Genomic DNA, 144179 nt, shown 5'->3' with positions numbered 1-144179 from the left:
GGATGGTCTTACAAAGCATCTAACCTTACCTTTTAATGAATATGGTTCCACTCTATCACTCTTATTCTCTCTCGGGGTCCAGCCCACTCATCCTTGTATCCCTGGCGGTAAACAAGGTCCCTCAGAAGAGTAGAGACTCAGTGTAGACCTGAAAAGGAGGTGGTATTACTGATAATCAGTGAACTCCAGGTGACACACATGTTTTATTTTTTTAGGGAAATTAAGTACTGTGCAGTACAAAATTCACCCTGTTTTTTCTTAGTATGACTGGACTGAACTCATCATCAATTACATTTTCATGGCAATTTCAATCCCAATGCTCAATTATCATATACTGTCACTGTCATCCTGTTGCTCACCAATTTGTTCGAGTGGGCACCAGTAGCGTCTCTCTTTGTGAGGCTTACTGTTACTGTATTTGGCATATCCAATACGCCACGGGTAGCTTGCCAGGCTCTGCCGTGTGGGAGTGATACTCTCAGTAGCTTGCCAGGCTCTCCGAGAGGGGTAGAGCAATCGAACACGGGTTGGCCGCGTGAAAGGCCAACACCCTACAGCTGTGCTCCAAAATGACAGGAATATTTTTATTTCTTTGACAAAATAGTAAAATGTTTTCTTTTGAACTTGAGAAGCTCAACTACTTGGGAGTTCATTGTCATTCACAAACTCATGTAAAACATTTTTTCTAGTACAAATAGCATTTTACCTATTCCTATAGAAAACAAACGTGATTCTTAAATCATCACAGAGAATGGATACCTCAAAATGTGTTCCAATGTGTTTCACCTGACCGGGCCTAAACCACCTGGAAACCCAACTGCCCTCTCTGGATCACTGGTTCAGGCCACCTCCTTCTTTTATGATTTGTGATGTTTCAAGCAGGGTGAGGAAAATCTTGCACTCACGGTTATAGAGAATAAGCAAAACTTCAAGAACTTCTCCTTGTTGGTTTCAGTGAGGGCCCTGGAGCCCCAAAGGAGGTCATAGACAGTAGGGTCACTTCCAGACACCCACCAAAACTCCAGATTATGCTGTATGCACACGATGGTGAGGAGTTACGTGGCCTCCCCATAGATAAAAAGCTTTTTCATAGTCTATACTCCCACAAAACTCAATGCTCCCCATATGTCATCTTGGAGGCACAGTCATCCTCCAGCAGGATGATTACCAAGACCATTGCCAGCAGGCCACTGTTGGGCATGGCTTTCTCTGGGCCTAGCATCCCATCATAAGTGAGGCACAGGGTGGTGACTAAGGTAAAGCTCTGTACCTGGAAGTATATTTCCTTCACATCAGCACCAAAGATCAGCTGCAAGCACTCACAGACCTGGCTGAAGATGAGATGGAAGTGCTCCTCATCATTATTTAGGACAGTTCTCAGTATCTCTTCCTTAGTGGTCAGCTCATTACTGCAGAACTTGAAGAGCAGGAACTCCAGGAGATTAGGCATCTGCTCATACAATGCCTCTTGGCAAGAGACCCAGGATTCTTCTGAATCCTTCTGATGGTCTGGCCATTCATTTGCTTGGCTGGTGACTGTCCTTGGACCGGTATCCTGCACAGTCAGTCTGGTACCCTGGGCAAGACAGAGACTTCAAAAGAACACTCACAATGACCATTGTGTGCACTAGTTAATCCAGGAGTTGCCATGTACTCTGGGCTGTCCTGAAACGGGACAGAGTGGGAGGGGAGGGAGGGGAATTCTCCTTCTCAGCCTGGAACAGATTCCCGTGCTTCTGACTCTGGGTCTCTTGTGAGTACTGACCTTCTTCCCCAACCTTACAGACCACACACTTAAGACCATGAGGCACATCATCATATGTGACACAGGCAGTAGGCATGTTCACAAGTGGTACTTGATAGGCTGCAGGCAGAGGGAGAGAGGGAGTGTGATAGGCCATGGTGGCACATGCACTTTTAGGGCCCTCACAACAGTGACTTATCTGAAGTAGAAAGAAAACTATCATATGTGGGCTACAGAGGAGAAAATATTAGCAAGAAACGAAACCAACTATAAACTTACAACAGTGGATGGAGACCACAGAACCTAGTTCCCATAGAAGGACTAGGCAGGGGGATCACAAGAGAGGGGATCTCAGTGCACCATGGTGAAGTACATCTGGTGCTGGACTTGGTTGGTGATACATTCTTCTTTGAACTTTACTTGTACCTCAAAAGCAAAAGGTCAGAGTAACTAATGGTCCCTCAATGAGAACACTGAATGCTTTGAACCAATGTAAACTTGCCCACACAAGTGAAGAGGTGCAAACAGCCACAGGCTCTATCCTTCTAAACATAGATCATTTAAGCCTGGAAGAAACAATAATATGGTCTCTGAGGCACAGGTGTCAAAGCCTCAGTTTGTGGCTGATTTGGGGCTGGGGTAAGTGGGGGCACTGAGCAGATGGCCAGTATCCACTGGTGGAGATAATCTCTATGCTCATAGTCTTCCAGGGGTCTCCCAGGATCCTGCATGGGGAGACTGCTGGCTTCTCCTTTGGAGCTCCTCCAGTCCCTGGGACCCCCTCAAAGTAGCCTTGTGCAGACCAATGAGCAAGGCCCTCCCATCCTGAGAATGTGTGCAAGTGAGCAGGTCCGAGCCAGAGAGCAGAGGAAGGTCAGATTTCTGTGCTATTTCACTTGTCATGGCTTTGACGAATAGTCACTGACCACTTGGGTCCTCACCTGGACTAGACATCCCTGGGACTGTGCAGAGCAAAGGCTCCTGCGATGCTCAGATTAGCTCCTGCAATACTAAGAACCAGATTGATCTTGTTCTCTGTGAGAGCCTGGAGGAACATGGAAGATTGTTCCACACCATCCCCACCCCAGTCCACCCTGTGATCAAAAGTCTAGAAACGTCTATTCTGAGGTGGGTTCCCTATGTCCTCCTGTAGGTTTTTTTCATCTTCTAGCCAACAAAGCATGCTCTTCCTCCATATCTTAGAAGCAGAAGCTCCTCCCTGAGTATACGCCACATATGTCTGCAGGACTCCCCACAAGTAGATGTGATTGTCATTCAGCGACACTGCTGCCTGGTGCCAACCAGAGCTGAGAGTGGGACAACATCATCAAGAAACTACATGGATCGTCACTGTCACTGTCACTGTCATCCTGTTGGTCATCGATTTGTTCGAGCGGGCACCAGTAACATCTCTCATTGTGAAACTTGGTCAATAAAATACTTTATTCATTTAAAATGCAAAATAATGTCCCAAAACCTTAATTACCTAGAATTCAACTGAGCAATGGATTTGAAAGACGCATAGATTGAAAGGAAATGACACTTAATGAAACAACTAGGAGAGGACACCTCAAGCATAGAAATCTTCCAACTTCATGTATTGTTGGAGTTAATATTTAAAATATGATCACCCTACACAAATTTTTATACAAATTCAATGTCGTGGCCATCAAAATTCCCATGACATTCTCAAGGCCTTAATGCATTAAGTGTTCCCCACACTAAGAAAATGTCTCCAGAACTATGAAACTCCCGAATCTGAGAGATATCATATTTAGGGAGTCAAAAAAACTGGGAGTATTGCACTTCCTGACACCAACTCACACTCTGAAGCAACAGTGTACAAAATCGCACAGTTCTGGAATAAGGCTACACTGTCTGAACAGTGTACTAGAATTGAGATTCCAGACAGAAACCACTAGTAAAGGACAATCTGTGAGTAAGGAGCTATGTATATTAAGTGCAGGAAGAAAAGCCCCTCAATAATGGAGCTGAGTAGAACTAATGAACTGATGGCCACAGGTTCCCAGAACTCAGTAAGGGATGAGCCCCCAACTCACAGCTGCCTCGTGGATGCACACACAGACGAGATGTTCTCATTAGTGAAGACAAGTCCACTTACTTTAAGCAGGTGCTTTACACGAGGTGCAAAGTGTCCTGCCACATATTAGCTGCCACTGTGGCAGGGCTCAGACATTCCCCCGAGGGCCCGATTTTCAAAAGCAGTATTGTTTATTGAATCACCATAGATTACAAAGTTATTCCCGAGGGACTCTTATCGGGGCTCTTGGACTCACTCCCCACAGGGCGCAACACATTTGTTTCCATCAACTATGCACAGAGTCCCTCCCTTTGTTTGCTCAGGAACCTCTGGGGCTCCTGCCCACCCCCGGCCATCAGCCATTTCTTCTGCTTGCTCTTTCAGCTCTCCTGCGTTTTTGCACCTTCCCTTCCATCCTCCCTGGAGAGTGTAAATTTTCTTTCTGTGGGCTAAGGAGCGGGATCTGTCTCCATGTACAGGCATGAAACTAACTCCTACTCCTGAAGCTTCTGTGAGTGAGGGTTTGGGACTTTTCAGTCTGACAGTGGCTGCCCCTAACGCCATCTGCTGGAATCAGCATCAGGGCTAATTTTGGGTGACTCTGCAAATCCCAGGATATGCTGCTTTTATACCACACACCCAACTGCACCTGCCATCAAAGGAACAACACGTGGGGGTGTGGCAGCGTTATCTGGGCCCTGCCTCTGCGGCCCTCTGCCCTGTTCCTAGGCCATGTGCCCATTCCTGCCAGATACAGAGCTGTGGGTGCCTCCAATGATGCAGATGAGGCAGATGTGGTCGGCATGTCGCGGTGTTCGTTCGTAATTCCAAGGTTCTTAAATATTTTCAAGAATGAAAATGTTGTATAATAAAGATGCTCAGACTCAGATTTGGAAAGCAGGAAAGTTTATTGGAATGTAAACAAAAGAATAGATGCTCCCCAAGTGCATCTTCCTGTAGAAATAAGTTAAAAGCCAGTTTTGTGGGGGCTGGAGTGATAGCACAGCGGGTAGGGCGTTTGCCTTGCACGCAGCCGACCCGGGTTCGATTCCCAGCATCCCATATGGTCCCCTGAGCACCGCCAGGGGTAATTCCTGAGTGCAGAGCCAGGAGTGACCCTTGTGCATCGCCAGGTGTGACCCAAAAAGCCAAAAAAAAAAAGCCAGTTTTGTGTGTGCCCTTTAAATGCTCCTTGCATTTCTAATCAGTGGACCAGGATTTACAAAAGATGCCAGGAAATTGTAAGGATGTCCAGCTTGTCTAAATCTCTCTAAGCATTTTCCACACTTATCTTAGTCTCTCTGTCAGCCTAGGCTCCACCGCAGAGTTTTATGTTCCTGGAAATCTCTGACCACTAGGGCAGGAATGAAATGTGCCAGGTCAGTGGGGAAAGGTGGCAAGGGGAAACTGTGGCTTCCTTCCTCACTGGCAAGGGGGAAAAATCTGCCAGGTCTAATTACCAATGATCTGAGTTTCCCTGTCAGCCTAGACTCCAGGATTGCCCGTTATCTTAGGTTCCCTGTCAGCCTAAAGATCAGGCCTGAATTTTATGTTCCTGGGAAGCCCGGGGAATGTTGAGATAGAACTTGGAGGTGGAGTGTGTGTCAGGTTAATGGGGGAGGGATGGAACATCAGGAGAGAGAAAACTGAATTCCTCTCTCACTGGCATGGGGAAACTGAGGCTTCCTCCTTCCCCACTCTCAGAGATGAAACCTTGACTGCAGTTGATGTAGGCAGGCAGGGAGATAGGGCCCCCTCCCAAGGCAATGGCAATGAATTTCCTGGAAAATAATATCAATAGCCATCAATTTGCAGAAAACAGGAACTGAGGCCTGATAAGACTTTCTCCTGGCACTGATAACAAGACCCAGAGAAGTCTGGACCCCCTCTGAGAGAAACACCAGGAGGAACAACAGGCTAGGAAAGGAATTTCAAAGAATACCATTGGTCACTCCCAAACCAGTCCCTCTGGTAATCTCCTTATCAATGGACTTTTACCTACATAGAAGCCTCATGTGGAGGCAGATTGAGAAAACCCTATAAAAGCCACCTTGAACAAATGAAGGGTGCACAAATGCTGCCCAAGCCCATGTGCTGCTTGTGCCCACATAGCCAAGCACATGTAGCACCCACATCTCTTCTCTTGAGATGTGTGCTCTCCTATGTAATGCTGCGATGTGTGTAGGGGCTCTCTCCACACTTGGAGAAGCCCATGTTTTCTCTTGAACATGTTACTCTCTACTCTCTCCCACTTTCTCTTTCTTCTCCCCTTCAAAGACCTCCAAATAAAATCTGTTTGTACTTCACTGCTCATTTACTGCTGTGATAATTTTCTGCAAGGCAATACAAGAACCCAGTAAACTGGGTCCCAGGTAGCAGAGGCTGATTGTAAAAAATGAGTGTATCTCTCCTCCCCGCCTCACGTAAGACACCTATTATATGATCTACCAACATCAAAGTCAGGAAATGGAACACCAAGTCTATCTGGCTTCTTCGTGTGGATTTGGGAGCACAGTCTGAGGCCTAGTGCAGTCAAGGTATAGCAGGAGGGAGATGCCTGGAGGTCTGAAACACAACACCTCAGTCACCTGCATCCATGGTTCCACATTAATCACCATCTTTAGTGTGATGGACTCAAGCCTGGATGAGACAAATCTGACATGGCAGTTGTAAGTCCAGGTCCTGTCAGCTATGAGAAGCAGAGGTCCACCATAGGATCAAGAGGGGAAGGACTCACGCGAGTCAAGACAACGTGTTTCCATAAAAGCAACTCCTGGAAACTCAATACCCAGTTATTGGAAGTCTTCTTTGTAGGTCAAAAATGGGTCTGGATTTATCTAGACTTCTTCACAAAGATGCAATGTTAAGTTCCAAGCATTGTACACACAGGATGGACTGAAATGACCTCATGCCTAGGGGATGAGTATAATATTTGGAGATTAGAAACTAATTGTGTCCCCAGTTTTGTGGGCCCTTTAGAGCATGACTGAAATCCAGCCACTAAAACAGGGCCAAGGATGCTGAGATGATTGTCTTCTAATGTCCAGCCATACATTCTTATGTCCATTATTTGGCTGGATCTAGATCATCCAGGTTATCAAGCATCACCTAGGACATCTTTGTGACATTTCACACAAATGATTCTCATTGTTAAAGGTCATTTTTATACTTGCATGCCTGTTCCCCTTGTCATGTTGCTTAGAGAGTGGGACAAAGGCATGGGTATCTCTTTTGAATAAAAGAGGAGACATGCAAGAAATTGGAAGCTATTCAAGGTTATTCTTGTCCTTTTTTGAGGGCATCTTTTCTATTACAGCAATTACAGATTAGCAAGACCACAATTAAAATTAATTTAACCAGAGCATAAGTTCCTAGAGCCAAAGCCTTAAGGGATGTGGCTGATTTTACTCTGGTTTCTAACTGGAATTTCATTTTTCCTCCATGAACCAAGAATATGGTTTTCACTAATGTTATTGATGTATCTCTTCCCAGGTGGAAATCTTCATGTATTCCTGTAATAATTTTCCACTGCATTGGTTCAGGAATAAGGAATTTGCCTTGTTTGATAAAACATCCAAAAACTTCCTTTTGAAAATCCCGTTCTAGTGCCCATTGATTTTTTTTCTGTAGAGTATTCTGGCTTAGAGTTAATAGTCCCCTGATGGAACCAGAATTAAGAGCTGTTAAAAGCCCTTGTTTTCTCCAAATACCTATATGTGTTCATAAAGCTAAGAATACTTAGAACCAGTTTGGATGTTTCCTCTCTGACCTTCAGCCAATTAACAGGCTGGGGGAAGGGTGAGAGACTATTAGTTATGCCCTTTTTAAAAAATTTTATTAGTGAATCACCGTGAGGTACAGTTACAAACTTATGAACTTTCATGTTTGCATTTTGTTTACATCCCTCCACCAGTGCCCATTCTCCTTCACCAATGTTCCCATTATCCCTCCCACCACCACCACCCCAACCCCACCACCCCACTCTGCCTCTGCGGCAGGGCATTCCCTTTTGTTCTCTCTCCTGTTGGATGTTGTATATTGCAATAGAGGTATTGAGTGGCCTTCATGTTCGGTCTATAGTCTACTTTCAGCACGCAGCTTTCAACCCGAATAGGTCCTAACATTATCTAGTAGGTGTTCCCTTCTCTATCTCAGCTGCCTTTTCCCCCAGCATGTGAGGCCAGTTTCAAAGCTGTGGGGCAGACCTCCTTGTTCTTATCTCTACTACTCTTGGGTATTAGTCTCCCATTCTACTACTTTATATTCCACAGATATGTCGGTCTCTTTCTTTCTGACTCATTTCACTCAACATGATACTTTCCATGTTGATCCACTTTGAGCTGAGATTTCCCCTGGTAAGCCTCTGGCTTCAACTATCCTGGTCAGACTAGTGACAGCATGTACAACTTTGAGATCCTTCATAGGGTAGGCTGCTTTCTTACATTAAGTAAAGCAAGTTTGATCTGGATATTCCAAGGAGGTTATAATTTCAATCAAACCTACTAGAATATATTTATTCAATCGCCTTTGTAAAACTAGAATCTGATTTACACAAAGAGTAAGTTACAGAAACATTGTTTTCTCTCCACTTTCACTTTAAATTTAACCATGTGACATAATGAACTTGGCTTATTCTTTTGCGTAAATACAGCAAGATTTGAGACTCTCCTTTTGGGGCACCCCGTTATTTATTGAGAAGTCCTGGGGATTGACTAAGACAGAGCAGAAGACACACCAGTAACTACATTAATATTTTACCTGTCACGTTAGGGCTACCCCAGGCTCAGCCATTGTGAAAATGTGAAGATCAGCTCCCACAATGAGCCAGAGGTGGCCTCAATTCTGCACGTCAAGTTGGATATGTCCTTTGGATCTCTCAGTTTTTGTAGCAATGTCCTAGCAGAAAGGACTCTGTCCCATCCCTTCTTCAGGTCTGGAGAGATTCTGGTTTCCAGGTTTATTCTTCACTCTGAGAGCAGGGTCCAGGCCCAGTCAGTCATTGAAGACCTGCAGATTCTTCATTTTCCTTGAGAGACCTTTCCAGTCCTTCCTTGAGCTGGCCTGCCTCTAGGGTTCCCCTGAGGTTTGTATGGTACAAGTAACAGAACCTGTTAAATACCTGCTTTTGTCATTTAGACCAATCTCTTGCCTCTGTTTCCCTGGAAGAGGGTTTTGGAGTCCCATAGCTGAATTCCCTGTCTGTATAAGGAGTAGATCCTATTACAGAAAGAAAACATTTTCTATCTGGATTTATGCAAATCAACATAGTTCCATAAAGCATCAAAAAACTATTGAAAATGCAAAAGAGAGAGAAAAGGAAATACTTCATTTTACTCACAATGAGATGCAATATAGCCGTTTGTTGTGGGCCCCAATCAAAAGAAGCACTAAGGTCTATTGAGATAGAATATACAGTTTAACAATATCAAGTCTAACCCATTGAGTTCCATGTTGAAAACCTTGATTTCCAATTATCTATGAGCACTGTAACAGGAGTCCAACATTAATATCTGTGGATATAGAGCATATAGTTTAACATCATATCTAATTCAATTAATCCAGGTTAAAAACCTTGTTTGCCTGTAACTTTTTAAAAGAATCCAATTGTCTCAGAGCACTGTATCAGGAATCCGGATCATCTGTGTAATATCTTTTCTCATAGACCTCACCAGAAGCTACTAGAACAATTCTTCAGATATAACACAGATATTATTTAGAGTTTCTTATAATAATAAAGTTTGATCGTAGTTCTTTACTTAAAACACAACCTCAAACCTACACATTCCTGTACCTTCTCACACCTGAAACCTTTCTGAACATTCTTTTTCCCACTGATTTCCCCATCTTTTATCTTTCTTAAAATATATATCTCTACTCCTCATAGTCACATCTTACAAGTTTAGCCTCCTTATTTTACTGAACTTAGTACAGAATGATCTCCCAAGAAAAATTGAAACAAGTTGTTAATCATTATCTCATTTAGCATGACAACATTGTATTCTGCAGTATATTTCAAAAGCATTAGATGAGTTCTATAGATATTCCAAAGGTTATAAGACGGTCATCATTAAAGCTCTTATAACATATATTCACCTCACAAAAGTTCAGGTCACATTAAGAATTAACCAGACATACTAAAAGGTTCATCTTGGGGCTGGAGTGATAGCACAGCAGGTAGGGAGTGTGCCTCGCATGCGGCCAACTCGAGTTCGAATCCCAGTATCCCATATGGTCCCCTGAGCACCTCCAGGAGTAATTCCTGCATGCAGAGCCAGGAGTAACCCCTGTGCATCTCTGGGTGTGACCCAAGAAAACAATAAATGAATAAATAAATAAAAGATTCATCTTTAGAATTACAATTTCTAGGAAAACAGATAAAAATGATTAAAACACTCACAGATTGCCATGAAACAGTAAGAATCTCACAATTGTGGATAAAGCTCTCTTATGGTCAAGAGTAGGTTAACACTGGTGACAAATCTTTCTTTTTCTTTTTTGGGTCACACCCAGAGATGGTCAGGGGTTACTCCTGGCTTTTCACTCAGAAATTACTCCTGGTGGTGCTTGGGGGACCATATGGATGCCGGGGATAAAACCTGGGTCGGCCTCACGCAAGACTAACGCCCTAGCTGCTGTACTATCTTATCACTTCTGCCCCTGGTGAAAAATCTTGCATGAAATAAAGTTATCTTAATGATAGCATGCATGTTTCATGCAGCGGGCAGGTTAGCTACATAATCTGAAAAAAAGCTTATTACTATCATTTCCCACATTTTTCACCCAATTATATATCTCTGCATAATGAGAATGCCAAAGGAGGATTGGGAAGAGGTTAGTAGGCTGCCTAGAAGTATCGTAGGGACATTCTTAAAGCATCTGTGGCATTTTAGTGGTTTAGAGGAGAGGTGGTTGTGTACATCAAAGCCAGAAAATAAAATATTAATGTCATACCATGGCCCATATTCTAATTCAGTTAATTAAAATACAATTATTGAGGCTGTACAGTATAGTGGGTAGGACGCTGAATTTCTGTGCAGCTGACCTGGGTTCTCCCATCACTATGGACCTGGGATCCTTCTGACACCAGTCCATGAATCTCAGAGCATGATAATCTGGGCACCCTACCTTGGGGCTACCAGGATGCATTCTGAGCTGAGTTTGAGAACCCCTTCCTTGGGACTCCCTCAAGAGTTTTATTCTGAGGCTGAGCAGAAGTGATGACACCCAAGAGCATATGAACACCACCAGAAGTGACTCCAGCGAACAAAGAAATGGTTAATCTCTGAGAAATACTTGGTGTGGCTGAAACCATAACACACAAAATACAGCTGTTTACCAAGAAAGGTCAAGTGGGTTCAGATATAAATTTTGGTTCCTAGATGAGAAGACGCTGACACACTTGGTGGGTTTGGAGATGAAGCACTGAGTGCACATAACTGTTATCAAGTTAATCATGGTAAGGAAATGAAAAACAATTGAGGCCAATGGGATTAGAAATAGAAATGTGTCACCTCTTAGACCTGAGTTACTGCTCCTTAATAAACAGTCCCGTTTCTGAACATGATGCTCTGAGCTGAGAGAGAGTTCATCGGAGCGGGCATTTACCTGGCACATGGCAGACTAGGCTCAATTCCCAGCACCGCAAACGGGTACTGAGCCTAACTAGGAGCAAAGAACAAAGAGAAACCCCTGAGCACCTTCCAGTGTGCACCACATCCCCAAAGGGAACATGATGCCCTAAGTTTGCACTGCCCTGGGGTCTTCTAGAACCCAGACCAGACAGGTGACTGTGGGGGTCCAAGATACTTTTAGAATCCCCGCTTTGAATCATCCTATCACTGTGAACCTGGGGCCCTTCTTACGCTGAACCCATGAACCTCACAGCATGATGATCTTGGAGCCCACCTTGGGGCCACCAGGATGCATTGAGTTGGGTTTGAGAGGCCCTTCCTTGGGACTCCCTCAAGAGCTTTACTCTGATGCTGAGAAGGATCAATGGGTCCCAGAGCCCACACTTCTCAGAAGTCAGCATCTAAGTGAAATGAATCAGAAAGAGAGGGACAGGCATAGAAGGACTGCACCCATTTGTGGAGTATAAAATAACATAACATGAGGCTGACACCAAAAGACAGTTGAAGCAAGGGCCAGAAAGACTGTTCCATAGCTGGAAGCCTGCCTCATGAGCAGAGGGGAGAAGGCAGCTGGAATAGAGAAGGGATCACTAAGAAAACGATGGCTGGAGGAATCGGTTGGGATGGGAGATGTGTGCTGAAAGTAGATAAAGGACCAAACATGATAAACTCTCAGTATCTGTATTGCAAACCACAATGCCCAAAAGTAGAGAGAGAGTATGGGGAATATTGTTTTTCATGGAGGCAGGGGGAGGATGGTAAAAGGGGGTAATCTGGGGATATTGGTGGTGGGGAATGTGCACTGGTGGAGGGATGGGTGTTTGATCATTGTGTGATTGTAACCCAAATATGAAAGCTTTTAACTATCTCAACGTGATTCAATAAAATTTAAAAAAAGAAGTCAGCATCAGAATCCCTGAGTTCTGAGGAGGAGGGAGTGGAATGCGCACCCCACACTCATGTCTGGACTCCCTTGGGGCTGATGGAGTGGAGCTGGGCTGTGTGGGTTCCTCATGTCCTCCCACGGGGTCCGCACCTTGACTCCTGGCTGAACTGTGCCCATCCGGTTCAATCCTGATGCTCCTCCCCACACTGAGCTCCTGGCCTCTGCAGAACTCGCCCTCCAGTGGAAAGTGAGGCAAGGTTATTTCTGGTTGGCACCTTTTGGGACCCCAAGGGTTCCAGGGGAACAGACGTGGGTTCCGAGGAAGGGAATGAAATCTCAGAAGCACCTTGGGACCCTTTCAGGGCACAGCTGGGTCAGCATCTCCCCACTCTGTGCGACAGGTGCCCTTTGCCTTCTCACGCAAGCCACTTCCCTCCAACCCTCGCAGAAAGAGCTCAGTCCCAGGAGAAAATACAGAAAGAGCTGCTGCACCAAGGGAGGTCAGAGAACAACTATCTTGTTTTCAGGGGGTCTCCATATCAGCAAATACAGACTGGACACACTGTATTGTCAGTATCTGAAGAAGGAACAATCTGAGCAGCAGCTGGGGACTGGGCAAGAGTTGGGCTCAGAGTTAACATTCTACTGCGTCATGGAGAGCACTGACTCTACCTTCACCTTTCATCCTAGCCAGAAACTTATCCCACATCTCTACCTTGTGCCCGTATGGATAACATAAGGAGACTATATGTGCAAAAATGCACATGCATGTATATGCCACATAGGTAAATCCAAATATATTAATGCATATCTCTATGCATTTTAAAGATTAAATATGCTTTATATTTTGTATGTACAAAGACTGTGTTGTTGATGTACTTTTAAACACATCTTCTACCCTTAGTCACTTTTTCTTTCTCATTTTTATTCTGAACATTTACTTTTTTTTACTCAAACAATTTTCTATTTGGCTTTTTAGGTCACACCTGGCTATGCACAGGGATTACTCCTGGCTCATGCACTCAGGAATTAACTCCTGGCGGTGTTCAGGGGACCATATGGGATGCTGGGAATCAAACCCGGGTTGGCTACGTGCAAGGCAAAGACCCTACTCGCTGTGCTATCGCTCCAGCCCCAAGACTAGAAGTCTCCCAGTAGAGAGTGTCCAGGTGGTCACTGCCTGACAATCAGAGTAAAATGTGTGAGTGTCCAATTATATTGGAAGCAAGTGTTTTGGTAATTTCTTACAGTGACATTTGATGCAGTCAAATACTTTTGTTTGCCTTACATTCATTATATTTGAGTGTCTTTCCTGTTACTTAATTTCAGTTACTAATGCCTAGAATCACAGACAGCAAAGTTGCCAGACTCAAACTGCAGAGCTCCCAAATGACATTCACAGCATATGTGGTCACTGAAATTTGAACTCATAACCACGTGCTTGCATATTTTGCAAGTCAGTCTATAACACTGATCTATTTCTCTGGGCCCTTGTTGCATTCTTAATGGAGGGGAAAATAGAAAGTTTGGGTAGTACTAAATTGTGCTTTCCTTTGTTGTTCACAGTCCGGGGACATGTGACTGAGTGGGGAGGAGAGAGAGGAATGAAGGCATAAAAGATGTTCTGAGACAGGGACAGTGAGAACCTAGATAATACAGATGAGTTCCCAGCAGTCTGTCTCAGTCCTCACTCTTTAATCTCAAGACATTATGAGCCCATGTGCTTTGGCTTTGTATCTGTGAAGCAGCTTTGTCATCTCTGGGACTGTAGGTCATGTGTTGATAAAGCTGGTACAGTTGCTGGCTAGAAGTGAAATTTTTGATTTGTTTTTCAAGGTCATGCAGGAATACACTCAGGGTTAACTCCAAACTTCTGGGTCACATTTGGTGGGTCTTGGGGACTATGTGATACCAGGGATCAAACCTTGTTGTCCAGTGTGTAAAGTCTAAACTCAGCATAGTGGTATACATTGGGGTTTCTAGTAGCAATTTTTGTTAATTTGTAGATACTCAAATATTTACTTTGGTCCCCAAACCCACCATTCAGTCTTCAGTGCTTTTCTTTCCACGATGCAAAAGAGTTTATGCAATTATGTAGTAAACTGACAAGACCTTCAAGAAATAATTGTTCTGCATATGTCCTCCTATAAGACAGCTTATTCGTTATGTCGGCAAGAGTTTATCAGATGTAGGAACCCTTCAACTTAGAGACCAGTTCCTTAACACCTTCTAAATTTCTCTTGCAGGCAAGACACTATTTTTTCATAGATAAACTAAGCCTCAGAGAGGTTAATTAACTTGACCAAAGTCACACAGCAAGTAAGTGGGAAAGTCAACACCTTTTTCAGGCTGCTGGCTCCAAGTGGAAGAGACTGTTAGTAATATCTTCAAAAAATGTACTTTGCCTTTTACTCTCTTTCAAATGGATTTACTGTATTCAGTGCTCCTCGAAAGCATCATGAAAATCCATGAATGACACACTTTAAAAACAGATTTGTGAAAGGGTTTTGATATAGTAGTTTGCATATTCCTGTATTACAAAGTTTTTTCCTTGTATTACAAAGTTAATGAGGTATAGTAATCCTAGGGAACAATAATTTTCTAAATTTTCTACTTAGAAAAATTAAAACTGAGAATAAATGGAAATTAAATTTTTGTCACCCATGTAGTTGTCATGTGTGATGTTTATATTCTTTACTAAAAATTTTCAAATAAAAATGCACTGCCAGTCTAGTTGCACAAACATGCCTATTCCTTCTAAAACATATGTGGAATTCTGCAAATAATCAACTATAGACTGATAATTCTTTTTCAAATTTGAGCCTTCTGCACTATTCCAATTAAAGTAGATCCTTTTCTCCACCATGAGAATTACACTCTATAAGTGATTACCCAATACACTATTTTCAATGATTCATTAGGAAGAAAAATATAGCCCCTATTTAATAGTTTACCAGGGACAAACTACATCACTTAGTTCATTGCCATTTCTTTGTGATTCTTTGGAGTCTACTAGGCAGGAAAAAAGGCCTTCCGGATGACTGTGGGTTTCAGGTCAAAGAGGAAGTACCGCTTGCAGACTTGGGAGGATATCCTAACTGATGATGGGAAAACACATTATATCTCACCTTGCTTCACAGCTGGGAAAGACATCACATACACTTTCACAGCCGCCCCAGGAGGTTTCTCTCAGGTGCCTCCATCTACCGCCAGGATGCTCAGACCACATATGTATAACAGACCTTTCAGCCTGCTCAGAAACATTAGCTCATGAATCCCCCCCCTCACACCACACAGCTCTGTAACCACTACCTCCAGCGCAAGCCTTGGGCCCAGCATTCAACTATTAATTGCATTTGTTTCTGAGGTACTATGAGGAAGTTTCATTTTTGCGTGTGAAACTTACGGGAATATCAGGAAGACTTAGTGTTCTGTATATGGCTTCCTAGAGGACTGCGTATTCAATGATGTGTCAGTGGGAGTCAAAGAGCTGCAGGAACTCTCCATTGCAGAGACCAGCTACTCTCCCTCTTGCTCCTTGTCTAGCAGGGGAACCACAATTTGCATTCTCAAACAATTCTCGACCCTGCTTAGAGCTGGCCAAGGGATAGACTAGGTAAGCGAGTACTATTTTTCTGTTTTTTTCCCCCTTCTGTTTGGCATAAAACAGGCCTATCTAGAGTCCTGTTTGACATCAAGGTGGAAGAACATATGTGTATGTATATTTTTGTGAGGAAAACCTGGATAATGATGCACAAACACCCGGATCATCCCCTTAAAGCATCACAGGGATAGAGAACCCTCACACTTTCACACCTAGAGGGTTTTCAGGAGATCTATTCAGTTATCTTCGTGGTGCCCAAGGATCCCACTATTAATTAGTTCATTATTATCCCTTTGTGCTTAGTGCCAATCACATATATCTAAATCCTGCTGATTGATTCCACAGCCCAGAGAGTTACCTGATACAGAGAGTCACAATAAATTCCTCTCTCCTGGAGCCCCACTGCCTGTCCCACATCCATTTGATGGGTGTGTCTTACAAAGCCTCACACCTTTGTCATTCAATGAGCAGGGCACAATACTGCACTCTTATTCTATATGGAGGTTCATCCCACTCATCGTCGTCGTGTCCCTGCTAGTAACCCAGCGCCATCAGAAAAACTCAGTGTAGACCTGCAATATGAAGCACAATTATGAATAATACAATAAACACCAGTTCTCAAATTTTATTTTTTACAGAACTTAGAGCAACCAAATAAATAGTTTTTTCCATGGCTATTTTTTCCATGACTGGATTTCACTGATGACTTCTGTCACATTTTCATGGCAATTCCTTTTCCAAGGCTAAGTTATCTTTGACAACTCTTAACAGAAGACAGAAATTTTCCCACTTTCTTAAACTAAATAACAACACTCTCCCTCTTGAACATGGCACAAACACATACTTTAGAGATAAATTCATTCACAAACTCAGACAAAAAACAAGTTTGTTCAGGAAAACACAAAATTTGATAGGATCATTAAGAAAAACAAGATTGATTTACAAATCCTGACAAAGAACAGGGGCCCCAGGATGCTCTCCAATAGGTGTTACACATGCCCTAGTCTCCAACACTTGGAACCCTGATTCCTCTGTGAAATTCCCTATCATCCTGACTCATGCCTGGTCAACATTTTCATTGGCATGAGGCTCTTTATATAAGATTAGGAGGGAGATTTTATCATTACTTTAGATTTTGAGCAAAAACTCCAGGACTTCCACCTCATTGGTTTCTATGTGGGCTCTGGTGCCCCAGAGGAACTCATAGCGGGGTGGGTAACTTCCAGGCTCCCTCCGATACTCTAGATACTGCTCCCGAACCCACACATTGGTGAGAAGCTCCCTGGGCTCCCCATAAATAAAGTGCTTCCTCCCGGGGAAAATCCCCAACAAACTTAATTTTTCCCACATAGCCTGTTCAGAGATACAATCATCCTCCATAAGGATGATCCCCAGGACCATCACTAGCAGGCCGGTATTGGGCATGGTTTGCTGAGGGCTCACCATCCCATTATAAGTGAGACCCAAGGTGGTAACCAAGGCATAGCTGTGGGTTTGGGGATCTACTTTCTTCACATCAATGCCAAAGATCACCCGCATACACTCAGACACCTGGCGTAGGATGAACGAGAAATTCTCCTCATCATTGTTGAGGATGGTTCTCAGCATCTCATCCTTTGTGGTCAGCTGCTTAGTGCGGTACATGAAGAGCAAGAACCCCACCAGATTAGACATCTTTTTTTCCAGTTCCTCCTGGAGGCATGCACCAACTTGTGCTGGCTCCTTCCTACCATCTACCTTTTTCTTTTCTTGTCTCCTAGCACTACCACTTTGGAGATGACAATCTAGCTTTTCAGCCATGGTTACCGGGAATTGACGGGCCATGACACGACTATTTTGAGGACCTCTGACATCATTGAAGACTCTAACAGCTTCTACCTCCCCCAGGGTGTCCTCTAAGTGTACAGTGGCAGTGGTGGAGGAGGGCAATTTAGCCATCCCCATCTCAGCCTGGGAAAGGTGACTGCTCTCCAGGCGCTGGCCATCTTGTCCATCCTCATTTTCTTCCTTAACTTTGAAGGCCAAAAACTCATCACAGTGAGACATGATGGCACGTGTCGCACAGACAACAGATGTGTGCACAGGTGCTGGTTGATGGGTTGCAGACCTGAGGGTGAGAAGGGGTAGAAGTCAAAATAGACATGCTCAATTTTAACTAAGGAAGAAAGTCAAATATTCAATGACCACACTCATATGTGTGTTACAGAGGAGAAAAGGAACAGCAACAGACAAAACCAGTGAAAGCAAACTGGAAAAGGCCATCAGCTATTGTATCTGAGTGGAGTGAGTTAGAGTGAATAATGGGGTGGTCTTCAGTGCACTGCGGTACAGGGATATGCACACTGTGGTGCTGATTTTTGTCGGTTACATTTAACTTTTCAGGCATGTACTGAAGCTTAAAGACACATACTCATGGAATACAATGGTCCTCAGTGAGAAAGTTAAGCATATTAAACATAAGGGGCCTTACCCTGCTCAGACGATAAGGTGCAATCAGTCCCACAGTCTCTGTTCCTCTGGGCAGATATCACTAGACACTGAAAGGAAAGAACAATGTAGCACTCGAGAGCATAGATGGCAAAGCATCAGTTATTTATAACACTGAGTTGAGTGTATGATGGGGTCACTCTAAAATTATCCTCTGTTCTTTGAGGGGAGTTATTTCCTTGCTGATAGTGTGCCCAGGGTCCCCTAGGGTCCTGAATAGAGAGATTTTTAGACCTGCAGCCCCTGGGATACCCTTCAGCTGACCTGTGACAAGATCATGTTCTTCCCATTCTGACACCCATATCCATATGGGAACAGGAAAGTCATTTAATAGGTGTATTTAACATTTCTTTAGGTACTAATTTTTTAAATATTGGGGTGTAATCCATCATCTCTTGGATTCTCGCTGGCTTCAGCAGTACCTGGGATTCTCTGCTGCATCATCGTCAGAGTCAGGGTTCTTTCAACAGTTAGACGTATTCTGAGATTCAGCTGAGTTTCTCTTTGTGACACAAGAGAACCATAGAGATGTTCTATACAGCCTCACTGACTCCCACCCCTGCAGAGCTTGTTCTATACTGACTGGTTCCCTGTATACATGGTTCTGATGATTTTGGATACGTATAGCTATAGCAACATGTACTGAAAATGCAGGTGATTCTTTGACCTACCAACATGTCCTTCCTCTGCCTATAAGAACCATGTCTCATGTCCTATTGTCTCCCCACACTTAACTTTCCGTCTTCTCACAGACAGGTGTCAGTGTCAGTGTGCCATTTTGGGAAACTGTTCCCAATGGCCTTCAGAATTGGCAAACTGATGATATGAAGAATCTAGATTGTCCAGGATTTGTTACATGCAGGAATAATCTGTCCACATCACATCCCTAAATTGTCATTCTGGAGGGCTCAGGCTTTTAGTCCTGTTCAAAAGTGGTGCCCTCTTCTTAACTAATATCACAACTAGAACAAGTTCTCCCAGATATATGCTGTGAAATGAAGATGTAATACCTGTTACTATTCCTGACTATGGATTTTTGTCACACCCTGAGTCAGCCAGGTAGTGTTCTCTGGGACCCAATGTAGGTAGCAGAATTTCCTCAGAGTCTCAGAGGTATCTCTTCTGATCTTATGCAGAGCTCTGTATATCAACTCCAAGTTCTAATACCCACATGTTTGAGATCTGAAAAAACAGTACCATGAGAAATAATTTTTAGCAAGAGGTGTTTGGCAACAGACTAAGTGGTGATTACTCCTGCATTGAGATATCCCAGCATGTCTTCTTCGCTGGTATTTAGTTTCCCTCAGTCCTTTCTCAGGGTTGTTCCCTTGAGTACTACCATGAAGGTGATCTCCCTCTGTCAGCTTCAATCCCCAGTCTTTGACTCCCTTAAGTCTATATTCAGATATCACAACTCTAATTGGCTCTATGTCCTCTATGTGAATACACCAGGTCAGATAGAAGCAATGGGCTTTGGGGGAGCAATTTTTATTCTAGGAGATTAAAGACCCATAGTTCTTAACACAGATCTGCACATTGATCATAGGTGCAGTCTGCATACACTCTCAAAGGACCTGATTCTCATTTCTTATACAATGTCCTCAAACTCTCCTACACAAACATGGGAAAATCAGAAAATCCAAACTTGAGTCTTCTAACTTGAGTCTTGCTAACCCTGCCCTAAGACTGAAAATTAAGCAAGTACTTGATGATCTAATTAGCTATGTTCTGTTTGGGGGTCACACACAGCCTTGTTTAGGGCTTGTACATGGCTCATCATTCAGGAATCCATCCTGGCCAGCTCCCTGGAGCATATATGACAGGGACAGAAATTGGAAGAGTCACGTTCCAGGCAAGTGGCTCACACACTGTACATCTCTATGGACTCAGGTTGTCTTTCTTCTGTTTGTTTGGGTGCCACACTGGCCAGGATCAGTGCTACTCCTACTCATAACATATGGTGGGTTTTAGGACCCTACGGATTGCTGAGGAATGACACCCCCCAGCAGGCTGTATGCAAGGAAAATCCCTCTCTCACTGTGTAATCTCTCTGGCACCAGGTTCAGTCTTTTATGTGGTCAGATACTTCAGTGCTGCCACAAGGTTCACATGTGAATCCTTATGGAAATAGACACCCTTTGAAATCCATAGCTATATCAACTTACAATTGAAAATAATATAAAAATCTGAATAATCACACTCCCAATGACTTGACCATTTCGAAAAGGAACAAAAAAGAATCCCAAACTTAGTAAGGAAACAAAATACTGAAAGGGTAACAATGATGTAGAATGCAAGAAAACAAGAAGGATAACAGTAAAAACAGGATTAGGAGTTTTGAAAAGCTTAGTAAGTGCAACTAAACCTAAGTATGACCCACAGAAAAGAAAGAGTGAAGACCCAAATATATTGGATCTAACTTGAAGATATAGAAACAAAAAATCAGAAAAGTAAAATACCCTTAAATTCATTTTCCATGTGATCATTCCAAATAGTTTACCACATACCTGGTAAAATTGGGAGAAACGAATGTTTTCTTCGACTCATACATCTTCCTAAAATTGAATGAGAAGACAGTTGAAAATCTATGCAGAAAAATAAGGAACAAGGAAATTGAAACAGTAATTTCTAATCTCCACAGGAACAAAAGCCCTGGTCTACATTTCTTCCTTTGGGAGTTGTACTGAGAATGCAGAAAGTCTTAGTATGTATAGTCCTCAAGCACTTCCAAATGTCACATGAACTTGAATTGTACCAAACAACTTCTATGAAGTCAATGATATCCAAATGCCGAAGGCAGATAGAGATGTTAGTCTCAAAGAAAGTACAAGAGGCAAGGAAGTAGCGCCGAATATAATGCTCCTAGCATGTGACAGGAAAGTTTTGAGTAGGCTCACCTCGTATAGACCTGCAACCTAGCCAGAGTTCGCCTTAATTCAGAGCCACCATTAACCCAGGAACTACTCATCTCTGAGCAACCCCCCACCATGCACACGGGAAAGGAAAATCATAGACTGGTCTCCTCGACGAACGTCGGTGAGAAAACTCAATCTCTGACTGAACTAAATTCTATCCCTGCTGTCTGGCCCCGAGACCCCATCGGCATCCCTCAGGAAAGTCTGCTCTGATTCTGAGAAGGAAGATGGTAGCCGGGCCCGCACCCCTCACACCTCGGCGATACCCTGTGTCCTGAGGTCAGTGGAGGGGAACGTGTCCCCCACACTCCTGGGAGCGGAACGCGTTCCCCACACTCCCTCCTGGACTCCCTTGAAGTCCATCAGGTGGGTCACTTCTTATTCACCACCCCCCCGGGATCCACACCTGGCCAAGCTGGGCCCTCCTGCCGCACTCCTGAAGCCGTTCGCTCTCGCTTTCACAGGCTGCTGCCTCCACCGGAAGTGAGGTGAGGTCACATCCGGTTGGCGCCTTTGGTGACCCCAGGGGTTCCAGGGGAAGAGTGGAGAGTTCTGAGCAGCCTCAGTGTCCTCTCTCCCTCTCACCTTGACTCAGGGAGGGCTGCTTCTTCTCACTGCCACCTCACTGCTTCCCTCAGATCCACTGCATTGATTTCACTGTGTTTTATCAGTATGCTTGATTTAGTCATATGCTTCTGTTTGATTTTTTAATAAAAAGAGTAATCATCATTTCTTTCATTGTATCTGCTGCTGCTTAGGATCATAAACAAAGAGCAGGACTTCCAAGCTTAAGTAGCATGTGAGGATTATTGAGTGCATGTGGGATACCAGGGATTTGATTTCATTACCATATACCTGGAGGATGGGGAAGCAGGTTATGTGAACTGCTGCTTTATTCTTATGTGACTTCTATGCGTTTTGAATGGAAAGAATTTCAATAGATATAGTGCTTTATTGTATTTTACTTTGATAAGCATTGTATGCTCATTCATATATTTCACTATTTCCGTGACTACTAAAAATATTTATGTGTGATAAATATTGTTAAAATTCGAATGAGGGTATTGTGGGCAGAGAAATTTGTCTTCCTTCATGACTCCCTCAAATACACCAAAGAATAAGCTGGTGAATTTGAATCTTTAAACGTAGAACAATTAGTGGCAAACTCATTTAATTTTTTTTATCACCGTGATTTACAGAAATTGTAATAAGACTTTAGGCATTCAAAGTTCCAACAATGTATCTGCGACCCAAATGTCATTTTTCCTCCTCCAATGTCTCATTGGTCTCTCAAATCTCACACTCTTGTTCAATTCCATTCTGTAGGCAACTACAGGATTTGACACCATTGATCATGTGGTATTTATTCCCTTCAGTGATGCTTTATATTCCACATGAGAGCAATCTTCTAAGTCAAGTTCCCTCAGAAGAGGAGCAACAAATACTGCAATATCAGTTTGTGTTGTTTGGTCCTATCCTAGCTCTCCAGATCTCAGGGAAATTCTTAGTCTGTGAGTCAACAGTACTTTGTCTGTGGCATGGATTAGTCGACTGTGTGACTGCAAATGGCCATCTTTAGTGAATTTTAATGACTGTGTATACTTCAAATTATTTTGGCATCCAAGACCATCTTTCTCTTTTTATTAGATGTTTTTCCATGATAATTAAGGTTTTTGGCACATATATGGGAAACTGATGGGAACTCACATCAAAATGACACCTAGTGACCACTAGGAGCCCCATTCACTTCCCTTTTTCCATTGTTCTGTGGGTTTTAGAAAATCTCAAATAATGTTTCTTAAACAAGGAACTACACTATTAATAATATCACTCAATGTTGGGGTATATCCTACTCACTGTCAAACCCCATTACTAACATAGGGTCCCCAGAATATCTAGAGATTCAGTAAAAATGTGGAAAATGAGACAGAAAGAGTATTCCTGAGGTATGTTACTGAGCCTAATAGTCCCTTTTGTCAGTACTAAAAGCAAGTCTAGTGTGTACATATACACAACATTTATAGATGAATATGGAAAAACCACAAAACGCTAAATTTCTGACCCATTTCACTTTTGTACATTAATCCATATTGCTGATAAAGTCATTGATATTTCCAAAGAAATTCCCATCTCTGTGTCTTACTACATATCACAACTAATATGGTTAATTTTTCTATGGAACGTTCGCAGAACCATTTCTCTTGAATTAAGTATATAGACATGTGTGACCAGTGTCATTTACAAATCAGAAAATGGAGCTTAGAAAACTTTCTACTCAAATTTCTACTAATTTGAATTCACGTGAACCATGTCTAAAGGAAACAAAGATCAGTTTTATGTCATCACAGAGCATGAGAACCTTCAAATGTTCTCCTCCTGGGTCATAACTCACTCCAGACGTTAGCACTTCAAGTCGAAACTGTGCTCCAAGACTTCCTGTTCTCTATGACTCCCAGACTCAGGCCATATCCTCTCCATTTTTCTGAGACACATTAATGGGTATATGAAAGCCTGGAATCCTGCTATTCACATTAATCCAGAGCTCCAGGACATTCACCTCAGTGGTTTCAGCACAGTTCTGAGGAGCACTAAGTAGCCCAAAATCAGCTTCCTGGATTGTGGTTGGCCACCTCCAATATTCTTTGTACTGCTCCTGTACCTAAATCCATAACCACATCTCATGAAGATCTCCAGGACCTTCCAATAGGGGAAGTGCCCTATACCAGCACAAATTCCCTTCACATTTAGAGCTCCCCACATAGCCCCTAAAGAGACACAGCTATCTGCCAGGCCTATGACTCCCAAGATGATATCCAATACTCCAGTCTTGGGCAAGATCCACTCAGGATTTACCATAAGCCACACCACTCAGAATTCATGAGTGACACCCAGGATGGGGATCCAGACATAGGATTGGACTAGAGTTTCTATTCTATACACCTCCGCCCAACAGATCACCTGCAAACACTCAAAGGCCTTGCAAGCATGAGAGGGAATTGTTCTTCATTATTAGTAAGGGCAGCACCCAGAATTTCTGCCTTGATGTTTGTTTCCTTTACAAGCAAGTTGAGGAGCAAAATTTTCCCTAGTACACTTAGCTGCTCATGGAGTTCATCTTTGACAGAAGAGTGAAAGAACTTTCTCCCACTCCTGCAAGTTGCCTGTTCCTCTGTTCCTCTGCTTTGCTGCTGGAACTCTCATGGAAAGGCTCAGAGGAGTTTCATCTAGAAGAATGGAGAGAGCCTTGGGAGTGTTCTGAGGATCTCTAAGTATCATAGAATCAGCTTCCTCCTTCAGAGTGCCTAAGAATGGGACACAAGGTTAGGAATAGCTAGAGTGAAAATGAGGGGGTGGACATTAAAGAGGAGAAAGATGAGGAGGGAGAATATTTGTCTTTTCCTCTTCAGACAGTGTAAATGTTCATATTCCAGAATCCAGTTCTCCTGGCAACTGATGTTCATATCGAGTAAAAAAGCACACAGTTATTTTACTTTTTTTTAATGATTAGTCTGTTTATATTTAATTTTTTTAAATTTTATTGAATCACCGTGAGATATAGTTGCAAGCTTTCATGTTTGAGTTACAATCACAGAATAATCAAACACCTATCCCTCCACCATTGCACATTCCTACCACCAATATCGCCAGTATATCCCCCCTGTCCCTCCCTCGCACTGCCTCCATGACAGACAATATTCCCCATACTCTCTCTCTACTTTTGGGCATTATGGTTTGCAATACAGATACTGAGAGGTTGTTGTGTTTGGTCCTTTATCTACTTTCAGCACACATCTCCCATCCCAACCAATTCCTCCAACCATCATTTTCTTAGTGATCCCTTCTCTATTCCAGCTGCCTTCTCCCCTCCCCGCCCACACTCATGAGTCAATCTTCCAACTATGAAGCAAACTTTCTGTTCCTTGTATCTACTGTCCTTGGTGTCATTCTCATATTATGTTATTTTATACTCCCCAAATGAGCACAGTCCTTCTATATCTGTTCCTCTCTTTCTGACTCCACTTAACATGATACTCTCCATGTCTATCCACTTATAAGAAAATTTCATGACATCATCTTTCCTAAAAGCTGTACACCCATTATGTAGATGTACCAAAGTTTCATTAACCAGTCGTCTGTTCTCGGGCACTTGGGTTGTTTCCAGATTTTGGCTACCTTAAACAGTGCTGAAATGAGCAAAAAAGTACAGATGCAATTCCTAATGTGCTGAAAAAAACACACAGTTATTATGGATAAGCATGATGACTCAGATCACTCAGGCAGGCATGTGCTCAGGAGGTGGCTGATGAGAGCAACAGGCATGTGGGAGAGAAGGGGTGTGAATGGCCTCAATCCAGAGCAAAACCATTGGTGGCTCTGACGAGAGTGACTTTCTAGGCTTGTCTATCTGGGTGCTCCCAGCTCCATAGACTGCATTTCTCTGGAAACATGTTGTCCAAACCTGAAGAGGTAAGTGAGATGACTCTGCATGATTCAACAGCCATAGACCTAGGTTCTGGTTCTCACAGAATTGTCACTATATCAGTTATGAATCCTCCAGGAACCCCCAAATGGAGGGGCTTCACTTTGTTATACTTAGCACCTTACTCCTCATTGTTTCTGTATTGGAAGAATATTCTTGGATGTGTCCCAGGTAACCATATTCATTGGTATGTGTTTTATCCAAGATGGCTGGGAACAAGTCTAGTTCCATTCCCACTGTACTATCTCTCCGGGCCTTTGACCCTTTTCCATCTGCTTACCCGAGGCTGCATCTTCCAGCCCAAAGATATTATCTAACTGAGACCCACACATAAGGAGGTAAGGAGTTGGCTCTCTCCCTGACATCCTACCGTGCCCAGCACCCCACAAATGACCATCAGAAATGGCCAGTTTCTTGGGAAGCACCAATGTATGTATGGTCTTCTCACAAGGACCTGTGACTCTCTGTTCTGCTGACCTGAGGCCTCAGTGGGCTGGCTGACCCTGTAAAAGTCAGTCAATTCTTCATCTGTTAAATTTTCTCTGTGTCTCTCCACTAAGCACTTGGAAATACGATTTTTGCTTTATGTTACTTTCCTCAGTATTCCATCTTTCTGGTCTCACATCTATTCCGTCTTTCTGGTCTCACATCATCATTCTTTTCTTTCCTTTTCTGGTCAGAACTGTGTGATCTGGGCTTCGTCCTGTCTTGGTCGTCAGGAATCACTCCCAGCAGGTCTCAGGGAACCAAATATGTGTTGGGGATCCAACTTGAGTCAAGCATATGCAGAGCAAGAGCCCACCACTGTGCTCTCATGGCCCGCTGCACCCCAACAGCACCCAACACAGCACTGTATAGGCCAAGAGGGAGCGATGTGTCTCAGGTGAGCATTACTGGGGCCACCTCAGCCATCCTCATATTCTGGGGTAATGGGAACTCCATGTAGTTCTAGGAATCAGTGGGAGACCGGAAAATGACTAGTCATCACCCCTCAAAGCTCTTCATGATCAGGTTTCAGTCATAAAATGTTCCAACACATTTCTCTCCACATTGTACTTTTCCTACCACCAATGTTCCAGTTTCCTCCCACTGAACTTCCCCCACCAAGCCTAACTCGATGGCAGACATTTTCCTTCTCTCTCTTTTTCTTTCATTTTGGAATTTCTGATTTTGCAATTCAGAAACTGAGAGGTTATTACATTTGTTCTTTTATATATTTACTGCATGCAGTTCTTAATCAGAGTGATTATTTCCACCTATCTTTGTCATAGTGGTTCCTTCTCTATCCCAAATGACTTTGCCCCAAGCACTTGAACAAAGCTTTCAACCATGGAACAATCCTCCTGACCCTTCTATCTACTGTTTCACAATATTTGTCTCATATTTTTTACTTACCACAAATGTTCTGGGCACAAAAAAATCACACAGCTGCAGTGTCACCTGTACTATTCTATGTTTATTTCAGCACTATTCACAATAACCAATATCTTTCAACAACCCAAGTGCCCAATAAACAGACGCCTGGCTAAAGAACCTATGTTACATGTACAGAATGGAATACTATACAGCTGTTAGGAAAAATGAAACCATGAAATCACTTATAAATGGATTGAGCGGGAGAGTATCATGTTGAGTGAAATGAGTCTAAAGCAGAGGGAGAGATATAGAATGATAGTGGATTTTCAATAGGAAAATCATATCTTTGTGTTACTTTACAAAAAATATATAGAAGATCCTATTTTTTCCCAGAAAGGTCTTGTTAATTGAGGGTCTATTTTTGTTTTGAAGATAATATTAAAACCCTCAGTATATTTTGGGTGGTTTAGGTTATTAATTCGACCAACTCCCTGGGTATTCTCTATTACCACTTGGTCTTCTGTGATCCCTAGATGTATCACTGTATAACTGTCATCCCGTTGTTCATCGATTTACTTGGGCAGGCACCAGTAACGTCTCTATTACACGCAGCCCTGAGATTTTAGCAGCCTCTCCTTAATCGTCTTTACTAACGATTGGAGGCTCTTACAGGGTCAAGGGAATGAGACCTATTGTTACTGTTTTTGGCATATCAAATATGCCACAGGTAGCTTGCCAGGCATTGCCATGCGGGCGAGATACTCTCAGTAGCTGGCCAGGCTCTCCAAGAGGTATGTATATATCTGTTACTGTATTTTGGATATGAATACGCCAGGCTCTCCAAGAGGTATGTATATATCTGTTACTGTATTTTGGATATGAATACGCCACCGGGAGCTTGCCAGGCTCTCCCAACTGGGCAATAGACTCTCAGTATATTGTCAGGTTCTCTAAGAAGGAGAACTATGTTGTTAGATTCCTAGATGTAGGCCAGAATTTATGATCTTGGGAAAATACAAACTAGTTAGTCTTAGAGACAGAGAGACAGAGAGAGGAAAGAGATGGACAGACAGACAGACAGAAAGTCCAAAATTTTTCAGTGTCAGCTCAAATGGAGCCACAAGCAGCAATGGTTAAGGGAGAAACTGAGGCTTCCTCTTCCAAGAAGATGCCATGTGTGCTTCTCCCAAACTCAGGTCTTCTAAATTTCTAGCAGACACAGCCTTCTGGGTTTCCCACGCTTTCCTGAGGTCAAGGTGTTCAGTTCTCCCTCACAGTCCTCACCTCAACTTGCTGCACTGAAGAAACCTTCTGTGCAGACTTGAGGTCCTGACATTGTACTGAGTCCCCACCCACTCTGAGAGCCAGACAGAATGTCAGGCCACCATGTGAACCCATTCTTCTTGGGACTGACCCTATTCTACATTTGGGGTCGTTATCACTTCAGGCATGCCGTGAACCATCACAGACTGGCCTGAAGCTGCTGCCCAAAAAGGGTATTCACCTCACCTCAAATGCTTTCCCCTCAAGTGCCACACTTGTTTTACTATCAGTCCATGGGAGCCACTTTATCCGTGCTTTTTGGGTTGATTTTCTTCACCTTGGCTTGACTCAAGTCCCACCCCTCAGACTCAAGCTTCTGTATTCTGAGAGACGAGGGGGGATGGTGGACTCCAGAAACCCTGAGGCTTTCTCCGAGGCACTGCTCTTCACCCGATTGGCTCTCTGGGTTCTGGGAGTCCTGGCTCTTCCAGGGCAGGAGGATTCTGAAATCTCAGGGTGCTCCCCATCAACCCTTTGCAGACAAAGAGGCTCCAGTAGCCATGTCATATGGGGGTGTTGCACCACCCTGACCTTGTGCACTTCAAAAGCAGGGCTTCCTGTCAGCGGGGCTTTTTATTAGGGCACTGCACTGTTGAGCACTTTGAGCACTAAAGGCGTTACTGCTGAGTCAGCGGTGTGAGGCAGGTCGAGGACTGCTCACAGGATTCTGCTACTGCATCATGAGTGCAGTGACTTTAACTTCTTCACCTTCCTATATTTCACATTTCCCGAGTCAGTCTTTGTAAAACACAGGATATTGCTCGTGTATGGACACACATTCATGTATGTACCACACATATATATTGTTCATATTCATGTATACATTTTACCTTTATGGTCATATATATATATGCAAACACTTTGTATCATTCGGCTCTATTCTGATGTACAGTAGTCAGGTTATCCTCTCTAGAGGTCTTTGGGGGCAGGCTGTTCCCATCAGTGAATGCTCCATCTCACCTGGGTTCTCCATGTTTTGCTGCTCTGCCCCAAGGATGGGAGCTTGGTTCAGTCCCACTGGCTCTCTAATACCCATATGAGCTTCTGCCCATGCGTCACTTACAAGGGCACATGATATTTCCTGACTGTAGCTCACTGCAAAGTCCAGGGCAAGTAGACTGAACAATGAGCTGCTGTGTGTCCAGCAAGTCGGTGCTCAAACAGAGACGATGGCACATGGAAAGATGACAGCCCTCTTCATGGCTTCAAAAAATGTCTGGCAAGTTCAGCTTTGCCATAAATTCTATGAAGGTTGCGGTGCATTGCCTGCCATGTTTGACAGGTACTTCCAACTGCAGGGTCATAGCTCTCAGAGGAATTGGTCACTATCAGCAGGGTGAATTCAATTTCTTGGCATCTTTGTACATTCCCAGGGGTCCCTTTGTCAAGAACCTGCTATCTCAGGTCCGGATTCTCTGATTTCCGTGTGCCCTGTGAAACTGAATCTCTGCTTTCCTAACTCCCATTGGGCTGTCTTGTGGGAGCACCAGCTCTCCTTCTCTGGAATCACCTCAAGTCAGGCAGACACCCCACAAGAGGAAGAGAGCATATGGCTCTCTTCCTCCCCCTCAAATGTGACCTATGATATCCTGAATACCCCAGATCTCACTTCTGGGAAAACAGGGGGTTTGAAGGAATTGGGCTGAAGTTAATGTCAGTTCTTGAATTTCCAATGATACTGACACTTTTTCTGTCTTCACATCTGTAATTCATGGGCATTTCAGTACCTCTAGAGTCTTGTGGGTATAACACTAAGTCTGAAGAATATGTGTGTGTATTTTTGTGAGAAAAACCTGGCTAAGGGTTGGAGCGATAGCACAACGGGTAGGGCGTTTGCCCTGCACGTGGCGGACAACCCGGGTTCAATTTCCAGCATCCCATAGGGTCCTGTGAGCACCGCCAGACATAATTCCTGTGTGCACAGCTAGAAGTATCCCCTGTGCATCATCTGGTGTGATAAAGAAAAGAAAAGAAAAGAAAAGAAAAGAAAAGAAAAGAAAAGAAAAGAAAAGAAAAGAAAAGAAAAGGAAAGAAAAGGAAAGAAAAGAAAAGAAAAGAAAAGAAAAGAAAAGAAAAGAAAAGAAAAGAAAAGAAAAGAAAAGAAAAGAAAAGAAAAAAGAAAAGAAAAGAAAAGAAAAGAAAAACTGGCTAATTATGGACAAATACTTGGATCATCACCTCAAAGCATAATAGGAATAGAGAACTATCACACTCTCACACCTGGATGGGGCAATCAGTAGAAGTTTCTGTTGTCTCTGTGGTATCCATGGATCTCTGGGAATAGACACATTCAAATGTATTATCACACTAGTAGTTCAGCTAGTCCATTATCATCCCTGAGTGATTAGTGCCAAGCACATATAACTCTAAGTCCTGCAATTTCACAGTCCAGAAAATTACCTGATTCAAGTAGTTATAATAGATTCCTCTCCCCAGAGTCCAACTGTCCATCCCCTCTTTCATTTGGTTGGTATGTCTTACAAAGCGTCACACATTGTTCATTCATTGAGGAGGTCATGACACTGTCACACTTATAACCTGTGAGGGTGCATCTGACTCATCCTTCTGTCCCAGCTAGTTACCCAAGATCTCGCTGAAGTCCTGCCATATGAAACACAATTAATAATAATACAATAAACACCAGTTCTCAAATTTTAAGTTTTAGAGAACTTAGAGCAACCAAATAAAAATGGCTCTCTGCTAGTTTTTGCCATGACTGAATTCGACTGAAGACATCTGTCACATTTTCATGGCAATTCCTTTTCCAAGGCTAGGTTATCTTTGACAACACTCAAGAGAAGACAGAAATTTTCCCACTCGTTGAACTAAGTAACGCCACTCTCTCTCTTGAACATGGCATGCACACATATTTGAAACATCAATTCATTCACAAGCCCAGACAAAAATTAACAGTTTGTTGAAGAAAACACATTTAATAGGATCCTTAAGAAAAACAAGATTGATGTACAAGTCATCACAAAGAACAGGAACACCAGGATGCTCTCCAATAGGTGTCCCACTTGAGCTACTCTCCAACATTTGGAACCTTGATGGCACTGTGCAGTTCTCTGTCACCTTAGCTCAGATTTTGTCAACATTTTCATGGGAATGAGGCTCTATTCTAAGAACCGGAGGGACCTATTAACATTATTTTAGATACTCAGCAAAAACTTCAGGACTTCCAATGCACTGGTTTCTCTGTGGGCTCTGGGGTCCCAGAGGAACTGATAGAGGGCTGGGCAACTTCCAGACTCCTTATGGTAATCTAGGTACTCCTCCTGCACCCAGATATTGGTGAGGAGCTCCCTGGGTTCCCCATAAATGAAGTGCTTCCTCCCCGGATGAACTCCTATCAAACCTAATTGTTCCCAGATAATCTCCTCAGAGGCACAATTGTCCTCCAGAAGGATGACCCCCAAGACTATCACCAGCAGGTCCGTGGCGGGCATGGTTTCTGAGGGTCCATCATCCCATCATAAGTGAGGCCCAAGGTGTTGACCAAGGCATAGATGTGGGATTGGGTATCTACTTCCTTCACATAAATGCCAAAGACCACCCGCATGCACTCAGACACCTGGCTTAGGATGAAAGAGAAGTTCTCCTCATCATTGTTGAGAATAATTCTCAGCATGGCTTCCTTTGTGGTTAACTGCATAGTGCGGTACTTGAGGAGTAGGAACTCCACCAGATTAGACATCTTTCCATGCAATGCCTCTTGGAGGCAGGCCCCAGCTTGTGCTGGCTCCTCCCTACCGTTTAGGCCTTTCTCTTTTTGGCTGCTGGCACTTCCAATTTCGGGATGGCTCTCTATCATTTTAGCCATGGTCACCAAGAAATGCTAGGCCATGTCAGGACTATACTGAGAACCTTTTACATCACTGAAGACTCTAACAGCTGCTACCTCCCCAGGGGATTCCTCAAAGAGGGCAGAGACTGTGGTGGAGGGCAATTCAGCCATCCCCATCTCAGCCTTGGACAGCTGACCGCTCTCCAGGTGCTGCCCTTCTTGTGCATCCTCGTTTTCTTCTTCAACCTTGAAGGCCGAAAACTCAGCAGAGTGAGACATAATGACATGTGTCACACAGACAGCAGGGGTGTACACAGGTGCGGGTTGATGGGATGCAGGCCTGAGGGTAAAAAGGGGTATAAGAAGTCAAATTAGACATGCTCAATTTAACTAAGGTAGATAGTCAAGTAACTTTAGACTTAAAGTTAAAGAGCAGTAAAAAAACCAACATAGAAACACAATGAAAGCAAACTGGGTAAGGGTATCATCTATTGTATCTGAGCGGGATGAGAAGGATTATGGCGAGGTCTTCAGTGCACTGTGGTATAGGAATATTCACACTGCAGTGTTGTTTTTCATTAGTTACATATGGATTTCAGGGCATGTATTGAAGCTTAAAGGCACATACTCCTGGAATACAATATTCCTCAATGAGAAGTTCAGCATATATTGAACATAAGAGGACTTACCTATATCAAAGGATGAAGTGCAATCAGCTCCACAGCTGATTGCACTTCATCGTTTGATATAGGTAAGTTTTGTGGACGGATTCCACTATTGTCTTGTGGACGAATTCCACTAAAGACTGGAAGGTAAGGGAAAATTATCACAGGAGAGCACATATGGCTAAGAATTCAGTTCTTTATGACACTGAGGTGAATGTATGATAGGATCACGGCAAATTATCCTATGTTCTTTGTGGGGAGCTTTTTTTTGCTATTAGTATGCCCAGGGTCACTTAGAATCCTGAATAGAGAGAAAACTAGGCCTGTACCCTCTGGGATATCCTACAGCTGACCTATGACAAGACCCTTAGATCAAGTCCATCCTATCCCATTTTTATGCTAAAATGCATAAATTCATTTTCTGTGTGAACTTTTCTAACCTTGCCAATTCCAAACAAAACTCATAAATACATTTTCTATGTGATCAATCCTAACTTTACCGCGGACCTGGTAAATTTAATAGAATCAGATAACTTTTGTGACTCATATATCCTCCTAAAATTTATTGAGGATGTAAAAGAAAATCCATGCAGAAAATCATAATTAAGAAAATTAAAACTGTAATTTTTCATCTCTACAGCACAAAAGTCCTGGTCTACATGTGTTATGAGTTGTACTCTAGAATGCAAAGAAGCCTTAGTATCTATAGTGTTCTAGTTCTTTCAAATGTCACACAAAATTGAATTGTACCAAACAAATTCTATAAATCCAATGATATCCGAATGCCCAAGGCAGATAGAGATGTTAGTCTCAAAAGAACTACAAGAAGCAAGGAAGCAGCACCGAGAACACTGCTGTCACCTTGCACGCAGCAGGAAAGTTTTGAGTGGGCTCACCTCGTAGACCGGGAACCAAGGCGGGGTTCGCCTTAGCTCAGAGCCACCGTTAACCCAGGAACTACCCAGCTCTGAGCAACCCCCACCCTGCACACCGAAAAGGAAAATAGTAGACTGATCTCCTCCACGACTGTCAGTGAGAAAACTCCTCAACCTCTGACTGAACTGAATTCTATCCCTACTGCAGGGCCCCTGGACCCCATCGGGATCCCTCAGGAGCGTCTCCGGTCCTGAGACGGAAGATGGCGGCCGGGCCAGCACCCCCCTCACACTTCAGTTGATTCCCTGAGTCCTGAGGACGGGGGAGGGGAATGTGTCCCCCACACCCTGCCTGGACTCCCTCGGAGGCGATGGTGGGTCCCGTCGGTCCACTCCTGGTGTCCGCACCTGGCCGAAGTGGCCCCTCCTGCCCCACTTCTGAAGTCAAACTCCTCACTGAGCTTCTAGTTTCCACATGCCGTCCTCTCCACCCAGAAGTGAGGTGAGGTCACATCTGGTTGGCGCCTTTGGGGACCCCAGAGGATCCAGGGAAACAGAGGAGGGTGTCAAGAGGTCTCACTGTACCATGTCACCTTCACAGTGACTCAGAAAATGCTGTTTATGCCCACTACCAACTCACTGCTTCCTGCAGGCCCACTGCTTTACTTCCATTGCGTTTATTTCACTATGCTAGAGTCAGATGTTTCTTTTGTTTGATTTTTTAATTAAAAGAATACTCCTCTCTCTTTGATTATTTTCAGTGATTTCTGGACTCACAGACATGTAGCAGGGCTCTGAGGGCTCAAATAGCATATGTCAGAATCATACTGAGGGCATGTGGCATACCAGGGATTTAAACTCACGACCATATGCCTGCTGGATGACATCAGACTTTCTAAAGAGCTGCTCTTTTTTCTGGGTGTGTTGTGTTAATGAAAGGATTTTCAATGGACTTAATGTTAAATTGTATTTTCCTTTGATAACCACAGTATGCTTGTTCATTTTATTCATTATTGTCTTTAATATTGGAAGGATTAACTTGTGAGAGTTTCAGAGAATGAAAATGAGGTTATTTTGGACAAAGAAATTATGCTTGTCTCATAATCTGCTCAAACACAGCAACAGGTTTAGCTGGTAAGTTTTAATCATTGATATTAAGATGGTAATTCACAAACCCATTTGTTCATTTAATTTATATTGAATCACCATGAGCTGCAGTTACACAGCTTTCATGTTTGAGTTTCAATTATACAATGATCAAACACCTATCCCACCACCAGTGTACATTTTCCACCTTCAATGTCCCCAGTATCTCTCCCCCCACCCCACTCAACCTCTCCCCATGCCTTTAAGGCAGACAATTTCCCTCTTACTCACAAACCATTTAATTTGTTTTTATTGCTGTGATTTAAGCACTGTAGCACTGCAGTCCCATTGTTCATCGATTTGCTTGAGCGGGCACCAGTAATGTCTCCATTGTGAGACTTTTTGTTAATGTTTTTGGCATATCAATACGCAGCGGGTAGCTTGCCAGGCTCTGTCATGCGGGTGGGATACTTTCAGTAGCTTCCTGGGCTCTCTGAGAGGGACAGAGGAATTGAACCCAGGTCAGCCACGTGTAAAGCAAATGCCCTACCCATTGTGCTATTGCTCCAGACTGGAGCTGTGATTTCAAGTACTGGTAATAATACGTCAAGCATTCAAGTTTCTAGCACTGTATCTGTGACTCAAACACCATTTTCTCTCCAACAAGGTCTCATTGGTCTCTTCTCTACCATCCCAAATATCTTGCTCTCGGTCAATTCCATTCTGGAAGCTGACTCTCAGGGTTTGATTCCCTTGACCCTGCGGTATTTATTCCCTAAAAATGTTTCTTTATATTCCATATGAGAGCATCCTCTCATTCATTTTCCATCAGAAGAGAAGCACCAAATCAATATCAGTTTTTGTTGTATGCTCCAATCCTAGCTCTCTGGTCTCAGGAAAATTCTTGGTCTCAGAGTCAATGACTCTCTGTCTATGGCATGGTTTTGTTGATTGTGGGACTAAAAATACTGTACTGCTCATTTTCTGGTAAGTACTGTTCTTTCTGCTTGATTTTGAGGTTTACAAACCTATACTAACCAGTTAATCCCACACTCTGTGCTCAGAAGAAAATATCAGTGCCCATCAAGCACTGGGGAACAAATCTGGCCTTCTTGTATGCAAGCCTTTAAGCATTCTATGATCTAATTCCCTAAGCCCTCAGTGTATTTGATGACTGGTGGATACTTGAAATTAGTTAGGCACCTGGCACTATCATTCTTTTTTTGGTTACATGTCTTTTTATGATATTTAGCGTGTTTTGCACATATATGGGAAACTGATGGGAAGCCACATCAAAAGGACACTTAGTCACCTTTACGAGCCCCATCAGCTCCCTTTTTTCCCTTGTTCTTTGGGTTTTAGGGAACCTCAAATCATCTTCCTTAAACGAACCAGGAGCTACACTTATCATAATCATTCAGTGTTGGGATACATCGTACATCCTGCTTATCCTCATGCCCCATTCCTAACACAGGAACCCCGATATCAAAGGTTCAGTGAAAATCTGAACAAGAGCCCACTGAGCCAAACCATATGTTTAATGAATTCTACAACCATGTCATAATGTGCACATACACACAGGATTTATACATGGGTATGGATTAAAGGACAAAAATGTCAACAATCAGACCCATTTTACTTTTTTCATTTTTATCCATATTGATGATAAATTCATTGACATTTCCAAAGAAATTCTCATCTCATTGCCTCACTCCATGTCACAACTTACATAGCCTTTTCACTATGGAAATAAAAGCCAATTCTTGCTTTTGTATTAAATATGTGCTTAGACATGCATAGCCAGTGCTATTTACAAATCAAAAACTGGAGCTGGGAAAATTTTCTTCTCAAATTTCTACTAAACTGAGTTCCCTTGAACCATGTCTAACGGAAGCAAAGATCCAATTTCTTGCCATCCTAGATCATGGGAAACTACAAATGCTCTCCTCTGGGGTCCTAACTCACTGTGGAATCCACCACATCAAGATTAAAGTGTTCTCTGTGACTTCCTGCAACTCAGGCTCTCTCTTCTCCATTTCTCTAAGTATCATTAGTGGGTGAGAGATATTACTGGCTTGTTGCTATTCATCTTAATCCAGAGGTCCGCACTTTTACCTGAGTAGTTTCAGCATGGGCCGAACATTTTCCAAGATAGACCATGAGCTGGGCCACAAAACACATCCCAATAGAATCAGTAAGATAGAAATTGTATTAACTATCTTTTCAGACCACGATGAACTAAAGATAGAATTTAATCACACATAGACGCGGAGAATCAAACCAAACACCTGGAAATTTAACAACTCAGTGTTGAGGTCAGGGAGGGATTCAAGAAAGAAGTCAAAAGATACCTGGAAACAAATGAGAATGAAGACACGAGTTACCAGAACTTGTGGGACACAGCTGCAGCAGTGTTAAGGGGGAAATTTATAGCTCTGCAAGCATTTTTCAGGAAGAAAGCGTCCATATAGATAACTTCACTTCACAGCTCAAGATCTTAGAAAATGACCAACAATAGGAGCCCAAACCATCCAAGAGTAAATAAATAATAAAATTTAGAGCAGAAATTAATGACATGGAAACCCCCCCAAAAATCCAAAAGATCAATGAAACCAAGAGTTGGTTCTCTGAGAAAATAAACAAGATTAATAAACTACTAGTAAGACTCATAAAGAAAGAGAGAAAACCCTAATAAACCAAATCAGAAATGAAAAGGGGGACATCACAACAGAAAGCAAAGAAATTAAAAAGATCATCAGAGATTACTTTAAAAGTCTGTATACCACAATGCAAGAGAACCTAGAAGAAATGGATAGATTCCTGGATTCCTATAACCTCCCAAGGCTGAGCCAAGAAGATTTAGAATACCTGAATAGACATATTACTATCAAGGAAATTTAAACTGTAATTAAAAGACTTCTCCAAAACAAAAGCCCAGATCCAGATGGATTCACTAGCGAATTCTTCCAAACATTTAAAGAAGACCTATTGCCAGTTCTTTTCCAGCTTTCCAGGAAATTGAAGAAACAGAAACATTCCCAAACACTTCCTACAAGCACATATCACCCTAATTCTAAAAGCAAACAGAGACACTGCAAAAAAGAAAATTACAGGCCAATATCCCTGATGAATTCGTATTCGAAGACCCTCAACAAAATATTAGCAAATAGAATTCAACAACTCATCAAAAAGATCAAACACTATGACCAAGTGGGATTCATCCCAAGGATGCAAGGATGGTTTGACATTTGCAACATAACCCATAATATCAATAAAAGAAAAGATCAAAACCATATGGTCATATCAAAAGATGCAGAGAAAGCATTTACAATATCCAGCACCAGTTTATGATGAAAACTCTTAGCAAAATGGGAATTGAAGGAACTTTCCTCAATAGAGTCAAAGCTATCTACCACAAACCCATGGCAAGCATTATCCTCAATGAGGAAAAACTAAGAGCCTTCCCTCTAAGATCAGGGACAAGAAAAGGATGCCCACTCTCACCACTTCTATTCAATATAGTACTGGAATTACTTGTCATAGCAGTTAGGCAAGAAAAAATTTTAAGGGCATCCAGATAGGAAAGGAAGAAATCAAGATCTCACTATTTGTAGATGACTTGATACTATATTTAGAGAACCTTAAATCCTCTACCAAGAAGCTCCTAGAAACAGGCCTGCAGGTCGTAAGGAGTATGAGTGACCTCAGCAAAGATAGAACCCTTGGTGGCTCTAACCATGGAGATATTCAAGCCTCTCTAATATGATGCTGCCAGCTTCACAGGCTTCTATCCCCCTGGGAAGATGTCTCCTAGAACATGAAATGGAAGTGACATTTCTCCCCAGGGAACAGTAGTCTTCCTCTGGGATTCTGGCCTGACAAGGATGCAGAATGTGATGGGATGAACATGTTTCATGTCCCCTATTCCTGTGCAGGTGGTCTCTCTCACTTTCCTCAGGGTAATTACCTGTCTGCTATAGAGCTCATGCTGGCTGAGGTCAAATTCTCAGAACCAGACCATATTCCCCACACCACACAGAATGAAGTCAGGAAAAAAGTATTCCCTTGCCTGATCTAGCCTTCCAGGGACTAGGAGAGGGTGATGGTTGAATCATCCCCTGACATTAGCTAGCCCCTGGGGTCCCCTAAAATGTATCTGATTCCAGCCACTCAAACCAAGACCCCTCCATTCAACTAGTACCATCTGGAAGCAGGCAAATACCAGGCCTGTGGTCTGCATATGGTTTTCAGGCTGATAATAGGATCAGGCCAGATTTAGGTGGGCTCTGTCCTTGCTCTGGGCTTTGGGGCACACTCCCTCCCCTCACTTAGGTGCTTACCTAAAGTCCTGTCAGGAACGGAGGCAGAGAAGATGAAGTTCCCTTGATGTCTGATGTCCTCTCAGAAGCAGGAGCTCCTCTTTCTGAGACCATGTGAGTCTCATGAGAAGGGTCCACACACTCTGGTCCTCTTATCATCAGAAAAGTCAGGGGGACACTGGTTCCCTTGTGGTCCTCTAGGTTATTCATCACCTCCTGCCAGGCCTTCACTTGGCTGCCAACACAGTGTTAGCTACACTTTCTCTGTAGAGCCAGATCTCCTCACTGAGGCTCCCCGCTTTCTGTCCTGGGTAGGTGTGAGTGTAACACTGAGGACCTGAAGTCTTGGATTTTGTCAGAGCCATGTAAAATGACAGCTGGATTTTTCATCCCAATCCTCTGAGATCGGAGTGCAGGGGTTAATTCCTAGGAAGGGCCTCACCTAGTCCCCTGGAACCTCCTTTTTTCCCATCTACTCTCATATATGACCCCACAGAAATGACTTCCCCTCCCAGGCACCCAGCCTACAGTCAGGTTTCCCTCTCTGTGGCGACCCCTTCCTGAAGGGAGCTCCTTTATGGAGATCAAATTACTCTTATTGTCTTTTTAATACATGCTCTGTTGCATAAATATGAACTTAAATGAATGGAGACCTAAAGAAATAGTTCTTTTATTTGTATTTACTTACAACTGACCCTTTCCATTTTACTCATATTTTATCCCATTTCCAAGGAAATCCCAATTCTATTGTTATATTTACTTCTAGGGCACAAGCTATCACTGTCACTGTCACTTTTTGCTCGAGCGGGCACAAGTAATGTCTCTGTTGTGAGATTTGTTGTTACTGTTTTTGGCATATCGAATACACCATGGGTAGCTTGCCAGGCTCTGCTGTGCGGGAGGAATCCTCTCTGTAGCTTGCCGGGCTCTCCGAGAGGGGTGGAGGAACCTGGGTCGGCCACGTGCAAGGCAAACACCCTACCCGCTGTGCTATTGCTCCAGCCCCTACATTATTTTTTTTAAAGAAGCAGCTTCCTGAGAACCTCCTCTACACACAGCAGGATTTGTTGGTGGTGTTGTTTTTTGCCTGAGCGGCAAAGAGAAGGATAGGGCAGGCCCATTTAGTTTTACCCAATTACACTCAACAAGTCGATAAGATTCATGGGCAAAGGAGAAGGATACCACAAAAATCCCAGTCTGCTGGCCTCTGGTCTCATAATTAATGAGCCAGAGAGGGAGTACACCATCTAAGGGGAGCCTAGGGAGCTCCTCAACGATATGTGGGTGCAGGAGCAATACATGAGTACCAGCAGGTTCCTGGCAGCAACCCTGTCTACTATGTATTTCTGTCGGACCCCAGGACCTATGCTGAAGCCAGCAAGATTAAAACGTTGGACACATGAGTCAAGGTCACTCTCATGGATCCCTGATGCTTCTTTGATCTGTGGGAAATGAATGGAAGTTGCCAAAGAATGACAAGTCCTTGTCCCTGTGTAAGAGAAAATAGAATGCTAGAGGAGAATTGGGAGAGGGTTAGTAGGCTGCCTGGAAGTATCATAGGGGCAATCTTCATGCATACCTGGTATTTTCATTGTATAGACGACAGCTCATTGTATACATCAAAAGAATAAGATAAATCATTTTTGTAAGCACATGACCCAAATTTTTAAAAAGGTAATTAACAAACAACTGTTGAGGCTGCAAGAACAGTACAGCTGATAGGACGCTGACTTTGTGTGTAGCGCTAGGATCAATCCCATATCATCCTCGGAATAGCACAAGAATTAACCCTAAGAATACAGCAATGACTAATCCCTGAGCACTGATGGGTTGGCAGAAACCAAAACAAACAAAAATCTCAACAAACACACAATTGTTAACAAAGAAAGGCTAGGTGGGTAGGGGATATAAATTCTTGGTTCCTGACTGATAAGACACTATTGGTGGCTTTGTAGATGAGGCTCTGAATAACCAGGACTATTAAGTAAATCATGGTTAGTCAGTTTTAAAATAATTGAGACAAAACACCACAAATAGAAATGAGACGCTTTTTCACACCTGAATTGATGCTCTTTAATAACTATTGCCCATTTTCAGAACATGATGTCATGATGCTCATGGCCTGAAATATAGTTCATCCTATGGGCATGATCTGGCATTTGGCAGACCTCATTCAACCCTAGCGCCACAAGTGGGTCCTGAGCAGTGATCCCAGAGCACAAAACTTTAAGAAAGCCCCGAGTAACTTTGGATGTGTCCCACACCCCCTCAAAAAAGTAATAGAAGCCCTATTTGTACCAAAAGGATCACAAGTGATTGTAGAGTCCATGCTACTATTAAGGTCCCCACTTGCTGACCAAAGTCCATGGTCCCCATTGCTGTCAATATGTGACCATTCTCCTGACAATGAGACACAAGCGTCCCCCAGCATGGTGACCTGGGCACCCTACTAGGAGTTAACTAGGAGACATTATGATGTGGGGTAGAGGTCTTTCATAAAGGGGCCCTCTGGAGCTTTACTCTGATTCTGCAAAGAAACTATGACGCCCGGAGTCTGCATCCATGAAATATACACACCCATTAAACATACACTTAAGAACCCATGAGTTCTGAGAAGGTGGCGAGGTGACCGTGCATCCAACACCCCTATCTGGACTCCCCAGGCATGTGATGGGGCTGAGCTAGGCTGTGTAGGTCCCTTCTGTCCCTTCAGCAAGGATCATGCAGTTATGTGGTAAAGTGGAAAGAAAATCAATAAATCTTTCTGAGCATATGTTCTTCTAGTGGGCAGCTTATTCAACGTATCAGTGAGAGCAGCTCCTCAACCCCTTGGAATTTTCTCTTGTAGGTGAGCCACTATTTTTAATGATCTTTTCTGTTGTCTCCATGGTCCCCAAGGATCCCTGGCCACACGTGCTTTCCAGGATATTATCGAACCACTAAGACACCTACTTCATGATTATTTCTAGTAATTAGCGCCAATCACATCCAACTCAAAAATTGATCTATTCCAAGGCCCCAAAATGACCTGATTCAGGCAATCACAATAGATTCCTCCCTCCTGGAGCCCAACTGCCCTCCCCTTCTAGCATTTGCTTGGTGTATTTTACAAAGCCTCACACCTTCTTTCTTAAAGGAGCAGGGACCCAAAATATCACTCTTATTCTGTGTGGCTTGCATCCCACTCATCCTCATTCTTCTGCTAGTAACCCATGGTCATCAGAAGAGCTCAGTGAATACCTGTAATAGGAAGCAAAACTATGAACAATAAACTCCAGATCACAAATTCTATTTATTATAGAACTTAAGAGCAACAAAATAAAAATGTTCTGCTGCTTTTTGCCATGACTGTTAACTTCTGTTAACTTCTGTTCACATTTTCATGGAAATTCCTTTTTATAAGGCTGTTATCTTTGACAACTCGCAATAGGATACAGAAGTTTTCACACTCACTTAATAAAAGCACTCTCTCTCATGAACATGGCATGGGCAAAATTTGAGAGATCTATTTACTCATAAACTCAAACACAATTTTTTTCAAGTAAACAAAACATTTTATAGGATCTTTAAGAAAAACGAGATTGATTTATAAGTCATCATAGAAAACAGGAACACAAGGATGCTCTCCAGTAAGTACCCTACTTGCTCTAGTCTCCAACACTTCAAACCTGGTTGTTCTCTACATTTCCCTGTAATGTTTTCTCAGGCCTCTTCATTCCTATCTTTGTAATGAGGCCCATCAGTTAAGAACAGGAGGGACCTGTTATGACTATTATAGATACTGAACAAAAACTCCATGACTTTCACCTTGCTAATTTCTGCGTGGGCCCTGGGGCCCCAGAGGAACTGATAGCGGGCTGGGTAACTTCCAGGCTCCCTCTGATAATCTAGGTACTGCTCCTGTACCCATACATTGGTGAGGAGCTCCCTGGGCTTCAGATAAATGAAGTGCTCCCTCCCAGGATGAACTCCCATCAAACCTAATTGTTCCCAGATAACCTCCTCAGAGGCACAATTGTCCTCCAGAAGGATGACCCCCAGGACCATCACCAGCAGACCGGTTGTGGGCATGGTTTGCTGAGAGTCCACCATCCCATCATAAGTGAGGCCCAAGGTGGTGACCAAGACATAGCTATGGGCTTGGGGGTCTACTTCCTTCACATCAATGCCAAAGACCACCTGCATGCACTCAGACACCTGGCTTAGGATGAAAGAGAAATTCTCCTCATCATTGTCAAGGATGGTTTTCAGCATTTCATCCTTTGTGGTCAGCTGCTTAGTGCGGTACTTGAGGAGCAGGAACCCCACCAGATCAGACATCTTGTCATATAATGCCTCCAGGAGAGAGGCTCCAACTTGTGCTGGCTCCTCCCTACCATCTAGGTCTTTATCTTCTTGACTGCTTGCACTGCCCTTCTCGGGATGGCTGTCTAACATTTCAGTCATGGTCACTGGGAAGTTACGGGGCAAGACAAAACTATACTGAGGACTATTGGCATCACTAACAGCTGCTACTTCCTCTAGATTATCCTCAAAGTGGATGGTGTCATTGGTGGAGGAGGGCAATTCAGCCATCCCCATCTCAGCCGTGGACAGCTGATTGATCTCTAGATGCTGGCCATCTTGTGCATCCTCATTTTCTTTTTCAGCCTTGAAGGCCAAAATCTCATCATAGTGAGACATGATGACACGTGTCACACAGACAGCCGGTGTGTACACAGGTGCTGGTCGATGGGATGGAGGCCTGAAAGTAAAAGGGGGTATGAGAAGTCAAATTAGACATGCACAATTTAACTAAGAATGAAAGACAAATATGCAATGACCAAACTCATATTTGCATTACAGAGGAGAAAAATAACAGCAACAGCACAACCAGTGAAAGCAAACTGTAAAAAGGCATCAACTATTGTATCTGAGGTTAAAGAGTTAGAGGAATTTTGGAGGTGGTCTTCAGTGCACTATGGCACAGGGATATGCAAACTATGGTGCTGCTTTTTATTGGTTACATATACCTTTCAGGGCATTTATTGAAGCTTAAAGGCACGTACTCATGGAATGCAATGGTCTTCAGCATAATGAATATAAGGGTAAAGTTCAGCATACTGGATATAAGGGGACTTATCCAGCCCAAAATATAAGGTGAGTCAGTCCCAAATACTTGGTTGTTTTTGAGAGATGTCATTTAGAATGAAAGGAAATAATGTAATACTCAAGAAAATAGATGGCAAAGCATCAGTTTGTTATGACACTAAGGTGAGTGTTTCGTGGGGTAACTGTAAAATTATTCTGTTCTTTGCGGGGGAGTTATCTCTTTGCTAGTAGTGTGCCCAGAGTCCCCTATAAACCTGAATAGCGAGATTTGTTTGCCTGCAGCCACTGACCTGTGACAGGACCCTTAGATCAAGTTCTTCCCATCCTCACACCTACATGCATATGTGACAAAAACTGTCATTCAACAGAGGTATTTAAAGTTTCTTTGGGTACCACTTTTTTGTATATTGGGGCACTCTCCATCCTATTTTGGATCCTCATTGGATTCAGCAGTACCTGGCACGCTCTCCTGTGTAGTCTACAGTCAGATGTCTTCTACAGTCAGATGTCTTCTGAGATCCAGCTGTTTCTTCCTGTGACACAAGAGAACCATAGGTATGTTCTACATAGCTTCCCTCCCCCGTGCACATACACCCTCTTCCTACTTGATCAAAAGAGTCTGCAGAGAATTATTTTATCCTGACTGGCTCCCTGTATCCATGGTATTGATATTTTGGGATACATATAGCTACTGTGGCATGAACTGAAACTGTAGTTTGTTCCTTGGCTTACCACACATGTTCTCTATCTGCCTTTTAGAACCACATGTCACATTCTGAGGTTCCCCACACATATCTGGAGGCCTCCTCACAGACAGATGTCAGTGTTTCACTCAGGGACACTGCTTACAATGAGCCTTCCAGGACAAGAAGCCGGATGATATCAAGAATCTAGAGAGCCTGTGGTTTGTTACATGGGGTTACACTCTGTTTAGAGCAAGTTCCTAGATTTTCATTCTGGTACCTTCTAGTGCTCCTTTACTCCTGTTCAAAAGTGGTACCCTTTTCTCAAAGAATATAACACCTCAGACAAGTTCTCCCAGACACAAAGTGTAGAAATGAAGATGTAATACCTATCACTATTCCTGCCTTGGATTTCATTCATGACCTTGGTTTAGCCAGGAAGAGTCTAATATCCAGGTTCTTGAGATATGAAAATGGGTACCATGTGAAATAATTTTCAGGAAGGAATGTTTGGCAACAGACAATGGGTCAATGACTCCTGCCTCGAAGTGTCCCAACATGTCCTTTATGCTGGATTCTAGGTTCTCTCATTCCTCTCTAAGGGTTGTTTCCTGGAGATGTACCACGACTTGACTCTCCTTCTCCTAGCTCCAATCCTCATTCTTTGACTTTCTTAAATATATATTCAGACATCACGACTCTAAGTGATTCTCTGTTATTTCTATGTGAACACCCCAAGTCAGATAGCAGCTATGGGCTTCAAGGGAGTAATTTTTATATTAAGAGATTAAAGACACTTGGGTTTTAGCTCAGACCTTCACACTGATGGTAACCTTCATATACTCTCAAATGGCCTGATTCCCATTTCTTATACAATATCCTCAATCTGTCCTATACAAATGCTATCTTTCACTGTACTATCACGATGGCACCAAGGGTGCTGCAGAAAGTTCACATGTGAATTCTCATGCAAATTAGCATCTTTTGACATTTATAACTGGAGATAATATAAAAACCAGATTAATCAAACTCCCAATGGCTTAACAATCTAGAAAATATACAAAAACGAATCCCAAACTGAGTACATGAAAGGAAATATTAAAGTCCTGAGAAGGTAAGAATAATCTAGAAAGCAAGAAAACAAACAAATCAATAAAAACAGGATTAGGAAGTTTTAAAGGCTTAGTGAGACTAATCCCAAGTATGACCCACAGAAAAAAATCAGGGGACACTCAAATATATAAGATATGATTTGAAAAGATAGAAACAAAAACTCAGAAGTTAAAATACCCTTCAATTCATTTTCTAAGTGATCATTACAAATAATTCTATACCATAGACCTGGTAAACTTAGAAGAAACGGATCAATTCTTCTACTCATATATCCTCTTAAAATTGAATAAAGAGGCAATAAAAAATCTATGCAGAAGTCATGAGCAAGGAAACTGAAACGATAATATTTCATCTCTATAGGAACAAAAGCCCTTGTTCACTTGTATTCCGTTGTGAGTTGTATTGAGAATGCCAAATCTTAGTATGTATAGTCCTCAAGCACTTCTAAATGCCACATAAACATGAATTGTACCTAACAACTTTTATGAAGTCAGGGATTTCCCAATAGCCATGGCAGATAGAGATGTTAATATGAAAGACAGTGACAAGAGGCAAAGAAGTATTGCCGAATCTAAGGGTATATTGCAATATATTGCATGTGACAGAAAAGATGTGAACCAGCTCACCTCATATAGACCTGGAAGCTCCCCAAGGGTGTTGCCTAAGCATAGAGTCAAGAATAACCTAGAAATATACTCAGCTCTGAACACCCACAAATTTCACAGAGTAAAGAAAAATTATAGACTGATATCGTCGATGAGCATCTGTGCAAAAACTCCTGAACCTGTCTTACTGAACTGAATTCTATCCCTACTGTCGGGCTCTGGGATTCCATCGGGATTCCTCAAGAGCTTCCGCCCCGATCCTGAGAAGGAAGATGGCGGCCGGGCCCGCAACCCTCACACCTCAGCCGATTGCCCGAGTACTGAGGATGGGGGAGAGGGGAACACGTACCCCACACCTTGTCCAGACTCCCTCAGAGGCGATGGTGGGTCCTGTCTGTCCACCCCTGGGGTCCGCACCTGGCCGAGCTGGGCCCTCCTGCCGCACTCCTGAAGCCGAACTTGTCCCTGAGCTTCCGGTTTCCATAGGCCGGCCTAGCCAGCCGGAAGTGAGGTGAAGTCACATCCGGTTGGTGCCTTTTGGGACCCCAGTGGATTTGGGGGGAAAGTGGAGAATTCCAAGGGGCTTTACTGTCTTCTCTCGCCCTCACTCTTGACTCAGGCAGGGCTCCTTCTGCCCACTGCCACCTCACTGCTTCCCTCAGACCCATTGCATTGCTTTCACTGCGTTTTCATTCAGTATGCTTGATATAGCAAATCCTTCTTTTGTTTTATTATTTAATTAAAGGAATACTCTTATTTTCTTTCATTTTATTTGGTGATGCCTAGAATCACAGACAAAGTGCAGGGATTCCAAGTTAAAATATCAAAGTGTCAGTATCGTATTGATTCCATGTGGAATTTGAACTCATGACCACATGCTTGCTGGCAAAGCAAGTTCTATGAACTGCTCCTCTATTCTTATGAGACTTCAATGCATTTTGAATCGAAGCAATTTCAACAGATATAATGCCAAATTATTTTTTCTTTGATAACCACATTATGCTCATTCACTTCATTCACTATTGTCTTGAATATTGGAAAGATTTAAGTACGATAATTTTTCTTAGAATGAAAATGAGGTTATTGTGGGCAGAAAAATTTGGAGCGCCCAAAAATACCCTCAAAATCACCAAAAGCATTAGCTGGTGAATTTGAATCTTCAAAATTAAGACCAGTATTAGCACACCCATTAAACATTTTCCCCGTGCTTTGATTTACAGATCTGGTAATAAGTCTTTAACCGTTCAAAGTTCCAGCACTGTATTGTGACCCAAACGTCATTTTTCTCCACCAGTATCTCATTTGTCCCCTCTCTACCATCCCAAACCTTATATTCTTGGTCTTCCATTCTGCAAGCCGACTCTCAATGTTTGACGCCATTGGCCAAGTGGCATTTATACCTTAAAAGTAGTTCATTATATTCCACATGAAAGCAATTATCTCAGTCATTTTCCCTCTGAAGAGGAGCAACTTGTACTGCTATTTCAGTATCAGTGTTTGTTGTACCATGCATGGTCCTAGCCTAGTCTTCTGATTTCACAGTGAGCCTAGGAGTCAATAGTTCTTTGTCTATTGCATGGGTTTGTTGATTGTGGGACTTCAAGTGGTGTATTTGTTCAGTTAATGGGAAGAATTGTTGTTTATGTTTGATTTTTGTATTCACATACTAATCAGGTACTTCCACATTCCGAGGTCACATAACACTTTCAGTGGTTGACAGGGCACATCATATACTGGGGAGCTCAAGTAGCTTTTTTTGCAAGTTTTTGATCATCCTAAACTCTCATTAGTGAATTATGATGACTGGGGTATATTACAAATTAGTTAAGCACCAGACACTACCATTCATTTTATTTTCTGTCTTTCCATTGTGTTTAAGAATGTTTGCACAGATAAGGGAAACTGATAGGACACTACAACCTAATGATAGTTAGTGACCTGTAGGAGTCCCACCAGCATTCCTACTTTCCCTTGTTCTGTGTGTTTTAGGGAACTTTAAATCATCTTCCTTAAATGAAACAGGAGTCACACTTATGATGGGCTGGTGAAAACTAAGCTGACCTTGCCCCCAAACAGGCCTGTTGGTCACTATTTTGGAAATCTATTATTATTATTATTGTTCAGTGTTGATGTAAATCCTGCTCATTGTCATACTCCATTATTAACACAAGCTCTCAATATCAGAGGCTCGGTGAAAATCTGGACAATGAGATAAAACAGGCAACATTTTTAATGAGGGCCACCATTTTATTCTTGAATACTCCAAGCATGTCAGTGTACACATATATGCAAGACTTATACATGAATGCAGAAAAGAAAAATTAGACACATTTTACTTTTGTCATGTTTTTCCATATTGCTATTAAAGACATTGATAGTACCAAAGAAATACTAATATCAATGTCTATATCCATATCACAATAAAAATGGTCTTTTCGCTATGGAAAAATAAATCGACATCCCATGCCTGCATGCCCGCACGGCCCCAGGACCCAATCTTAACCAAGCGTCCAGCGGGCAGTGACCCCTGGCTCCCAGCTGCTGCTGCAGACCCCGCGCTTCCTACTTCTACATCCAGGTGCACCAGTTCCCCTCATACGAGGTCAGAAGGGGGCATGCGTGGCGTCTGCCATATTATGGAACTTTTAAGCAGGTATGAACTTGGTGGCGCTGGAAAGAGAAAAAAAATGTGTTTTGAAATTGAAACAGCAGGACGCTTGAGCAGTCTTGGGCCGGGGCCGATACCGACTCGAGCTCCGCTGAGATTCGACCTGGGTGTCCATGTTTTTGCACAGCCACTTTGCTGCTGAACGACCAAGATCCAGAAGGCAGCTACATGACTTCTGGTACCAGCAAGTGCTTGTAGCCATGTCTCCAGACTGTGAACTAAGCCTTTGCCCCATGCTGCCTCAGGAAGGTAAATTATACAATTTCCAACTTAAATCTCCCTGGGCTTAACTACTAAAATACAGAAATCTTAAACCGCGGTAGTGGCCACGCGACTTCATATCTCTTCATTCTCATCAATGGAAAACTAATTATCAAATGTTTCCTTGTCAGTAAGGCCGCATTTTTGGGGGGTAAACTACAACAACAATAGTGAGTTGTGTGTTGAAACTCCAACAACAATAGTGAGTTTTGTGTTGACATATGGAATGTAATCAAGGTAAAGAGAAAATGAAGTGAAATTTATCAGTTATGCAGATGGGGGTGGGGGTGAGGGGTGGGAGGTATACTGGGTTTTTTTGGTGGTGGAATATGGGCACTGGTGAAACGACGGGTGTTTGAACATTGTATAACTGAGACATAAGCCTGAGAACTTTGTAACTTTCCACATGGTGATTCAATAATATAAATTTAAGAAAAGAAGGGGGCAAGGCCTCAGCGGTAGTGGGCGTGTCCTCTGCTTCGGGGGGCGTGTTCTCTGAGGGCAGTGGCCGCAGTTATTTTCCCCTCTTCCAGTACACTCGACAGATATCTCAATGCCCACTACTTAACTCTGTAGAGAACTCCCCAACTACCTCAAACACAAAAGGCAAATAGGCCACTAGCCTACTCCAATTGTACCACAATATCAGTGAGCACAAATCCTTTCAAATTACACCAAAATACCGATGAACACAAAAAGTTATACAAGCCCAATGTAAAAAAACACATCCTCTGAACCTCCACCAGAAACCTCACAAAGAAAGAATAGCGCTAGTGAACTGGTAGGTCCCACCTCTATACAACCATGAAAACATGAAGAAACAGCGCAAATCCCCACTGCAAGGAGAGGATGAAGAAAAGAGTCCAGAAGCTTCAGTAGGGGTTACCTACAAATATGATCTCTCTGACAAAGAATTCAGAGAAGAAATGCTGAGAATGTTCATCAAACTTAAAGAAATAGTGGAGCAGTCAGCGAAGAAAACACAGGAAGAAATGAGAGCAGAAGTAGGAAAGCTACATTCAGAAATGTCATGAAAAAAAGACTTGATAGACAAAATAAAAAACACAGTGGGTGCCCTCAACAGTATAATGACTACAGCTGGAGATAGAATCAGTGAGCTTGAAGACGAGCAGCAGAAAGCTCACAGGCTACAACAAACAATGGGAAAAACCTTAAAATAGCTCTAGGGTGAATCAGAGACCTATGGGATGATTCCAAGAGGAATAACATTAGAATCATCGGAGTATCAGAAGGACAGGGAGGCAACCCTAATGAAAAAGCCATAGTTAAAGAAATCATTGCTGAAAAGTTGCCAGAGCTGGATAATGCAGACCTCTAGATCATAGGAGCCCGAAGGATGCCAGCTAGAAGAGACCCTAATAAAAAGATTCCAAGACATATCATAGTCAGAATGATGGATGCCACGGATAGGGACACAATACTGCAAACAGCAAAGTCAAAAAAGGAAATCACAAACAAAGAAGCACCCCTCAGATTCACAGCAGACTTATCAGAGGAAACCCTGCAAGCCAGAAGACAATGGTGGGATATAGTGAAAAAACTTAATGACGTGAAAGTCTCACCAAGAATGCTCTATCCGGCTAAGCTCTCACTCAAACTCAAAGGAACCATACACAATTTCATGCATAAACAACAGCTCAGAAACTTTATAGACTCAAAACCAAACTTAAAAGGAGGACTAAAGGGGCTCCTGTAAGACAAGAAAAACCCCTACAGGCACAAGAAACCCCTAAAGAAAAATGGCACAAAACTCCACGACAATAATCTCTCTTAACGTCAATGGTCTAAATGCACCGATCAAGAGACACAGAGTGGCAAAATGGACTCGGAAACTGAACCCTGCATTCTGCTGCCTACAAGAAACACATATGGATGGTCAGGGCAAACAGACTCAAAATCAAAAGGTGGAAAACAATCCTTCCCGCAAACAACTCCCTCAAAAAAGCCGGGGTGGCCATACTAATATCTGACGACATAGATTTCAGGTTGAAAAAGATTAGAAGGGACAGTGAAGGTCATTTTTTACTAATCAAGGAATAAGTACAGCAGAAAGAACTCACACTCCTAAACATATATATGCACCTAATGAGGGACCAGGTAAATACTTAAAAGAACTGCTAACAGATTTTAGGGAGGACATTGCTAGCAACACAATAGTAGTTGGAGACTTCAACACCACCTTATCACCTCTGGATAGATCAACAAGATCAGAACTCAGCAAGGAAAAAACACACAGACCTTGAAGGAAGAAATAGAAGAGAGAGGGCTAATAGATCTATACAGGGCTTTGCATCCACTTAAAAAAGAATACACATTCTTTTCCAGTGCACAGGAAACATTCTCCAAAATAGATCATGCGCTGGGCCATGAAGCATACATCAATAGAATCAGGAAGATAGAAATTGTATCAACTATCTTTTCAGACCATGATGCACGGAAGATAGAAGTTAATCATGCACAGATGCAGAGAACCAAATCATACACCTGGAAATTAAACAACTCAATGTTGAACAATGAGTGGGTCAAGGAGGAAATCAAGGAAGAAATCAAAAGATACCTGTAAGTAAATGAGAATGAAGACACGAGCTGCCAGAGCCTATGGGACTCAGTTAAAGCTATGTTAAGGGGAAAAATTACATAAACATGTATGACCAATGTCACATATAAATCAGAAACTGAAGCTGAGGAAACTTCCTGCTCAAATTTCTACTAATACTAATTCACTTGAACCATATCTGAAGGAAACAAAGATCAGATTTCATGTCATCACAGAGCACAAGAACCTTCAAATGCTTTCCTCTGAATGTCCTAACTCAGGAAGCAATCACTTCAAGTCCAAAATGTCTTCTGTGACTTCCTGCAGCTCACACACAGGCCCTCTCTTCTACATTTCTCTGAGACTCATTAGTGGGTTTGAGAAAGATCTGGGCTCCTGCTATTCGTCTTAGTTCATAGCTCCACCCATCTTCCTCCCAATCTCCAGTATCAGTCTCTGACACACACTCTGACACAGAATCAGGACTGCTTTGACGTCAAGGGGATTGGAGGACTCCAAGGTTTGAGGGATTTTCCCTTGGCCTTCTGTGTCACCCCGTGTCATGCAGTTGTCCTTCCATCACGCCTTTCTTGGAGTCATCATCTTGTGATTCTGCAGGACTGGGTACCTCTTGCATCCTCCCCTGCAATGCTCCTTGTTTCTAGTCCCCAGACTCTAAAAGCTGCAGACATGGAAGTCAGGATGAGGCAGGAATGGTGAATGTGGGTTTCTCTTTTTGTCTACTCCTCCCACATTCTTCAATAAGTTCATGAATGAATATTTTGAGTAACAAGGGTTTACAGACTAAGTGTTAGAAAATATAAAAATTTACTATTTTCAAGACAGTAGATTCCAAAGAACTACCCCAGCAGAAGAAGAATTTAGTATAAGACTAAGTTAAGTATGGCTCCTTTGGGGGTATTTTTATTTGTAAACGTCATCATTGTGTTTCTCCTCAAAGTATGAGAGGATTCTCATTTTTTTACATAGATGTATTGTTACCTTAGGGTCCATCTGTATTGTTAAGACTAACACGCTCTATGAATTAAGGATCAATTAGATGATAAATTTGACGAACTCCCTACATATTGTCCGTTATCTCTTGTTCTTCTGTGATGCCAATAACTAGTAAAGAATTGATGGCCTTGGGAAAGTATAAACTACCTTGTCTCCAAGAACGAGAGTCTGGGAATTTGCAGTGGCAGGTGAAATAAAGACACAAGCAGCAGTAGTCAAGGGAGAAACTGAGGCTTCCTCTTTCAAGGAGATGCCACACATGCTCATTCCAAATGTGGGTCTCTCAGCATTTCTAGGAGGGGCAGGCTTAGGAGTATTTCCCACTTTCCTAAAGCTCAAAAGAATGTTTTTGGCTGTTTTACGATAATATTCAAGAAACACCCGATTCCAGTCTCATAAAGGCTTTCAATCCATAAAAGACTATTGGAATTTGCCCAACACTTGCACAGCCTGTTGTTTCTTGATGGAAATTCCAAATGCAGCTCTCCATGAAACAACTAAGGCAATAGTCAAGCACAAGAGCTATCATCCAAAAGAGAAAAATCCAAGAAAATGGCAAGAATTTAAAAGAGCCAAGACAGTGAGTTACACACAAAGGGTTTCCCTAGAATATAAAATAATAAAATTTAGAAAACTTGCCTAAAAGTCTTATGGGGGAAAAGGAAAAGGAGATGCCAGTTACATGGGGAACCAAGGATGAAATACAAGAAAGTCATAGAAATATAATTTGGAGGCATAATAGGGGAGCTATTACCAAATGTTGTGGTAGGAAACAGACATCTTGTCGAAGGAGCTCCAGATAATCCAGATAATCCGTAGACATGAAATCCCATAGAGGGACTGCACACATTTGTGGAGTATAAAATAACATCACACGAGGCTGATACCCAAGGACAGTAAATATAAGGGCCAGGAGGATTGCTCCGTAGCTGGAAGACTGCTTCATGAGTGGAGGGGAAAAGGCAGATGGAATAGAGAAGGGATCACTAAGAAAATGATGGCTGGAAGAACCAGTTGGGATGGGAGATGCTTGCCGAAAGTAGATAATGGACCAAACATGATGACCTCTCAGTATCTGTGTTGCAAGCTATAATGCCCAAAAGTAGAGAAAGAGTATGGGGAATATTGTATGCCACAGAGGCAGGGGGAAGGTGGGAAAGGGGTGATATACTGGGGATATTGGTGGTGGGGAATGTGCACTGGTGGAGGGATGGGTGATTGATCATTGTGAGATTGTAACACAAACATGACATCTTGTAACTATCTCACGGTGATTCAATAAAATTTAAAAATTTTTAAAAAATAAAAATATTTTTTTAAAAGAAATCCCATCACTCATCGAACCACAGTAAAGCTACAGTGGGAAAAGAAATCATGAGCAGAGATATTCTAAAAGGTTAAATAGAAAAATAATTTTCAAGAAGCTCTGTACAGTACAATTTAGAAATTTCTCAGTGAAATATCTTCAGGTGAGTATGGAGTGACACAATATACAAAAAGTGCTGATGAAGACGATTTTCAAGTGAGGCTTTTTCAAGCTAGCCCTAACAAATAAAAACTTAATAAAGTCCTAGTAATTAAATTGACCTTGCTGTAAATCTAAAGAGAAGCCTAAAATTTAATAATCATGTATAAAAACTATCAGCTAAGAGGCAATTGGACACTCAAAATACACATGCTGGGGACAGGGGCAAAGAATAAAAATTGGCCCAATTGGTAATAAGTATAAAATATTATATTTACTTGTTATAAGAATGACACTTCTTAGAGAAGAAAAATATAAGATATTGGAAAAGCAATTCAAATATCATAGCAAAGTAAGATGTGAAAGCAGGAGAGAAGAGAATCAGCAGTGGACAAATAATAGAGACAAACAATAAATTGCTGCCCTTCTGACTCAAAGAGTTTGAGAGGATTCCTCTCATGCGGATTATAAAAAAAGACGATACTACTATGTGGCCAATGGCATCAGACTTTGAAACGTTTGCCTACAGAACTTAGTCAACCAGAGGATGGGAGAGAGTGACCCTGATACATTTCAGGGTGGGGGGAGCTGACACACTTGTGATGGGTGTGGAGTTAGAACATTGTATCTCTGACATTTTGTTTGGTTTCTGGGATTTTTTATAATCCGCATGAGAGGAATCCTCTCAAACTCTTTGAGTCAGAAGGGCGGCAATTTGTTGTTTGTCCCTATTCTTTGTCCACTGCTGATTCTCTTCTCTCCTGCTTTCACATCTTACTTTGCTATGATATTTGAATTGCTTTTCCAATATCTTATATATTTTTTTGGTTTACAATTTCTGTATTTTAGTAATTAAATCCAGGGAGATTAAAGTTGGAAATTGAATCATTTCCCTTCCTGGAGCAGCATGGAGCAAAAGCTTAGTTCACAGTCTGGATACATGGTTGCAAGCACTCCCCGGAACCCCAAGTCTTATAGCTGCCTCTGGTTCCTGCTCGTTCGGCATTCCCGTGGCTGTGCAGAGGCATGGGCACCCGGATCAAATCTCGGCCAGAGCCTGAGCTCCGGCCCCGGCCCGAGCCTGCCCAGGTGTCCCGGTTTCAAGTTCAAAGCACACAGGTTTTTTTTTTTCCACGCCACAAAGTTCATACCTGCTCAAAGGACCCATAAAAGGTCGGACACCACACCTTCTCCCCCGGGAGGGAGGAGAGACCAAGGGAGAAGGATATTTCCTCCGTTAGCCGGCGTGGGGCAAAAGCTTAGTTCACAGTCCGCATACATGGTTGCAAGCACTCGCCAGAACCCCAAGTCTTATAGCTGCCTCTGGTTCCTGCTCGTTCGGCATTCCCACGGCTGTGCAGAGGCATGGCCACCCGGGTCGAATCTCGGCCGGAGCCCGAGCTCAGACTCATTTTACTCTTATCTTTTGTCCGTTATCACCTTTATCCTCCTTACTAGGATTGGACTGACATTTCAAAAATTATTTGAGTAAAGTTCACATAAAATTTAGATTAAAAATACTGAGCATCAGAGAGGTGGGTAAGTAAAGGGGGAGAATGTGAGGCTGAAGTGGAGCCATGATGGGCTCCACTTTAAGACCAAAACTCAGCAGGCCTAAGTTTCAGTCCCCCCCCCCCATCAGAAAGTCCCAACTTCTCAGAAAACAGTATCACCCTGGGCAGATGAACCAACCCAAGGGAACAGCCTATCAGAATAGGGGTCATGGACAGTGGTGCCCAGCCAAGCAGAGAGGGAATGAAGTCAGAGGACTGGACAGGGACCAAGAATTGGAAACATAATGGGTGCCTGAAATCACAGGACCAGACAGAGATCAGACTGGAAACATATCGCTAGTTCCTAGGGGAAAAAATGCTGCTATGTAACCAAACCCTATATAAACTGCTTAGAATTAGAAGCCAGGATCCTTGTCAAGACTCCACTGCCTTGGGTGGGACTTGGACCCTAGCTCAAGCTAGCAATAAAGGGGCCTTGCATTTGCAGCCTCATGTCTGGTCTGGTCAATGTGTGAGCGAAACTCCCTTCCCAGGACATAATAAGGGGAAGTGTTTTGGTGGTGGGATTGGTGCTGGAATACTAAGTGTGATGAATTACTGTGAACTACTTTATTAAAATTAAATTTAAAAAAAAGTCTTAAGAATTTTCAACTGAGTAGTGTAAAAATTCACTAGCTCAAAAAAAAAAGAAAATGTAATTTGGCATTATATGGTAATTTCCAAGATAGTTCTCCAGTTTAGAATGCCATGAGGATGCAGAGGATTAGAGTAGTGACCTAGAGTGCCAGCCTTGCAAATTTGCAAGTATGTGGCCATGAGTTCACGTCTCCTGGGTCCCTCGTATCTCTAGTTTTCCTGGGAGCACTGCTGTTTGAGCCTAGCATCCCTGCTGTGGGCGATTCAAGGCACCAAAAAATAAATAAAAAATGAAGGAAAACGGAACAAAATATATTCCAAAAGACGAAGACTACAGTGAAAACATCTTATCTGACTTTGGGTGCAGACCAAAAACCTTGAAAAACATTCAAGATAAGATGATAAGATACTTTTTTCAAACAAATTATAAGAAACTCCTAAACATACTAAAAAACCGAAGTGGTATTTTTGTGAGAGACAGTCATAAAAGTATGCTCACATCCATCACCTGTGCTCACACATTATCTATATACGTGTACGGGGCATGCACGTGTATCCGCACACAATGCCCCGTGCTCAGGTGGAGATGTGAGTCCGGTTCTGGCCGGGAAGGAAGGTGGAAAGGGCAGAGCGCTGTGCACCAGGATGCAGCAACAGCTCATCTACGATTGCAGCCAGCAGGTCTGCCCACCCCCAGCTGCGGCCCAGACTCTTCATCCGCAACGTCCTGAGAACACGATGTGCCTGAAGGCTGAGATGCCCCTGATGATAGGCCCCTGGAAACAGTTTCTCTTCTGGCCTCCCATCAGCCACCGGGGCCGCAGCTCTCGTCCGCCCCTTTTTCCTGGGGCTCAGCCATTTCGTCAAGGGCTGGAGAGGAAGCCATTGCCGGAGACCACGAGGGCCTTCTGTCCTACCAGAGGGGACCCGCAGAGGCCGGCGGGGAGCTGACGAGACCCGGGGTCTTGCGGGACTGTGAGTGTCCAGGCTCCACACCTCCCTGAGACCAGGGAGGCAGAGCTCTGGGGGCAGGGGGAGGCTCCGGCGGGCAGGGGGTGGGCACAGCCTCTCCTGAGCAAAGGCAAAGGACCCCGAGGGAGGCGAGAGGGGACCCACAGAATGCAGCTGTGACCTGCTGAGATTGCCAAGGAACCTGGGGCACAGTTTGGGGGTGGGATTTGCGCGCTTCCCTCCCTGCCTCGGTGGAACTCTGGTGGTGAAGCTGGGTCCTACTGGAGGAGGGCAGAGGGTTGCCACAGTCTCTCCTGAGTCAAGGTAAGACCAGGGGGGCACCGAGACGCCCTAGGGAACACAGCCAGTGCCACCTGGTATGTGGGTGATGCCCAAACATACCGACTTGGGACTGCCCAGCACTAAAGACTGGGGTATGAGCGTGACGCGGGCTTTGGGTGCAGGCAGCTACAGGCTGGCAGCAGGAGGGTTCACTCTGGCTGGAATTACAGTGCTGAATCCAGTGAGGACGGGGGGGGGGTGCAGATCCCCTCTCCCCTCTGCAATATCGGGAACACTCACAGGCTTGTGGGATATGCCCTCCTCTCCGCACACCCCGCGTGAGAGTGGGGAATCAAGTCTTAGAACAAGTGGTGTGCTGAGGGCAGATTTTAAGGGAGAACTGAAAGTTCCTGGGCCCTTATCAGAGTTACTCTTGGGAGCCTCAGGTGTGCTGATCCCCCAAAGTGTCCTGCCTTCTGCACCTGGCTCTGAGCTAGGGGCTGAGCATAAGATCAGGGCTCCAGGTTGACCCGGGGAGAGCTCAGCGGCTGGGAACTGCAGGCTTGAGGACTCAGAGGCAGATTAGACGATTCCTGAAGCCCCAGAAAATTACAAAGTACTGAAACCTTCCCCTGCTGGCAGTTGGGATACACCAGTTGAGGATGAGCTCAGGGGACAAGTTTTGTATTCAGAGCTGAGAGTCTGGGGATTCACTACAAGGAACAAGAACTCCGGTGACCGCAGAGTGATGCACAAGCCTCACTGCAGTCAAAGGCAGGGGCTGAGGGAGGAAGGACTGAACCTGACCCCAAGGAAGGAGCAGTATGAGAGCCTACTGATGCTGTGGGACCCAGAAGCAGTTCCACAACATGTGAGGTCCTGGTTTCCAGATTGGGTGTAAGGATGAGGGATCCAGGTCAGCAGAGGGAGGGCAATGCTTGTAGAGGAGCTCAGAAAGGACCCAGAGAGCGCCTGACAGATCTTCAAGCATCTAGGGCCTCAGAACAATGGAGTGACCTTAGAAACACAATGTCCAATGGCGGAATCCCAGAAAGGGATGAGCATGGGTTTCACCCCAGCTCTGTATCTGCCAGAGAAAGGTAACATGCTCCAGAGGCCTGGCTGAGGTCTGCAGAGGCAGGGCCCAGGTCATGCTGGCACACAAGTGAGGCTGTGAGGGAGGGCAGGGGCATTCCAGACCCCAAAACACAGACCTAGAGACAGTGGACAGCAGTTCGCAGGACGCAGGAGACAAGTCATGATGTGGGCCTGGAGAGTCTGGGGAACTGGGATTCCATTTATAATATGGACCCTGTGGTACACAGGGGGGAACTTGGAGCTCTGCAGAAGCCCAACTGAGGTAAGAAGGAGACTGGGATTTTGAGCCCCTCAAGGGTGGGACTCGTGCCACCGTGCTGTGCCTTTGGATCGCCATGCAGGGTGATTTGAAATGTGTCCTGACTTCCGCCCCTGGGGCCATGGAGTGGTGAGGGTCCTGCTGTGAGGAACATTGCTCAGCTCAGTAGAGGGTGAAGTCCAGGGCCATGGAAGGAGACGAAAAAGGCCTTGAGCCCTGACAGAAGCGCTGCCAGAAAATCCCACGCATGAACTCCTGGAGGCCAGGCAGCTGTGAGGAAGGGAGGCCTCCCTGCCCCTAAGATAAGTGCAGGGGTGGCCTTGCTCTGTAGGATCCTCCCTCTGGGGAGTACATAGGCCTGAGAATATTCCGTGCTGGGACTAAGTATGGCGGCTTGAGGTAGGAGGGGACCCCCAGCACACAGTGGGTCTGCATGAAGCCCTGCTCTGCACTGCTGCCACCTGGGGCTGACTGGCGTGGGTCAACACAACCTCGAGGCATCAGCAGTGCAGAGGTGCTTGTGTGCTTTCCTGCTACAGCGGCTCCGGGAACTACATACTCTAAGCCCCATATCAGGTGTCAAGGAGGCCCAGTACGAACCCAGAGGTCAAGGTGAGGGGGCCACCTGAATGCACAGCCAGGAGTCTTCCACCAGAGGACAGAGGGACCCCCACAGCACCAATGGTATCCAGCAGGCTGCTAAGATTCAAATTTGCCCTGTGTGGCTGGTACTTTGACAATTACCTTATTTCCTCCTTCAGGGTTTGGGGGACGGTCTGCCCAGGAGGACAGAGCGTGTGAGAGTAAGAGCACCACTTTCGAGGATCCAGGTGAGTCACCTTGGTCATTGTCCCCAAGGGCATCTCTGTCCACTGGGGCCATTCACACCTCCTCTCTCCCCCAGGCCTGCAGTATCATCTACTCACCTCTTTCCTGTGAACCGTGTCATCATGCCTGGCTGTCAGATCAATGACTTGATGAAGCCTGAGGAAGAACATCAGGCACAAAGAGATGAACCTGTCCTGGAATTGGGACAGCCAAACTGGAGTGATGAAGAAGACTCCAGCTCCTCGTCCTCGTCCTGCTCTTTCTCCCTGTGCTCTTCCTGGTCCTCATCGGACTTCTTGTCTTCCTCCTCCTCTTACCTCTCCTTGTCCTATTCCTCCCTCTCTTCCTCCTCTCTCCCGGATGTGGAAGTTACTGAAGAGGAGGTTTCTGGGGAACTCATCGTTCCCCCAAATATCCCCAGTCCTGTCCCCTCTCCCTGCTCTGGGGACAGCACTGCAGAGATGCAGGCCCAGGGGGAGAGCTCCAGCCACGCTGGAGAGGGGCCGAGTAGCGTGCAGGGGGCAGAAGTCTCTGAGCCATGTGGCCTTGAGGTGTTGTATGGGAAGGTGGCTGAGATGGTGGGGCTCCTGCTGCTCAAGTATATCTCTCAGGAGCTCCTCTCCGAGGCCGACATGCTGAGTGTCGTGTGCCCTGATGAGCCCGAGCTCTTGCCCGTCCTCTTCCCGCAGGCCCGTGAGTGTTTGGAGCTCACCTTTGGCATTGAGGTGGTGGAATTGGATCCCCAGCAGCACACCTATGTCCTGGTCACTTCCCTGGACTTCCGCCACGCCAAGGCCACGTGCCCCGACTCTGGCATGCTGCAGAGCTGCCTGCTGCTCTTTGTCTTGGGCGTCATCAGTCGGGAGGGAGACTGGGCCTCGGAGGAGGCCATCTTGAATGCACTCAGTAGGCTTGGCTTGCAGGCTGGGGAGCAGCACGCCATCTTTGGGGATCCCAGGGAGCTCCTCAGCAATGTGTGGGTACAGGAGCAGTACCTGGAGTGCAGGCAGGTGCTGGGCAGTGATCCCCCACGCTCTGTGTTTCTGTGGGGCCCCAGCGCGCATGCTGCCACCCTCAAGGTGAAAGTCCTGGAGTTCTGGCTCAGTGCCAAGAGCAGGGCTCAGGACTCCTTCCACCTGCTCGATGAGACTGAGAAGGAGGAGCCGGCTGAGCTGGGATTACAGAACATTGAGAAAGCAGGGCGGGATTAGCGGCTGATGCCTGGGGAGCAGTTATCCCATCCAGGGTGTCCTAGGTTTCCTCTTCTCTGTGACACCTTGGCCATTGCTCTTGATTTCCCGGGTTTTGCATTTTTCCCTGTTAGTAGAAGATGAAATGCCATAGCCTCTCAAGTTTTTTCATGATTGTGTCCACACCTGTGTTTGTACTTTTGGAATGCAAGAGGAGATTTTTGGATAAAGTCTATCTTGGCTTAATACATTGTGATACAGTCTGTCTTGGTTTATGACACAGAATTAGATAACATGGTATTTCAATAGAATTTTTCTTGGAAATGTAATGGAAGTGAGCATTACAGTGGATAGAGTCACAAGTGAAAAAATAGAAGTAATCTGTCATAATTTTCACTTCTTATGCCCTTTAATAAAAGTACTGTGTATGTACACTCCTGGTCATGCTTGTATTATTTCATTGCATCACTGTCATCCCTTTGCTCACTGATTTGCTCCAGCAGGCATCAGTAATGTCTCCATTTGTCCCCGTCACATTCAGGGTCGGGAATAAGGCACATTATTGTTACTGTTTTGACATATAAAATACACCATGGGTAGCTTGCCAGGCTCTGCCATGCAAGATTGGTAGCTTGCCAGGCTTTGCCATTCAAGATTCTGCATTGGTCTCTTCCGGGAGCTTTGTTTTATAGTCTCTGGATCTTGGCAGTTGGTGAGATTACATAGCGCTGGGGGCAGTTTGTGAGTGTGACTGCCAATCTACTGGAAAACTAGGGATCTGGGTGGAGGAGATCCAGTCCCAATATGAGCAGGCTTGGAGATCAAAGCCACGGGTCCCGCATACCTGGGTTCCTCTGCCAGTTCCTTCATGCATGGGGCTCGTCCCAGCATGTGGAGAGTGGCCTTGAGCATGGCTGTGACTGGATTCTGTAGGCTTTTGGCTCCCGGAGCTCTGCTTGGGGCCTGGAGGGAAACTCAACATGCCCTCCTCCGAGGGGGACCTGATGAAAACAGCCAGGCATGGGAACAGGAGATTCTCTGCATCATTATCTTATCTTCCGGGAGCTTTGTTTTATAGCCTCTGGATCTTGGCTGTTGATGAGATTACATGGCACTGGGGGAAGTTTGTGGGTGTGACTGCCAAGCTACTGGAGGAGGCCAGTTCCGATCAGAGCAGGCTTGGAAATCTCAGCCATGGGTCCCACATACCTGGGTTCCTCTGTCAATTCCTTCATAGGTGAGGCTTGTCTGCATGTGTGGAGAGTGGCCTTGAGCATGGCTTTGACTGGTTTCTGAAGGTTTTTGGCTGCCAGGACTCTGCTTGGGGCGGGGAGGGAAACTCACCCCGGCCCCCTCCAAGGAGGCCCCGTGAATATAACCTGGTGAGGGGTCAGGAGATTCTACGTATATTATTTAAGAAGGATAAATTTATTTATCCTTCTTTTATAAAAAATTATTTTTCTTTTAAATGATTTCTTTTAAATGATTGTCTGAGACGCTTCAGTTTACAATGCTATTAATATTGGTTTCTCATGTACATGAGGAAGGAACAATTCAATCTCAATGAATAAGCCTCCAATGAAGAGCTCATTTAACAGACATCATTGATGCTGTGTTTTTGGAAGGCCCTGAGCTATTTGCGGTAGTATTAGGATAGATATGATGCACCCCAGCACACACAGTAGCAGTACAGAGGCCTATCATTTCAACGAGATGATTAGCAGTTCCCATTAGACCCACACAACAAATGAAAGAAGTAGAAAAAAGCTGGGGCTCCATGGCCAAAATGGATTTAAATGCATATGTCAGGCTAGTTTGGGGATCTGGACACTTCCACAATTTCAGTGATTGATGAGTATCATTGACTGGGAGGATGTGGGGTCAGTCATGAGTGTTTCTGAGGGGAAAGTTCTATAATAGGCATTTACTTTGAGCATGCTGTGGAATCATGAATCCACCAGAGAGAAAGCTGGGGCAGGTCAAAATTCAACAATAAAAAAACTATTTGACATTTGTGAGTAGATACTAAAGAGATCCAACTTTTTGTTGTCCTCAGAAACCTCATTTTAATTCCACCATCAATTATCTTAAGTAAATGACAAAATTTCTACAGCATACTGAATAAAATGAGCAGGGTGTGATGAGCACAAGGAAATACAACTTAGCATTATAGAACAGTTAAAAAATTGGGGGCCACACTCCTGGCTCTGCACCCAGAAATTACTCCTAGTCCTACTTGGAAGACCGTGTGTGGTGCTAGAACCAGGGTTGGCAATATGCAAGGCAAACACTCAGTGGGCTATACTATTGCTCCAGCACCCCATATAACTTTTTGTTGCAATGACCTCATTAAGGATCCCCTGGGGACCCAGAATTGCAGGTCTAGAGTTCCTGTAATCTTGCAACTTTCTAAGCATAAGATCGTAAATTTAAATCCCCCGTGTATGTATACACCAAGTGTGATCCTGGAAGATTATGGTTGGTTATGTTTGAGGTGCAGAAAATTGTGTGCAGCAAAAGTATTATTAATTCCGGAACCTCAATCATTTTTTAAAAATATGGAACATCAACAAGTATCAGAAAATAATCAAGAAGTTTGACAAACGAAGCCAAAATCTTGAAATTAATCTATTTCTCTAAATAAGAAAGTCAGAATGTTAATGTAGTAGAAACAGAACAAACTCTACAAGATCCTCAGGAATTCAACTCATGGAGTTCACTCTTTCCTGGATCACCTAGTGATGTTGAAACCTGGATTTTCAGCCTTCCACTGCTATACATTCAACAATATAAAATTAGAAAATTGGAAGCAAATTAAATGCAAACACACATAACAACTCCCTTAGGTAAAAGGTCAAAGTCAGGTCCAGTGACAACACCAGAGGCTGGCATGGAACTCTAGAAATCTCCCTCACTTTTGGTGGCAGGGCCTGGAAGTATGGCCACCTGCAGAGCAGTTTTCCAGTTTCCCATAAAACTGAACATACTCTTACTGCAAGATCATGAAATCATAGGAGTATTAAAGGCTAAGAAGATGTTCAGTGTCTGGCAGGTAATTACGGGCAGAGAGAAGATAGGTAAAAGACAGGATTCTTACTGCAATGAAAATAGCAGTAAGAAAAACCATACAATTTACAGGGATGGCTTCATGTCTCACTACACTAGTCAAAACTAATAAAATGTACACCATTGAGTGTGATCCCTAAAAAGCCATTATAGACTTGGGGACCCAACAATTGATAAAAATGCATTCATTTGTATATTTGTATTAATACATTAATGTAGGATAACATTGTGTTTGTCCTTTTAGCCTTGATGCAGGAAACTTAGTTTACCTTAAAGCAATGTCCTTTCTGTATGGACACAGGAAGACAGTTAATATTATGCTTTGAAACTTGGGAGCTGATTGACTCCAATATATTGACTCTGGGGCATCTACTTTCTAAACTCAGTTGCCCTTAGTTCCTAGCACCCCAAAAGCAAGGTGCTGACAAGGGACAGAATGGACCCAGGGCGAACTATGAGCTACCCTGGCATCGAAATGGGCCAGGCCAAAGCGTCACAATACTCAACTATAAGTTGAGAGCATGGTCATCGAGAAATGCTGTCATTATCCAAAAGTGATGACGACGAGACAAGACCCTGCTGAGGTCATAAAGACTAACCTCGTCTGAGGATTAGAAAATATAGTGAGATGTCCTCAGGAAGAACCAAACTTTAAGTCTGATATATCTATTACTGTGCTCATACATAATGACATTGCTAGAAATATTAGAACAAAATTTACTACAACTATTTAAGTGGATTACTAGCTGAGGAAGGAAGAAAGCAGCACACCCTTGTTTGGATCCTAACCTTGAGTGGATCTCCTAGTAATCTGGAGTAATCTCCTTAGATGAGATTTTGTTATTCTCCTGGAGAATTGGTCTTATCCCTCTTTGTTGACTTGTTAATGTTCAACCCACCTTTGTTTCACCACCCTATGTAATTGCTATATAAACTAATACTGTAAGGGGAGAAGGGGCACAGGTAAGACAGAAGCAAGGAGAAGAGACAGAAGTACAGAGGCAAGACAGAAAGCAGCAGAGAAGACACAGAGGAGAGAAGACACAGAAGTGGAGGAGAGAGAAGACATGGAAGCAGAGAGAAGACACAGAAGCAGGAGAAGACAAAGAAGCAAGAGGGAAGACACAGAACCAGAGAGAAGACACAGAAGCAGAGACAAAGAGAGACAGAAGAGACCAGAGGAGAGACTACAGAAACAGAGATTGAGAGACAGAAGAGAGCATAGCGGAACATACAGAAGCAGAGAACAAGGAGGAGCCATCCTGATCCAGTCCATAGACAAGAGCTCGAGAGTACTGAAAGTGAGCAGTGAGAGAGAGCGCAGCCCCAAGAGCCTGCAAATAACACAACACATCATTACACATACAAGGAAGTGATCATTGATGTAAAGAGAGGGGTGCAGCATTTCACCGAAACTCTTCAGTGCCACCCTTGAGAATATCATGCGACAACTGGAATGGGAAGGAATGGGAGTGAAGATAGACAGTCGGCAATTACACCACCTCTGCTTCGCTGATGATATCATTCTCATAACACCAAACATTAGCCAAACAGCACAAATGCTTGTCGACTTCGACCGTGAGTGTGGGAAAGTCGGATTGCAGCTGAATCTCAACAAGACGATGTTCATGAAAAATGAACTGGTCCCTGAAGCTCCATTTGCTCTCAATGGAATGAACATCTCCGAATGCAGCAGCTATGTGTACCTGGGTCAAGAAATCAACATGAGGAATGACTTGGTGCCAGAATTGCGCAGGAGGAAGAGAGCAGCGTGGAATGCCTTCAAGAGCGTCGAAGAGGTGGTTAAGAGAACGAAGAACCTCCGACTCCAGGCACATCTTTTCGATTCCACCATTCTTCCTGCACTAACATATGCCTCAGAGACCTGGGCCCTATGCAAGCAGGATGAGAATGCTATTAGGGTATCCTAAAGAGGAATCAAAAGAGCTATGCTGGGAATATCATGTCTCACTCAAGTGAGAGAAGGAACCCGGAGTTCTGACCTCCGTCGATGGTCAAAAATCAGGGATGCTGTCTCGTTTGCCAAGGCATCAAAAATCAGATGGGCTGGTCATGTAATGTGATTCAGAGACGACCGGTGGACTAGAGCTGTTGCAGACTGGATTCCACGGGACATCAGAAGACCTCGTGGCCGCCCACCAACTAGATTGTCAGATTTCTTCATCAAATCTCTGAGTGAACGATTTGAGGCTCTTTCTGTTCCTGGAGCAAGCAGGTATCATTGGGCTACACTAGCTTGCGACAGGGACAAATGGAGATGTTACTGGCGCCCGCTCGAGCATTTTGAAGATCAATGGGACTAACAAGTGATACAAGTGATCATCACACATCATTGCACCCTCCTGCGTGTTTTTGTAATTTTTTACACATTAATACATCTGCATAGATTCATTAATACATATTGTGGGCCATAGAACTAACATAAATGTTAAGGCACTTGCTTTCATGTGGCCCACCCTGTCTTGAGGCCCATAAAATCATAGGGTTCACTGTGCATCAGCACAGCGATCCTTGAAGCAGGGCCAGGACTCAGGCAAGAACACCACTAACTGTGGCCCAAAATACAAAACCAGAAACAAAAGCAAGACCCAGATCAAAATAGACTATGACATTTTGAAAGTGCATTATGCTGCAATGTAGAGTCATCAATTATAAACAAAGTACTACTATGACAGAGGTTGTTTATAATGGGTGACAGTAATAGGTGGGAGCAGGAGTTAGATGGGCATCCTGTGGACCAACTACAATGTTCTGGGAAACAAATAATTTCTCTCAGATACAAAACACACAGCAAATTCAATAAACACCAATAACTAAAAATGCGAAGATGAGATACTGGCAGAGTGGAGTGTGTTTGATCTGGTAATACTGTTGGCAACAGTAGTAAAAAATAACAGAAGAGACGATATTGATATACATATACATATATATGTTTCACCATTAAAGTGCAGGGGAAATAAATTGAGGAGGAATACTTTATGCCGCCTATCTTTTCTGTAAAATGTGTGGCAGTTCATCAGTTCATCAGACCAACGTGTCAGGAGTCTTGGAGTAACACAGGGACATAGTGAAAGAGATGGAGATTGTGAGGGGTTTGTCTTCAAAAAATTGTTGCACTTGGTAGTTTCATACTGTGGAATCTCCTTACTGAGAGAGATCTGGAGTTTCAAAAAAATATTTGAGGGGCTGAAATGAAGTGGCTCAATGCACCTATCAAGAGACACAGAGTGGCAAAATGGATCCGGAAATTAAACCCAACATTCTGCTGCCTGCAAGAAACACACCTGAAAAGTCAGAGCAAACACAGACTCAAAGTCAAAGGATGGAAAACTGTCCTGCAGGCAAACAACTCCCTCAATAAAGCTGGAGTGGCCATACTAGTATCCGACAACATAGATTTCAGGTTGAAAAAGATTCGAAGGGACAGTGAAGTCATTTTCTATTTATCAAGGGATATGTACAACAGGAGGAAATCACACTCTTAAACGTATACGCACCTAATGAACGACCGACTAAATACTTAAAACAACTCCTATTAGACTTTAAAGAGGACATCACTAACAGCACAATAGTAGTCGGAGACTTCAATACCGCCTTATCACCTGTGGATAGATCAACAAGAACAAAACTCAGCAAGGAAACACTGACTCTGAAAGAAGAAATTGAAAAGAGAGGCCTAATATACCTATACAGGGCTTGACATGCCAAAAAGAAAGAATACACATTCTTTTCCAGTGCACACAAAACATTTTCCAAAATAAACCATGTACTGGGCCCCAAAACATACCTCAATAGAATCGGAAAAATAGAAATTGTATCAACTATCTTTTCAGACCACAATGCACTGAAGATAGAAGCTAACCATACACAGACACGGAGAACAAAATCAAACACGTGGAAATTTAACAACTCCATGTTGAACAATGAGTGGGTCAGGAAGGAAATCAAGGAAGAAATCAAAAGATACCTAGAAACAAATGAGAATGAAGACACGAGCTACCAGAACCTGTGGGATGCAGCTAAAGCCGTGTTAAGGGGAAAATTTATAGCAAGCATTCCTCAGGAAATAAGAAAGGGCTTACATAGATAGTTTGACTTCACAGCTCAAGATCTTAGAAAAGGACCAGAAAAAGGAACCCAAACCAGATCGAAGGAAAGAAATAATAAAAATTAGAGCATAAATTAAAGACATGGAAACTCAGAAAACAGTCCAAAAGGTCAATGAAACCAAGAGCTGGTTCTTTGAGAAAATAAACAAGATTGATAAACTGCTAGCAAGACTCGCAAAGAAAGAGAGAGAGAGAGAACCCTAATAAACCGAATCAGAAATGAAAAGGGGGACATCACAACAGAAACCAACGAGATTCAAAAGATCATCAGAGACTACTTTGAAGGTATGTTTGCCACGAAAAACTGAGAACCTAAAAGAAATAGATGTATTCCTTGATTCCTACAATTTCCCAATACTGAACCAAGAAGACCTGGACTACTTGAATAGACACATTAATATCAAGGAAATTGAAACTGGAATTAAAAGTCTCCCCAAAAACAAAAACCCAGGTCCAGATGAATTCACTGGCAAATTCTTCCAAACATTTAAAGACGACCTGCTTCTAGTTTTCCTCATGATTTTCCAGGAAATTTAAATAACAGGAATTCTCCCAAACAGTTTTTATGAGGCACATATCTCCCTAATACCAAAAGCAAACAAACACACCACTAAAAAAGAAAATTACAGACCAATATCCCTGATGAAAACCGATGCTAAGATTCTCAACAAAATATTAGCAAATAGAATACAACAACTCATCAAAAAGATCATACACCATGATCAAGTGGGATTCATCCCAGGGATGCAAGGATGGTTTAACATTCAGAAATCAATCAACATAATCCATCATATCAACATAAATAAAGATAAAAACCATATGATCATATCAATAGATGCAGAGAAAGCATTTGACAATATCCAACATCCATTCATGATTTAAACTCTCACCAAAATGGGTTTTGGAGGAACTTTCCTCAAGATATCCAAAGCCATCTACCACAAACCCATGGCAAGCATGATCCTCAATGGGGAAAAACTAAGGACCTTTCCTCTAAGATCACGGACAAGACAAGGATGCCCACTCTCCCACTTCTATTCAACATAGTACTGGAAGTACTTGAAATAGCTGTCAGACAAGAAAAAGACATTAAGGGCATCCAGATAGGAAAGGAAGAAATCAAACTCTCACCATTCGCAGACGATATGATAATAAATGTAGAGAAACCTAAAAACTCTACTAAGAAACTCTTAGAAACAATAGGCTTGTACAGTAAAGTCGCAGGCTATAAAATCAATACCCTAAAATCCATGGCTTTCCTATACGTAAACAATGAGTCAGTAGAAAGGGACATGAAAAAAGCAAACCCATTCACAATTGTGCCCCAGAAAATCAAGTACCTCGGAATCAGCTTAACCAAGGAAGTAAAGAACCTCTACAAAGAAAAATATAAAACGCTACTCCATGAAATAAAAGAGGACATGAGGAAATGGAAACATCCCCTGCTCATGGATAGGGAGAATCAACATTGTCAAAATGGCAATAGTTCCCAAAGCATTATGCAGATTCAATGCGATCCCTGTAAAGATATCCATGAAATTCTTCAAAGAAAAGGATCAAGCTATCCTGAAATTCATATGGAACAAAAATGCCGACGGATAGCTAAAACAATTCTTGGGAAAAAGATGATGGGAGGCATCACCCTCCCCAACCTTAAACTTTACTACAAAGCAGTAAAAATTTAAACAGCATGGTACTGGAAATAAAGGCAGAGTTGCAGACCAATGGAACATGGTGCAATATCCCTACACACAACCACAAATGTATGATCATCTAATCTTTGATAAGGGGGCAAGAAATGTGAAGTGCAGCAAGGAAAGTCTCTTTAACAAATGGTGCTGGCACAACTGGACAGCTACATACAAAAGAATGGGCTTAGATCTCGACCTGACACCATCCATAAAAGTCAGATAAAAATGGATTAAAGACCTCAACATCAGACCACAAACCATAAGGTACATTGAAGACAAGGTCGGCAAAACCCTCCACAATATAGAAGCTAACGGTATCTTCAGAGATGACATGCAACAGATCGACCAAATGGAAACAGAGATAAACAAATGGGACTATAAAGAACAAAAGCAACCGCTGTTGGGGGGGGTGGTTGTGGGGAGAAAGAAACCCTTCTACATTGTTTGTGGGAATGCCGACTTGTTCAGCCCTTCTGGAAAACTATATGGGCGCTTGTCAAAAAATTAGAAATTGAGCTCCCATTTGACCCAGCCATACCACTTCTGGGAATACATCCTGGAAAAGCAAAAAAGTATAGTCAAAATGACATTTGCACTTATATGTTCATCACAGCACTGTTTACAATAGCCAGAACTTGGAAGAAACCCGAGTGCCTGAGAACATATAACTGGTTAAAGAAACTTTGGTACTTGTATATAATGGAATACTATGCAGCTGTTAGAAAAGATGAAGTCATGAATTTTGCATATAAGTGGATCAACATGGAAAGTATCATGCTAAGTGAAATGAGTCAGGAAGAGAGAGACAGACATAGAAATATTGCGCTCATCTGTGGAATACAAAATAACAGAGTAGGAGACTAACACACAAGAATAGTAGAAATAAGCACCAGGAGGTTGGCTCTATGGCTTGGAATCTGGCATCACATGCTGGAGGAAAAGGTAGTTCAGATAGAGAAGAGAACACCAAGTAAGCTCTGGTTGGAGGATCCTCTCAAGAGGGGAGATGTATGCTGAAAGTAGACTATAGATTGAACACGATGGCCACTCAATACCCCTATTACAGATCACAACACCCAAAAGGAGAGAGAGAGAGAGATCAAAAGGGAATGTCCTGCCACAGAGATGGAGGAGATGGGATTGGGAGGTGGGAGAGATACTGGGTTCACTGGTGGTGGAGAATGGACACTGGTAGTGGGAGGGGTGCTCGAACATTGTATGAGGGAAACACAAGTATGATAATGGGTAAATCTGTTACTGTACCCTCATGGTTAATCACTAATTAAATTTTTTTTTAAAAAATAAAAAAATAAATACATCAGCATGACAGTGAGAACAAAAAAAAGAAAAGAATTTCAAGTTAAGTGGGGCATAAAAATCTGATTTCCATGATTTTCATTTTTAGATAAAAAAATTTGTTATGTGTACTATATTGTTATCTTATCTTTTTGGTCTTTAATTCATGTTGTTATATCTTTAGAGGTCCAGGGAGATAGCCCAAATAGTAGAGCACATGCCTAGAATGTTCAAGGCTGTAAGCTGGATCTTGGTACTAGGCTCCTAAGCACATCTAGGTGTAGTTTTTTGCCTACTTGCATCACATGAAGTGTCTCTCTGTCACTGAACACCTCTGGCAATGGGTTCTAGAAGAAAAACTGTTACATTATCACAAAGATAAAACGTTTCTGTTATCTCAATAAACAATCAAGAATGATTCAACTGGTCTCAGAGACATGCTGCAGCTGAACCAAACTAGGTAGGCCTCTCTGGGCCCTAACCTCTGGAGCCTACTAGCGATGGGCCCAGGCCAATTTCATGACCTGTTGAAATGTCAAGTTCTCCACCCATACCCACTGCCTCTGGCATGTAAATGGCACAGCTGTCACACCATGCTGCTGAACCATTCCAATTCCATATTTCCTGGAGTGCACAGCCACATAAGCGGATGTATGACATCTCACAAAATTTCACAGTACTGACAAGCACATTAGGAGCACAGAAAATAGATCAGAAAGCTGTGTAAAATCCTACTAAGATTGATGAGAGAAAACAATAGCACCAAAGCTTCAACTAGTAACAAATAGCACCAAAAGAATATGCCCAGACAATGACTTTAGCAACACTATTATGAGGTATTTGTTGCAACAAGCAATATAAATTGTTTTGTGCCCGCTAATGGAGCAAACTGGGGGTAGTGGGTAACTGGGGACTTTGGTGGAGGGAAGGTCACACTGATGGCAGAATTTGTCTTAAATTATTAAATACCTGAAATTATTATGGTATGAACAACTTTGTAATTCATGGTGTTTAAATAAAGTTCCAAATACATTGTTTTTAAAATAAAAAAGGAATACCCCAGCCTCTGCTCTTCATGTACCTATTGTATGTTAATGTCTCTGTCAACTTAAACAATGTCAGCTGGGAAGGTGAGCAGTATGGTCTTGTATAAAAGGCTGTTCTGTGAGATCACTCATGAATGCACAGACAACTGAAAGCTTGGATAGCCCATGTGTGTTTGCCTGTCTCTTTATGATGCGTCTCATTCTCTGTGACCAGTCCCCACTGGATGGGAGTTCATGGCTCCAATCCGAAGGGCTTTAGACAGAATAGAAGAGAAATGAAGTGAGGTATCAGTGGAGGGAAGCTGGCACTGTGCAAGGGGGTGCAGTGCTGGAACACTGTAGCCTAAAAGCTTATTGAAAGTTTTGCAAATATTGGTGCTGAAATAACAAACTTTTAAAAAGTGGATATTTCAATAGTGGTCCTAAATTGTAATGATCCAAATTCACAAGTTTAAGGATTTGGTGTGTTTTTGTGATTATGAAGGGATAAAATTTCTCTGCCCATAGAACCCTCATTTTAAGCTGGAAATTATCACGTTGAAAGGAACTGCTGAGTATTGACAGTAGGTAAAGGGCAATACCTGATAACCTTTCAATATCTCTCTTGCAAAACATAATGCCCAAAAGGAGACAGAGAGGAAAGTGCCTGCCACTGAGGCAGCGGGAATGGGGGTCCTGGGGTGGGAGGGAGTCCGGGGAAAGTGGTGGTGGAAAATGAACACTGGTGAAGGGATGGGTGTTGGAACATTATATGACTGAAACCCAGCAATGAAAACTTTTATAACTGTGTATGTCACTGTAATTCAATTAAAAACTAAATTTAAAATTTTAAGTAAATAAAAATAAAATAAAACTAATTATCTGAAAAAAATCTCATTTTAATTCTAGCAATATATACCCTCAAAATATCACTATCACTGTCATCACGTTGCTCATCGATTTGCTCGAGCAGGTACCAGAAACGTCTCCATTGTGAGACTTGTCGTTACTCTTTTTGGCATATCAAATATGCCACGGGTAGCTTGTCAGGCTCTGCCATGTGGGCGGGATACTCTCTGTAGCTTGCTGGGCTCTCCGAGAGGGGCGGAGGAATTGAACCCAAGTCGGTCGCATGCAAGACAAACGCCCTACCCACTGTGCTATCGCTCCAACCCACCCTCAATATATAGTTTTGAATATACAAAAGTTGTGAATAAAATGCACACAGGGGAGTACAAAAAAGTACAGTTTGATTGTTAAACACTTTGCCTTGAAATTTCATTAAGAATTCAATATGGGCCCAAAGAAGCAGAGCAGTGGCATACATAGCCGGCCTTGCTACCCTGCAGACTTATAGTCCTGAATTCAAACTGCTGGGCTCACATGTGCACAGAATGTGATTCTGTCAGTTCTGTTGTTTGAGCTTGACAGCCTTGATATCTGTGATTCTAGATCCCATCAAATACAATTAAGCACAATAAAATCTTTTGAGTTTTACCATTTTCATGGATTGTCATTTGCTATATTGTTAGTGATGATTTCCCACATACATAATTCCAACAGCATACCCATAAAAAAGCATGGTATATATGATGAAGTTCTAAGAATAATATCATGAAATTTGCTGGAACATGCATGGAACAAGAAGATATAAGGCTTAAGAGGTTAGACTGTCTCCTGTGTGGGAAGGCGACTGGCACCTGTTCCACAGAGATGGGAGACACTGAGCCCATCTGCTCCCGAAGGGCCCAGGTATGATTCTGGGGTTTCACATTCCCTTCCCTAACCTCCTCTGAACTCAGGGGTTCGGAGCCTGGGTCCGAGAGGAGCAGGCTAAGTGGCAGTGGGCAGGAGTATCCCTGCCGGAGTCAAGGTGAGGGCAAGAGAGGGCAGGGAGGCCCCTCGGAAATCATCTCAATTTGCCCGGAAGCCCTGGGGTCCCAACCGGAAATGACCTTGCCTGACTTCCGGCTGGAGGGGGCGGACTGCAGAGGCCAAGAGCTCCGTAAGCGCTATCAGGAGTGCAGCAGGACGGCCCAGCTCAGCCAGGAGTCACTGTGCCGACCCCGGGGAACAACTGAAGGTAACCACCATCTCCGAGGGTGTCCAGGCGGGGTGTGGGGTGCAGTTCTCCTCCCCTGTCCTCGGACTCAGGGAGTCGGCTGAAGTGTGAAGGGTTCCGGCTCTGGGCGTCGTCCTTCCTTCTCAGAATCAGAGCAGAAACTCCTGAGAATCTCGGAGAAATGCACTCTTGACCCCACCTCAGAACGTGCCCTGATGTCCCCACGGGAGGACTCCCAAGTCATTTCATCAGACTGTGTGGCTCGTGGGCTCGGTGTCAAGAGAAGAGCCTCAGGTCCACCACGATGGGGGCTGGCACTATGAGATCAGGCTGGGGCCTAAAGACTGATCCCACACGCCCACCCACTGTCGGTTCTGGGAACCCCTGAGGTTGTACAAACCCGGGGCATCATGCTCTGCGTCCATGCACTAGGAACTAAGGAGAAACGTCTCGTGTCTGCCAGAAGGAGGCTCATTTCTATTTCCTTGGGTTGGTCTTAGTGAATTTTATTTATTTCTCCGCCTTGATTTACACAACCTTTCATCAAAGTTTTGGGCATTCAATGTTCCATTTCCAAACTCACCAGCCGCATCAGTGTGGTTTTTGCCAATAACTCAATATGCTCTGCCTCTCTCCATACCCCCTCCTTCCGTTTTTTTTAAACAGCTTTAATTAGCTTACTAGAGTTGGGGGCTACATGCCTATGGTCGTAATGCCTGCAGTTACCTCTGAACTACTAAAGACTGGGAGCGACTAACATTGATCTTACGATGCTATAATAAAATATATTATTTTAAAATTAAATTATTGTTATCATGGAAAAATATTTATTATAAGAATTCATATTATTAGTCTTCCTCATCAACCTTCCCCAATTCTCCTTGTTTGGCTTTCTCATGTCTGTTACCTATGGGCAAGGGTTTCCAGTTATTTGATACCTTCCATTCACTTGCTCCTGTTTATACTGCAAATATGTGAAAATTCTGGTATTTGCCATTCTTCCTCTGCCTTTCTTCACTTACCAGCCTAGCATCCTGTCCAGGTTGGATTTAATTGCATGAGTTCATTTTTGCTTAAGAATGCATGGCATCCCTTTTTTATGACACTACTCTGTCAGCTGCTCTTTGGATTGATTCTAAAACTTGGCCACTATACTAACTGCTGCAGTGAACAAGGTTGTTCACTTATCTTTTCAAAGTTTGGGTTTTGGTGTTTGAATACTGTGGAATTAAGTATACCTTAACTCCTCTACTATGTCCCTGTGCCCCTGTCTTAGTGTTTGGAGAACTGACCACACAGTTTTCGACAGGGGCTGAACCAAATAATATGCCTGGGGGAGTGAGTGATTTTTCTTTTGATTTTCTGTATGTTTTTGCTATGTCACACATCCCCACTGGCACTGTTTTTTTATGTTCTTGATATATGCCATTCTCACAGTGTGAATGATGCATCATCATCATTTTGCTTTGGTTTCGGGTGACAGCAAGCCCTTTTTCTTATATTTGTGTTACTTGTCTGTCTTTGTGGTAGTATCAGTTCATCTCTCCAAATTTCCTGTCTGTTTTTAAAAGTTGTGTCATGGGGCTACACGTGACTCTGTGCTCAGCACAAAATCCTAGCACTGTGCTGAGGGATCACTGCTGGCTGTGCTTCTGGAACCATGAATGATGCTGGGGATCAAACCGAAATTGGCCACATAAAGGCATGATCCTGGACCATTTCTATGTGCTCCTATGTGCTTATTTCTCCTTGGGGTTACTCGCTTATTTGTTGCTGAGTGTTCTGAGTGCTCTATATTTCCAGTGTTTAGTCCTTTTTTCCATGACTTCTGTGTAACTCTCCTCTACTAATCACTAGGCTGTCTTTTCTTTTTAACTGGAGTTTCGCTGGCCAGGGAAAACTTATTTTGTCCTTCTCTTTGTTGTTTTAGGGCCACATGCAGTGGTGCGCAGGGCTTACTCTGAGCTCTGCATTCAGGGATCACTCCTGGACAGGCTCAAGGGACCACTGGGATACTGGGGGTTCCACCCTGTATTAGCCAGGTGCAAAGAAAACACATTCCCCACTGTACGATGTATCTGTAACCAAAACAATTTGTTTTCCTATTGTCGCATCTGCTTACTTAGTTACTTTTATTTTTGCCAGTGGGAACACATTGAAAAGAACGTGGACATCTATGCCCTGATTATTCTACCGATTTTGCCCAATCTGTAAGTTCTGTACTCTGCTCTAATAGTTTGTTAAAACACTATTAATGAACTGTTGTGTACAGGTTGAGATACATATCCACTTTCAATTTTTGCGTATGGTTGCCCATTTTTCTTGCTCGTTTACTGAAGAGGCGTTGGCTGCTCCATGTCATGCACCTAGCTTCTTTAACTGTTCAGGAAAATGAGGGTTTATCTCTGGGATCTCAGTTCAAACCACAGGCTAGATCGTTTAGCCTTATTGCAGCACTATGATTTCTTTGGTTACAATTGCTTCAGAGTATTACATAAATTATATATAAACCCTATAAATTCAGTATCATATAAAAATACCTATATTTTTTTCATAATGGCTTTTTCTACTCGGGGAGTTTCATGCTTCCATCCACATTCTTTTCCTGTTCACTCTAAGACCTTGATAAATTTCACAGGGATTTTTCTTGGGACAGCATTGAGTCAGTATAATTCTTAGAGCACGATGGTCATCTCAGCAACGCTGTCTCCCAACCCATGCCCATGTCTCCCAACCCATGTTTCTTGACTTCCTTGTGTATTCTTACATGTCTTACATCTAAATGGCTCATCTTTTGTCAGGTCTTTCATAGTTATTATTAAATGAATTCGCAGGTACTTGCTCTTTTTGAACGGGGTAGTCTTTTGATTTTTGTATTTTTAATTTTTGCTTTTTGGGTCACACCCAGTGATGCCTAGTGGTTACTCCTGTCTCTGTATTCGGGAATCACTCCTAGTGGTGCTTGGGGGATCATTTGGGATGCCTCGGATCAAACCCAGGTCAGACACATGCAAGGCAAGTGCCCTAACTTCTGTACTATTGCTCTGGCCCTGGGGTAGTCTTTTTAATCTCTTTGGCATCCAGTTAATGATTTGAATATAGAAATGCATCATACTTCTGTGTCTTGGTTGTGTAGTCTGTTTTTTCTGCACCAGTTTGTTGTTTCTTTTCTTTTTTCTTTTTTTCTTTTTTTGCTTTGGGTCACATAAGGTGATGTACAGGGGTTACTCCTGGCTTTGAACTCAGGAATTACTCCTGGCATATGTTAGGGGACCATATGTGATGCTGGAAATTTAACCCAGGTTGGCCGTGTTCAAGGTACACTTCCTACCCACTGTACTTTTGCTCCAAGAGTGTTCCTAAGAGTGGATAAACTTCCGGAAAGGTTTGCTGTTCCTAAGAGTGGTCTGTTTTCAAGCCATCTTCAAATAGTGATAATTTAACTTCTTTTCCAGTTTGCATCTGTTTGACTTATTTTTCTTGCATACTTTCTATGAGATATATATCTACGATATATACATACCTCTTGGAGAGCCTGGGAAGCTATCGAGTGTATCCCGCCCACATGGGCAGAGCCTGGCAAGCTACCTGTAGCGTATTCGAAAATATCGTTAGTGCCAAAAACAGTAACAATGGGTCTCATTTCCCTGACACTGAAAGAGCCCCCAGTCATTGGGAAAGATGAGTAAATAGAGGCTGCTAAAATCTCAGGTCTGAGAGGAATAGAGACGTTACTGGGGTCCACTCGAGTAAATCGACGAACAATAGGATGACAGTGATACAGGGATACAGGGATAGTTCCTGTGATGAGGACTTCAGGGATTATAGAGAATAATAGTGGAGAAAGTGGACATCCTTATCTCTTCCTACTCTTAAAGGGAAGACTATCATATTTTCGCCCTCGTGTATAATCCTGGCTATTAGTTTGTTACTGACGACCTTGACTATGTTGATGCTGGTTCCTCCTATTCATTTCATGGTGAAATGTTCATCTTGAATAGGTGCTGGATTTTTCAAAATCTCTGTCTGTATTGACTGATATGATCTTTTGAGTTTGGGGGTGTCACACTCCTAGAAGTTTTCAGGTCTTACTCCTATCTCTGTACTCAGGAACCCCTCCTGGCAGAGTTAGGTGATCCATAAGCAGTGCCCGGATTGAATGTAGGTTGGCAACAGTTAAGACAAAACCCATAGGTGCTGCACTAACTCTATGGCCAAATCATGTAGATGATTTCATCCCATTTGTTGATGTGCTGGATAACATCAGTTATTTGCCTACGTAGAATCACCCTTAGATGCTGATTGAATGTTACTTGATCATGTCGCATGATTCCTTTGATATGTTGTAGGATTCAATTTTTAGGCTTGGTGATTCTTCCGTTGAATTTTCTCAGAGACCTTGGTCTTTGATTACCCCCTTTTCTAATATCCAGCTATGTCCCTGACTTACTCCTGACTCTATACTCAGGGACAACTCCTGTCAGTGCAAGGGGCCACATGAGGTGTGGCAGATTAAAGCAAGCTTGGCCACATGTAAAACAAAACGCCTTAACCCCTGGACTATCTCTGTGACCTCTGATATTTTCCTTGGAAGATACTTCCAAAGAAGCAAGATGTCTTCCTGCTTTTTGTACTGGGAAGATACTAGCTTCAATGAAACTGTTAGGAATGAGTCCTGTTTCTTTTACTTCAGACGATGCTTGAAGATTATAGATGCTAAGTCTCCTTTGAATGCCTTATAGAATTCAATTGTGAGCCCATGTGGATCAGAGCATTTTCCCATGGAGATACTGTTAATTACTGTTTTAATTTTTACTCATGATTTATCTGCTTTTTAAATTTCCTTGCCATTCAGTTGTGAGAAGGTTGTGAGAAGTGTTAAAATTCATTCATTTCTTCTGTGTTCACTAGGTCTGTGCACTAGATCTATTTGTAAAACCACTTATAGTTTTATAGTTTTGAGGTTTGAATCTTGTCCCTCACCCAGAGGACCAAGCCTTAAGTAAGCTCCATTGGGTGGGACCCCATATTCCCTCCCCTCTGATATTTCCTGTGACATCTTTACTACAGTAGTAGCCCTGTATCTTGTTCTAAGAGAGGCCAGGAATTGTGATAAACTGTTGGTCAGTTTATTGGTTAAAACGTTGAATCATCAGGATTCACAGAGAATTCATTGTGGGATACAGAAGGGACACCAATGCTGACACAGGGGTCCTTAGCATTCTGGCTGGATGCCACCTATGAAGTCATGTCTGAAAGCCCCAGGCAGGTATGGCCAGTGGTAGAAGATTGGTACTGGAACCCTAGTTTTTGGAAGAAGTTGCCTAAGGAATGATATTCATTCAGCAGAGGACAGGTTAGGAGTGAATGGTGAGGAGTGAATGGTGCATGAGAATCTGTCAATATGACAGTTTAGGGACTTCCTGTGGATGGAATGTCCTACCACATAAGAAAGTAGGACTTCAGAGTGTCAGATATTCTGCGTTCTCAGCCAAATCAAGCCCCAGACTGAAGTGACTCTGAGTGACACACTTACATATATCTGTGAGGCATTCTAGAAATGGACCTGTGGAATTCTCAGGGTTTGGATTCTAATTCTCACATTTGGAGGAACGGATGAGTGGTGGGAGTGAAGATGAGAACTTACAGGGGACTTTAGGGAATCCACCTAGAGATAGAAGACCCCACAGCCTTGTTATTCACAAAAAGTACAACATGTGTGCTTGTGTACATGTATGTGTGTTAGGGGATTGCTGTGAAACATCCTTTTGTTTCACTCTCTGGGACATAGGTAGAACATAAACTGGTACTCAGAGATCAAACACTTCCACTCAGCAGAGTCTATGCCAACTCTAGGTGAAGAAATGAGAGAGTAGTGAGTCGAATTCAATACTCAGGAGAAATAGGGACCCCATGGAAACCTAATCTGCCCTTGCTGTCAGGTTGATGTCAGATGTGGGTCTTAGGATAGGAGAGCTTTCTTCTGGGCATCTAGATTCAGGTCAGCTTTTGGGGACTCCTGAAGCTAGCAGAATACAAAGGTGGAGTCACCAGTTTCCCATCCAGGACACTGGAAAATCCTGGACAGACTATGAGCATAGAGATAAACCTTAAAACAACAGAAGACACCTGGTCAGTACACCCAAAACACACCCACCCCAATGACCGTGGTTTTGAAACCTGTGCCTCAGAATATGATTATTATGTATTTCTTTCCTTCCCGTCTTAGGTGACATCTTCTCAGAAAGACAGAGCCTGTGAGGGGATTGCACCTCTTCATTTGACCCAGGTAAGTACCGTCAAGAATAAGAAATTGTCTCTGAGTTCTCACCTAGATAAGAAAACTGTTAGTTTTCCTGCCCCCTTCATTTTAAAAAATTTAATTTCATTTATATAAAATTGGTCACAATGATTCATTACATTCAATATTCCAGCACTGATCCCAACAGCATTACAGCTTCTTACCACCATTATTTCCAATTTTCCAAACCACCACCCAAGCCAGCCCCAATAGCAGACCCTAAATCATTTATTCGTATTGCTTGCTATGAATAATATGTGAAAAATGATCAAAAATATTTCCTTAGAGTAAATAATGTGAATATTGTTGTATCTCACACTGTAGCCATTAGCTCTTGTATAAGAGGTTACTAAAATATTGTTACAGGTGAGGCCTTGTGTGCTGATATTTTCTACAGTGAGATTGGTTGCCTTCCACTTTATATCCCATCCCATGTGGTTTGCTACTCCTGGAATATCAGTGATGTAAAGTATGATATATCACTCCAGGTCTAAAATTTTGATGGGACTGGTACAGGTGGAATTAAATTTTTAACTGGATGATCACCTTTAGGGTCCAGAAGCATCTCAGCAGCTTGTTGATCTCTTCTGAGTTTCATTTAAGAGTCTCTGTGTCATGACTGCTTAATGCGCTTACATAGCACGAGAGGCAGTTCATGGACATACTGCCAGGATGCTGGAAGAATAGGGGCATCAGGGGAGGTCGCCCATTGCAGACTCCATGAGAGCCTGGAGCTTTTGGTCACAAAACCCACATATCTGAGTTTTTCCAAAAGATTGATTCCTGGATGAAGCTCATCTGAGTCTGTGGATTTCTGGCCATGAGCCATGAGCATGGCGACGATTGGTTTATGGAGGCTTTCGGCTACCAGGGCTCTGTTTCAATGGGTGTTGAGCTCACCCGCCCTCAGTCCAGGGTCCTATATGAGAATCCGACTAGTACGGGGTCTTGAGGCATCTCTCTCCTGTCTCCTTCTGATGTATGATTCATACCTCAAACTGTTTGTGGTGCCAACCAAATTCAACACCAGAGCCTGATAACCTGCACAGGAGAGCACTGACCACCCCACCCCACTCCACTCCCTCTTGATATCTGCTGAATCCCCCTCTGGGAACCACAGCTGTGTGTTTGTTTGCTTTGGTTATTTTTCCTGTTTTGTTTTGTGGCCACACCCGATGGTACTCAGGAGTTATTCCTGGCTCTACACTCAGGAATTATTCCTGGTAGTGTTCAAGGGACCATATATCCTGCTGGGAATCGAACTCAGGACAACCATATGCAAGACAACCTGCCCACCCACTGTAGTCTTTATGGCCCCAGCTCTGTGTTTTTGTATCCACTGTATTTGCAGTTACCTTTGTCTGTTGCTGAGCTTTTCTCTTCTGAAGCCCACATGTGAGTGTGATCAACTGAGACTTTTTTTTCTCTTTGATATAAGAAATCTTTGTGAGAACTACAAAGTTGCCCATCGCAGCATGGCCTCTCAAACTCCCTCTCTCCCTCAGACCTGAAGCCCCTCAACCACCAGCTCTGGACACACTTGCTGGCTGTGTGACAGTGTCATGATGTCTCTCTGTGATAAGTTTATGGCTTTCACGCTTGAGGATGAAAATCAGGACCCGCAAGATGACCAGCATCTGAAGAATGGTCAGGAGTCCCAGGTGGAGGGGAGGAAGAAAAAAGTTCCCTCGTCCAGCACTGCCTCTGTCCTCCTTGAGGACACCACAGGAGAGGTAGCAGCTGCTGGAGTGTTTAGTGTTCCCAAGGGTCCCCACCAGAGTTCACTCAGGGCCAGTCATTTCCAGGGGACCATGGCTGCCACTCCAGAGAACCATCCCTTGAAGGGCAGTGCCAGCAGCAGGCAAGAGAAAAGGCTCTATGGTAGGGAGGAGCCAGCCCAAGCTGGGGCCTGCCTCCAGAAGGCATTGGATGACAAGATATCTGATCTGGTGGGGTTCCTGCTCCTCAAGTACCGCACTAAGCAGCTGACCACGAAGGAAGCGATGCTGAGAACCATCCCCAACAATGATGAGGAGGACTTCTCTGTCATCCTAAGCCAGGTTTCTGAGTGCATGCATTTGGTCTATGGCATTGATGTGAAGGAAGTAGACCCACAATCGCACAGCTATGCCTTGGTCACTACCTTGGGCCTCACTTATGATGGCATGGTGGGCCCTCAGCAAACCATGCCCAATACCGGCCTGCTGGTGATGGTCCTGGGGGTCATCCTTCTCGAGGAAGATTGTGCCTCTGAGCAGGCTGTCTGGGAGCAATTAAGTTTGATGGGGGTTTATCCAGGCAGGAAGCACTTTATCTACGGGGAGCCCAGGAAACTCCTCACCAATGTGTGGGTGCAGGAGCAGTATCTGGAGTACCAGCAGGTACCCGGAAGTATCCCTGCCCGCTTCCAGTTTCTCTGGGGCCCCAGGGCCCATGCCGAAACCAGCAAGATGGATGTCCTGGATTTTTTGATCAATGTCTATATTAGCGAACAAAAGTCCCTCCAGTGTGTAAGTCAAGAGCCATGTTGGAAGAAGAGAAGGAATGGGCCTGATCAGGTGTAACAGAATTTGCTGAGAGTAGTCAGGGTTCCAAGGGGTGGACACCGGCACAAACAGGGCACCTAGGAAAGCAGCTTCCGGTATAGTTCTCTGTGGTGACTTGTCAAATGATTTTGGTTTTCTTTAATGTCATTGTAAATGCTTTTCTGTTTTCTAGAAGAAAATGTTGAGGTTTTTTTTTGTTTTGTTTTGTTGTTGGGTTTTTTTGTGTGTGAATGACTGATCTCTCAATTATATGCACTTGGCAACGAGAAGGGGAATTCTGTTATCTTTTTTCTTAAACCCTGGGAGAAAGTCCCTGTCAGGATATTACCTGTAACAGATAACTTAGCATTGCAACATAAGGTACCATGGAAATGTGACAGAAACTAAGTCAAACCCAGTCGATGGATAACAGCAGAAGAAAGCAAATTTGTTCTGTTGATCTGAAGTTCTCTAACAAGTAAAATGTGTGTGTTACCTGGAATTTAACAGTGTTCACTATCCTTCCTCATTTTCTAGATACTCACTGATTCTCTGCTCTTTTGAGAGCTATGGGTTACTGTCGGGAACACAAGAGTGAGTTGGATGCACCCACACTCATAACTAATCTAGATCCATGTCCATTTAAGGTAAACGATGAGAAATTTTGACTATATTCTAATTTAAATTTCAGTGAAATACCATGATTTACAAAGATATTCATGCTGCAGTTTTAGACTTACTAGTTCCGGCACAAAACACAGCACCTCCTTCATTGTCCCTCCACCACCTTCCTCATGTTCCCTCCCACCCCGAGCTTGCCCCGTTGGTAGGTAAATTTTCGGTGTGTTAGTTGTAGTTTGGGTCCCATGTTTCCAATGATGTTGCTTTTGTGTTTTGTGTATATAGTTATACCACTTCTCTATATCCATGAAGTATCCAAGGCCCTTGACTCCTATTCCCCTACACCTTCCCTTCAGTTTCTTTTTTCGATCCTAAATTTTTATCCTTTGTCCTTCTCCTTGGTATATTCTGGGTCATGAGTGATATAAGCAACCCCCTTCTATACAATGAATTTCTTTGTTCATTTATTCTATTCTGTAGGTAGGTGAGATTATCCTGTGTTTCTCCTTCTTCTGAATTACTTCATTTAGCATGGCATCGTCCAGTTCTATCCATTTTGCTGTGAATTTCATGATATCACTAATCCTTACAGCTGCACAGTATTCTGTTGTTTATATATCTATATCACATCATCATATTAAATTAAACTATTCTTAGACACCTAGGTTGATTCCAAATGTTAGCTACTGTACTAGGTACTACACTGAATAATGGCATGCATATATTCTTTTGAATGGATGTTTTGGGGGGCTGGGGATAGATACTCAGAAGTGGGGTTTCTGGATCATACATTAACTCAGTACTTAGTAAGTATCTCAATAGTGTTATCCATAGCGGTTGAACCAGACAGCATTCCCACCAAGCAATGGTGGAGTGTCTCTTTTGTACCACATCCCCGCCAGCACAGTTTGTTCCCTGTAGCTGTGCCATTTTCACAGGTGTGAGATGATATCTCCCTGTCATCTTGATTAGTGTTTCCCTAATCATAAGTGCTGATGAACATTTTATTTTCATTTTTCTCTTGGCCATCTGTCAGTCCTCCTCAGGGAAGGAAGTTGAGCGGTCTCTGAGAGCCATGCAAGAAATGACAGAGTGGATGGGCAGTTGGAATCCAGGAGAGAGGAATTGAGTGTGACTGCCTGAATTTACTAGTTATTAATTATTAGCTTGACATCCTAGATTCCCATGTCTGAACTCTGGCACCCTCAAGTCCCCATGAGTTTGGAGTAGCCCCTTAGAGAAACCGTGTGTGTCCCCCAGAAACAAACTATTTCACCCTTGAAATGTGCCACCTTTGTCCATACATCACCTACAGTTCCATAATCATCAAAGCTGTTCACAGATGAAGAACCTGAGGCTCATGGACTAGCAGGAGTCCTGAGATTAGAGCATGAGGTTTAGACAGACTGCTGGGGGCTCATCTGCACTATCTATGTTCTCACCTTCCCTGTCTTAGAACATCTTCTCCGCTTTCATTCTTCTATCTCCTCCCACTCAATCATGCTCTCTTGAGTCAAATAGTGCGACTCTTTCCAAAGAAATAAAATGGAGGGAAACACAAGGTGACAAGAAAATCAAACCAGTTGTGCTCATGCATGTGGTTTGTTCACCGGGGGCCCGCCTGAGCCATAGCTTCATGGCAACTGACTGCCCTATGTCAGCATTTCTTTTTTTTTTTCTAATTTATTTTTTATTGATTCACCATGTGGAATGTTACAAAGCTTTCAGGCTTAAGTCTCAGTTACATAATGCTCGAACACCCATCCCTTCACCAGTGCATATATTCCACCACCAAGAACCACGGTAAACCTGTCCCCCACTCCCCTGCCCCCCAGCCCCCCACCCATCTGTGTAGATGATAAATTTCACTTTACTTTCCCTTTACTTTGATTACATACAAACAAAAAAACTCACTATTATTGTTTGGAGTTCCCCCACACACAGGGTCGGACCTGCTGGAAAAGAAGCATTTGACAATGTTTTCCATTGCTGAGAATGAAGAGATATGAGGTCGTGTGGCCACAGTAGTGGCCACGAGGTTCTAGATTTCTGTATTTTATATTTTAGTGATTAAGTCCAGAGGACTTTCTGCCAAAAACTTTCCCCAAGTCTCTCACCCTGTACTATTCTGAAACGAAGCTCTCTGGCCTGCAGGCCACTGCTGTTTCCTTGAGGGGAGCCCTGATTATGTGCTTCCCCTGTTTCCCAGGTAGACACAGATGCCCCCGACTTGGGATCCACCATGTGCTGACCATTCTTGCTCACACAATTTTTTTTAAAAAATTATTAATGAATCACCATGAGGTACAGTTACAGACTTACAAACTTTCATGCTTGCATTTCAGTTATACAGTGATAGAGTGCCAATCCCTCCATCAGTGCCCATTTTCCACCACCAAGTGTCCCAACATTCCTCCCTCCACCCCACCCCGCCTCTGTGGCAGGGCATTCCCTCTCTCTCTCTCTCTCTCTCTCTCTCTCTCTCTCTCCTTTTGGGTGTTGTGGTTTGCAGTAGAGGTATCACATAAAATTTTAACGTGTGGGATAGCATAGGGTTTCACTTTCCCCTACAGGAAAACTTGTCCATTGAAATTTCTGCTCATGCATTTTGGAAAGTGACCACCAGAGGGACTATTCCAGAATAGATGCTTCCAGTCAAAACTCAATAGGAGTTGATTTCTTGGCTTAAATCAAGCTCTATGAAGGAAATCAACTGCTTTGTTTTCAAGAATTGTGAAACTGAATTCCCAAAAGAGATATAGTTATGGAAACTATTGTAATAAAAAATTACCCAACTATCCTCTTCCCAGCTTAGCCCTGCTGGTATCTAGGCATCATGCTGTCTCTTGATAATATCACAGGAGATACCTACCAACCCTCAGATCTGGGAATGGGGAGATAGTGCAGCGGGTAAGGCACTAACCTTGAATATGGGCGATCAAGATTCGATCCTTGACATTCCCTGAGATCGCCAGGAGTGATTCCTGAGTGAAGAACCAAAAGTAACCTCTGAGCATTGGCAGGATAGCCCCCAAAACAAACAAACAAAAGCCTCAGATCAGAGTTTTGGCTGAGAAAGTGGTAGGAAAAATCATAAGAGTTTTTTTTTTCAAAAGATGATGTCAGGTGTGCGGAGTGTGTCTCTGAGTCCCTGGTGCACGGCACTAATAAAAGCTCAGAGTTATATTTGCTGGGACTGGAGCGATAGCACAGCAGGTACGGGGGGTGCCTTGCATGTGGCCTGCCCGGGTTTGACTTCTCTGTCCTTTTCGGAGACCCCGGCAAGCTACCGAGAGTATCCAGCCCGCACAGGAAAGCCAAGGAAGCTACCTGTGGCGTATTCGATATGCCAAAAACAGTAAAAACAAGTCTCATAGTGAGATGTTACTGATGACTGCTCGAGCAAATCAATGAACAACGGGATGACAGTACTACAGTGTTACAGTGCTACAATTATATTTGCTGTAATAAGTAAACCTTATTATTCATAATTGAAAGGATAGGTGGCTAGAAATAAAAATCTATTATTGTCCATTAAACTAATAAGTATATGTGTGTGTTTGTCTATGTGTTTGTGGGGGGGGGACGGCAGAGATAGAACAGTAGCTACCCATGTTATAACCTGGCATCTATGTTGTATGCTGGCATGTACGTTGTATCCATATTCCATCCTGACCAATCTATGTTATATCCTGACATCACGTATTGTTCCCTGTGAATCATCAAGTCTAATCTCTGTGCACCAAACAGAAGCAGGAGTAAACCCCGAGAATTTTCATGTGAATTTCCCTAAATAAAAACTAAAAAAAAACTGAAACTGTGGGTCAATTAATTCCCTATGCATAGATTTGCATAAAAGTAATTTTGGAGTCTAGTTGCAACTAAAATTGAAGGAGAACTTGACTCCATTTCTATAAACACTTTCAAATCATAAAAACCTATTGGAATTTTTCAACACATTTTCCCAAGCTTATAGTTTCCTCATGGAAATTCTAAATGAGTCTCCACCATGAAACAAACTATTAAGTCAGTAAGTACACAGAGGTTATCATCCAAACGAGTAGAGTCAGCAAAATAGCAAGCATTTAAAGACCCAGGGAAGCCACGAACACACAAAGAGTGCATCGAGAATATAAAATCACTAAAGTTTAGAAAACTCCCTTACAAACCTTATGCATTACAATTAAGAGCAGAAACAGCTTTATAGGGGTCCCATAAGGTAAAGAAAGAGAAATTCATAGAGATGTTATTTCTATAAATAATAAATATGTTTTTAACAAAGCTGTGAGAGGCAACAATCATCACATCCAGGAAGCTCCAAAGATGTCCACACAACTTCAATCTAGTCACAGGTTAAGCCACAGTACGATTACAGCGTAAAAAGCAAAAGTAAAGAGGCTCTTTATTTTGCAGATTATTTTAAAATAATCTTTATTTTAAAGTCTCTAATATTTCAAAAATTCTATAAAACAAAACATGTGACCTCGGGTATTCCGGTGGTGTGGGAGAGTCTTATAGCTGTACATTCAAAGCACAGATTGAACCACACTGAACACTTGAGTTCTAAAGTACAACCACTGCACTTTGGAATGTGCCTATCAAGGTGGCAGGCAGGGTTCGGGGGTAGGTGAAGAGGGAGTGTGTGAACACTGGTGGAGGGAAGTTGGTTCTGGTGGTGGAACTAGTGTTGGAATATTGCATGCCTATCGGATATTTAGGAATATCATCAGACTCAACTATCAATAACTTTGTAAATCATGGTTCTTTAATTACCTAAAACAAAGAAACAAATCCTATGTAATGAGTCCCTAACAGTATAATCCAGCGATTTTCGTGAAAGCTTTGCAAGCCAGAGGGAAGGACAAAATTAACATGCTGATGAAAAGGATTTTCAAGTGAGACACTTTATCCTCCCATGTTACAACTCAAAATAGAAGAGATAAAGCCCTTAAGAAATAAAAATTAAAGACAATCATAACCATTAAGTTGACTGCAAGAAATATTAAGAGATGCCTATAGAATAAAAAAATAATAAAAACTTTGGACTGAGATGTAATCTGTCCCCTTACATACACGAGCATGGATGGGAAAAAGAGCAAAAATCTCCCCAAAGCGTAATAACTATAACATATTAATTTAATGGTCACAGGTTATAAGAACATAATTACAAGTACCCAGGAAAAAACATAACACACTGCCACAGCAATTCAAAGAGAATGTCAAAGAAATATGTGAACGCAGAAAGAAGAGATGCAGGTGGACACAAAAGAGAGACAAACCACCAACTCTGTCTCTTTCTGACTGAAAGAGGTTGAGAGGATTCCTCTCATGTGCTGTATAAAGAAAAACAGTAAGACACTACCAAATGGCCAATGGCATCAGGCTGTGAGAGGTGGCCTACAGAATAGAGTTAACCAAGAATGTGGGGTGGGGGATGGGAGAGAAGAGCATGAGAAATTGGGGGCAGAGAGTGGACACTCTTGTGATAGGTGTGGAGTAAGGATTTGTGCTCTTGAAACTTTGTAATTTATAACGTTGTAAATTATGTTGGGTAAGAAAAGTCTTTTAAAAACTGCTAAATGAAATCATCCAAGTACGCCAATGAAAAGCTTTGGCATATGTAACTGGATCAAGAAGTGGCCTGGAAACCTCATTTTATTTCCAGCAACAAATATACCAATAAATCTTTAAAATAATTAACAGAGTAGTGAGGGAAATGAACTAGAGACCCCAGTCAAGAAAGGAAAACTGCAATTCAGCATTATCCAATTCTTTCCATTGTAATTCACTTCACACTGGGGGCAACAAAGGAAAATACAAGTTGCATTATTAACGCTTTGTATTGAAATCCCCAGGAAAAATGCGCTGAGGGTGCAGATAACAGCAGTGGCACAAAAGACCTGCCTTGCTACCCCGCAGGCATATGGGCACAAGTTCAAACCCTTGGTGCTATGTGCACAGAATGTGACTCTGGCAGATCTACTATTTGAGCCTGGCAGCTTTTATATCTGTGATTCTAGCATCCATCTAATACAATTAAGCAAAATAAAGGAATACTTAGAATTTATGCAAGTTTTGTTGAGATACTTTCATTTACAACATTATTGTCACTGTCACTGTTAATGTTCATAATTCCAACATCACACCTGAAGGTATATGGTATTTATTATGCAGCCCTAACAAAGAAGAAACTCATGAAATTTTCGGGAACATGGATGGTACTAGAGGAGGTCAGGCTGAGTGAGTTCACACTGTTCATTCTTCAGATCCTTAGAACACATTGTGTCCAAAATCTGTTCACTGCTAAGGAGACCCCCTGGAAACAGGATGATTTGTTCTCTGATCTTCTTTGGTGCAGCAGCAACTTCAGCCCCTACTCCTGGGACTCAATCTTTTCTGGGAAGGTTGAATGGGAGTCTCCTGTGTGAGAAAATGGCGGGCACCTGTCCCACAGAGACACTGAGCTCAGCTGCTTTCCCAGGGGGTCCAGGTGTGTTTCTGGGGTTTCATATTCACTAACCTCAACACCTCTGATGTCATGGATTCAGAGCCTGGGTTTCAGTGGAACAGGCTCAGGTGTTGGGAGCGGGAGCAACCCTGCCTGAGTCAAGGTGAAGACAAGACAGGACAGTAAGTCCCCTGCTACCTGCCTCTGATCCCGTGGAACTCCTGGGTCCTAGAAAGTGCCAACCAGATGTGACCTCACTTCACTTCCACCTGGAGGGAACTGCCTGAAGAGAGCAGGAGTGCAGTGTGGGGAGGAGCTTCAGGAGTGTGGTGGATGGGCCCAGCTCCTCCAGGAGTCAGGGTGTGGTCCTCAAGGAAGGCCAGAAGGGACCCACAAGGCCGAGCTCCATCACAACCCTTAGGGAGTCCAGGTGTGGTTGCAGGGTTCACACTCTCCACCTCTGAACTCAGGGTATCTGCTGAAGTCTGAAGGGAGTGGGCCCCAGTTAACCTGAATCTCACAGAGGCCCATCCAACTTTATTCCTGGAAGACCTGAGGTGGTATGAACTCAGGACATCATAGTCAGAGACTGGGAATTAGTTATCTGGAAGCAGAGCCTCAGATATGCTGAGAGGAAGCCCACGTTTGTTTGTGGGGGTGGTCACAAGTTTGTTTGTTTGTTGTTTGGGGGCAACACCTGGAGATGCTCAAGGCTTACTCCTGGCTCTGTGCTCAGGAATCAGTCCTGTCGGTGCTCTGGGAAACATATGGGATGACAGGATCCAACCAGACTGTTGCCTTCAAGGCAAGGGTCCTACCTGTTGTGGGCCCTCAATTAAGGTATTTATGTGCCCACCAATTTCCTTAATTATGGTGTATTAGTGTATGAGTCACGTGCTTATAATAATGTTCTCTCATGGTTTTGATATACACAGTTATCTCCCGTCTAAACCACTAAAAGCAGTGTGCTCTTGAGCAAGTTCCTTATGGCATTTCCAGCCTGCCTCCTCACAGATTCCCAATTCTTCTTTCATAGTCTAATTTCTGTAATCCCTGGCAAGGGCTGTCGCCTTGTGATACCTTCCATTCCCTTTTATATCTATATACCACAGATAATGAGAACATCTGGTATTTTAGTCTCCCTCTGAAATTCTTCACTCACTGTGGTACCCACCAGTGTTTTTTTTTCATAAAGCAGCCAGGGTTCTAAGCAGTGGAGGTGAGGGCAAGTGTGATACCCTATGGAGATTTTGGGTTTTTATTTTTATTGATAGGACTTGTAAATCAATCTTGGTTTTCTTTGGGATCATTTCAGATATTGTTATGTTTTCTAGAAGATAATGTTGAGTTTTATCTGAGTTTCTGAATGACTCTCAAGTATGAACTCTCAAGGATGCACATTTGCCAAGTTCAGGAGGGAGATTTCTGTTGTTTACTTAAAGAGACTGGGAATGCTTCCCTGTCAGGATGTGACTTGTAAAAGATAACTTAGCACTGTTGTGGAATTTGCCACGGAAATATGACAGAAGTTCAATGTTAAATCCAGTCGATGCCAAAATGCAGGAGAGCAAGTTTTTCCTCTGTTGCTCTTAGCTACTCTAAAAAGTTAACTGTGTGTATTAACTGATGTACACTGGCTTATTCATGTCCCAGATTTTCACTGAGCCTCTGCTCTTCTGAGGGCCATGGGTTCCTAGTGGAACCCGAGGATGAGTGGACTGAACCCGCACACAGAATAAGAGTGATAGTGTGTGACTTTGTTCCTTGAAGGAAGGAGGTGAGAAGTTTTTAATGATCCACCCAACAACTAAAAGAGGCTGTGGCAGTTGGGCTTCAGGAGAGAGGTTGTGCTGGCCTGAATCAGATTAGCTCAGGACCCTGAAACCTGCATGACTTCCAATGTGCAGTGCTGGTTGTTAAGTTGGGGGTGACCAGGGCCAGTCATGAGCAGGTGTTTCTGAGGGGGTGAGGATAAGCAAGTGCACTGAGCATACCTGAGGATCATGCAGAAGCTTGAGCGAAATCTCCTGCGGCGAGGCTGAAACTGTGGGTGTTTTCAAGCCCACGCAGAACTAACAGTGAGGAATACAAAGAACACAGGCTCTTCCTCCTTGATCTGAAAGCCACAAGTCACTGGGCAGGCTCATTTGCCTATCCCAGCAAAACCAGAAAGGCCCCAGAGAAATGACAATGAACTAGGTGACCTACTGTGTCCCTTGACCTATCGTAAGCAGTGGCTTATTTGTCCTGGGAAAGAAAAGACTTATTCTGGTTCCCTTGAAAGAGAATCTGTCAAGGTGGAGAGATGATCTCTGTCTTGGGGATCTTCTGGATGGTAAACTCCCTCTGACACACAATAAGAAGCAATCCCTTAGGAAGAGAAATGCAGAGCAACAAGTTGTGCTGTTTTTCCTCTCTATTTTCCGTATAACTGCAAAGCCCTGGAAACCAAAGCAAAGCCAACAGAGTGCTGGGTTTGGGGACCTATTCATATTAGAGTATTTTCTGGCCACCAATGTTGTCTAATAGGTTCCAGGCGGAGAGCTCTGGACTGAGCTGAGACTCTGCAGGCAGGAGCGCGATTTTAGGTTAGATCCCTAGCACTGCATAATCCCGGAGAGCTGCTGGCAGTCACCCGGAGGACACAGCCTGAAGTACACCTTGAGTGCAGCTGTTGGTGCTCTGCCCCCAGATAAATTCCACCGCTACCCACTTTCACCAGTGCATCGCCTACGGTCTCAGAGCGAAGAGCCAGTTTGACCAGGGCATCACCTACATCCCCACGAACAGCAAAGCTTCTTCACAGATGAAGAACTTGAGGCTCATATGTTGGTATGAGTCCCTAGATCACAGGGCTAAGACAAGACCAGAGTGCTGTAATTTCATTTGCATTATCTAGGTTCTCACTGTCTCTGCCTCAGACCTCCTTCTGCGCCTTCGGTCTCTCCTCCCCACTCAATCACGTCTGCCCCAGGGCCAAAAAGCCAGACTCTTTCCAAAGTTCTGAAAACAGAACCAAGTAGGAAAAGTGACCAAAGGATTCCGAGCCATCTCGGCCCTGCCCGTGGGTTCCTTCATCTGTCATCTTCCTGCTTGAGTGCCCGAACTGACTGACAGATGCCTGCCCCGTGTGGACATTGCTATACAGTCTAAGAAGTCTCTCAAAGTCTGTCACCCTCCACTCGCTTGCCCTCCTGTCCATTTGTGGAATGTGGCCAGCTGACCGGTGGCCACTGTTGCTTCCCAGAGGGTGATCCCAGCTGTGATCTCACCTCCTCCCATCTGGACAGATAACAAGTCTCCAATGGCAAATGTTCCCTGGATGTCACATAAGTTACCCTGGGTAGTCTGGTGACACTAACCATTAACCAAAAGGTTCATCTGGGCCATGACCTTGGGCATCTGCTCACCTGCCCACTCACACAGTCCACTCCCTGTTTACAGCTGGGTGCAGAGTGGAGTCTGTTTGGCAATGTACACTTTTCACTTTCCCCTGGCGGTGGTATATGGAGGGTGCCCTGACCTGCCGCTCTCCCTGTGCATAGACACAGACAATACAGCCATGTCCTGGATTCTCCTAGGACATGCTTAGTCAGCATACAGGAGGCCTAGGTGTGATCCTGGTACCTCATGGTCCTCTGCACATTTCCTAGAAGGACTCCTAAGTAGAGTTGAATAAGTAGCCCCCACACCTTCACTCTGGCCTGCAAACCAAAGCGAATTTAAAGAATAAGAGGTCAAAACCACCGTCCTTCCAAAGTGCACTTCCTATCTGTCCCCCTGCTTTGCTGTATCATTGCTGACCTCTTGTCCTCACATTCAGTGCATTCAGACATGGGGACAGTAACAGAGACCCAGGATGATTCAAGATGACCTTTAGTGAAGGAGAGAAGTCAATTTCTTGAGATTTTGTTGGTTTCTTAATTAATCGATTAATTATGCAGTGTTGGCAATCAAACCCAGAGCCTCACTCATGCTCATGCAAGGTAAGTTCTCTACCATTGGGCCACATTCTCTGAGCTGGCACTGAGAGTTTAGAGGTGCATCTGCAAGGAGGGGCAGAAAGGTTGTGGAGTGAAAGGCATGTGTCCTGAGGCTTGGGGAACAGTGTCAGATTGAGCTGTGATCCGGCTTGCAGCCTGGCCACCTATCGGGGGCACTGGAAAGGGAGAGAATATCAAGGCCCATTTGACATCGTGACAAGCTGCTACTCGATGTGACTTTGCCATAACTGCTGGGAACCTCTGCTCTGGTTACCATGTCTCCTAGTCAGCAGTGACTTGGGAATTCCAAATCTGGCACAGCGGTCCCCTCTCCTCCCTCAACCCCGGTGACAGCATCAAGCTATCCTGACCTCCCTTCTCCTGATTAGCTGCAAAAGCAATGTTGTCATGGGCATTTCTACGGGCCCCAAGCTTCCATATTGTGAAGATTATGACCCGGGAGAGGAAGGACGCATGGATGCAGGAGTTGGTAGTGAGATGGACGCAACCTGATGGTAGAGACTTCGGGTGACTACATGGCATGTTGCCTTCAGTTCCCCGAGCCACTGTAACAAATATTCTCTGTCAGTTCTGGAGTGTGTGGGCTGTGGAAAGTCTGTTTACAGCCAAGTTGGGCAGAAATTGGGTAGCTTTTTATGAGGACATGCTACTTGGGTTTGGCATCAAACACAGAACATTGTTACGGGAGTGAGCCTTTAACCGGTGGAAGCCAGTGTAGAATATCTGGGTGAGAGCCTCAGAGTTGAGTGTGATTGTAGGACACCTAGTGGTGCCACAGAAGACTTGGTGTAGGGTAAAACTACATGTTTTGTGCTAGAAGTGTGAGCACAGGCTGACTGTGTATAGATGAGGCGTAGGGATAGGAGAGTGTGAGACCTATTTTGTTAGAGACCTCTTGTCCCAGTATTAGAATCTTCTATCTATCCTCAACCCCTGGTTTTTAATATAGATACCTGCATTTAATTCATTCACCCATTCACTCACCTGGGAGCCTCCCAAACAGTGCTCAGGGACCCAGGCACATTCCCAGTGAGGATCCACCAAGAGGGCAGATTGTCAATTGAGGTCACAGGGAATGCACAGTATTTGGCTAGCGAAGTACGTGGTCCAAACACAGTGGGGTGTGGGTGTGTGTATGTGTGTGTGTTTCTGAGGGGAGGCCTTCAAGGGTACTACTGGGGCCCAAGGGGTTACTCGATGCATTGCAGGGCATCACCAGACCACACCTAAATAAGTGTGCTAGGGACCACCAGGGCCAATCCTAACTAGTTTTGGGGAACACCATGGTTATATCTGGCCAGACTCTTGGGCAGAGGGGTACATCCTCCATTGCTGGGGGCCACCACAAAGAATTCTCACGGGTCATGTTGGCATTCTCTATTGGGACTCTGGGTACATTAGGAGGAGCCTAGCACTGTTGGGATTCATTAAGTCCATATTAAATAGGATCTGATAGGGGCCACTCGTGGAGTCAAGCTGTACTGGAGGCCACCAGTCCCGTGCTTGCTGGTTCTTGGGTGTGTCCAATGCACCACTGCGCTGGGGTCACTAAGGCCTCGCCTTACATTGGACGGAACCTGTCAGGGTTCTTACCAATGTGTTTGAGGCCACCAGGGCCACCCCAATAGTTCTCAGGGGCCTTCAAGACCACCCACTACAGCCACTCTCCCCTTGGTGCTAGCAGTCTTCCCCATGTGGTTGAGGATGGGTCACTGTGGTCAGCAGGGCCACATGTGGCAGTGGTGCTGCTACTACCACCAGGATGGAACCTGTGGTGTTTGGGGAGGGCATCAGCAGTCCTGTGGTCCTGAGCATCAGAGTCCGGCCATCCTGCATGCAAAACATGTCTTCACCCTTTTGAGTGAAGAGGAGGTGAGGAGGAGAGGGGAGCAGAGAGGAGAAAGAGGGTGGGCAGAGGAAGAGAGAGGGACAGGAAGGATGAGACCTGAGGGAAGAGGAAGGGAAGGGAGGGAGGGAACCTGGGACTGGGTGTGGAAGGTAAGTGGTGAAGGCCTAAGCTGCTGGAGAGAGAGGCCGAGGGAATGGCTGTTGCAGAAAGAAACAGAAACCTTGTCATGAGCAGCAACAAAGAAGTCCTTTATTTGCACTGTCTCCCAGGGACCCTCCCCGCTGGGCCAGTAGGGCAGAGTGGGCCTTGCCCAGGCATTGGTGGGCGGGGGCTGCCGCTGCAGGAAGAAGGTGCAGGTGCAGCGGTAGTGAGCAACCATATGGCAGCGGCCGGGCACGGGGTTGGAGCAGCTACAGGGGCCTGGGGTCTGCTTGGGGAGGCAGCAGGTGCACACGAAGCTGCAGGACGGGCAGCACCACGGGGACAGGCACCAGGACGGTGACGTTCTGCTCAGGCCTGTTAGCCGGGCTCTGCATGGAAATCACGGGGCCGACGGCCCACAGGGGGTCCTGGCCAGGCCTCACTATCACAGGGTGGGGGACCACCACAGTGAAGGCCTGGCCCCTGGGCGAGGAGGCCTCAGTGGCTTCGGGGTGGGCACCGCCGAGGGGTCGGCTGGACTCGTGTGCAGTGTCCAGCTGGGCGGCACCTGGAGCTGGCAGTCCCGAGTTGGGCTCCTGCAGGCCGGCAGCTGGGCCACCTTGGGGGTGTATGGGAGGCGCCGGCGGCCCCTGCGGGGCAGATGGCAGATGCTGCTGCCAGTAGAGTGTGGGTCCCTGTGCAGGGGGCGCCGCTGTGGAACTGCTCTGGTAGTTCCAAGCTGAGTCCAAGCACAGCCTCCGGCTTCTCCTCACCCTCCTCCGCATCTGCTTCAGGAGGTTCGGGTTGTCCCTCTTGAATGAGGGGTTAATATAGTAGTGTATCTGCGGGGGGGACAGCGGTCTGTGAATGCCCCCCCCCCTCAGAGCAGGAGGCATCCAGGGAGAGCCCGGCCCCCAGAGCAGGAGCCGCCCGGGGTGAGGTCAAACCCTCCAGAGCAGTAAGCGCTGAGGGCGAGCCCTCCACTACAGCAAGAGGCTCCCGGGGGCCGCCCTCCCCAGCAGGAGGCCTCCGGGGCCAACTCCACAGAAGCAACTCCTGGTGACCCTCTCCCACTCCCGCAGTGAAGGGCACTGGTTTCCGGGGGCCATCCCGACCCCCACCTGCATAGGTCCTCCACCCCCCACCCCCACCTCCCTGCCACCTCCCGCCGGCCCAGCCCACCTTCCCCCGCCGCCCCCCGCTCCTCCCTTACTCCCCCACCCTCCCGCCAACGCGGCCTGGGGCCCGGGTCCTGTGGCCTGACCTTGGAGAAGTTGTAGCGCCCGTTGGCCTCGGGCGTGAGGAGGCAGGTGTAGGACTGCGTCTGGGGGCGCACCCTGGTGAAGCCGTACAGGTTGAGCTGGCGCTCGAAGCTCTTCATGCTGCTCGTGTGGAAGATGCGGTCGGGGCCCTGCTTGTCCAGGACCTCGCGCTGGAAGAGCTGCTTGTCGATGCAGATGCACGTGCCGTCTTCGGCCCAGCGGATGGACTGGAACCTGTCGCTGCTGACCATCCTCCAAAGCTTCTTGGGGAAGTGGCAGTACAGGAATTGGTTTTGTGCGTGTTTGCGCATCCGCCGCCGCCGCCGCCGCCGCCTGGCCTGGGACTCGGGGTACGGGAAGACGCTGGGGGTCTCGAGCGAACCCTCTTTCCCCGGGGAGCCCTGGGCGGCCGCCGCTGCTGGCGGCGGCGCCACGGACGCGCCTTCGGGGCGCTGCCCTGGGCTGGCGGGGCTGGTCGGCAGCGGCTCGGACCCCCGAGGGGAGGCCGTGCCCTGCCTGGACGGCTCAGCGCGGGCTGCGGGCGCTGAAGGGCCCTGTTCTGCGCACCCCGGAGGGGGCTCGCCTGGGGTCTGGGCCCGAGCTGGGCTGGCCATCCCCGCGGCTTCCTCCGGGGACGGACGCGACCTCGGCTCTGCGCACTGTGGCCGCTGGCCACGGCCTCGCTCGGACACGTGGCGGGCACCGGGCAAAATGGCGCCGGAAGCCAGGCCCGGGCTGACGTCATCAATGGGCAAGGGGTCCCCTTTGAACCCAGCCCTGGACATTCTCAGCTTAAAGGCGCCGGACCCTCGGGGATTGAAAGCCACACACGCCCTGCAGTGTCCCCCAGCCACCCTCCATTGTCCACCCCCACGACGCCCGCATCAGGCACTGCTCCGTCCCTTGGGGGAACAAGCCCCATGCAGGTGAGCACCGTGCCAGGCCACGTCCACTGAGTCCACCCGACTCCCCATGACCGGCACGGCCCGTTGCCGCTGTCCTGCCAGGGGACTTGGGCCAAGGCCTTGCTCCTGGGAACCAGCCCTGCCCCCGCTCCCAGCGCCCTTCCCGCGGGCTGCTGGCCCCTCTCCTTGGCTTTCTCTGCTCGGGCTGCCTCCCCACCATGGTTGCCACGTGAGCTCCCGGTTGTGGGTGGAACCCTGGGGTTCGTGGGTAAATACTCGCCACCCCACGTGCCGGCCTTGGTATTCAACACCGCCGAGGTCCCGTCAAAGGTCTTTGCTTTGTGTGTCCCAAGCTCGACAGCACCCGCTATCCTGGGGTGGTGATGAGTGAAGCCCAGGGGCTCGGAGGGGTGTGGTGAGAGCCCCAAGTGCAGGACAGGGATGCCCCTCGTGCGGCAGGCCTGCCGACTGCGAGCCACCGCCTACTCTCAACCTGCTTCCTTTTCTGGCCAGGCGGCCTGGGGCGGGAGCAGCAACATGGTCTTTCATGGGCTGTTGTTGCCAGGGCAGTGTGTTTGTCCCTGCTACACTTTCTCGGTGCCGTTGGGTCTTGCTCCATCTGTCTGGCACATGAATCCCTCTTTCTGCAGGAATGGACCCTGCTGGGCCCGCGGGTGCTGGGTAGGTGCCGCACACAAAGCCCTATTACTAACAGCATTGTAAACTGCGGTGCTTCGGCTTCAGAACTAAGAATGTCATGAAATGAAATATTCCTTTCTGGATGGCAACTTGGATCAGAACTGTAGCTGTCCGATAGACATAAGGCAAGAAGCAGCCGAGAAGCACTTCAGCTCCCTTTTCCCAATCTGCCTTCCTCTACAGGCCTGACTCCAATTGCCTGTGCTTTCATCCTCTCTCTTCTTTTCCTCTTGTGGCCATTCCTGGTGGCAATCAGAGGCTATTCCTGGCTCCATGCTCCTGGGTCTCCCCGGTGGTGCTCCGAGAACTTCGGGAGACAGGCCAACAAGGTCGCTGGGCCCTGGAACAGGGGGATTACATAGGTCCATGCTTGGACTGTCACTGCCAACTGACAATCACAGCAGCTGCTCTTACAGCTGGGTTTCCCCATTCTGAACCCCCTCTTTTTCTAATTTGTGGTTTTGTGGCCACACCCAAGCATGCTCAAGATTTGCTTCTAACTCTGTGCTCAGAGATTTGTCCTGAAGCTGACAGGCTGTGAGGCAATTGCCTTAGTTGCGATGCTGTTTCTCTACATCCTAAATACTGACCTAGAGGGGTAAATGTGCTCTCGTGTGCCCCACAACTGTCAAGTGACTTTCTCAGGGAAATGTGCTCTCGTGTGCCCCACAACTGTCATGTGACTCTCCCAGGATGATGGACCCATAAGTTGGGAAATTGCTAAATCTCAGGGAAATGATGGCCTAGCATCTGTTTTGGGACATTACATGGGAGAATTATCTTGGATAATTTGTAGAAATAAAGCATAGTTTGGCCATCTAATTTAAAAACAAACATGTGTTTGGAGCTTTTATGAAGATATAATACTTGGATCTGCCTTGGTTTGTTTAGTAATCCAAGTAAACTTTGTCATCCAAGGAAAAAATTTCTACTTGCTCAGGGGTGGGGGTGGGAACTGCCTCAATAGAGATCTGGAACTTTTAGTGCTTGAGCCTACATGGTGCCAAGCCCATGTCACCAAAGCCAAGAGAGAATGCAGGACCTCATTTCAACCCAGGAATGTCACGCTGGAATTCTTGGAGCAATCCCAGAACCAAATTGTACCTAGTGACTTGAAATAAATAGTATCCAGTGACCCAAGAAAGGTAAGATCTCCAGGTGAAATTTTCAGCTAGAGTTTTATGCATGTCTCCAGAAATTGATGGCTTTACATTACAGCACTTAGTAAAATAGGCAATACATAGAAAAAATGTAAAATGACAGATGTAGTCACAAGAAAAAACAAAATTATGCAGTTCACAGCAATTTGGATATAATTATAGTGTGCTACATTCAGGAAAATAAGACAGAGGCAAAAGGAAAAGTGTGTCAAATGTTGTCAAGGACAACTCACTCATATGTGGTTTATAGAGAAACAAGCCAATACTATGGGCAATGTATCGCTTGTCACTAGTCATTCCCTTGATCTTCTATTTGCTCTAGAAGATTCCTCTTTGGGATAGTTGAATAGCGTTCTCATCCTGTTTGCATAGGGCCCAGGTCTCTGAGGCATATGTTAGTGCAGGAAGAACAGTGGAATCGAAAAGATGTGCCTGGAGTTGGAGGTTCGTCATCCTCTTAACCACTTCTTCAACGCTCCTGAAGGCATTCCACGCTGCTCTCTTCCTCCTGCGCAGTTCGGGCGCCAAGCCATTCCTCATGTTGAGTTCTTGACCCAGGTACACATAGTTGCTGCATTTGGAGATGTTTGTTCCACTGAGAGCAAATGGAATGTCAAGGACTAGTTTGTTATTCATGAGCATCGTTTTGTTGAGGTTCAGCTGCAGTCAGACGTTTCCATACTTGAGGTCGAATTCGGCCAGCATTTTTGTAGCTTGGCTGTTGTTTGGCCTTATGAGAATGAAGTCTTCAGCGACTCGGAGGTGGTGTAGTTGCTGGCCGTCTACCTTCACTCCCATTCCTTCCCATTCCAGTTGTTGCATGACATTCTCAAGGGTGGCACTGAAGAGTTTCGGTGAACTGAAGGGTTCGGTATTGCCCTGCCGAACCCCTCCCTTTACGTCAATGATCACTTCCTTGTAGAATGGTGAGATCCTGGTGGTGAATCCATAATACAGCTGGAGGAGGATCTTGATGTACTGAGTTTGAACGCCCTGTTTGGCTAGGGCTTTGATGACCACTTCAGTCTCAACAGAATCGGAGGCCTTCTTTAAGTCGATGAACGTTAGACAGAGTTGCATCTTGAACTCTCGCGAAACTTCGATGAATTTGGTCACTGTGGGGATATGGTTGATCGTGCTGAATCCTTTTCAAAACACAACATTAAACAATCTATTGAACACTTACAACAAAACTAAGGTTTCTGAAAGGTGAGGACTGAAAGAAGATGTAGGGATTGTGAGAATAGCTTATGTATTTTATTTTTGAAACAAAAGTTAAAGCCACAGAGTCAAAGGACCTCATGAAAGGAAGAAGGTGACACGATATGAAATGTCAAAAAAGCAGTGACAAAGCAAGTTTCATGGGCAAACTTCCTAAGTTGAAGAAGGATGTGTCAGCATTTCCGCTAGAGCTATGGTTGTACATCCCATATGATTATATTTGTGTGGACAGTAGTCAATTTCAAAGGAGAAAATGGAAAAAAACATGGTGACACATGAATATATTTTCCTTTCAAAACAAGTTCATAACAAGGTAAAAGGAACCTGGAGTTTTCATTGTTTGGAATCTTTGATCACTCTAAATATCAGGTTGAAAGTATGAATGGTTCATGAGGGAAAAGGAACACTTAGAAAGAAAGTTATGAAATTACAGAGAACGCTCGAGGAAAGTACAGAGGGCCATGTCTAAGGGTCCAGATGCTAGGAGTATGCAGAAAACAGGAGAAAATTCAGTTATCCATCATGCACAGAAAACAGATTTTGCAAACTGTATCTGGAGTAATGAGGATGCTGCTCATGTATCCAGGACCATTAACGAGATTTATGTCCTGCTTTCAGGACATATTTTAGGCAAAATATCATTTTTAAATTTTGTCTCAATTCCCTTCCATCCAAAATAATTAGTCTGCTGCTTTGGCTGCCCTGTGTCAGCTCGTCTTTGTCCCCACAAACAAATTATATTTGGAACATACAGGACAGTACCACACAATTACCTCAATACAGAAAATAACATCTGATCAAATCCAACCCCTTGTTATGAAATAGAAGGAAATTTTCTCAGTCTGATAAAGGAAATCTTAGAGTCATATTCTTCTCAAAACTATAAAGCACTGAATTATACACTTCAAATAGTGGATGGAATAGTTTTTCTGTTAAAAAATAAAAGCAAACTGCAAATAAAAAAATCTTGGCTTTGAGTGTGGTATTTCTGACTGCGAAGCGAGGAAAAAGAACAGATGCCAGAGGATGATCTCTTGCTTATTTGGAGAGCAACTGAACTGAGTATCAAGTAGAAGATTAAATATCTAATCACCAGTTATCTGGTCCTCCAGCTTATGTCTGCCTTGACTTTCAAAAAGCTTTAGAAATCAAAAGAATGAGGAGTTACTCTCCCCTTGTCCCCATCCACTATGTGTTATTCAACATACCACTTCTGCTGAGCACTGTGTGTCTCTGGGAGGGTCAGGTCAAGGAAAAGCAAAAGGAATCTGGGTGGAGAACAGGGTTTAAGGCTTAATCTTTTGAAAAAGTGGTAAAGGACCAGAGAAGTAGCTCTGCAGCTGTGCACTTTCTTTCTTTTTTAAAAAAGTTTATTTTAATGAATCACTTTGAGTTCCGACCTCCATCAATGGTCAAGAATCAGGGACACTGTCTCGTTTGCCAAGACATCAAAAATCAGATGGGCTGGACATGTAATGCTATTCAGGAATGACCGCTGGACTAGAGCTGTTACCAACTGGGTTCCATGGGATGTCAAAAGACCACGTGGCCGTTCACCAATGAGATGGTCAGACTTCGTCAAAACCCTGAATGAAGGGCTGGAGAGATAGCACAGCGGGTAGGGCGTTTGCCTTGCACGCGGCCGACCAGGGTTTGAAACCCAGCATCCCATATGTTCCCCTGATCACCGCCAGTAGTAATTCCTGAGTGAAGAGCCAGGAGTAACCCCTGTGCATCGCCGGGTGTGAACCAAAAATCAAAATAAAAAAACCTGAATGAATGATTGGAGGCTCTTCATGTTCCTGGAGCGAGCAGATATCATTGGGCTACACTAGCATGCGACAGGAACAAATGGAGACATTACTGGTGCCCGCTCAAGCAAATTGAAGATCAACTAGATGACAAGTGATACGAGTGAATCACTGTGAGATATAGTTACAGACTTACAAACTTTCATGATTGCATTTCAGTCAAACAATGTTCAAGTACCCATCCCTCCACCAGTGCCCATTCTCCACCACCAATGTTCCCAGATATTAACCCAATACCCCTCCGATAAAGGGTTAATATCAAGGATATACAAGACACTGGCTGAACTCTACAAAAAGAGAAAAACCAATCCCATGAGAAAATGGAGCTATGAAATGAACGGAAAATTTCTCAAAGAAATCCAAATGGCCAAAAGGCACATGAAAAAAGCATTTTTTTCATGTGTGAGACCCTGAGTTGGATTCCCAGTATCTCAAAATAATATTGTAAATATCACAATAAAGAAAATTGGGATCACTGAGTCTTGATCCCTACATTAGTTTAATACCTACCACTTAGATGTTAGTTTCTATCATCATATGGCCCCTGTTGGCGTCTGCTTTTCTTTTCCTCCCCTGCACTGTGTCTACACAACTTTGATTCCTGCTACAAAATGACTCTATCAAGACTTCTGATATAAGTGACCCTTCAGGCATTTCTGATTTTTCCCTGACATTTCCTGAGCTCTTAGTGAACTTCGCTTCTATCTTCTGTTGCTACCTCTTGCAATAGGAGCCTCCTCCCATCTGCCATTAAAAATTAGAAATTGAGCTCCCATTTGACCCAGCAATACCACTTCTGGGAATATATCCCTAAGAGGTAAAACGATATATTAGAAATGACATCTGCACTTGTATGTTCATTGCAGCACTGTTTACAATAGACAAAATCTGGAAAAAAACGGAGTGCCCCAAAACAGATGACTGGTTAAAGAAACTTTGGTACATCTACACAATGGAATGCTATGTGGCTGTTAGAAAAAAATGAAGTCATGAAATTTGCATATAAGTGGATCAACATGGAAAGTATCATGTTGAGCAAAATGAGTCAGAAAGAAAGAGACAGACAGGGGCTGGAGCACAGTGGGTAGGGCGTTTGCCTTGCACCCGGCCGACCCAAGTTTGATTTCCAGCATTCCATATGAACCCCTGAGCACCGCCAAAAGTAATTCCTGAGTGCAAAGCCAGGAGTGACCCCTGTGCATCTCCAGGTTCGACCCAAAAAGAAAAAAATAAGAGAGAGACATAGAAATATCGCACTCATCTGTGGACTATAAAGTAGCAGAATGGGTGACTAACACCCAAGAGTAGTGGAGATAAGGACCAACCAGGAGGTCTGCCCCACAGCTTGGAAACTGGCCTCACATGCTGAAGGAAAAGGTAGCTGTGATAGGGAAGGGAACACCTAGTAGAGAATGTTGGAAGGACCCACTCGGGTTGAAAGCTGTGTGCCGAAAGTAGACTATAGACCAAATATGATGGCCACTCAATACCTCTATTGCAAACTACAACATCCAGCAGGAGAGAGAACAAAAGGGAATGCCCTGCCACAGAGGCAGGGTGCGGTGGTGTGGGTCGGGGTGGTTGGAGAGATAATGGGAACATTGGTGGAAGAGAATTGGCGCTGGTGGAGGGATGTAAACGAAATGCAAACATGAAAGTTCATAAGTTTGTAACTGTACCTCACGGTGATTCACTAACAAAAATTCACTGTCACTGTCACTGCCATACCGTTGCTCATTGACTTTTTCAAGTGCACCAGTAATGTCTCTCATTGAGAAACTTACTGTGGAGCGATAGCACAGTAGTAGTTGGGCGTTCGCCTTTCACGCGGCCAACCCGAGTTCGATTCCTCCGCCCCTCTCGGAGAGCCCGGCAAGCTACCGAAAGTATCGAGTTCGTGCGGCAGAGCCTGGCAAGCTACCTGTGCATATTGGATATGCAAAAATAAAAATTAAAATAATAAAATAAAATAAAATATAATCCTTCAGTCTCTTCCTATTTGAATCCCACCCTTTCCTCTGGCTAGGGTTTTAAATGCGTTTTTGCAGGATTCCAGTGACTCTGACCCTACTTTTGCCTTACCTGTTGCTGTATCACACACCACAAATTACACCAGTCCTTAATATCCTGTACACATATTATAGGACAAATTATATTGCTCTACTATCTGACAAGCATCATGGATGAAGGAACCAGCAGAGGAAACCAGGTGTGCAGGACCTGGGGCTGAGATCTCCAAGCCTGCTCGGATCGGGACTGGGCCTCTTCCGTCCAGATCCCCCATTTTCCAGTAGCTAGACGGTCACATCCAGAAACTGCCCCCAGGTGCCGTGTAATCCCATCAACGGGCAACAGCCAAAGACTATAAAACCAAGCTCCCGGAAGCACCCAGCCAAAACATCTTATAGCCTAGTTCTCCCTCTCAGATAACCTGGCAAGCTATGGAGAGTTTCCTTCCCATATGGGAGAGCCTGGCAAGCTCCCTGTGGTGTATTCATATGCCAAAACCAGTAACAATGATGGTTCTCATTCCCTGACCCTGAAAGAGCCTCCAATGCGGCACCGTTAGCAAGGACAAGTAAAGAGAGGCTTCTAAAATCTCAGGGCTAGGACAAAGGGAGATGTTACTGAGACCGCTCGAGAAAATTGACGATCAACGGGATGATAATGACCTGACACTGAGGAAGGGACGTTGTTATCGCAATAGGGAAAGATTCACTACAGAAAATGATGGTAAATTGATTAACAGCAGCCAGGAGAGATGGGGGAAACTTGGCAACAGCGATAGGAAACACACTCCTTGCTCATACTGAATGGTTCAGCATATTTATTTCCACCTTTTGGAAATGGTGTAGGACAGATGTCAATGTGAACCTGACATCTAAAGAACCTAAAGACATACCTCCTGAAAGTCCCTGGTAAACCTGATTAGTAACTGTGGTGGTGAAAGTTGCTCTTGCCTGTGTACCCATAGTTTTATAGCTGATAATTACATTTGTAGAGTTCCACTTTTCTTTCCCACTAGCGTGGCTTTTAGGCCACAGTGTGAAAGTACAGAGCAGAGTAGAATGCAAAGTCGAGAAACCATTTGCTCACCTAAAGCCACCTGGGAAACTGCCTAACGAGTTGTAAGATGAGCCTCCCGCTTTCAGACAGTCTAGCAGTGGCTTTTCAATAGGTTTAACCTGAGCACGTGCACCTAAGGTTGCTGGAGACTTCTTGAGCTTAGGAGAACTACTGATTCCTTGTACAATATTAGTTATCCAGATTTTCATATCCAGAAAGAGCCTTTTATATCAGAAAAGCTTACTTTAATGCAGGGCAGACCTTGTCCTATAACGGCAACCCTTCCTATCATGTGAGATCTTTCATATCTCCTTCATGCCCCCATGTCTCTGGCCCATTCCTTAATCACAATATAAACCCTATTTTTCTTCCATTTACCTAGAATTTACAGGCATGTATATTCTCCATTGATATGTAAGTAAATTGGGTGATTCATGCTATGAATCTGATTGCTATGCATTTTTCTCCTCTAGGCCCAGAAGAAACATGAGGGTAGTTGTGGTGGGGAGCGTCCCTCTGTGGTGGGGTAGTATCCCTCTGTGCACTACAGAGCTTTCAGTAGGGAGAGGAGAATCAGATTTTAACTCAGTTTTCCCTTTAAACTGGTAGGAACAGCTTTTCTTTGTGGTGTTTGTATAGTCATGATACGTTTCTCCTTCATAGGAAAAGTTCTGTTCACTAAGAACTGAAAACAGCTCTAGCGGGGTGGTATGTGATGAGTAATGGAATCTTCTAGAAAGTATTCATTTGGAAAATTAGTGAGACAATACCTTGAGTCTCATAAATTCCATATTAGAGAAGGCAGAGGAGCCAAGCACCTGCAAGTCCCATGAACACATGCTCAGGGACCCCCCACAACCAGCTTCTGGGGATAGGGTGAGTTTGCAGGTTATGTTCCATAGAGCTGAGAGGAGCCTGAGTGCCTGCCTTCCTCAACTGCCTGCAGCCGCTGCTGCAGAACTAGGGACCACAGAGTGGAGGGAATAAGCCACAGTGGTCACCACTCACCCCAGAACCAGCAACTGTGGGTCCTTGAAGAGGAAAGAGGTACAGCTGACAAAGAACAGGCAGAAAGAACACAGTTTCTTCCAGGCAGATATGGGGTGTCCCCATGGACCTTCTGTATTACTGTATCACTGTCATCCCATTATTCATCGATTTACTCGAGCGGGCACCAGTAACGTCTCTATTACACTCAGCCCTGAGATTTTAGCAGTTTCTCCTTACTCATATTTCCCTATGATTGGAGGCTCTTTCAGGGTCATGGGAATGGGACCTATTGTTACTGTTTTTGGCATATTGAATATGCCACAAGTAGCTTGCCCGGCTCTACCGTGCGGGCGGGATACTCTAGGTAGCTTGCCGGGCTCTCCGAGAGGTATGTATATATCTTTTACTGTATTGAGGATATGAATACGCCATGGGGAGCTTGCAAGGCTCTCACATGCAGGCAATAGACTATTGGTAGCTTGTCAGGTTCTCCAAGAGGGAGAACTAGGCTATTACATGTCATGCTGGCTGCTTTGTGGCCTTCTGGGAGCTTGGTCTTATAGTCTCTGGATGTTGGCCGTTGGTGGGATTACACAGCTCCGGGGGCAGTTTGTGGGTGTGGCTGCCAAGCTACTGGAAAATGGGGGTTTGGGTGGAGAAGGCCCAGTCCCAATCCGAGAAGGGTTGGAGATCTCAGCCCCGGGTCCCGCACACCTGGGTTCCTCTGCCAGTCCCTTCATGCGTGAGGCTCATCCGAACGTGTGGAGAGTGGCCTTGAGTATGGCTGTGGCTGGGTTCCAGAGGTTTTCAACTGTCAAGGTTCTGCTTGGGGTGGGGAGGGAAAGGTAACCCATCCCCTCTGAGGGGTGCTCAGGAAAGACAGCCAGGCGTGAGGGGCAAGAGACTCTGCGTCACTCTCTTCCAGGAGCTTAGACCTTCTGAAGGACATAATCCAACGTTGGATCTTCCTCCTTTTCAAATAATTTCCATAAGAGAGAGTGACAACCATTGTGGAAGCAGAAGTGGTCACTGTGTGCCAGCAGCATTTGTGTTTAAGGGTACTGGCCTCTGCCTCTTCCTGCAATGGGCTTTCCCCAGCTGCCCCAGAAAAGAGTAGTGTCGTACCTCAGGGATGCCTGGGGGCAAAACGAAGACACTGCCCTAAGTCTCCTCTGTGTAGGATGCAGGAGATCCAGTCAGACCTATTCTGGAGATGTAAGGTGAATTCCTCTGCAGCACTAACTGTCTTTGATTCCCACTAATCAAGGGCAGAGCCACAGAGCTGCATCCTGCCCCTCTTGAGAAGAGTCTGAAGCCCATAGTGACAGGGGCTAACCTGGGCACCCAGAGCCTAGTTAGCGCAGAAGAGAAAGCCACAAGATGCAAGGGGTAAGTTTCCTTGGTTGGGCACCTTTGCAAGTATGCAGGTGTCTATCCAACTTCATTTGCGGCAGGCCCATGCAGTCTGTGGTAGCCCCTATAGCCAAGGTCATATTCGTGAGTCTCTTCCCCTTCACTATTTTGCTTGTCCTCCATGTATTTCTGATGTGGACAACCACTGCATCTGTAGACAGTCAAGGTACTACCCTGTCTCCGTGTTGCTGGCATCCCTCCAGGACCACACTCTTCTCTGCATGGTGCACTTTCCCCATAGCCTAAGCCCCTCTGGTTTCCCATCCTTCCCACACTGTGTATTTTTCTTGCTTTTGGAATCACACCTGGTGATACTCAGGGCTTACTCCTGGTTATGCACTCAGGAATTACTCCTGGTGGTTCCTGGGGGCCATATCGGATGCAGGGTCCCAACCCGGACCAGCCACATGCAAGGCCTTACTTGCTGTACTATTATTGCTCCCACCCCTTCCCCCATTCTTAATACTCCTTTCTCTTCTGTTCCTGTTGTTCTCACCATCTCTTCTATTACTGCTGTTCTCTCTGCTTCCTCCCAACATTCCTTGTCCAGCTCCTGGACCCTGAATTTCTGGCCTGTATCAGGTACCCCTCTCCAGATTCCATGCCCTTGTGTCAATACCAAGTGCTGTCTTCATCGTTGCCTGTTCTCCCTCTGATCAGGGTTCCTGCTCAGGACCCCGTGCCCTTCCCTTTTCCCTTCTCAAGTTGGCCTAACTCTCCCTAAAGCTTGATCTTTTTTGTAGGACTGTGAGCTCTTCCTAAGACTCTGCGGCTCTCTTCTGAGCCTTTACCTTTTCAGATATCACTTCCTCACTTCAGAGTACCCTTCTCTCCCCAGACCCCAGACTCCTCACTTTCTCCTTTATTCCCAGGAATCTGCTCATAGTCCATGTTCCCCCACCAAGACCCTAAAGCTGCAGCCTCTTCTGATATTGGGCCCAAAATATTTTACCAGTCCCCAAACCCATTCTCCAGGAATTTATTCTCCACCACACTAACCTGTCCCAGTCCCTGAGCCCCTTCTCCCATGGTCCTTCTCCACTTCATAACAATTTGCTCCTTCCAGGACCCTTCAGCATCTTCTCATCTTGACTGTCCTCCTTTCCTCTGTCTGTCTCTCACTCAGTACGGTCCTTTCCCTGAGTTCCTCCACATCTAAGTAGCACCGCCAGACTCACTGAAATGCTTCCTTCCCTGATCTGCTCTTGAGGTGCCAGGTTCTCTGTCTGAGCAGCAGGTGTCTGAAGGGCAAGTGGGATTTTGGCTGTGAGAGACTCAGCCCACTTTTACCTAGTGTTGATATCTGGGCATGTTTCTCCTTCCCAGAGGCAGGATCCCCTGAGCCCTACAAACCTGCAAGCACATAAAACTTGTCATGTGACCACAGATTCTTGAGTTTTCTTGGATTAAATTTGATCCCACAAAGAGACCCCTGACATCAGATCATTCCCTGCCCTGGGGGAAAAAGCCCCCCAACATATCAGGAGTCTAAGTATGAAATAATAGACACATAAGGCAGTTCCAACCACTTCTGACCTTTTCACTTTGATCCAGTTGGTCCATCTGCAGGGAGATAGTGATTCTGAGTCAGAGTTGGGTCCAGAGAACACCTCTGCCAGTAGACACCAACTATATTAGTAGCAGGGAGGAAAAGGAAGCTAACTACATTGGTAGGCCATGAAATTTATGGAACATTAAGTTGCACCCTGGAGTTATGGTCGAGCATGGACCAGCTGAGTATGGACCTATTCTCCCCCACAGAGACCAAGAGCATCCAGCAGAGAAAGCAGTCTTCATATGGACAGAAACCTCTCAAGTAGACAATATCTAAAGGCTTTCATGGGGTGGTGCAGTTTCAGAGTTTAAGAGCTGGAGTCTTAGAGTCACATAAACTAGGTTTAAATTCCAGTCTATTGCTTACTAGTTGTGAGAGTGGGCAAGTTACATCTCTGGGCATCTTTCATATAATTTCTAAAATAGGATTGATGACAGTAAACTTCCTTGAGAAGATTGCATAAAAGGCTGTTTTCAAGCTGATATAGTAGTACATACAATAAACCCTTAATTAGAGGAGTTAGTTACTTGTAGATAATCACCTTGGAATGATAGCCTATTATTTATTTATTCAGACATACTTTTATAGAAATAGTTATATTTTTAAGCATATGAGCTTTGACAAATATATTGAGCAGTATAAGTACCAATGCGATAAAGACATAAGTGTGAATTTTCTATTAATAATATATTGCTAAAATATTTCCCTTTTGAATCTTTAAGTCTGAGAGAAGCAGCACATCTAAAATTTGTTTTACAAAACCAAAAGAAACTTTAAATTCTTACTACAGAATAAGTTTAACATAGGGAAAGAAGGATGGAAAAGGTGCAACGGAGAAGGTCAAATATGTGGTGTTGTTTGGAATTAGAGACAAAATAAAAAGAAACAACACCAACAAAACACAACAAATTCACTCAGACTATGAGAACCAAATGGTGGCCATCAGAGGACAAGAGGAATAGGAGATGGACAAATCAACTAGATGGGTTCAATAATATGGTGGTGGGTGGAAACTGAAATTGTGTTGATCCCACATATGTCAAATATAATTCTATGTAGTTGAAACCTATATAATTTTACAAATCTTTTTAAAAAACTATTTTTTATTGGATCACCATGTGGAAAGTTACAAAGCTTTCAGGTTTAAGTCCCAATTATACAATGCTCAAACACCCATCCCTTCACCAGTGCACATATTCCACCACCAAGAATCACAGTATATATCTCCCCACCCCCACCTCCCCAGCCCCCTGCTCCGCCAGTGTAGCTGATAAATTTCACTTTTCTTTCACTTTACTTTGATTACATTCAATATTTCAACAAAAAAACCTCACTATTATTATTTGGAGTTCATTTTTAACTCAATTGAAACATTAAAATAACTTGTTTTAAACAAGCAAATGCAGTATTTCTTTATATTTATATTAATTTAATCCACAAAAATTACTTAGCATCTTAGTACTTTGAAATTTGTATGCTATTACTGGTGTATTTGACTACCAAAACATGTCATTACTTTCTATCATATCAATGTACATAAAAAATCTTATATAACTATTTTTAGATTACCCAAACAAAATATGCATTGTTTATGAGAAAAATCATATAATCCAGTGGACATAGAAATAGTAAGGGGATAAGGCACTTGCCTTACATGTGACTGACATGTGACTGATCCCCAGCACTGAATATCGTCCCCTGAGTATCACTAGGTGTGATCATGGCACTAAACTCTAAGCATGGATAGTTGTGACCCACAAAACAAAAATAATAGTAACAATAGAAATGATATAATCTTAAATTGAATAGAATGATAATTCTACCTCCAACCTCAGAAGGAAAAAAATAATACTGTGAAACATTTGGTGCTTATACTTCCTGCCAGTCCCCACCTATCATACACACATGCACAAGCACAAGAATATTCATTTCCTTCATACTCAATGGAATTATGTGTCAGAATCGGTAATTTAGAAGTGGAATAAAAACCCTATCTCCACTCTTCTTATATGCTCTGAGTTACTACTGGGAAAGGATGTTTGGTCTGTGAGTAGACTGTTCTAAATTTCTGTGAAATCCTCTGATTAAAAGTGCTACATGAAGTGCAAAAATTATTTTAAGACTTAAGTGGGAAAGCACTGGGCATCAACATGGAGGTTAGAGGAAGTAAAACGCCCACATTTCTGGTTCTCTCAGTTCTTACCTACTTATCTCCTCCAAGGGGGGTAGTTTGAAAATTCCTCTTTATTCTTACCCTTAGGTTGCTACAGTCACCACCTGGAACCCCAGGACTAATCCTGAACTGAATACTCAATACTTCCTCTCTTTACCTATAGAGAGCTCAGAGCCTATCACAATAATCCTGTCAGTGCTACTAGAAAGTTCCCTATCAGTAGTTTAGAGGTTAGGTTGATAATGTTTGAGAGTAGGGAACACCTAGAATTCAAGAAAGAATGAAGATCTAAATTTAGGCAATGGCCATGAAGAATAGGGGTAGAGATAGATCTGAGTTACAATTGGTGGGCATTGGTAACTGGATAAGTGTGGGATCACAGGCACTGGGGTCAGGAGGAAAGAGGGGTAACAAATAGGATATTGTTCTGTCTATCCTACTGAAGAGACTCATTTATGTTACTGAATTATCAGTGATAGAGGATTCATTGGGATGTTATCCCAGATTCTTTATGGCCTAGATCCTGATAACTTTGTCACCTTGATTGTCTCTTCGTCTCTATTAGACTAAATTGAGAAGATGCCTAATTAAGGACCTGGCTCAGAGAAGAAAGCCAAAATCATGGTCTCCTATAAATAACTCATGAGGCTTCACTTGTAGGTTTAGTCTGTAGAGTTTACTTTGTTAGCATTTGTTGAGGTCACTTGTACCCACTGATGGGGTAGATACAAAGTTCATGTCCTAATTACTAGAATATTTGTGAAAGCTTGTATATATGAGCAGAACCTTACATAGATATACAGATCACAATTCTCTTCCTATCTGTTGTCCCTAATGCAGCATAAAGAATAGTGCCCAAAAAAACAAACCACAAGTCTTGTAGTTTGGGATGGATTTTTTTCTTCTTATAATTCTTCCCACAGTGTCTCATGTAAGAACTTCAATCTACCTGCACAAATATTGCTTACCACAGTGTTGATCCAAGACTGGGCTCTCTTACTATTTGTTTAGGAAGAGAAACAAAACTAATGGCTGATAGGAACCCATGTCTTTAAGATGTTGACATTACTCTAGACATTACAACTGATTAATGCCCAGCAGATGCCTTGAGCTGGCCGTTAGAATATCTGATACATCCCTTCAACCTGCATAGCATTAACTTCACATAGAAAAGCTATTTCAGGGACCATAGTGATAGTACAGTGGATAGGATATTTGCCTTACCGATAGCTGAGCTGGGTTCACTCCCAAGCACCGCTTATGGTCCCAAGAACTTGCCAGAAGTGATCCCTAAGCATAGAGTCCAGAATAAACCCTGAGCACTGCCAGGTGTGGCCCAAAGACCAAAAAGGCTATATTACTGAGACTTCTTGTGCCTATCATACATTGGAAAGCCTAGAAGAACTACAACTGTATCAAAATAGTTAAGCATAGAGAATTTAAGTTAAACAGAGAAGGTTTCTGAAAGAAGTCTGTCTATCATATTGTTCAAATTCTCAGCCATCATGCTTTATTCTTCCTTAGTAATTTGTAGACCTGCTGTGAAACAAAATATAGACTTTTGTGCTGGAATGTAGAAACGTGTGCAAGTTGCTCATATCTCTAAATATTTTACAGTTTCCTCAAGACAATAAATAAGGAGAGTGAGGGTTGGAGAAAGGAAGAAAATAAGAGAAATATAGAGAGGAGGTAAAAATACAAAGACAGAGGAGGCAAGAGAGGAGGAGGTGAAGGAGATGAAGAAAAATACAAAGCTCTTTCAACCATTGCAGGAACCTTCCTAAAGAAGTTTGTGGTCTTGTGTTTTGAGTCTCCTCTGTATTTTTCCCAACTTCTTAATAAAGTACACTGGTGCTTTGAAATTAATTCCTGTATTCTCAAACTTAGTTCTGCAAAAGTTTCTCACAAGTTTTGGGGTTTCTGATCCTGCCAACAGGGTACATTGAGTAGGCTTCTATGAAGATGACAACCTTGTAAGCAAGCTGTCAGACTAGTTTCTCTTAATTAACTCATATCAATTTTAATTCCTGAAGCAGTGTGGTCTATTATATCATGTTCAAAATCTTAGCAATAAAAATAGTTTCCAAGTCATTTACCACACACAGAGCAAACATTTCTTCCAGGATTTTTGAAAACAAACACATTGCCACAAAAATGAGAATACTAATTAAAATTTTTCACATTCTATCTATGTTAGGGAGGGAAAAGGTCATGTTACTCACCAAGGATGTAATATTCTAATTGTTGCAGATCATAGCTCAAAAGACACATTTCTTGAGTTTGACAAAAGTAAAAGTCAAATTAATTTTCACGAGTTCATTCTCATGCAGGAAATGTCAGTCTGCTGTTAGTAATTCTTAAGGTTTCAGTTTTCCATCAGTTTTCATTATTATTTTTATATTCATGATAAATTTGTTTTCTAGAATATTTGCCCAAATCTTACCTGTGTATTACTTTAAACATGAAGTATTAGAGCAAAGCACCTGACTCAAAGACTCGGTGTTTATCAAGGGTTGGTGAAAGAAGCAAACAAACTCAAAAACAGCGGCTAGGGAAGAGGGTTCCAGTCAGGCAGTGTCCTCCAGATCGATGCTACTTTCACTAGTTTCACACCTGCTGATGCTGATTCACTGGAGCAAATCAATGCATTCTTGTATCAAGGTAATGCCACTCTGAAATATTGGCCTTTGGGAGTTTATGTCATCTTGTCAGAGATAAGACAGTAATTTGTTCTTTTCCTCTCATTTGTGATTGCCTCCTAATTTAACACTAAATACATAGTTTATTGAAACATGTCCCTGGGCTGAGAGATAATACACGGTTTTAGGCACTTGCCCTGCATTTGGCCAACTCGGTTTCAAACCCTAGTACTGCATATGGCCCTGCACGAACCACCAGGAGTCATTCATTCCTGAGCACAGAGACATGAATAAACCTTGAGTATGCCTACAACCCTGGTATGCCTAACAAAAGAGAAATATTAACTAACACTAGTGGAAAGACAGAAAAACGGTGTGAAAGGACCATGCAGAAAGAGCATTTCTAGTACCTACTCACTTACATGTTGACAGATTTTACATAGTTTTAGTCTGAGAGATTTTCTGCTCCTTGAGAAATTACCTTCTTCAGTAAGCAGTTCTCCTTCACTCCCTTTTCTAGAGACACATCAAAGCATCACATACAAGTACTCAAGGCCACATAGATGCACCATTTTCAATCTCTGCTTTGAAGTGACTAAGATTCTTGTCTTTAATTCTACATTCAGAAATACTTTGTAAACACCCTTTACAGGATGAGCTCTGGTTTTGATCCTGTTCCTCAGTGATCATTGAAAGAAAGGGATGAACTTTTCTAATTTTTCTCTTATGCTTTTGTCATTAATGACATTTTGTCATTAATGGAACAATTACAAGTTGACAGTAAATAAACAAGTGTACACTGCTAGATTGTGTGCAATTGCCACACAAAAAAAATTAAAAACAAATTAATGAACTTTAAGGGAGTTAGTATGATCTGCTGGGGGAATCAGACAATATGCCATTTCAGTGGAATTAACATTTTTGTGTTTGGGGGAAGATGTGAAGAAGTAGAGTTACTGAATCAGATGTTAGTTCTATTCTTACCTTTCTTTTCCTCTTTCGTTTTCGGCCCACCTCTGACAGTGCATAGGGTTTACCCCTGACTCTGCACTCAGAGATCAGTCCCAGTGGGGTTTGAAGAATAATACAGGTACCAGGGATAGAACCTGGGGCTGGTGCATGCAAGGCAAATGCCTTACCTGCTGTATTATCTCTACAGCCCCCATTTTATTGGTTTTTGAGGAATCTCCAACTGTTTTCCATAAAGGTTAAACCAGCCAACAATCCCATTGACAGTGAATGATGGGTTCTTTTCAACCAATATGTGTTGTTTCTAGAATTTTTGCTTTTGGTCTTTGGGTCACACTATCTGTGTTCAAGGATCACTTCTAGGAGGGCTTGGGGAATCATATGTGGTGCTAGAGATCAAACCTGGGTCAACTACATACAAGACAACCACTTCACCTGCCATACTATCTCTCAGGCCCCAATTCTACACTTTTTATATACCATTTTTACTGGTGTAGGATGGTATCTGTCATTTTTATTTCCATTTCCCTGATAATACATAACAATGAACACTTTTTTACATGCCAACTGGCCATCTATGTCTTCTTAAAGGAAGTATTTGTCCATAATTTTCCCCATTTTTATTAGATTATTTTGTTGGTAAGGTTTTTTAGTGCTTTATATACCCTGGGTATTGTTCTTTATTTAATGTATCATGTGAAATATTTTTCTCCCATTTAAAAGGGTGTCTTGGAGCTGGAGCAATAGCATAGTGGGTAGGGCGTTTGCCTTGCACGCAGCCAAGCCAGGTTTAATTCCCAGCATCCGATATGGTCCCCTGAGCACCGCCAGGAGTAATTCCTGAGTGCAGAGCCAGAAGTAATCCCTGTGCATTGCTGGGTGGGACCCAAAAGCAAAAAATTAAAAATAAAAAAATAAAAAAGTGTCTTGTGAGGTCAGAGAGATAGTACAGTGGGAAGACTACTTGTCTTGCATGAAGCTGACCTGGGCTTGATCCTTGGAACCCCATATGTTCTCCTGAGCCCACCAGGTGTGATTTCTGAGCACAGAGCCAAGAGTAAGCCCTGAGCACAGCCTGGTGTGGTCCAAAAAGAAAACAAACAAAAATAAAAATATACTTAGGAAAATATTTATCTATTACAAAAATATTCCATGATTGTTATTGCAAATTAACTTGGTAGGGATGGATAAATATATAACTTATTTAAAATATTTGTGTGGTAACACTCACCAGTATTATTAAATTTAAGGCAAATTAAGGACCAAGTTAAAAGAATAAAACTTACCAAGCTCAAAACAGAGAAAAGTTACCTCATACAAAAGCTTGCACATTTATTCACAATTGCAGATTTATTCACAGTTTCTAAAATTTAGAAGAAACTAACAAGTTCTTCTGAAACAAATGGGTAAGTAAAGGTACATAAACTAGTCCATCCCGATAATGAAATATTCTTCAGCACTAAAAAGAAATGGGCTCTCAAGCTATGAAAAGATGGAAAAAATATTAAGGCATATTACTAAGTAAAGAAGCCAGAGAGAAAAGACTATATAATTCCAATTGCATGACATCCTGAAAAAAAGAAAAACTATAGAGACAATGAAATGATCAGTGTTAGCTAGGGGATGAGGGAGGAAAATGAACTGGCATGGAGAATTTTAGGTCATTTTAATACTGTGTATGACTTTATAAATATGACTATGTGTCATTTTACTTTTGTCCAACCCTATAAAATGTATACAAAAGCAAGAGTGAACTGTAAGCTGAATTTGGGGAGATTATGACATATATATGTATATATATATTTTTTTGTTCTTTGTAAAATATGTACCACTCTGCTGAGTGATATTGATAGTGGGAGAAGTTATGCATGTATGGGACAGGAGCTGGTTTTGAAAAGACATACATTCTCAATTTTGCTGTAAACCTACATCTCTTTTCAAAATTAAGCTTTTTAAAAAAAGTCGTTCCTAGGTTTGTTCCCAGCCACTCAACTCTCCTACCTCAAGACAAATAGGTCTTTGTGTATTCTTATGAAGATTTAATCTAAATATAGAATCTCTTGCCCAAGTGCCTGGCTGTCTTCCCCAGGGCCCCTTGGAGGGGATGGGCTCCAGCTTCCCTCCCTGCCCCGAGCAGAGCTCCCGGCAGCCGAAGACCTCGGAACCTGGCCACAGCCATGCTCAAGGCCACTCTCCACACATTCAGAAAAGCCTCATGCATGAAGGTACCAGCAGAGGAACCAAGGCATGTGTAATCCCATCAACGGCCAACATCCAGAGACTTAAAAAAGCAAGCTCCCAGAAGCATGCTGCTGCAAAGTTGCCGTGTGATATCTTATAACCTACTTCTCCCCCTGGGAGAAACTGGCAAGCTACTAAGAGCTTCCTGCCCACATGGGAGAACCTCGCAAGCTTCCCATGGTGTATTCATATGCCAAAGCCAGTAACAAGCTGGGTCTCATTCCCCTGATCCTGAAAGAGCCTCCAATGTGGCATCGTTGGGAAGGCCGAGTAGAGAGAGGCTTCTAAAATCTCAGGGCTAGGTCTAATGGAGAGGTTACTGAGACTGTTGGAGAAATTCGACAGTCAATAGGATGATGATGATGATGATGATGATGATGATGATGATGATGATGATGATGATGATGATGATGATAGGTGCTTATAAGGATTTATATGTGGCTTGTGCAAACTATAGTATCATGGTCAGTAACTTGTTCACCTTATAGTGTATCTTAAAGCCAATATAGCAGAGCTTCTGTGTTCTTTAATGTATCACTGTATCACTGTCATCCCCGTTGCTCATCGATTTCCTCGAGCGGGCACCAGTAACATCTTTATTGTGAGACTTCTTGTTACTGTTTTTGATATATCTCGGTAGCTGGCCAGGCTCTCCGAGAAGGGCAGAGGAATCAAACCCGGGTTGGCTGTGTGCAAGGCAAACACCCTATCCGCTGTGTTATCGCTCCTGCCCTCTTTAATGTATGGCTTTCATTAATTAGAATAAATTTTTCTTCATTTGTTTGTTTAATTTATTTGTTGGGCCTCCCAAGTAGTGTTCAGGAAGAAAAATAAAGCAGGCCAGGAGCCATGCCTGGCAATACATAGCCCTTCTCTGAGAATCCAAAGGGCCTGTGCTTGGGCAGGAACAATGCAGTGTAGCTGGAGCCCAGCAGGGGGCAATCAAGCTACACTCTTTGGTGCTTTGGGGCCATGGGGTGCTGGGGTTTGAGTTTGTGGTCTTTACAGGCAAAGAATGCAGTTCAGCTCCTTTGAGCTATCTTCCAGGGAAATACTTAAGCATGGCTATAATATAATATTTTTTGCAGAGATATGTGGATCAAATCAGGGTTGACCATGTGTAAGGCAAGCACTCTACCTCCTATACTACCCTAAATTTCATCCTATCCTGCATAGTAAAGTGAGTCATTACTTATCCTATTCTGCATAGTAAAGTGAGTCATTTCTTAAAGGAGAATCTCTATGTCCACACATTTGTGGTATTTTTCCTTTTCTTTGAGTGGGTTCAAGCTCTCTTATAATTAACATTATAAAAATGTTAATATTATTACAGGTTTTCCCTAGTAATGTGTGTAAAATTTTCTTTTTTAGTTGTTTCTTGGCATCTATTGTAGTTAGCAAGAGATATTTCCTAAATTTCTCAATTTAAAATTTCATCCCCACTTTTGTTGAAACTGTTGTATTTTCCTTTGTCTTTCCAGTTTGGGTCCATTTTGTACCAGAATCAATCAGCTTATAGACACACAGAGGTTTAGGGTTTCTCTCTTCATCTAGCATGTTGTTTATTTGTTGATTCACACTCACCCACCTCCCCTGTGATGTAAACCCTCAGTTCTGAGACCCCAATTGAAACCTTGCACTCTGACTTCTCTCAAATTCTGTTTATAGATGTTCTCCCAAACATTTGGAACTTAATTTACTCTACAGGTCCCAGCTTTGTTATCATAAGTGTGGGGTCCTTTAATGCTTTCAGCATGTTCTCCTTGTCACTAGAATGCCTGGGGAGTATCCTGCCCCTGTTGCTTTTGCTCAGTCGCAGCCTACCAAGACTTACCCTAAATCCCTGACTGGGGAAGGTATCTAACTTTTTCTTTCTCTTGAACTAGGGTGCAGAAATGAAAGATCCGGTACTTCCATCATTTCCTAACTAACCAATCCAGGTATCAGTGTTAATTGTGTCTACCTTGTCACAGTTTAAAACCCAATCTAAAATCAACACCTACTTCCTTCAGTGTAATAGATGTCTTCCTAGAAGAAACAGTAGAAAGGAGAATATTATACAGAGAGAAGTGGGTAAGGGAGTTGGGTTCAGATTAGAGAGGCTCTGATTTTCTGAGTTAAGTCTTATGTATGTTCAGCGTGCAATTAAATCATGAGTGACATGATTACATCTGGGCTTCTTGTCTCTCCCTTCCAGGTCCCTTTGGAAGTGGGAGTTGAGTCTATTTTCCCTTGTACTGTCTATCTTCCCACCTGTGTTACTGGGTAATAGGAAGACTTCAAAGTTTTCTATTTAAACATACTTATGAGTTGCTGGAGCAATAACACAGCAGGTAGGGCGTTTACCCTGCACTCGGCCGACCCGGATTCGATTCCCAGCATCTCATATGGTCCCTTGAGCACCACCAGGAGTAATTCCTGAGTGCAGAGCCAGAAGTAACCCCAGTGCATCTCCAGGTGTGACCCAAAAAGCAAAAAAAAGAAACATACTTATGAATACTTCAGAAGAAGAGTACTATGTAAACTCCTACATGAGAACATTATTTAGTTCATTTTGAGATCAAGGTTTTTGAATGAGAAAAACATTCACTGACCTCTTTGATATATGAGAAACAAAGTAGGGAATAGCAAGTGGATAAAGTGGGGAAAGCCTGAGAACTAGTCTACAAAACTGAGCTTACCAATGTGGGGGATTGTGAGGGTGTTAGGTTGAGGAGGAGACACTCTTAAAAAGGATAGTATTGGAACTTTAAATGTATGAAACCCAATCATTAACAGTATGTAAATCATGATACCAAAAATTCAAAAAGGAAAGGGAAAAAAATCACATTTACTTCATCTTTGTTCTTTTTATTCTTTCAGATCCAGATTGAACCATTAGCTATGCAGCTTCATGGCTTCCAAACCAGGAAAGAATGAGGTTTTGATGGACTGAAGACACAAGTCACTCTTCCTCATTGTGTATCATAAATTCCCTAACATATAATCAAGTACCCATTCACATTTCTCTCTGGTTTTGGTCACTTGCATTTTTTACTTATGGATCACCTGACTGGTATAATATCTCAACAGAATGGTGGAGTTGCTAATCAAATGCTGAGTTGGAAGCCATTTGACATTATTAAATTTGAAAATAAATCACACAGTATTTGTCTCATGCATTAATTGACAGGAATATGTACTGGTATTTAGCATATATATTAGCTGATAGGAGCTGGAATATTTTTCCTGATAGGATGAAAGATAATGGTCTCTCTCTTGAATATGCCTTGCGATATTTTAGGAAAGGAAACAGCTATATACTTGTTTAATCCATCAACATATTGCAACTTCCTCAAGTCTAATTTGCCCTCACATTGTGCCTTTATTCCTAATTATCATTTCTCCTTAAATTCTACCATTGTCCTTCCAGAACTTTGACTCTGGCCCATCTTGCTCACTCTGTGAGGAGTGCACTCTTGCCCTCCATTAGTCCTTTTACAACATAATGCTGATTTCCATTAAGAGGTGACATTTCTTTGAATCTAGCAATATAATGATCACATTTTATGGCTAAATATAATTTATTTGTTGTCCCATTGCTCATCGATTTGTTCGAGTGGGCAGCAGTAACATCTCTCATTGAGAGACTTATTGTACTGTTTTGGCATATCCAATACACACAGGTAGCTTGCCAGGCTCTGCCGCGCGGGCTCGATACTCTCGGTAGCTTGCCGGGCTCTCCGAGAGGGGTGGAGGAATCGAACTCAGGTTGGCTGAGTGAAAGGCGAAATCCCAACCGCTGTGCTATCGCTCCAGCCCATAATTTATCTAGAAACACAAAATTTATATGAACTATAAGTTAATAATAACATGATCATTTCAACAGATGAAAAGTATTTTATACAATCTAATATCTACTCATAAAATATCTCAGCAAACTAGTAATTGAAAAGATATTTCTCAGTCCAATAAAGGTAATATGTGTGAAATTTACAACTAAAATTGTACTTATGGGAAATTAAACACTTTCTCCTAAATTAGGGAGAGGATGAGTTAAAATTGTCTTCGAGAGAACTTAAAAATATGCCTGCTACGAAGGCTTGTAGTGAGAAGATGGGGTGGGAGGGAATCTGGGGGCACTGGTGGAGGGAAGTTGATGCTGGTGATGGGATCAGTTCTGGATTATTGTGTATCTAAAACCTAACTATGAATAACTTTGTAAATCACGGTGTCCTAATAAAAAAGGTAAATTCTTTTTTTTATTTATTGAGTCACTGTGAGAACAGTTACAAAGCTTTCCAGTTTAAGTCTCGGTCATACAATGATCAAACACCCATCCCTTCACCAGTACACATTTTTCACCACCAAGAACCCCAGTATACCCCCTGTCCCACCCCTCCCCTGCCTATTCGGCAGTCGGTTTCCACTTTACTGTCTCTCCACTTTGATCACATTCAGTATTTCGACTAAAGAACCACCATTATTATTTGGAATTTTCCCCAACAATCAGACCTGCCGAAAAGGCATCATTAGATAATTTGTTTTCCACTAAGTGTATTAATGGCACATAAGAGAGTTTTGAGTTATTCTCCTGCTGGAAGTTCTGGAAGATGCTTTTCATTAATATACAGTTGATTGATCAATATGACCATTCAAGAATGACAGGGAGAAAACTGATGGACTAAGAAAGGAAAGGGCAGTCCCCAGGGCAAAATTAGCCCTGTCAGCCAATTGGAAAGCTTGCCCACATTTCCCAGCCTGACCAGCCTCCATTCCCTGCTTGTTTGAAAATGGGTCTATAAAGCATTTTTGTTAATATAAAGCCAGCAAACTAAATTATGATGGTCATGTACACCTCAGACAGTGAGACATTACCCTTCTTAGCTTCCCTAGTTCTGATGTAGACAATTAACATTTTCTTACCAGACAAAAAGCCTATATAAGACAACTAGGTAGAGATTCCAATAATGAAAAGCTCTGAGGACTTCCCTTCCCTGCTGCACTTGAGAGAGTGGCATCTAAGGAGGTCCTCTCAGAGGGGTGCTGGGCACAGGGAGAGAGGCTGCCTGTGGAGAAGTCTTCTCAGGACATGATGGTGACTGGTTGAATGTGCCCACCCATCAGGATGTCTTTCAATGTTGGTGGGAATGCCGACTGCTTCAGCCTTTTGGAAAACAATATGGACATTCCTTACAAAACTAGAAATTGAGCTCCATATGACCCCACAACACCACTTCTGGGAATATATCCCGTGGGTGCAAAAAAGCATAGTAGAAATGACATCTGCCCCTGTATGTTCATTACAGCACTGTTCACAATAGCCAGAATCTGAAAACAACCTGAATGTCCGAGAACAGATGACTGCTTAAAGAAACTTTAGTACATCTACACAATGAAATACTATGAAGCTATTAGGAAAGATGAAGTCATGAAATTTGCTTATAAGTGGATGTTCATGGAGAGTATCATGCTAAGTGAAATAAGTCAGAAAGAGAGGGGCAGACATAGAATGACTGCGCTCATTTCTGGAATATAAAATAGCATAATATGAGACTGATACCCAAGGACAGTAGACACAAGGGCCAGGAATGTCTCATGAGGTGGGGGAGAAGGCAGCCAGAATAGAGAGGAGATCACTATGTCAATGATGGTTGGAGGAATCGTTTGGGATGGGGGGTATGTGTTGAAAGCAGATAAAGGATCAAACATTATAGCCTCTCAGTATTTATATTGCAAACCATAATGCCCCAAAGTATAGAGAATGTATAGAGGAAATTGTGTTCCATAGAGGCAGTGGGAGGATTGGAAAGGGAGGGGTAATACTGGGGACATTGGTGATAGAGAACATACTCTGGTGGAGGAATGGGTGTTCGATTATTATATGACTGAAACTCAAACATGAAAGTTTTGTAACTATATCTCACAGTGATTCAATCAAAAAAATGAATGGCCACACAGTGCTAGTCACCTTCTAACTAGCGGTTGGATGAACATTTTTTCCAGTAGGGCTATGGGGCTAAGTTTCCAAAAACAAAGAAACAGGTAACAGAGACCTGGAGTCTGGCTTTCTTATCATTCTTGTGCAAGTGCTATCTAGGACGAGCTCCCAAATGATGCAGGTGAGGCAGAAGTGGAGGCGAACAGGTCTCTGTGTTTCTTTGTGATTCCGGGGTTCTTTAATATTTTCAAAAAATATATATTGAATAATAAAGTTGCTCAGAGTTGGAAAGTAAAAATGTTTGCTGAAAAGTAAGAGAGAAAATAAAAGAAGCTGCCAAGTGGTGAGGGAGGAACTTTCCATAGGACTAGTTAAAAGGGAGTTCTGTGTGTGCCCTTTTAAAGGCTCCTTGCATTCCTTAGGTTGACCAAATCACATGGATGTCTAGCTGGTCTAATTCTTTCTGGGCATTTCACTCCCTTATCTTAGTCTCCCTGTTGGCGAAGGCTCCAAGACAGAGTTTTATGGTCCTGGAAATCTCTCATCACTGGGCAGGAACTTGGGATTAAAATGTGTCAGGTCAATGGGGAAAAGTAACAAGGGGAAACTGTGGCTTCCTTCCTCACTTGCAAGGGGAAACAAATCTTCCAGGCCTAATTGTCAATGAACCCAGTTTTCCCGTCAACCTAGACTCAAGGATTTCCTGTTATCTTAGTTTCCCTGTCAGCCTAAAGTCCAAGAGAGAGTTTTATATTCGTGGAAAGGCCCAGGAATTCTAAGACAGAACCTTGAGGGTGGAATGTGTGTCAGGTTGATGGGGGAGAGATGGAACATCTGGAGAGAGAAAACTGTCTCCCCCTCCTACTGGCAAGAGAAAACCCAGGCTTCCTCTTTCATTCCCACCTCTCAGAGATTAAACCCTGACCACCATTGATGTAGGCAGCCAGGTAGATAGGGAAGGCCGCCTCCCAAGGCAATGACACTGAATTTCCTGGGAAATATATCAATAGCCCAGAAATGGCAAAAAGCCAACCTTGCAGAAAACAGGAAAACACCCCTGATAAGACTTTCGCCTGGCACCAATAGACTCAGAGAAGGCTGGACCCCACCCCCAATCTAATAGAAGCTCCAACAGGAACAAAAGGCCAGGAAAGGAATTTCAAAAGTCATTGAAGACCACCATTGTAACCTCAGCAGGTTGGGAAAACCCTATAAAGGCCACCTTGAACAAGTGAAGGGCACGGATAGGCTGCCTGGCCCGTGTGCTGCTTGTGCCCATGTGGCTGAGCACATGCAATGCCCAATCACATGTGGCGCCCACATCTCTCCTTGAGATGTGCACTTTCCTATCTAATTCTGGGATGTGTGTAGGGGCTCTCTCTGCCCTTGAAGAAGCCAGTGTTCTCTCTGAGCACGTTACTCTCTACTCTCATGCTTTCTCTCCCCCCTCCCCTTCATAAACCTTAAAATAAAATCTGTTTTTACGTCAGTGCTCGGCTACTCCTGAAATTCTTTTCTGTGATGCAAGACAAGACCCAGTAACACTGGGTCCTGGGTGGCAGAGGTAGATGGGGAGAAAATGGCCATCTCTCTCTCCCCACCTCACATAAGCCACCCATGGGGCACATCAACATCACAGTCAGGAAATAGGACATCAAGTCTGTCTTCTAGATGCTGATTTGGGGGCATAAGCTAGAGCCAAATGTAGTCAAGGTATAGCAGGATGGAGATGCCTGTAGGTCTGCAACAGCAAGCATCAACACCAGTTACCTTCATCCATGGTTTTGCATTAATAACCATGTGCAGTGTGATGGACTCATGCCTGGAGGAAACAAACCTGGATTCCTAAGTGCAGAGCCAGCAGTAACCCCTGTACATCGATGGATGTGACCCAGAAAGCAAAAAAAAAATTCCTTTCCTGACCTTCTGTTCCTGTTGGAGCTTCTCTGGTGGTGCTGGGTAGGTGGTGGTAAGCGGGTCCATCTGTCTCTGGCTCTGTTACTGGTTCCCAGTAAAAGTCTTAACAGGCCTTAGTTCCTGTTTTCTGCAAAGCTGGCTTTGGCAACTACAGGGCTATTGATGTTATTTTGCAGGAAATTCATTTCATTGCCTGGGGTGGAGGTCTTCCCTATCTATACACTTGCCTGCATCAATGTCTTCTTAAGCTTCACTTGACAGTGACAGTTTCTTAAACATTCTTTGAGTGTATGTGGTGCTGAGAATCCAACCCTGAAACTCACATAGGCAAGGCAAGTGATTAGTCACTGAGCTACATCCAAAGCCCTTCAAGCTTCCCTTTTTTGAGAACATTGACAAGTCTGGGAGTACAGGTGTTACATTGTGTAATATCCCACTGTTGTGGTTTTTGGTTTTCTCATAATCAGACTGATGTAGTAAAATTGTGAGAGAAAAATCAGAAAGGCAAAGTGCCCTCCTCAACATATGGCATTAATGACAAAACAAGGAACTAGATGTAGGTAGAGACCATTCGTCTTCCTATAGATCCCAGGTAGATGCTTCAAAATTTGCCCTCCTCCCAACCCCTATAATTTATAACTGCTTTGGCAGGAGAAATATGGAGAATATACATAATCCATTTTAATTGTAGAGATTTTTGTTTGTTTGTTTGTTTGTTTGTTTGTTTGGGGAGTCACATCTGGCAATGCTCAGGGGTTAGTCCTTACTCTGCACTCAGGAATTACTCCTGGTAGTTCTGAAAGGCCATATGGGATGCAGTGAAATTAAACTGTCATAGCCATATGCAAGGCAAATGTCCTACCCGCTGTAATGTCACTCTGACCCTTTTAGAGCACTTTAATTTAATATAATTACTATTGAAATGGTAGTTTAATTATACAAATGGCTTGTTTCCATCTGTCCATCTGATATTTTCTTTCTTTTGTCCCCTTTACAGCATTTTTCTGATAATTGAGTATTTTTATGTTTTTATTTTATGCCACTCTAGGCAGATACTTTTTATTATTGAATCACCATGAGATAGTTACAAAGCTTTCATATTTGAGTTTCAGTCATACAATGTTAAAACACCCATCCCTCCACCAGTGCACATTTTCCACCACCAGTGTCACCAGTATACTCCCTGCCATTCCAAACTTCCACCTGCCTCAATGGCAGGCAATTTCCCCCATACTTTCTCTCTACTCTTGTGCTTTACAGTTTGCAATATAGATTCTGAAAGGGTATCACATTTGGTCCTTTATCGACTTTCAGCTCACATCTCCCATCTTGAAAGATCTCTCAACCATCATTGATTTAGTGATCCTTTCTCTATTCCAGATGCCTTTTCCCCAGCTCATGAGACAGGTTTCCAACTATGGGGCAATATTCCTGGCCCTTGTGTCAGCTGTCCTTGGCTGTAAGCCTCATATTATGTTATTTTATATTCCACAAATGAGTGTAGTCATTCTATGTCTGTCCCTCTCTTTCTGACTTATTTCACTTAGCATGATACTCTTCATGATCATCCACTTATATGCAAATTTCATCTTTCCTAACAGCTGCATAACATTCCATTGTGTAGATGTTTCTTTAAACAGTCATCTGTTCTTGGGCATTCAGGTTGTTTTCAGTTTCTGGCTATTGTGAACAGTGCTGTAATGAACATACAGGTGCAGACGTCATTTCTACTGTGCTTTTTTGCACCCACATTTCCCAGAAGTGGTATTGTAAAACCATATGGAAGCTCAATTTCTAGTTTTTTAGGAATTCCCATACTGTTTTGTAGGTGGATACTTTTATAAATTTTATGATTTTAGTTGCTAAACTTTTCAAGTAATATTATAACAATTCAGTAAAATATAAGATCCCAAATAGAGTGAACTTACATTTTTTCCCACTTACCATTTGGACTGTTATTATCAGTCTTTTTTCACATGTTTTTAATAAATTTTTCAATATACTGTTACATTTACTGTATACTTTCCCCATAAAAGGCCAGATAGTAAGTATTTGAAGATCTGCAGGTCATAAAGCCCATAATTATACAAGCTTTTAAAACTATATTTATATAGGCTTTTAAAACTATACTTAATTCAAAGACTAAACCCAAGCATGCCTAGATTTTGCAGGCCAGCAGCAGTTTGCTATTCTTTGCTTCAGACAGACTTTAAAAAAATTGAGGCATGCTGCTTTACAATACTATTCATGATAGGGTTTCATGCATCAATGTTCCAACACAACTCACTCCACCAGTTAAACAGGAAAGGTTTCCCCATGGTAATGGAATTTCTGGGAAATAATAAAACCAATAGTCCTGAGGCCGCAAAAAGCCCACTTTGCAGAAACAGAAACTAAAGCCTGGTAAGGCTTCACCTGGTGCCAAGAGACCCAGAGAAGACTGAACCCCCATCCAAGAGTAACTCCAGCAGGAGCAAAATACCAGGAAAGAAATTTCTTTTTTAAAATTTAATTAATTAATTAATTAATTTAATTTATTTTTTGATTAGTGAGTCACAGTGAGGGTACAGATACAGATTCACACATTTTTGTTCTTGTTTTTCCCTCATGCAATGCTTAAGAGCCCATCCCTCCACCAGTGTCCATTCTCCACCACCAATGAACCCAATATCCCTCCCACCCCCCCAGTCCCACCCCCCCACCCAACCCCACCTTTGTGGTGGGGTATTCCAATTTGATATCTCTCTTACCTTTTGGGTGTTGTGGTTTGAAATAGGGGTATTGAGTGGTCATCCTGTTCAGCCTCTAGTCTACTTTCAGCATGTATCTCCCTTCCCGCGCAGGATCTCTAATCACATATTACTTGGTTTCCCCCTCTCTATCTGGGATGACATTCCCCCAGCGTGTGAGGCCAACTTCCAAGCTATGTAGCCAACCTCCTCATATTATATACTACCATTCTTAGGTATTAGTCTCGTACTCTGTTGTTCTATATTCCACAGATGAGTGCAATCTTTCTATGCCTGTCCCTCTCTTTCTGGCTCATTTCACTTAGCATGATACTTTCCATGTTCATCCACTTATATGCAAAGTTCATGACTTCATCCTTTCTAACCGCTGCATAGTATTCCATTGTATAGATGTACCAAAGTTTCTTTAACCAGTTGTCTGTTCTCAGGCACTCGGGATTTTTCCAGATTCTGGTTATTGTAAACAGTGCCGCGATGAACATATAAGTGCAAATGTCATTTCGACTATACTTTTTTGTTTCTCCAGGATATATTCCCAGAAGTGGTATTGCTGGATCCAATGGAAGCTCAATTTCTAATTTTTTGAGAATCGTCCATATTGTTTTCCAAAGGGGCTGGACCAGTCGGCATTCCCATCAGCAGTGTAGAAGGGTCCCTTTCTCTCCACATCCTCTCCAACAGCGGTTGCTTTTGCTCTTTCGGATGTGTGCCATTCTCTGTGGTGTGAGGTGGTATCTCATGGTTGTTTTGAGTTGCATCTCCCTGATGATTAGTGATGAAGACCAGGAAAGAAATTCCAAAGAAGACCATTGACCACTCCCATCTCTACCCCCTTTGCAATCACCCTAGCAATGAACTTTTATCTAGCAGAAGCCCCACGTGGTGGCACGTTGGAGAAATCCTGTGAAAACCACCTTGAATAAAGGAAGAGCAAGCATACACTGCCTGAGCCCATGTGCTACTTGCACCCATATGACCAAGAATATTCAATATCTGAGCACATGTATTGCCCACATCTCCCCTCTTGAGATGTGTAATGGGTTCTATCCACCTTTGGAGAAGTCTACATTCTCCCTTAAGCAAGTTACTCTCTCTCTCCCTTTGATCTCCCTCCTTCCCCTTCCCTAGAAGCCTCCAAATAAAATCCGTTTTTATTTCAGTGCTCACCTACTCCTGAAATTCCTTTCTGTTTGATAGGACAAGAACCTGTAGGGCCTGGGTAAGGCTTAGGATTGACTTTCTTTTACTCCAGGCGAAGTCCGGGTGATGGGGATCAACTCCCATACCAAGAAGACCAAGTAAATGTCATGTGAGGCTTGACAGTCACCTGGTGGGGCTGGTGGGACTCTGCCTCATGCCATGAAGGGGCTCATCAGCAGACTTTATCAGTCCTAACCTACCTAACCAGTCCCAGGGTTGCAGAGTTCAATCGGGAGAAAATGACAGTCTCTCCTCTACACATCACATAAGACACCTGTGGTGGCCCACCTGCTTCACTTCCACTATTGTATAATGGTTCCCTCCTATATATTTCCTGCCCCCTACCCTTGGTAAGCTCAATTCTGTACTTCTGTTCTCAGGTTATAGCCTTTGGCCATTATATAGTTCCTTATTATGTTTCTTTATATCTTACCTATGAGAGCGATCATTCTGTCTCTTTCCTTCTGACTAATTTCTCTCAGCATGATACCTTCCAATTCCATCCGTGTAGTGGACAGTTACATGACTTCATGGTTTTCTTAGATACTCAGTTCTTTCCAGATTTTAATTATTATGAATAGTGATAAAGTGAACATAGAAGCACAAAGGTCTTTCCAAAGCAGTATTTGGGGCCCCTGAGGTAGATTCTTGTAAGAAATCGGCCTTTAGTAAGACACCCAAGGTCTGGACTGTTGTCTGGGTAAAACAAGTTTAGCTTAGTTTAGATAATGAGGTCTACAAAAGTGTGACCCTCAAGCAGGAAAAATCCTGCTAGACCAGAAGATAACAGTGATTTCAATGGCATATATTAAAGGTTCTTGCCGATTTTTTAACGTGCTATGGTCATGACTATGCAAATATCTAAGTCATTATACCTAAAATGTATGTTAATTTGTAAAAAAAAATTATCCTGGTGGGGAGAGCCAGGGGAAGGATATACTGAAACTAAATAAATAAACCAAAATTGTTCCTTTTGGGAGCGTATCTTGGCTAGTTTGTTAGATAATCACTATGTCTCTCATTCTCTGTGACAAACTCCTGTCATCTCTAATGGCTGAAGAACAGATTTGGTGTTGGATATGATCAAAGAACACGGAACAAGAAGAAAACATGGCAGAAGGATGACCTGTGAAGCCTCTGAGAAGGGTGAAATTTGAGGTGTGCCAACTCATAGAAGACACCCCTTGGTTAGAAAGTGAAACTATATACTATAAACTGTATACTATAAGATTCATAACCACAGAAGAAAGGAACTAGATAAATAGCAGAAATGGGAGACTCGTGTCTAGAGCTAAAACAAAAGTGAACTATATTCATGTCCTCCAGACCCTTGGCATAGCTGCTATTGCCCATATCCAGATAAAAGTTTTGTTAAAATAGCTTTGCCCTTGGTCTCCAGATCATGGCTGTTTTAATCTACAAAGATTAAATAGAATAGGGTGAACTTTAAAATCAAGATGTAGCCAAATGGGAGAGGTTCCCCAAAAGTTATACTAACTTGGTCTGTAGTAAGAACGACTTTGTTGACAATAGATATCGCAATCTATGGTGAAATTAATGGAGCCCCAAAGAGAATGAAAGGTCCATGAGAATGAATATAGTTGCCTAATGGGTCACGACTCTGATGCTGGAAGATCAGAGTGAGGTATGCAGGCAGATAGTCAAGGAAGGACCCCTTATGGCAATGAATTCTTGGGATGTACAAAACCAGCAGACTGCCCAAAACCCACACTGTGGAAACATGAACTAATAACTAATAAGACCTTTACCTGGTGCCCACATGATCCCAGAGAAAGTTGGACCCACCTTTAAGAGAAGCACCAGCAGAAACAGGCCAGTAAAGGAATATCAAAGACTATCAACTACTCCTAACTCTATCCCTTGGCAATAACCCTCACAACTGACACTTACCTAAGTAGAAAACCCCTGAGGGGCAGCTTGGTAAAAGTCCTATAGAAGCCAACTTGAACAAAGGAAGCATGCACATATGCTGCCTGAGCCATGAGAGGCAGTTACAGAACTGCTCATGATTAGGTTTCAGTCATACTATGTTCCAACATCCATCCCTCCAGCACTGTGCATTTTCCACCCCAGTTTCCCTCCAGCCACCCCAAAAACTATCTTTATGGCAGCACTTTGATTCTTTCTCTCTTCTTTTGGGTATTATGGTTTGCAATAAAGATACTGAGAGATTATTTTTCACAGAAAGCTTTTGACAAAATTCAACACTCATTCATTTCTTAAACCCCTGATCAAAATAGCTGTGGAAGCAAACTTCCTCCAGTGAATATCAGCCATTTATAACACACAAACAGCCAGTACTCAACAGTGAAAAACTAAAAGTCTTCCTTATGAGATGAGGCACAAGACAAGGATGTCCATTTTCTACACTATCATACAATGTAGTATTGAAAGTCCTAGCTTCAGCAAATAGGACCTCCAAAAAGAAATTAAAGGAATCTGAAATAGGAAAAGAAGAAGTCAAATTATCACAATTTGTCTTTTTAAGAAAATTGTTTACATGCAATACTATTTTACAGCCTTTGATTTTGAGCCCATCTTAACCATGACTGTTAAAATTTGGTTTTTAGTAGACAACAAAAAGTTGCGTTCAATTTTCTGATCCATCCTACTACTATTTGTCTCTTGACTGGGACATTCAGACCACTGATGTTGAGTAAGATTATTGACATAAAGGAATACAACAATTTATTTTATGAATGATCATATAAATATCAGCAGGAAGGATACTGTACTAACTCTATAGCACTTTCCTATACTTCACTATGTGTCAACCTATTATCCTAGTACTTTGGGAATCTGTCCTTCCTTCTGATTCTTAGGTACAGTGCTGACCTGTGAGTCTTTGCTTCCCTCTGTCTACGTGGCTGCACTACCTGAAAGCCAGAACTGGTGTCATGAAGCTCACGAAGAGCCAGGGCTTTGCTTTGGGGCACAAACCAACAACAGGCAGTGAAGTGATAATTAACGATTTATCTTTCAGAATCATGAAGGGCCATGCTCAATTTTCTGGAATAATTCAGAGTGTAGGGATCCAGATGCAGTAAACTTTTTCTCCAAAGAATAATTACTCATCTACAAGTCATAAAGGTGTTTCCCATCGTGACCATCTAGATGAGTTAATTCCTCTTTGTATATGTTCAATCCCCCATTTTCCAGTAGCTTGGCAGCCACACCCACAAACTTCCCCGTGTATTCCCATCAATGGCCAAGATCCAGAGACTATAAAACAAAGCTCCCGGAAGACCTCTTATTGTCTAGTTCTCCCTCTCAGAGAACCCAGCTAAATACAGGGAGTATCTTGCCTGCACGGCAGAGCCTGGCAAACTCTCCGTGGCATATTCGATATGCCAAATACAGTAACAATGATGGGTCTAATTCCCCTTTCCCTGAAAGAGCGTCTAATGTGGCACCACTGGGAAGAACGGGTAAAGAGAGGCTGCTAAAATCTCAGGACTATGACAAATGGAGATGTTACTGGTGCCCACTCGAGGAAATCGATGATCAACAGGATGACAGTGATACAGTGATATGTTCAATGGCCAGTTTCAAATTAGCACTATGTGAACATGTAACTGCAATACTGAATCAAAACCTTCTCTACTATTTCCATGAATTAGAATATTGTGAGCCAAATTAACTCCACTCACCAAACATTTAGAAGCTAGGCTAAGGTGACAGTAGCCTGAAAGGAACTGTTCAAAGTGTGATTCTATGCCCAGAATGTCTAACAAAGGGATTTCAGGATGAGCAACAGTATAGTGAAGGGATTTCTTATATAGGGTATGCTCTATGAAAAAGAAAAGATAAATGACTCTTGACTGTTTCATGGAATGTGGGGGCAACTTTCAGAGCAACACTAGTGAACAAATGATCATACTGCCACATTCCAGAACGAGTGGAAAAGCATACTTGGACCTATACCAGGAGAAGGGTGATAGAAGTTGAGAGTTCTGAGCCTATATTGAAATTCCTGTACCCAAGAAGTCAGCTCTTAGAGTCCTTGATTTGTGTAGAAGGATCCCAAGAGAATAAAACCTCAGGCACAACCCAAGTCAGCTTGATTCCCTTGTCATCTTCGTGCCTCGTTGTGCTTTTAGTACTTTGGAAATAGTCATTTTTGTCCCTAGAGAGACACAATGAAGTGAGTAGTAGAGAGGAAAATGAACACACAGAATAGGCAGTATACACCAGTTTTGGGGGTGAAAACTGGGGTCTTGTCAGAGTGAGACTGAGAACCCTCTTATACCCCCACACCACCATACTTCCAGAAGCCTTGGAAGCCACATCCACATCCCACAGCTTTTACCATGTAAACTCATCCATTGCCCAGCTTTAGATACACGACTAAATATTGGAAAATATGCAAGCCAAGCTGCTAAAATGCACAGGTACACTGGTCACCCAGCTGAAAATTCTGGGGCACCTTCTGTTGGAAGGTGGGCCAAGTCTCTGCTCTGATGAAGTCAAAGCACCTGTACACACACCCCATAGCCGACACCATGCCAATGACTCAACTTCACTGCTTCACGAGTAATCTCTGGAGAGATGCCAAAGCAAGGAAAATTGCAGGTACACTAGTTTTCAGGATAAAAATTTTGGGACCTTCTTGGAGTGGGGATAGCCTCCCCTATTCCCCCTTATTGCAGAAACCCTGGCAACAGTACCCACAATCACAGCTTCTGCCTTGTGAACTCATCAGCCCAATTCTAGAGATCCTGGAGTTTCTGGAGTATGCAACCATATATTCCATAATACTGACATCCCAGTAGGAGCAAAAGAAATTGTATTGTAAACTAACATAGAAGCCAACTTAAGTCATTAAATAAAAATAATAGCATAGAAGGCTCAACTAGCAACAAACAGCACAGTGAATCCTCACATAAGGATTTAATGACCCCATTGTGAGATATAACAATTTTCACAAATTTTATTTTACTGAATTATTTTTATCATTCCATTATCCGTTTAGTTGTATCAAGCAATATAAAATAAATTATTTTTGCCTGCTAAGGGACAGGTTTGGGGGGGTGGGAAAATGGGCACAATGGTGGAGAAGGAAGGGCACAATGGTAGTGGGATTGGTGTTGGAACACTGAATGCCCAGAATGACTATATTATAAACAACTTTGTAAACAAAGGTGTTGAAATAAAGTAAAAACACAGCCACATAAGATAAGTGCCATGATTATCCCCATGTCATGATTATGTCTACAGAAGGCAGATGAAGATATAAGGTTTAGTTAGTATTCAAGATAATTAGCCTGGCACACAGTATGTTCCTTAACCACAGTCCTTCTGTGTCTTATGGAAGAACAGAGCTCTGCAATTCAAGTTAAAACACATGTATAAAAAGAACCAAACAAGAATATGGTACAATACTTGTTACTTGTGTTTCTCGGTCAAAAGTAGAGAAAAATCCAGCACTAAGGTGGCCACTTTTGTCATTCACCCATCATTCCAAGAATTCAGATGTAACTATTATCTATTGAGCACACAATATAGAAGTGGCACACTGTTATACATCATAGCTAAAATACATAAATCTAGTTGAATGATGAAATCATTAATATTGCAGAATGTCTTATGATAGTTTTATCATATTATTTCTACTATTACTTCTACAACTAATAGTACTTACATAGCGTTCATATTTTGCTATGTTATTCTCATCAATTAACTTTTTTCCTCTTAATAATCCTCTGAAGTAAATATTAGTACTAGGTTCAATTTACAAATGAAGAAATTAAGACCCAGATAAATGATGTGAATAGTAATCTAGGATTACAGCCCAAGCAATGTTGTTCCACAGAGAAAAATACTTTGAGAAAATGTGCTAGGTCCTTGCCTTAAAGCCATGAAACTAGCAATGAGAGTTCTAAAACTCTGAGCTTGAGTCCTATTTGCCAGAGTAAATTGTTGAATGCTTTATAAAATTACTGTATCAAAATTTATTTAATAATTTCAAATAATCACTGGCTCCAAGTGGTTTTAATTAAAATGAAATAAGAATAGAATATTAAGTAGCTGATTCTGGTCATCCTTGGATTAAAGAGAAAAAGGGTGGGTCCTTGGGTGGGAACATGAGAACTAAGAGACTGCAAAATAATTCACTCCCTTAACTATTATTCTATGAAATGCAGTGCATCTTGTTCATCCTTGTATTTCACTAGTAACACAGATCTTCAAACTAAAGCAAAGGCTTCTCTGAGAAATGGGTTAACTTTTAAAAATAATCCAAGCAGTCTTATAACATACTTTATTTTCTTTAAATAAAAAAGAACATGTGATTTGGAGTCAACAATTGACTATCTGCTGTATGAGAGATCTGCTCCACAAATTACAGGCTGCTTACAGTTATTCTCACTGTTATTTGGTTAAGACAGAGAAGAAATGGAGATCCCTGACTAATCTCTCAGCATCTTCCAGAGAATCTAACTACAAAGACTCACCCCTCACAGTGAAAACATTAGAAAAACAATGGGGAAACACATCAAATTTCAATGAATGAAAATAGTTCCACCTAAGGTATAAACAACACCAGTAAATGCTCAGACAATGTCTTTAGTGACATCATGAGCATGTTCAATGAGCTCAAAGAAACCATGACATAAACTGACAACAGTGCACAAGAAAGTATAAAAGTCAAAATGAAAAAAAAGTACCACAATCATATATGAAGAACATGGTAAGTTATATAAAAACCTAATAGAATCTCTGAATAGCAGAGTAACAAAAGCTGAGCAAAAGATCAAGGGTCTCCAAGATGAGAAGGAGACCACTAAAAAATAGCAAAAGGTGGAAAGCAGTCTGAATAGAAATGAGCAGCATACCAGAGAACTATGGAATGAGTTCTAGACAAACAATTTGACTCCCTGAAAAACAGGAAGGCAAATATGATGAAGAAATAATGATGAAAGAAATCATCTATAGGAATTTTCCAGAGTTTAGGATTACAGACTCCCAAACCCAAGAGGTCCAAATGATTCCAGCAAAAAGTATAGTCAGCTAGGAAAACTCCAGGACATATTGACTCAAAATGACAAAAGTCAAAGATAGAGACAGAGTATTGAAAGCAGCAAGTTCAGTAAGGGAACTTACATATAAAGCAAAACACATAAGATGTACATCAGCGGTTCTATTAAACAAAACAGCAAACCAGATGAGTATGGAGGGATATGCTACAAAAATTCAATGAAATTAACATCTCACCAAGAATACTCAATCCAACTAGATTATCATCCAGATTTTAAGTAACAATACAGAGTTTTGTGGTCAGACAACAGTTTAAGATGTACATAGCCTTGAAACAAGTTTTTCAAGAGCATTAAGAAAGCTTCTTTAAAGGACAGGCACACTTCCCAACATGTGGCATTGAGTTTGATACTCACTAATTTGCTTTCTACTATATTAAGAACATTTATCTACTCATAGTTTGCTAAGGGAACTTCCACATTTTAAGTAATGAATTAACATTTTATTTATATTGTTAAAATCACTTAGCGATCAAGCATCACAAATTGATTTCTATTTTTATTGATTTATTTTCTAATAGTTTCATTTGCCATTCCTTTAAGCTTTGCTGGAGCAAGTAATAGGAAATAAATGTCATATGCCTGACAAAGAGGAAAGCTGCTGTATTGAGGGAACCTGAGGACATTGAAAATGAGAGGCCACTGGTTGTAGGATTAGTATTGGAAAACTGTGTTCCTGAAACAACTATATTTTGAAAAACTTTGTTATTAATGGTGCTTTAATAAAATTTTAAAGAAAAACAGCCACAATAATTGAAAAATGGCTTTTTCATTTGTTTTATTTTATGTGTTGAGTCCCTTTACAAAGAGCATTCCTATTTGAAGATGTCAAGTTATGAGTTACACATCACAAAATGATGTGGAAATATTCCCAATTTGTTTCACAAAGTGATAAAACTCTTCTCTTAAAATGGAAAATGGTGCAAATATATGTGTGGCCAATCTCATTTACAAATTCAAGTCCTGATGCTAATTCAAACATTTACTGAAAGAAAAAGCATTAAAAAATTCCTAAAGAAAATCAAGATTAAGTTACAAGTCATAATAAATAAAGTGAACCCCAAGATGCACTTCAGTGGTTCCCCACTTGCCCTAATCTTCAACACTTGGAACCCTGACTGCTCTCTGCAATTCCCTGCTTCCCTTGATTAGTCCTCTTCCTTTTCATTTTACAATGTGGCACTTCAGTTAAGAACAGGAAGAATCTGGGGCTGGAGTGATAGCACAGCGGGTAGGGCGTTTGCCTTGCACGCGGCCGACCCGGGTTCAAATCCCAGCATCCCATATGGTCCCCTGAGCACCGCCAGGGGTGATTCCTGAGTGCATGAGCCAGGAGTGACCCCTGTGCATTGCTGGGTGTGACCCAAAAAGCAAAAAAAAAAAAAAGAACAGGAAGAATCTGTTATCATTATTATAGACATTGAGCAAAAACATAACATCCACGTTGCTGGCTTCTGCGTGGGCTCTGGGGCCACAGAAGAACTGATAGCAGTCTGGGTAACTTCTAGACTCCTGCCGGTAATCTAGATACTGCTCCTACACCCACACATTGGTGAGGAGCTCCCTGGCTCCCCATAAATTAAGTGTTTCTTCCCCAGATGAACCTCTATCAAACCTAATTGTTTTGATAGTCTGCTCACAGCGGGTAGGGTGTTTGCCTTGCACGTGGCCGACCCGGGTTCGATTCCTCCATCCCTCTCAGAAAGCCCAGCAAGCTACCAAAAGTATCCCGCCTGCACAGCAGAGCCTGGCAAGCTACCCGTGGTGTATTCGTTATGCCAAAAACAGTAACAACAAGTCTCACAATGGAGACATTACTGGTGCCCGTTTGAGCAAATCGATGAACAACGGGACAGTGCTACAGACAGCCTGCTCAGAGGCACAATCATCCTCCAGAAGGATGACCCCCAGGACCATAACTAGCAGGCCAGTCATGGGCATGGTTTGCTGAGGGCCCGCCACGCCATTATAAGTGAGGCCCAAGGTGGTGACCAAGCCATAGCTGTGGACTTGGGGTTCTACGTCCTTCACATAAATGGCAAAAACCAGCTGAATGCACTCAGACGCCTGGCTTAGGATGACAGAGAAGTTCTCCTCATCTTTGTTGAGGATGGTTCTCAGAATCACTTTCTTCATGGTCAGCTGCTTAGTGCGGTACTTGAGGAGCAGGAGCCCCACCAGACCTATCATTTTGTCATTCAATGCCTCCTGAGGCAGGGCCCAGCTTGTGCTGGCTCCTCCCTACCATCTAGCCCTTTCTCTTCTTGGCTGCTGGCACTGCCCTTCTCGGGATGGTTGTCTAGTGTCAGCTCTGGCCCCCAGGAAGTGACAGGTCCCAAAAAGATTACTGGAAGGACTCTTGAGAGACGAAGGCTCTGATTCCCTCAAACCCAAAGAATTTTACTAGTTAGACATACCATGACAATCCAGTCCATTGTTTTTAAGGTATTTTATGAGAACAGATATCTATGGTTCACAGTGCTTGCTCCATGGGTCTTGATTTATTTATTTAGTGTTTGTAACCACATATGGCAGTGCTCAGGGCCTACTCCTGACTCTGTGTTCAAGGACCACTCTTAGTGTTCTAATGCTACTTGGGGGATCATATGCAGTGCCAGATAATCGAACCAGAGTTGGCTGAGTACAAGTGAAGTGCCTAAACTCCTGTACTATCTCTCAATCCCAGTGTTCCAGACTTTATTTTTATTAAAATTTTAGTTGTGATTCTCTCGTTTGCTATACTATTGAAATGTTTTCTCATGCACATAATTCTATCACCAGTGTATCCACCTCCTTCTCCTAAGGACCCTAATATCCCTACCTCTCAAAAACTTTCCCACTCCATATCAGTTGTATCCTTTCTCCCATTATGTTGCCTTTTCATCTTTCCTGCTACCTTACTGTTTATATTTAAGTCCCACATATGAGAAATGAATAAATCAGCATCCTAGATTTTTTAGCTTTTTAAAAATTATGCATTTTCAAGTCCACCATTTAAGGCATGAAAATTAAGGCATTACTTAGAATTTTGGGTGTTGGGAAGTGGGATGAGCTCTGGGCCACACCTGTTGATGCTCAGGTCTTACAACCGACTCTGTGATCAGGAATCACTCTGCCCGGGCTCTAAGTAGGGTTGACCACATGCAAAACAAGGACTTTAACCTCTATATTATCTCCCAGGTTCAGTCCCTGGTATCCCATATAGTGCCCTGAGAAACCCCATGAGTAACCCCTGAGCATAGAGCCAGGGTAGAGCTCAAAAACAAACAAGCAAACAAACAAAAACTTCTTTTCCTGATACTCATAATTAACTCTCGAAAGTGATCAACTAGCAGCAAAAATTTCTTGGATACCCAATCCCGGCTGAAACTTCCGGGACAATTTCAGGAGGGGGTATAGTCTAAATTCCTGCCCTGCCAAAGCCCCATCAGCCAAACTCACACCACAAAAGAGGTCGCCATGCCTCCAACCAGAGTGCCCAGTTAAATATTGTGTATTTTCTAGAAAGTGCTGCTGCAAATGCGGTTGTGGGACATCTCCAAACTCTACAATATAAACACTCCAGTAGGGACACACCAGATTTCATAGGAATATAATATAGAAGCCAACTAATCTTGACTAACAAAAGCATTAACACAGAAGGCTTAATTTGAAACAATGGCTTAGTAAACCCTCAGACAAGTACTTAATGTTCCCATGAGATAAAAGAATTTTCACACATTTTCTTTCACTAAACTATATTTTTTATCATCCTATTACCCACTTAGTGGTTACAAGCAATATAAAATAAATTATTGTGGGCCCACTATGGGGGCAAGTTTGAAGAGTGGTATGGATAATGGAGACAATGGTGAAGGAAAGGTGACAGTGGTGGTGAAACTGGTGTTGGAATATTGAATGCCTAGAACAAATCGTCATGAAGAACTTTGTATACCATGGTATTTAAATAAAGTGGCGAAAGTTTTCCTGTACTGCCTTGGGGTCCTAACCTTGGCTCTCAGAAGAGGGCCCTCCTGGCTGCCCATCTGAAGCAGTCTGCTAGAACAATGGCTTTCACCTTTCTCATCATCATCATCATCATCATCATCATAATCATCATCATCATATCATCATCCCCTTGATCATCGAATTTCTCGAGTGGTCTCAGTAACCTCTCTATTCGTCTTAGCCTTGAGATTTTAGAAGCCTCTCTTTACTTGTCTTTCCCAACAATGCCGCATTGGAGGCACTTTCAAGGTCAGGGGAATGAGACCCAACATTGTTACTGGTCTTGTCATATGAATATACCATGGGCAGTTTGCGAGGCTCTCCCATGTGGGCAGGAAACTCTCGGTAGCTAGCCAGGTTCTCCTAGAGGGAGAACTAGGCTATAAGATTTCTATAAGCTTTCGGGAGCTTGGTTTTAAGTCTCTGGGTGTGGGCCATTGGTGGGATTACACAGCGCTGGGGGCAGTCCCTGGGTGTGACCGCCTAGCTACTGGAAAATGGGAAATCTGGGCGGAAGAGGCCCAGTCCCTATCCGAGCATGCTTGGAGGTCTCAGCCCCTGGTCCCACACACCTGGGTTCCTCTGCCTGTACCTTCATGCATGAGGCTATTCCGAACATGTGGAGAGTGGCCTTGAGCATGGCTGTGGCTGAGCTCCAGAGTTCTTCAGCAGTGGGAGTGCTGCTCGGGGTGGGGAGGGAAGCTGGAGCCCACCCCCTTCGAGGGGCTCCAGGGAAGACAGCCAGGGATCAGTCTCTTCCAGAAGCTTGGTTTTAAGTCTCTGGGTGTGGGCCATTGGTGGGATTACACGGCGCCGGCACCTTTCTCAATCAGCCTAGTCAGAAGTGAGAGAACATTGCCTGGCATCACACGCCTGCGTTCCTCCCAGAATTTTGAGGAGGAACTGAGATGAATTCTGTGGAATCTTCTCATTCTCCCTCTGGCCCTCAACTTGAGTCACACCGGGGCTCACTGACACCATCAAGAGGTTGGCCTCTCATATCTTGCCTCTGATTCCCTGAGTTTGAAGGTGAGGAGCATTATCTGCCTTTCCACAATCTGATCTGGGGTGCCTCAGGATTTTCATCAGGACATAAATGGATTTTGTGGGCATTGTCTAATCTCCCTGAGTATCCTCACCTCGAAGCCCAGCAGAGCTGGGCCCTTATACCACCAACCTGAAGCCACAGCATGAGACAAGGCTTTCATGTCCTTAAGAGTGCCAGGAGAAAGAGAGAGGACTTCACGTCTGTTTTGCAGGTGTGATGTTTAAGAAGGAACAGAAATGGGTGCTGAGGGACTGTGCTGTCCTCTCTCTGGCCCTCACCATGACTCAAACAGGGATGCTACTGTATTCTGTCCACCCGAACCTAAATCCCTGTGACCCTCCTCCCCAAGTTCGGAGGAGGCAGGGGGACAAAATGTGCAACATCATAATCCTATCTGGAGTCTTTCAGGGTAGAGTTGGATTTGTGGCTCCATACCTGTGGGCCAGGTGCACTTCATGGTCTCAAGCAAGAGGATCCCCTCAAACCCTTGCAGAAAGGGCTGAGGCCCAGGAGAAGTAAATATTATTAGTTCTAGAAGCTTTATTCAGTTTGATAAAGCATTGTCTCTTGTGGTCTGTGAATAAAGTTAATCATTTTTTCTCTTCATTCACCCCCGACCCCACCACCACTGCAATGGACTACAGGTACAAATTTCAACACCCTGAAGACAGAAGGATTAAGCTCTTACCAAATTGTAAGAGCTAAGGAAGCAAATTGTCATTTTTCTTTTCTTTTCTTTTTTGATCACACTCAGTGATGCTCAGGATTTACTCCTGGCTCTGCACTCATGAATTACTCATGGCGGTGCATGGGGGACTACGTGGGATGCTGGGGATCAAACCCTGGTCAGCCATGTGCAAGGCAAATGCCCTATTCACTGTACTATCACTCAGGCCCCTGTCATATTTCTCTTTTTTCCCCTGTCATTTTTCTTAAGAGTCATTATTAGACTCTGCCTGAATTATCTGGTTTATTTATTTGTTTTGGTTAAATAAATCCTTTTAAAATGATCTGGGTTTCTGAGCCTGCCAAGGTACTACCTTCCTTTTCCTCTGAATAACATGGAACTTTGTAGAAAAGGTGTTCTGCTGTTTTTATTTCTTTGACTATGAAGTCAATATTAATTCCCGAAGCAGGCTGCTGTCTAACATTTTAGTGAAAGCATCAGTAATACAACAATATTTCAAAGCAGTTATTATACATAGAAAAAATAATTTGCCTGAATATGTAGGAAAGAATTGCCAAAAGGAGAAAAGATATTTGTTAAAAGTGTTTATAATTAGATGGTATAGAGGACAGACAAAAGTAAATATCTTCATTGTATTCACAAAAAAATGAAGTCTATTAGGTTGTAGCAGGTTATAGTTTAAAAATTAAGTTCAAAATCTGAAAAAGCAAAACATATTGTTCTGAACAAAAATTATTAAAATTATATTTATTCTCTCTGGTTGCTTTTTCCTTATATAGAAATTTAAATATATAGTTAGTAATTTATAAGAATTTGTTTGAAAGTATTTCTATAATTTTTTATTCTCAGTTTCATGAAATATACAGTATAGTGCATTTGTACAAGTTCTTTCCTGTCACTCTTCTGAACACAAAGTAGTAGAGAAAATAGCAAT

At 43.3% G+C, this 144179-nt stretch overlaps 3 protein-coding genes across 3 annotated transcripts; 2 read left to right on the top strand and 1 right to left on the bottom strand.

The window, feature by feature from the left end:
* Positions 1 to 57454: 57454 nt before the first annotated feature.
* Positions 57455 to 61438, top strand: LOC101559040 (melanoma-associated antigen 8-like). Its single transcript, XM_004606635.2, has 4 exons — positions 57455 to 57490; positions 57619 to 57784; positions 60161 to 60229; positions 60312 to 61438. Exons 1-4 carry the CDS (start codon positions 57455 to 57457, stop codon positions 61436 to 61438), a joined length of 1398 nt encoding a protein of 465 aa, XP_004606692.2.
* A 12822-nt stretch (positions 61439 to 74260) lies between these two features.
* On the top strand, positions 74261 to 95078 carry LOC101558766 (melanoma-associated antigen 4-like). Its single transcript, XM_004606634.2, has 5 exons — positions 74261 to 74377; positions 75540 to 75570; positions 82672 to 83498; positions 93275 to 93414; positions 94955 to 95078. Exons 1-5 carry the CDS (start codon positions 74261 to 74263, stop codon positions 95076 to 95078), a joined length of 1239 nt encoding a protein of 412 aa, XP_004606691.2.
* A 1767-nt stretch (positions 95079 to 96845) lies between these two features.
* LOC101558497 (heat shock transcription factor, X-linked) lies at positions 96846 to 98623 on the bottom strand. Its single transcript, XM_004606633.2, has 2 exons — positions 97841 to 98623; positions 96846 to 97418 (listed from the first exon to the last, which is right to left on the bottom strand). The coding sequence occupies exons 1-2, from the start codon at positions 98621 to 98623 to the stop codon at positions 96846 to 96848; spliced, it is 1356 nt and encodes a 451-aa protein (XP_004606690.2).
* Positions 98624 to 144179: the final 45556 nt, after the last annotated feature.

Source organism: Sorex araneus, chromosome X (assembly GCF_027595985.1).
Source record: "Sorex araneus isolate mSorAra2 chromosome X, mSorAra2.pri, whole genome shotgun sequence".
Taxonomy (NCBI): Eukaryota; Metazoa; Chordata; class Mammalia; order Eulipotyphla; family Soricidae; genus Sorex; species Sorex araneus.
This window is presented reverse-complemented; position numbering and strand designations above follow the sequence as displayed.

What these genes read in the sequence shown, in the direction of transcription:
- LOC101559040 (XM_004606635.2), top strand. Translation starts at nt 57,455, where the DNA reads ATGCAGCAACAGCTCATCTACGATTGCAGCCAGCAG. An exon ending in ACCCGGGGTCTTGCGGGACT is followed by an intron (nt 57,785 to 60,160) that starts GTGAGTGTCCAG and finishes TTCCTCCTTCAG; the next exon opens with GGTTTGGGGGACGGTCTGCC. An exon ending in CACCACTTTCGAGGATCCAG is followed by an intron (nt 60,230 to 60,311) that starts GTGAGTCACCTT and finishes CCAGGCCTGCAG; the next exon opens with TATCATCTACTCACCTCTTT.
- LOC101558766 (XM_004606634.2), top strand. Translation starts at nt 74,261, where the DNA reads ATGGAACAAGAAGATATAAGGCTTAAGAGGTTAGACTGTCTCCTGTGT. An exon ending in TCTGCTCCCGAAGGGCCCAG is followed by an intron (nt 74,378 to 75,539) that starts GTATGATTCTGG and finishes TCATATTATTAG; the next exon opens with TCTTCCTCATCAACCTTCCC. An exon ending in AACCTTCCCCAATTCTCCTT is followed by an intron (nt 75,571 to 82,671) that starts GTTTGGCTTTCT and finishes GGAAGAAAAAAG; the next exon opens with TTCCCTCGTCCAGCACTGCC.
- LOC101558497 (XM_004606633.2), bottom strand. Translation starts at nt 98,623, where the DNA reads ATGTCCAGGGCTGGGTTCAAAGGGGACCCCTTGCCCATTGATGACGTC. An exon ending in GGCGCTACAACTTCTCCAAG is followed by an intron (nt 97,419 to 97,840) that starts GTCAGGCCACAG and finishes TCCCCCCCGCAG; the next exon opens with ATACACTACTATATTAACCC.